The sequence below is a fragment of the Lutra lutra genome, chromosome 2 (genome assembly GCF_902655055.1).
Source record: "Lutra lutra chromosome 2, mLutLut1.2, whole genome shotgun sequence".
Taxonomy (NCBI): domain Eukaryota; kingdom Metazoa; phylum Chordata; class Mammalia; order Carnivora; family Mustelidae; genus Lutra; species Lutra lutra.
Genome location: NC_062279.1, coordinates 105769393 through 105909684, shown reverse-complemented (window position 1 = coordinate 105909684; position 140292 = coordinate 105769393). Strand labels below are relative to the sequence as shown.

The 140292-nt window shown below is 37.1% G+C and overlaps 1 protein-coding gene across 4 annotated transcripts; it reads left to right on the top strand.

The window, feature by feature from the left end:
* Positions 1-50704: 50704 nt before the first annotated feature.
* Positions 50705-137373, top strand: PPA2 (inorganic pyrophosphatase 2). 4 transcript variants are annotated; one of them, XR_007125184.1, is made up of 13 exons: positions 50771-51001; positions 63419-63483; positions 65338-65382; positions 70297-70350; positions 72021-72140; positions 80840-80926; positions 86605-86731; positions 107467-107594; positions 110626-110711; positions 120292-120361; positions 120954-121109; positions 136058-136094; positions 137168-137373. XR_007125184.1 is itself a non-coding variant. In XM_047718132.1 (12 exons), the coding sequence occupies exons 1-12, from the start codon at positions 50821-50823 to the stop codon at positions 137194-137196; spliced, it is 1029 nt and encodes a 342-aa protein (XP_047574088.1). In that variant the 5' UTR covers positions 50773-50820; the 3' UTR covers positions 137197-137373. The 4 variants fall into 4 exon arrangements, 3 of the variants coding, with proteins under 3 accessions (XP_047574090.1, XP_047574091.1, XP_047574088.1); XM_047718132.1 differs by lacking the exon at positions 120954-121109 and having other exon boundaries at positions 50773-51001; XM_047718135.1 differs by lacking the exons at positions 65338-65382; positions 120954-121109 and having other exon boundaries at positions 50769-51001.
* The last annotated feature ends 2919 nt before the right edge of the window (positions 137374-140292 follow it).

The following is a 140292-nucleotide window of genomic DNA, read 5'->3' as shown; positions in this document are numbered from 1 at the left end:
TAACAATCATAAATATTCATGCACCCAACACAGGAGCACCCAAATACACTAAACAGATAATAACAAACATAAAGGAACTAATTAATAATAATATAACAATAGTGGGGAACTTTAACACCCCACTTACATCAATGGACAGATCACCTAAACAAAAAATCAACAAGGACACAGTGACTTTGAGTGACACACTGGAATAGATGGATTTAACAAATATACTCAGAACATTCCATCCTAAAAGTGCAGAATATACATTCTTGTCAAGTGCACATGGAACACTCTCCAGAATAAAGCACATATTAGCCCATAAAATAAGGTTCAGCAAATTTAAGAAAATAGAAGTCATACCATGTACTTTTTCTGCCCACCACACTATGCAACTAGAAGTCAACTACAAGAAAAAATCTGGAAGAACCACAAATACATGGAAGTTAAATAACATGCTACAAACGATGAATGAGTCAGCCAGTGAATAAAAGAAGGAATAAAAAAGGACATAGAAACAAATGAAAATGAAAACACAATGGTCTAAAACCTTTATAACACAGCAAAAACAGTTCTAAGAGGGAAGTTTCTAACAATATAGGCCTACCTCAAAAAACTAGAAAAATCTCAAAAACAACCTAATCTTACACCAAAGGGGCTAGAAAAAGAACAACAAACAAAAAATAAAATCAGCAAAAGGAAGAACATAGTAAAGATTAGAATAGAAATAAATGTCTATAGATACTTAAAAAACCAATAGACCAGTCCCGTGAAATCAGGGACTGGTTCTTTGAGAAAATAAAAAAATTGATAAACCTGGGGCGCCTGGGTGGCTCAGTGGGTTAAGCATCTGCCTTCAGCTCAGGTCATGATCGCAGGGTCCTGGAATGGAGTCCTGCATCGGGCTCTCTGCTCAGCAGGGAGCCTGCTTCCCCTTCTCTCTCTGCCTGCCTCTCTGCCTACTTGTGATCTCTGTCTGTCAAATAAATAAAAAATAAAATCTTAAAAAAAATTGATAAACCTAATTTTTTAATGAAACAAAGAATAAATACAATAAACCGAACAATAAAATAATGTAATGGATAAAATTCCAACTATATCAGTACTTGAAGGGTATTGAAATGGATATTTTCTTTTCTTTTTTTTTTTTTAAGATTTTATTTATTTATTTGAGAGAGAGAGAAAGAGAAGGGGAGTGTCAGAGGGAGAAGCAGACTCCCTGCTGAGGAGAGAGCCTGATGCAGGACTTGATCCCAGGACTCCAGGATCATGGCCTGAGTTGAAGGCAGTCGCTTAACCAACTGAGCCAACCAGGTGCCCAAAATGGAAATTTTCTTATTAAAGATAGAGATTATTACCTAGCTACTAGGGGAAAAGTTGCTACAAGCTCCCTGTAGGATGCATATTGGGGAAAAAATCAACAACAAAGGAATGGTTGGTTACAGAGGAATAGAAAGTATATACATCAACAAAATTCTCATCAGAAGAAAGGCGATGGACTTGTTTTGGCAAATTATAGTTTAACCTGTAAAACTTTCTGCTACAAAATATCTGAAATTGCTAGGTAAAGTATTATAAACATCATTGATTATTTTTTTTTTAGAGCGAGGAGGGGTGAAGAGAGAGGGAGAGCATGTTAAGCAGGTTCCACACCCATCTTGGAGCCCAGCTTGGGGGTTGATCTCACCACCCTGAGAACATGACCTGAGCCAAAATCAAGAGTTGGATCCTTAACCAACTGAGCCATCCAGGTACCCCAAACATCATTTGAAATATATAGCTTGGTTTACAAGAAATACTCAGAAGCTTACAAAATAACAAATAAGGAATTAAAAAAAAAAACTACATGGTAAAATATGTGGCTGTCCCTGGAGAAGTCATCATTCTCTGTCACCAATAACCAAAGAACTTGAGTTTCAGTCAGGGGGAGAGCTTAAATTCAACAAAGAAGAAGAGCTGGCATGAAGATTTGAAACCCCCTCCTCCGCTCCACCATCTTACATGGAACTAGAAACTAGAAGAGCCACACCCATTAACGCAGGGAGACAACCTAAAAGCTGATCTGTGTTGGCCTGGACTCTGAAGTGGAGTTTTCAATCTCCTTGGAGAAATTGAAATCTCAGTTTACCCTCCAGCAAAGCTGGGGTTAATAATTACTGCCAAACTGAGAAATTAACATAAACTGTATCCAGGTGGCAATATCTTCCAAAGGCCAAACAGGAGCAAATGTAAAACTATGTAAGACTTCTCTGGGAGTTCATGATCCTTCATACAGGACTGCCACAGAGATTGCCCTTATTAAAATGAGGTCAGTCTTTTCACTGCTTTCCAGTTCAAGTCTCTCTAGTACTCGGAACCCAGTAATCCTTCAACTCTGTAAAGATCTCTGATCCATTGATTCTATCAGCCTCTCATGGTCCCTCACACACTAGATACCCCAGTCACTCCTCTCCTTACCTGGCTTGTCCCATGGGCAGGTGTTAAAATTAGGTATATACTGTTGACTGAATCACCTTCTGCTGACTTTATGGTATTTGCTGGGCAACAGTGACCCTATTAAATCCACTTGCCTTCTTCGCACCTGCACACTGCAGCTGAACATGGCTGAGAATAACACTGAAACGTTGATGGTTCTCACATTAAGTTCATGATCTAGAACTTCAAGGGGCCTTATTACTGCCAAGGAATCAAACTACATGTCCTTAGCCATTCTGCATTCTTCCTATCTCCTACACCAATGTTCTCTGTACATTCTCTCTTCTAAAACCCTCAGCACCTTCTCTCCCATCCTCTCTGATGATGACCTTTCTTCCTACTCCTCTGAAAGAATTGAGGCAGTCAGAGAAACATTTCCACAAACTTCCATCATCCTATCTATTCACACTTGTCCAAAGAGCAGCCTTCCTTCTTCTCTATGTAGATGACAGTTCTGTGCCTTGATCCCAGACGAACCCTCCAAATTATACACTAGACTCCATCTCCTGGTCATTTGAAGGCATCGCTTCAGTAATCTTCCCTTTCCTCTCCTACACAATACTTTTTCTCTGTTCAGGGCCACTTTAAGTAACAAATATGATGCTGTCACTCCCATCTTAGAACACACACACACACACACAAACAAATACAAAAAGATCTTTTGACCCCACTTACTCCTCCAGACCCTGACCCATTTTTCTGAACTTCTGCAATTAGATTCCCAGAAAAAAATTGTCTATACCCACTGTCTCCAGTTCTCCTCTTACTATCAGGCTTTTGCTCCATCCTCTCCAGCCTAACTATTTATGGTTACTTGTGTTTTCCCTATAACTAAATCCAAGAGTTGATTTTCAGTTCACATCCTGCATTACCTAAATACAGCATTTGATGCAAGTTCCCACCTCCTGGAAACATAATCCACTGAACTCCTGGATTCCACTGTCTTCTTGATTCCATTCTTATCTCTCTGGCTGCTTCTCTGTCTTCCTTGCCTCCCTCTTTTGCAGGCAACCACTCATCCCTGGAGTGCAACTGTGTTTGGACTTCTCTCCTCTATTGTACACACTCCCATGGAGATCTCCTCTAGTCTGTGATTTACTATCATCCATATGCCATGACTCCCAATTTTAAATTCCTAGCTTTGGCCTCTCCTGTGAATTCCAGACTTATGTATCAATTTGTCCATTTGAAATCTCCATTTGGATGTCTAACAGACATCTCAAATTTAACATGTCCAATACTGAACTCCTCATCCCCTACCAAAAAAGGATAGTCTATGTGGTTACCTAATGGAAATTCCAAATGTAGAGCTGCCAGGCCCTTTCAAAGGCATTATTGACTCTTCCGTCATACTGTACATCCAGTCTTTCAGGAATTTAATGGATCTACCTTTAGTATAATTTTTTTTTTATTTATTTGAGAGAACACAAGCAAGGGGAGGGGCAGAGGGAAAGGTACAAGCAGACTCCTCATTTTGCAGGGAGCCTGAACTTGAGGTTTGATCCCAGGATCCTGAAATCATGACCTGAGCCAAAGTCAGATGCTTAACAGACTGAGCCACCCAGGTGCCCCTATAGATTTTATTTAATCAATTTATAATTTCTACTGTTTCCACTTTGGTTCAAGCCATCATCCTCTCACCTAGATAACTGCAGTAATTTCCTAAATACCCTCCATGCTTCCACTGTTGGTCCTTTAATCTATTTTCAAATAACACTCAAAGTCAATCATGTCCCCTTATTATGTCTTACAAAGCCCCACACAATCTGCTTACTCATTATACCCTCTTCTTTCTCTGAGTCATAGAACTTTTCCCAAAATTCTCTTTTCTACAGTCACACTGACCTCCTTACTCTTCCTTGGAGATGCCAGTGATGCTTCCTCATGAGGTCTTGAAAACCTCTTCTGGAGAGCCCTGTGGCCCACTTTCTCACCTCTTTTAAGTTTCTACTCAAATACTTTTTTTTTTTTTAAAGTAGGCTCTTCACGCAACATGGGGCTTGAACTCTCAACCCCTAGATCAAGAGTCACTTACTTTATAGATGGAGGAAACCAGGTGCCCCCAAATTCAATTTTTTTCAGTGAAGCCAAATTTGGCAGCTTATTTATTTTGCAACCACTCCCATCATCACTGTAGAACTAACAAATTCCTTTGCTCTGCTCTATATTTTTTCCATATGACATCATAAAAAATAATAATTTATTATGTTGATTGTGTCTCCTACTAGCAGAGTGTAAACTCCACTGAGAGCAGATAAATTAATCTATTTTCCACACTGATATATTCTTAGCATGAAGCAAATTGTCTGGCACTTAAAAAACTCAATAATTATTGATGGAATAAATAAATCTAAAATTAGATATATTTGGGGATTTTACGTTATAGAATAATTGAATAAAAACTAAAAGAGCAGGTGTGTGTATATATATATATGTATGTACATATATATATATATATAAATTTTTAAATTTTTTATAAACATATAATGTATTATTAGCCCCAGGAGTACAGGTCTGTGAATCGCCAGGTTTACACACTTCACAGCACTCACCATAGCACATACCCTCCCCAATGTCCATAACCCCACCACCCTCTCCCTATACCCCTTCCCTTGGCAACCCTCAGTTTGTTTTGTGAGATTAAGAGTCACTTATGATTTGTCTCCCTCCCAATCCCATCTTGTTTCATTTACTCTTCTCCTACCCCCTTAACCCCCATATTGCATCTCCTCTCCCTCATATCAGGGAGATCATATGATAGTTGTCTTTCTCTGATTGACTTATTTCGTTAAGCATGATACCCTCTAGTTCCATCCACGTCGTCGCAAATGGCAAGATTTCATTTCTTTTGATGGCTGCATAGTATTCCATTGTGTATATATACCACATCTTCTTTATCCATTCATCTGTTGATGGACATCTAGGTTCTTTCCATAGTTTGGCTATTGTAGACATTGCTGCTATAAACATTCAGGTGCACGTGCCACTTCGGATCACTACGTTTGTATCTTTAGGGTAAATACCCAGTAGTGCAATTGTGGTCATAGGGTAGTTCTATTTTCAACATTTTGAGGAACCTCCATGCTCTTTTCCAGAGTGGTTGCACCAGCTTGCATTCCCACCAACAGTGTAGGAGGCTTCCCCTTTCTCCGCATCCTCGCCAGCATCTGTCATTTCCTGACTTGTTAATTTTAGCCATTCTGACTGGTGTGAGGTGGTATCTCATTGTGGTTTTGATTTGTATTTCCCTGATGCCGAGGGATATGGAGCACTTTTTCATGTGTCTGTTGGCCATCTGGATGTCTTCTTTGCAGAAATGTCTGTTCATGTCCTCTGCTCATTTCTTGATTGGATTATTTGTTCTTTGGGTGTTGAGTTTGCTAAGTTCTTTATAGATTTTGGACACTAACCCTTTATCTGCTTTGTCATTTGCAAATATCTTCTCCCATTCTGTCAGTTGTCTTTTGGTTTTGTTCACTGTTTCCTTTGCTGTGCAAAAGTTTTGATCTTGATAAAATCCCAATAGTTCATTTTTGCCCTTGCTTCCCTTGCCTTTGGCAATGTTCCTAGGAAGATGTTGCTGTGGCTGAGGTCAAAGAGGTTGCTGCCTGTGTTCTCCTCAAGGATTTTGATGGATTCCTTTCTCACATTGAGGTCCTTCATCCATTTTGATTCTATTTTCGTGTGTGGTGTAAGGAAATGATCCAATTTCATTTTTCTGCATGTGGCTGTCCAATTTTCCCAACACCATTTATTGAAGAGGCTGTCTTTTTTCCATTGGACATTCTTTCCTGCTTTGTCGAAGATTAGTTGACCATAGAGTTGAGGGTCTATTTCTGGGCTCTCTATTCTGTCCCATTGATCTATGTGTCTGTTTTTGTGCCAGTACCATGCTGTCTTGATGATGACAGCTTTGTAATAGAGCTTGAAGTCCGGGATTGTGATGCCACCAACTTTGGCTTTCTTTTTCAATATTCCTTTGGCTACTCGAGGTCTTTTCTGGTTCCATATAAATTTTAGGATTATTTGTTCCATTTCTTTGAAAAAAATGGATGGGATTTTGATAGGGATTGCAGTAAATGTGTAGATTGCTTTAGGTAGAATAGACATGTTCACAATATTTATTCTTCCAATCCAGGAGCATGGAACATTTTTCCATTTCCTTTTGTCTTCCTCAATTTCTTTCATAAGTACTTCATAGTTTTCTGAGTATAGATTCTTTGCCTGTTTGGTTAGGTTTATTCCTAGGTATCTTATGGTTTTGGGTGCAATTTTAAATGGGATCAACTCCTTAATTTCTCTTTCTTCTGTCTTGTTGTTAGTGTAGAGAAATGCAACTGACTTCTGTGCATTGATTTTATATCCTGATACCTTACTGAATTCCTGTACAAGTTCTAGCAGATTTGGAGTGGAGTCTTTTGGGTTTTCCACATATAGTATTATATCATCTGCAATGAGTGAGAGTTTGACTTCTTTGCTGATTTGGATGCCTTTAATTTCTTTTTGTTGTCTGATTGCTGAAGCTAGGACTTCTAGTACTATGTTGAATAGCAGTGGTGATAGTGGACATCCCTGCTTTGTTCCTGACCTTAGCAGAAAAAATCTCAGTTTTTCTCCAGTGATAATGATAGTTGCGGTGAGTTTTTCATAGATGGCTTTGATGATATTGAGGTATGTGCCTTCTATCCATACATTTTGAAGAATTTTGTTCGGGAAGGGATGCTGTACTTTGTCAAATGCTTTTTCAGCATCTATTGAGACTATCATATGGTTCTTGTTCTTTCTTTTATTAATATATTGTATCACATTGCTTGATTTCGGATGTTGAACCAAACTTGCAGCCCTGGAATAAATCCCACTTGGTCGTGGTGAATAATCCTTTTAATGTACTGTTGGATTCTATTGGTTAGTATTTTGGTGAGAATTTTTGCATCTGTGTTCATCAAGGATATTGGTCTGTAATTCTCTTTTTTGATGGGATCCTTGTCTGGTTTTGGGATCAAGGTGATGCTGGCCTCATAAAATGAGTTTGGAAGTTTTTCTTCCATTTCTATTTTTTGGAACAGTTTCAGAAGAGTAGGAATTAGTTCTTCCTTAATGTTTGGTAGAATTCCCCTGGGAAGCCATCGGGCCCTGGGTTCTTGTTTGTTTGGAGATTTTTGATGACTGTTTCAATCTCCTTACTGGTTATGGGTCTGTTCAGGTTTTCTTTCTTCCTGGTACAGTTGTGGTAGTTTATATGTGTCTAGGAATACATCCATTTCTTCCAGATTGTCAAATTTGATGGCATATAGCTGCTCATAATATGTTCTTATAATTGTATTTCTTTGGTATTAGTTGTGATCTCTCCTCTTTCATGCATGAGTTTATTAATTTGGGTCCTTTCTCTTTTCCTTTTTGATAAGTCTGGCCAAGGGTTAATCAATCTTATTACTTCTTTCAAAGAACCAGCTCCTAGTTTCGTTGATTAGTTCTATTGATTTTTTGGTTTTTATTTCATTGATTTCTGCTCTGATCTTTATGATTTCTCTTGTCCTGCTGGGTTTAGGCTTTCTTTGTTGTTCTTTCTCCAGCTCCTTTAGGTGTAGGGTTAGGCTGTGTATTTGAGACCTTTCTTGTTTCTTGAGAAGGCTTATATCACTATATATTTTCCTCTCAGGACTGTCTTTGCTGTGTCCCACAGATTTTGAACCATTGTGTTTTCATTATCATTTGTTTCCAGTATTTTTTTCAATTCTTCTTTAATTTCATGGTTGGCCCATTCATTCTTTAAAAGGATGCTCTTTAGTCTCCATGTATTTGGGTTCTTTCCAAATTTCCTCTTGTTGGTTTCTAGCTTCAGAGCATTGTGGTCTGAAAGTATGCAGGGAATGATCCCAATCTTGATACTGGTTGAGAATTGATTTATGACCCAGGATGTGATTTATTCTGGAGAATGTTCCATGTGCACTAGAGAAGAATTTGTATTCTGTTGCTTTGGGATGGAATGTTCTGAATATATCTGTGATGTCCATCTGGTCCAGTGTGTCATTTAAGGCCTTTATTTCCTTGTTGATCTTTTGCTTGGATGATATGTCCATTTCAATGAGGTGAGTATTAATGTCCCCTACTATTATTGTATTATTGTCGTTGTGTTTCTTTGATTTTGTTATTAATTGGTTTATATAGTTGGCTGCTCCCATGTTAGGGGCATAGATATTTAAATTGTTAGATTTTCTTGTTGGACAGACCCTTTGAGTATGATATAGTGTCCTTCTTCATATCTTATTATAGTCTTTGACTTCAAATCTAATTGATCTGAAATAGGGATTGCCACCCCAGCTTTCTTTTGATGTCTGTTAGCATGGTAAATTGTTTTCCACCCCCTCCCTTTAAATCTGGAGGTGTCTTTGGGTCTATAATGAGTCTTGTAGACAGCATATTGATAGTTTTTTTGGGGGAGGGGGTTAGTTTTGTGTGTGTGTGTGCTTGTTTTTTTTTTTAATCCATTCTGATACCCTGTGTCTTTTGACTGGGGTATTTAGCCCATTTACATTCAGGGTAACTATTGAAAGATATGAATTTAGTGCCATTGTATTGCCTGTAAGGTGACCATCACTGTATATTGTCTCTGTTCCTTTCTGGTCTACTACTTTTAGGCTCTCTCTGCTTAGAGGACCCCTTTCAATATTTCCTGTAGAGCTGGTTTGGTGTTTACAAATTCTTTTAGTTTTTGTTTGTCCTGGAAGCTTTTTTTTTTTTTTAAGATTTTATTTATTTATTTGACAGACAGAGATCACAAGTAGGCAGAGAGGCAGGCAGAGAGAGAGAGGTGGAAGCAGGCTCCCCGCTGAGCAGAGAGCCCGATGCGGGGCTCAATCCCAGGACCCTGGGATCATGACCTGAGCTGAAGGCAGAGGCTTTAACCCACTGAGCCACCCAGGCGCCCCGTCCTGGAAGCTTTTTATCTCTTCTTCTATTTTCAATGATAGCCTAGCTGGATATAGTATTCTTGACTGCATATTTTTCTCATTTAGTGCTCTGAATATATCATGCCAGTTCTTTCTGGCCTGCCAGGTCTCTGTGGATAAGTCTGCTGCCAATCTAATATTTTTACCATTGTATGTTACAGACTTCTTTTCCCGGGCTGCTTTCAGGATTTTCTCTTTGTCGCTAAGACTTATAAATTTTACTATTAAATGATGGGGTGTGGACCTATTCTTATTGATTTTGATGGGGGTTCTGTGCACCTCCTGGATTTTGATGCTTGTTCCCTTTGCCATATTAGGGAAATTCTCTACAATAATTCTCTCCAATATACCTTCTGCTCCCCTCTCTCATTCTTCTTCTTCTGGAATCCCAATTATTCTAATGTTGTTTCATCCTATGGTATCACTTATCTCTCAAACTCTTCCCTTGTGGTCCAGTAGTTGTTTATCTGTCTTTTGCTCAGCTTCTTTATTCTCTGTCATTTGGTCTTCTATATCACTAATTCTCTCTTTTGCCTCATTTATCCTAGCAGTAAGAACCTCCATTTTTTATTGCACCTCATTAATAGCTTTTTTAATTTCAACTTGCTTAGATTTTAGTTCTTTTATTTCTCCAGAAAGGGCTTTTATATCTCCCAAGAGGGTTTCTCTAATATCTTCCATGCCTTTTTCAAGCCTGGCTAGCACCTTGAGAATCATCATTCTGAACGCTAGATCTGACATATTACCAATGTCTGTATTGATTAGGTCCCTAGCCTTTAGTATTGCCTCTTGTTCTTTTTTTTGTGGTGAGTTTTTCCACCTTGTCATTTTATCCAGATAAGAATATATGAAGTAGCAAATAAAATACTAAAAGTGTGGCAAAGACCCCAGGAAAATGTTCTTTAACCAAATCAGAAGAGACCCCAAATTGTGGGGGGAAGAAAGAGGAAAAAGGAAGTTCAGAAAAAAAATTTAAAAAAGAAAACAGATAAAAAATATAAAAAAGAAAAAAATATATATATATATATATTCGGCTGGTGATTAGAACAAGGCCACCCACTTAATTTCAGGAGTATTTTGGTCTCTTAAAAGAAACTAGCTCCCAAAACTTTAAAAAATGAAATAATATATAAGGGTAAACACAATGAAGGGATGGAATATGAGTATAAAGATGAATTTTTTTTAATTTCTAAAAAAAAAGTTGATAAAATAAGTTGGTTGGGAGAATAAAAAAAAGAAAGTGGAGAGAATTTGCTCAGACTGGAGATTAGAACAAAGCCCTGTGCTAGACTTAGGGTGTATTTTGATCTATTAGAAGAAGTTGTACCCCAAATTTTTTTAGAAGAAAAAAAAACCCTGTATGTATACAAAAAATAAATTTAGATACAATGAAGGATAAAATATGACTATAATAATGAAGTTTCAGAAAAGATTTTTTTTATGAAAGGTATTGTTCGAATAAACTAGTTTTTAAAAAGTTAAAAGAGGAAAGGGTAAAAGTTTAAAAAAAATTAGCAGAAGAAAAAAATAAAATTAAAAAAATTAATTAACTTTGCAAGACTAAAGAATCATGGGAAGAACGCCATGAATTCCATGCTTTGCTTTCTCCTCCTCTGGAATTCCGCTGTTCTCCTTGGAAAGTGAACTTCGTCTTAGCTGGATTTCTTGCTGATTTTCTGGGGGAGGGGGCTGTTGTAGTGATTCTCAAGTGTCTTTGCCCGAGGTGGAATTTCACCTGACCCTTACCAGGGGCCAGGCTAAGTAATCTGCTCAGGTTAGCTTTCAGGAGCTTTTGTTCCCCGAACACTTTCTGTAGAGTTCTAGAGGATGGGAATGAAAATGACAGCCTCCCAATCTCTGGCCCAAAGGAGCCGAGAGCTCAGAGCCCCACTCCTCATGTGCCCTCAGAGAAAAGCGCTCAATCACTCCTGTCTCCCTGGCCTCTGGCCGCACTCTGAGCTCACCTTGCTTGTGACCAAGCTTCTCTGTCTCTGGCACACAGCCCCGCTTGGAGTCTCCGAACCCCGCAATCCCTGAGCTCTTCCTGTGGGGGGTCTCCCCAGATCTTGTGGGATCCTTCTCACAGAGCAATGGCCTGTGCCACGAATCACAATAAGGTACCCCCGAGTTGAGAGCTCACTCCTTGGCTCCATCTCTGTAGCTGGCTTCCCCGCTCTAATACCTGTGAGCTCTGTGACACTCAGATGGCCCTGATCCTTCTGTGACCCCAGGGAGCCTGAGGCCACACTGCATCCCCGTGGGCTTCACCCCGGTTTAGCCTCTGGAATGATGTCCCTCAGTGGAGCAGACTTTTAAAAGTTCTGATTTTGTGCTTCATTGCTCCACCGCTTGCTGGGAGCCGGCCCCTCCTCCCATGGTCTATCTTCCCGTCACTTTGGATTCACTTCTCCGCAGGTCCTACCTTTCAGAAAATGGTAGATTTTCTGTTTCTAGAATTGCTGCTCTTCTTTTCTTCGATCTCCTGTTGGATTTGTAGGTGTTCACAGTGGTTTGATAAGCTATCTAGCCGATCTCCTGCTACCTGTTGTCTTCTCTGCCTGCTACTTCTCCACCATCTTGACTCCTCCCCACAAAAGCTGGTTTAAAAGAATAAGAAAAATGGTGTAGTGTTACCAATGTCAGACGTAATTGCATTTTACTATATAAGCATACATATATAAGCATAAAATACTACATAAAAATAAAAGAAACAGTCTAACAAGATCATACTACATGAACTTGTATACACCGAACAGTATAGTTTTGAACAATTAAAGCAAAAGTGTTCATAGTCATAGGAAGAGATCAACAAATACACAATAATAGGAAGATTTTTATACATTTCTATTAAAAAAATTCATCAAGGAGATGAAAAGTTAGTTAAATATTGAAGAACTGAACAACAAAATTATCAGGTTTTATCTTATTTTTATATATCATATGCTATTTATATTGTATAGTATTCTCACATATTTGTTATTTAAATTCTATTAAATATATCTATATATTGATATTAATAGAATACAGTAATATACCAAATTTTATACTACATCTCTATTTATATATATTTCTACATATTTACCTGTGTGGAAAACCATACACCCAAAATAGCATACATGCATGAATCATTTTTAAAATGGCCACATATAAGACCATAAACTGTTTAAAAAAAAAAAAAGTTGGTAAGATGCTTACCATAGTCTTCAATTTCAATACAATTAAATATTTTTAAAACTAAAATTCCTGCTTAAATTTTGAAAACTAAACGGTGCAAAACTTACAAAAATAATCTATATAAATTTGTATGGGATCAAGAATAAAACAAAAAATTGCAAAATACAACTGATATTGAAAATATTAGATGTCAGACCTTATGGAAAGCAGGCAAACTATTTCTGAGGATAAGTTTTATAATATTAAATGTATTTCTTTGAAAAAATAAAAAAATTTAAAATAAATTAGTTAAGCATTTAAATCAAGAAACTACAAAAATAATAGTGAAAATAATTAGAAGGAAAATTTTTTAAATGTAAGAACAAAAATTTAATGGATCAACCTTTAAAATATTGATCAATAAAACCAATACTTTGTTTAAATATTAATAAAAATAAACTATTTAATACAACTAATCAAAAGAATAAAGCCACAAATAAACAATTGTGAGATAAATGAAAGAGATGCTTTTAGTCAAAAGATAGTTCACTGAACAACTTTATGCTAATAAATTTTAAAATGTTCAAATTTTATTTTTTCTAGAAAATAAAAATGATAAAAATTGATTCAAGAAGAAATAAGGTATAGGGGCTGCTAAGTGGCTCAGTAAGTTAGACATCTGACTCTTGATTTTGGCTCCAGTCATGGTTTCAGGGTCATGAGGTCAAACCCCATGTGAGATCTGCACTGGATGTGGAGCATTCTTAAGATTCTCTCCCTCTCCCTCTCCTTTGCCCATACACTTGCATGCATACTCTCTCTCTCTAAAAAAAAGAAATAAGGTATAAATACCAATAATAATTTAAAAATTAAATTAGTAGCCAAAAAAATCTCTCTTCCCAAAATGAAACCAGGCAATGATGGTCTTACAGGTGATTTTTACCAAGTGTTTAAGAAAAAATATGTTCTACATCTTATTCTTTAAAGTTTTTAGTAGAAAAAGAAGGAAAATTACATTGGTTACAGAAACTGTCTGAAGACAGTTCCAGAAAAAAGATGACTCAGCAATCTCAGTTATTAATGTAAATGCAAAATTCCTAAATAAAGTATTAGCAAATACATGTCGGTGGTTTATAACTAATACATGACAATATATCATGACCAAGCAGGGTTTACTGAAAGATGAAATGATATCTATACATCAGAGTTTATCAGGAGCACCTGGGTGGCTCAGTCCGTTAAGCAGCTGCCTTTGGCTCAGGTCACGATCCCAGCGTCCTGGGATGGAGCCCCACACTGGGATTCCTGCTCAACTGGGGAGTTTGCTTGTCCTTCTTCCTCTGTGCCACCCCCCACTCATGCCTTCTCTCTCTCTCTCTCATATAAATAAATGGTATCTTTAAACATCACAGTTTGTCAGTATATTTCACCTCATTAACCCATGAAAAGGAGAAAAGACAAAAGAACAATTTTAATTGAACAAGAAGAGTATTTATTGGACTATATTGGATAATCATTTATGCTAAACTAGAACCAGAAGAGAGCTTCTTTGTTTAAAAAAAAAAAAAGTGTCTACCAAAGAAATGTAAACACTGTAATTATGGTGGAACTTTACAAGCATGTTTTTTTTTTAAACCAGAATGACCGAAAAATTATCCAAAATTTAGAAGTAGGCAAAAGAGAATAGTAGGTGTTCTTTCAGTGAGGAAGTGGGTTCGCATCTTTGGTTGATTTTTCTGTTGGCTGTGCTATTTTATGTTTGTGTAGATGCAGGTTAACTTGTAGACATTTGTCTGGCGCAGATGAAAGTAATTTCTGTGTTGTGAAAATTATAACCCCAGAGTACAGTTTATGCTCTGTAGGATGTTAACTAATTTTGGATCTAACCCAGCAATCTTATCCTAAATTTCCTTTATTAAGTTGCCTATATAAATAACTCTAAAGTATCCCAGTTCTCTCATTCACTAATCAGTTGAATAAAATCCTTGGCAGGTATCCATTCTCTATGTGCATGAGAGCCATGATTTACCCTTTTGACAAAAACTCTTTAATAAGAACAAGTCAAGGATGACTATTATCACTGCTTCTATTCATCTTATACTAGAGGAGGTAAATAAATAACGAGAGAAAATAAATAATATGTCTAAGTATTAGGACAAAAGAGGAAAAAACCTTGTGATTTTCATGTGCTATGGTTCTCCAGAAATATTAAATTAATTTTAATTTGCTGAATATAAAACGGATATAGAAAAGTTAATAGTCTTACTGAATATTTAGCAATAATGGTTATAAAAAGTAACTTGGAAAGATACAGTTTACAAAAGCAGCAACAATCAAAAATGTACGTAGGAATAAACCTAATAGAAAGTATGGAAGATTTCTTTAGAGAAAATCTATCCTCCCTCCCCCAAACCAGAGTAGATAACAGGTAATGGATATGATCAGGTAGGTCATTGAAGTAGTAGAAAACATATTCATTATTAAATATTTAAAAAGATAGTCACGTCAGTAGTAATGTGCAAAAAATGTTGAAATGATAATGAAGTAACATTTTGCATTCATCAGATCAACAAAAGTATAAACATTCTAATAATTTAAAATGTTATCAGTGATATGGACTAATTATGCTTTTAGATCGTTGGTGGAAGTATAAATTGGTGCAAGGTACAAATTGGAATATCTACTTTGGAAAGCAATTTTATAACATAAAAATTTGAAAATTTGTAGAAGAGAGTTTGGCAATATCTAGGACTTTGAAAGTGTGCATACCCCACGACAAGCAGTTTCTTGTTGGCTCCCCCTTGTGGTGCTGAGTGGTTACCAAATACTCAAAATTTAACGTTTCCCTTGTTCCGGAGCAGGGAGACACAGATGACTTTGGAAACCTCTTTCTTTAGAAGCCTCCAGCAAACCTCTTTTCTGAGGCATTTGTACTGCTGGGCAAAGTGGAGGTCCTTCATTAAAATCTGTTCAACTGACCTGCATCTCCACAGAAAATTAACTCACAAAACATTCAGCAGGATATCAAAAAGCCCAATGTTTATAAGGAACAAAGTACTCTTCTCTTTATAAATATTAGCAAATACGTGCTAGTTTAGTCACTTGTTTTCTAAATTTGCACCTTTTTTTCCAGAAGTACTGTCTTGAGTTCTCAGATGTAGCTTTTAAATATTTCTAATTTTGAAAGTTATAATCACAAATTATATATTGTTTTATTACTTGAAAATTATTTGATAGAAATCAAATATGCAAGCAAGAATATTTTATCATAAATACAAAAGCATAATTATATGAAACATGAGAGAATAAGGTACTGGGGGGAGAGATATGCTTAAGTCGTTTCATAACTTGGTATGAAATGGTACCTAGGTCTAACATAAAAATCAGAAACTGTAAGAAAGGCAAATTTAACTACATAGGAAGTAAAATATCTGAACAGTCGACACTTGAGCAACATGAAGATTAGGGGCACTGACCAGTTGAAAATTTGCATATAACTTTTGACTCCCCAAAACTTACCTGTTAAGAGCCTACTATTGACCAGAAGCTTTACTGATAATGTAGACAGTTGATTAACACATGTTTTGTATGCTATATGTATTAAGTACTGTATTCTTACAATAGAGTAAGCTACAGATAAGAAAATGTTATTAAGAAAGTCATAAGAAAGAGAAAGTACTTATACAGTACTGTACTGTATTTATTGAAAAAATCCACATAAAAGTGGAATGACATAGTTCAAACCCATGTTCCTCAATGGTCAACTGTATATTAAAAATACTCTAAATAAGGTAGATACAGAAACAATGAACTGGGAATTAATATTTACTATATATATATGTATATATATATGATTGACAGATATTTGCTATAAATTATAAGAAATACTACAAATCAATATCAAATAACTAAATGGAATAAGAAAGAGCTAAAGTCATAAAATATAATCCACAGGAAAAAAAGTATAAATAACCAGAAACATATGAAAAGATGTTCTAGGGGCACCTGGGTGTCTCAGTGGGTTTAAAGCCTCTACTTTCAGTTCAGGTCATGATCCCAGGGTCTTGGGATCGAGCCCCGCATCGGGCTCTCTGCTCAGTGGCGAGCCTGCTTCCCCCTCTCTCTCTGCCTGTCTCTCTGCCTGCTTGTGATCTCTGTCTGTCAAATAAATAAATAAAATCTTTAAAAAAGAAAAGAAGGAAAAGAAAAGATGTTCTATCTCACTATGAAAGAAAGAAATGTAAATTCAAACAATGGGATATTTTTCTTGGAAAAGATTAAAATGAGTGATGAAGCCAGTGATAGACCATTTTAGGAGGAAGGAGTATAAGTTAACACACTTCACCGAAAGCAATCGAAAGTACCTATTTAAAGTAAAGTCAATTTCCAAATTAAATATTGAAAACTTTTTGATTCAGATATTCTATTTCTAAGAATTTTTCCTGAAGAAATAGTTGCACAACTGTAGAAAGATATATGTATGTAGATACTCATTGCAACTCTGTTTTCATATAAAAAATTGGAAACCACCTAGTTGTCTATCAATTGAAATCTAGTTAAAAAGCGTATAACAGTCATCTTTTGAATATCACACAATTGCTAAAATAGTATGTTACATCTATACACACTGACAAGGAAAGATAACTGAAAATGTTTTCTTAATTGCCAAAATATATATAATCTGATCACATTTTTATGAAATACATGATATAAATCTTGAATATATATCTTTTAAAAATCCTAAAGAGTGTACATCAAAGCAAAACCTGTGATTATCTCTTGGGAGTGGAACTCTGGAAAAGTGACCTTCAACTTTGTATATTCTATATTTCTTAGGTATTTTACTGTAGGCATACAACACTCTTGTTACCAGAAAAATACATATAAAGTTATGTATCTAAAAATATGTACTACAGGGGCACCTGGGTGGCTCAGTGGGTTAGAGCCTCTGCCTATGGCTCAGGTAGTGATCTCGGGTCCTGGGATCGAGCCCCACGTGGGGCTCTCTGCTCAGCAGGGAACCTGCTTCCTCTCTCTCTCTGCCTGCCTCTCTGCCTACTTGTGATCTCTCTGTCAAATAAATAAATAAAATCTTAAAAAAATAAAAAATAAAAACATGTACTACATAATTTTTCAAGACAGAGATTAATGCTGTTAAATAACTATAAATAATATATCTACTTGACATTTCACTGATACCTTAGAGAGTAACTCATAATTGTTTAAAAGTTCAAGTTATTAGCTAGGTGATATATTAGTAGACAATATGTGGAGTGTTAGTAGAGAATAGTAGAAAGCTTTAAATGAAGGGATAAAGCAATACAAGTGGAATATTGATGAATGGTGATTAGTTGGATAGGGTAATTGCTAGACAATGTGACTTTCAAGTCTCCTTGTTAACATCCGTGTTCAGTACAGCCCATTTTGCTTTGTGGTTGCAATAATGCTCACTGATGAGTCTCAAAATGTCTAAAAATTCAGCACAACTCATCTTCTGTGATTCTCTCTGATCACTACCAATGACCTATATTTCTTCTATCAAATAGAAAAAAGCATTTTATATAATGACAGATATCACAGAAAACCAAAACTAACTGAATACCACTCCCTGCCCCTCACTCCACCCCATTCCACCCCTGGAAAAAACCAAACTAACAAAAAAACTTTCTCCTTTCTTCCTCTTTCATCAGTCTTTGATTTAGTGTCTAGGGCTGAGAATCCCGAGATAAATTACAGGTGGACATGCCCTGGGAACTTGAACCCTAGATGAGAAGACAAACAAATGAATTAAACAACAACAACAACAAAGAAAATGGATATTCATTGAATACCTTGAAATTAGGTGTCAGTTACTATCAGTGATGGCAGAGTATAAGTAAGACCCTGTGTGTTGGGAGTGCTTAAAGATAAAGGTGGCCTCCCTGTATTTAAGGGTGGAGATTACATGTCACTTTTGTGCAGACTTCTCTTCTGTGGCAAAATGCTTAATATGGTTGTCTCTTACTTATGTATGTTAGAGTGAATGCACTTAAGGAAACAAGTTTGGAACTTCTTGTAAAGCGTTCAGAAAGAAAATATTGTACACTGTGCAATATTTAGGAGAACTGAGTACAGGAGTGACAGGGGACGTCTTCATGAGTGTTGGGACTGTGGGAGCCCAGGCGCAGTGGACCTTGATGCCCAGCATTGACCCCCTGGGGCCTGGCCATCAAACTGACCCAAGGAGGTTGTTATTGTGATATATGACAAAGTGACCGAACAAATCTTCAACTGCTGACAGCATGGGCTGATTAGAAGAAAGTGCATGAGGGACTTGGAGTGTAGGCTACATACCTCTCTGGAGCCCCTGGGTAATTAGGAGGCTGATAGGCATGTGAAGACTTGGGGATGGCTTGGAAAAATAAAACAATAGGACCACATTTGCAAGCTGGTTACACAATCGAAGAGTGTTCAAATGATGGCAGAAATGGCCAGCTGGAGAATAAGGGGATAACAGTGGAGTGGAAGAGTTTTGAACTAAGAGTTGGGAGGTTTGGGATTAAATCTTGCTTTTTTCAGTACCGTTACGCCAGTTGAAAGATGAGGGAATAGAAGCTTAGAAAGCTAAGTCAACCGAAGAAACCTGGCTTCTGAGCTGGCAGGAATGGGATTGAAATCTAAATTGCCGTGTGACTCAACTGGTATTTCTCATTGTCCGTATCCAACTGCCTTCTTGATGTATCCCTCTGAAGTTTAACAGGCATCCTAAACTGGTCTAGACAACCGAGAGCTTTGGACTTTCTGCCTGCCAACCGAATTCAATTATCCACAGCTTTCTCAGCCTCGATTATGGTATCTACATATCCATCCAGCTGCTCAGTCTCCAAACTTAAGAGTCATCCTGATTCCTCTCCTTATCACACAACTTCATTGAATTCATCAGTAGGTTTTACAAGTTCCATCTCCAAAATATATCCTGACATTAATATTGTTCAGCCTTAATTTCTCTGCCCAGACTGTGGCAATAACCTCTAAATTGGTTTTCTAGCAGAACAAATCTTCAAATAGTGACATCATGTACTTCTGAGAACTCCTGCCTCCTTAATAGTCCATCCTCCCCAAGAAGCCAAAGTGAGCTTTCTCAAGTATGATTCAGATCATGTCACACTTCAATTTAAAATCACCCAATGCCTTCTTTTTACAATCAGAAAAAAATCCACTATCCTTCTACTGCCCCCCACCCCTACATGATGAGACCATTGCTGGTTTATTTTCCTTATTTTCCTGCCCCCTGTGTTCCCCTTTGTTCCTTACTCTCCATCCCCATTGACATTTCTGCTTCTTAGATACACCAGATCCTTTCTATCTCAGGGCCTTGGCTTTTGCTCTTCCTTATGTGTGGCTTGCTCCTCTCCCAGATCTCCACCTGTCTGCCTCTTCCTCCTCATTCAAGTCTAAATGCAAATGTAACTACCTAGAGGTGACTGCCTTAGTTAAAGGAACCCCCTCACTCTGAATGGCATTTCCACATTTTATCTTCTTAGCTCTTCACACTTCTTGAAATCTCTACAAGAGATTAGAAGTTCATCGAAGATGTAGACTCTGTTTTATACACTTAAGTATTCCACTACTCAGAATACTGTGTATACTTGGTGTTTAATAAATATTTGTTGAGTGACTGTATTACTGCGCTGTTTGCACCCTATGATAGCCTTTCAAAAGTGATGAACAAACTTGTGAAACAATAGAATGTTTCCTTTCTAGATAATGGTAAATCGTGAGAAAGCCTCTGTTGGACTAATATCTACGGGTACTCCACTTAGCTTGCCTGTGATCATTCAAAACTAGGAAAAAAACATACACGGGAACACATAATACTATATCACTAAAATTGCTGCTTAGATTACAACCATATCAATACTTAAGTCTTGTGGTAAAGCCCTGCAGCGCCAAGAATAAATCGCAACTTTACAACAACATTTACAGATTGAAAGGTCAGGATCTTTCACTTCATTTCAAAGTCAGAGCCCAAGAACACTAAGACTGAGAACTCTAGAAATACTTCTCCAGAATTTGAGGTGAAGTATTCTGTTCACACTTTATATTTGTAACAATTTACTGAAGTTCATAATTTTTTCCACACTTCACTCTCACATGAGGTTAGGCTGAGCAAGGAGTCACCAACTTTATTATTTTATTGAACTCAGAAACAAAAGAAATGGAAATTGCTATAGCAATTGCTGCTGTAATGGAGTAAGCCATTGTATATATATATATATATTTTAAGATTTATTTATTCATTTTAGAGAGAGAAAGAGAGAGCATGGGGGGAGGGCAGAAGGGGAGGGAGAAAGAAACTCAAGCAGACTCTGCACTGAGTGCGGAGCCCCACATGGGGCTTGATCTTATAACCCTGAGATCACGACTTGAGACAAAACTAAGAGTCTACCGCTTAACCTACTGTGCCACCCAGGCACTCCCCAATTTATATTCTTAAAAGATTTTTTTTAAAAGATATTTATTTATTTATTTATTTATTTATTTATTTATTTATTTGACAGAGAGAGATCACAAGTAGATAGAGAGGCAGGCAGAAAGAGAAAGATAGAGAGAGGGAAACAGGCTCCCTGCTGAGCAGAGAGCCCGATGCGGGACTCGATCCCAGGACCCTGAGATCATGACCTGAGCCGAAGGCAGCAGCTTAACCCACTTAACCCAGGCGCCCCCCCCAATTTATATTCTTAATATACTGTCCATTTTTTATTTTTGACACACTCTCCTATTCTACATACATCATACTCTCTTCCTGTCTTCTTTACCAGGCTGAGTTTCACAGCACTGCTAGTTGTGGAAACACAAGATAGCGTTTGGGAGTCACAGAAAGTGAGATGAGAAGGACGAGGCTGGAGCCAAGTCTTGAGGACTGAAGGATGTAGCCATGCTAAGGAGCTTGGGCTTATTGTGAGGTCTTATTTATGGGGGACGGGGGAGAGAATGATAAAAAGAAGAAAAGGGAAAGAAGAGAACCGAGAGAAAAGAGATCCTTGTTTGCCTGATTGTTCATTCTAGCCGTTATCCTATTTCACTTCCTCTTTTGACTGCCAAACCTCTCGAAGGAGTCCTCTCTCCTGAGACCTATGTAAGAGGATGTTAAAGTATTTTCTCGGTTTGGGGTGAGGCTGTAAACTTGAGAACAAAAAATTGTTTATTATCCACAAATTATACAAAGAAAGGCTTTACAGAAGAGAAGGCTCCTTCTTCAAACCAAGGGGTGACTCAAACAGGCAGCCTAAAAACTAATCAGGTGATTCAGCTTTATCCTACCTTGAAGATATTTTAAAGGGATGTTTGCAAGTGAATGGACATGGCTAAGTAGGAATTCTTTAGAGGGATGAATGTGACTGATTGAATATACAAATGGACGATGATCAGACCATGTATGTCAAAAGAATTCTGATGCACTTCCTCTGCAGCAATCGGAAGCCAAAACACAACCTTTGTAGCAATCTGATGGAACAGTTAGGACTTGGTCAATGACTTCCAGCTTCCTTTTTTTTTTTTTTTTTTTTGCCCCAGCTTCCAACTCAGGACCAGACAGAAGAAGCCAAATATGCTTCTCAAACTTATCATCTAAGATGCTCTGCTCTAGTTAACTCTCCTCCAGCTTCCCCACACTAACACCTGCAACCAGAGCACACCTGAATGCTTTCCTTTCTTAATACTTGAGACTTCCTGACTGCCCTTGTGTCTCTGCCAAATGCAAGTGATGATCCTGACTCCCTTCAAATAGAGGCTCTGACGACACGACTTTAGTTCTTACTTAGGTCATCTTCGTTTATTTTCGGAGTGCTATGACATTTCCCCTTCCTCCTGCCTGGGGGACAGAACAGGGTTGCTCGGTCCTTACCTATAACCAAAAGCCCTGGGGACTGCCACTTTATTAAATTCCAGCAAATGTTGAAAGGGGAGGTTGGCTAAAGGGAGCTGGGATAGCAGAGGAAAGAAGAAAGGTCTGGGGAGGATATTTTGGTAGGGCAGGGATGTATATGCAAATCATATGGGCCAAATGTGGATCACTTGGGCTCTCCTGAAAGGGACTCTCCCGAGATAACTTCCTAGGAAGGTGAGCTGACTCTAACTGAAGGTCTCTTAAAAACTCAGAAAATAGCCCAATGAGAGAAAACACTAGCTTTTTGGCAGGCCAAATGACAAAAACTGTATGAGCTAAATCACAGTGTTTCTGCCTTTGTTTCTTTTCCCTCCAGCCATACCATCTCTGGAAAAGCCATGGGCAACACAGTGAATAGTAGAGAAAGTAAATAAAATTTTCTTATTCTCTCCAATTTGGATTATTATTTCAAATAATACATATATTTTTATTTTTATTTATTTTATTTTATTTTTTTCCAAGACTTTTGTAAGAATCACTCAAAAAACAACCCTGCATTTCTTCTGCTATAGACCATGACACTCTTCTTGGTTAAATAATGAGTAAAGAAGCTTTTTATAGGATATTAAAAATTTAATATCAGAGATAAATTTGACCAGTCTTCTCTCTCCCATTGAGTTGTAGTTCTTAGTGCAACACTCCTCTCAAACTGTGAACCTGCTTTGGAAAACCAAAAATTAACTTGTAATTTTGAATGAAGGTCTGTGATTTGCTCACTGGCCATCCATTAACCTCTGCTGATACAAGAAAAGGAAAAAAAAAAAAAAAAAAACCCACTTCACTAGAGTTCCATTGGGAACTTTTTTTTTTAAGATTTTATTTATTTATTTGACAGACAGAGATCACAAGTAGGCAGAGAGCAGGCAAAGAGAGAGGGTGGAAGCAGGCTCCCCGCTGAGCAGAGAGCTCGATGTGGGGCTCAATCCCAGGACCTGAGCCGAAGGCAGAGGCTTTAACCCACTGAGCCACCCAGGTGCCCCATAGAGTTCCATTGGGAACTTTTGACCACGTAGCCAGGAGACCAAGGTTTCTCATTTTTCTGACCTTACACTCCACCCAGGAGGCAGGCCTCCCCTTCTGCACTTCATCCTGTGTTCATGTCTCCATTCCTTTCTTTCCCAAACACTCTTCCCATTCTATCCCTGGAACATCCGTCTCCTAATAACCACAACCACCTATAACTTCAGATGTTTTACAAAACAACCTGCTTGTCTTAACTGATCCTGCTCATTTTTTCTAGCTACCCTCTTCCTTATGGCTTTTTCAGTTTGAAAACTCTGCATTTTCCTATTTGCTACATGCTTCAGAAATTCTGGATTATTGAGCATTTTTCTTCTCTTGCATGTTCTCACCATTATATTTATCCTGCTACACTGTCAGTATAGTGGCCACTTGCCACATGTGACCATTGAGCACCTATTACCTGACTCATCCAAATTAAGATGTACTATAAGTGTAAAAAACACCACAAATCTTGAGGACCTAGTGTGAAAAAAGCATTAAAATATATCATTGATAATTTTTATGTTGATTGCATATTGAAATGAAAATTTGGGGAACAAATTCGGGGGTCAAATTAATTATATTACTAAAAATTTTTTGGCATTTAAAGTGTGGCAATTAGAAATTTTAAATTACATGTGTAGCTCACACTATATTTCTATTAGAGAGAGATGGGAATTACATGGGTTTACAATAAGAAGATAAAATTAGATGATTACTTATCTCATGTACTCCGTGGTGCCGGGTACCAGGTATTGATCTTGGTACTGGTGAGGTAGCAGTGAGTAAAGTCCTTGTCATCATGGAGCTAACATTATTGTGACAGGAGACAAACAATACATACACTAGCAAGTACAGACAAAATCAGCAGGATTTGGATAGTGCTGTGGTAAAAAGAGGAGGGTATGCTGGGGTTGAGGGGGAGGAGTTAAAAGAAAGCGCCAAGGAAGTGAGGAAAGGGTGTGTGTGTGTGTGTGTGTGTGTGTGTGTGTGTGTGTGTGTGTAGTGGGTAGGCAGCATTGTATCATTACTCTAGATGAGATGAAAAACCAATGGAGAAGGCTGAACCAGAAGAGTGATCTTATCTCAATCCTGTTTTAAAAGGATGACTCCTAAAAAGAGGGATGGGGGGCACCTAGGTGGCTCAGTTTGTTAAGCATCTGCCTTTGGTTCAGGTCGTGATCCCGGGGTTGTGGAATCAAGCCCTACTTTGGGTTCCTAGCTCAATGGGAAGTCTGCTTGTCCCTCTGCCTCTCCCCCATTCATGTACTCTGTCTCTCTCTCAGATAAAGTATTTTACAAAAAAAATAAAGGATGACTTCTGCTGTCACATTGAAAAGGGAGTAGTGATGGATAAGGACTGATGAAAAGGAGACTATTATGGTAGCACAGCAAGAACTGGATAGCAGTGGAGTGCCTGGGTGGCTCAGTGGGTTAAGCCTCTGCCTTCCGCTCAGGTCATGATCTCAGGGTCCTGGGATCGAGCTTTGCATCAGGCTCTCTGCTCAGCGGGGAGCCTGTTTCCCCTTCTTTCTCTGCCTGCCTCTTTGCTTACTTGTACTCTCTCTTTCTCTGTCCAAAAAAAAAAAAAAAACAAAACTGGATAGCAGCTAGACAAAAATGGGGTGGGGTTGGAATTATGGATATAAGTTGAAGATACAAGCACTAGAATTTGCTGGAGGATTGGATATGTGAAATGGGAAGTAAAAAAGAGCCAAAGAAAATTCCTAAGCATTGGCTTCGGCAACTGGCAGACCGTTTGCTGGGAAAGAATATGTTGTATGCAGTGGAGGAGGGAATTGGCAATTGGTAGTCCATGTAAGGGGAAAATACCAGGCACCAACATTCACAAGAAGGAGGATGAGACAATTTGCCTAAAGATCTCAGGGAAGGTTTCATAGGGTACATATTTTTAAACTATATCTAAATATATGGACGGAGTTTTCACAGATGAGAAAGAAAGGAGTGCTCTGCCTTTTAAACTGGAAGAGCAAAGGAAATGGAATGGCCTTGGCCATTGTTTGCAATGGTGATTGTTGTAATTTGGTTGCAACATATGAAACTGTAGCAAATTGCAGAGAAATAGGCTTAGAAAAGTGGGATGGAGCAAGATGGTGATGGTCAGTTCCTTTAGACTTGTTAGGCTAACTAGGATATGCTGAAGAATTTTAAGCAAAGGAGAGAATGATAATTTTAGTCTCAACTTTAAGAAGATAGGTATGGAATGTGGGGTGGCTGGTGGAGGGGAGTGGAGTTGAAAGCAGGAAAATAGGCAGGCATTGATGCTGGACATTTTTCTTTTGCACCTCGGAATTCACTGGTCGTCCTACTCCACTCTGCCTGGTGCCTTGGAGGTTGACTTTCCTGGACTATTTAAATGAATGGTCTCTATCCCGTAATTTATTATTGAATTTGGCCAACAGAAGACATGGCAGGAGAAAAGAGAGCTGGGAGAGAGTGAGGGCAGAGTGACTGTTATCCTGAGTCATTCCCTGATGGGCACATCTGCTTGAAAACCAGTGCTCCTATCAGGAGGCCTAATTCTGTAACAACCTGGGATCCAGTAATGGCTCTCTCCTTGATTCTTAAGGCATAGTGGCCAAACACGCTTCCTTGCAGTTAGTAAACATATTATTATTGTGTCTTAATTCTGTGCATACCCTTCAGTAAACCGTCCTCCGTAGCCCTGTTTGAGCCTGCCATCTATTTGACACTAAAATCATAACTGTGTACCATAGGAAGCACTCCAATAATAGTATTTAAAACTCAGTAGCTTACTTGTCTTTCAAGTAAAAGAAGTCAGGGAAGTTGGCAGTTCAGGGCTGATAGGAGAGTTTCTCCTTCACCATATCAGGGCAGGCTACCCAGATGGCTACTGGAACACAGACTAATACTTTCATTGCCTAGGCTGCAGGAAGGTGGAAAAAGGGGTTCACTTCTCAGCAACTTCAAGATGACTTCCAGGACAACACGTTTGTTTCCATCTCATTGGCCAGAACTTCATCACATGGCTAAGCCTTGCTATGGGGGAGGCTAGAAAATGATTCATTCAGCTGGACATATGCAACTCTGAATAAACCTGGGATTTTGTTATTAACAAAGAACTGGAAATGGTTATTATGTAGGTAGTTACAAGCCTCTACCACCAGAAACTAGTTAAATAATCCAGAAAAATAGACTAGATAATGAGGGCCTGAGAATGGTTAGGAAGAGTGATAGATGATGGATATTGTGAGAGATGTACAGGGCTAGATGTTAATGGTGGAAAGGGACCTCCTAGCATCCTCTTTATTTAAAAATATTTGACTTAGATTCCTTCTGATCTAATAAAATATTATTTCTCTAAATATAGAACTTTCTAAAAGCTATTTGTTGAGGGCTTCTGGAGAAAACAACCAGGAAAATCAAAACCATGATGAGGTATTGCCTCACAGCTGTTTGAATGGTAGTCACATAGTATAGTGATACAATAAAAGAAAAGAAATAGGGGCACCTGGGTGGCTCAGTGGGTGAAAGCCTCTGCCTTCAGCTCAGGTCATGATCCCAGGGGCCTGGGATAGAGGCCCGCATCGGGCTCTCTGCTCAGCGGGGATTTGGTTTCCAATTACAGCCCCATCCAGCTTCCTAACCTTATTTCCATTTTACTTTTAATTTACTCTTCCTCAGCTTCACGGTTCTTCTTAATTCCTTTCACCTCCATACCTAGCCTTCCTTGTCCTTCTCCTTCCTCTTAGACTCTATCTCTCCACGTGCTGGACTTGTTCTTTCACCTCCCCCCGGAAATCATTTGCTATCTTGGTTTCTCTACTTTTCCTACTAACCCCACGACCACAAGAGAGCCATCTGTTTTCTATCATTTTTTTGTGGCCGCTCCCAATGATCTGTTTGTATCTTGTTTAGAATATAAATACTTATTTTCTTCTCACAGGCAGTCCTTTCTGAGAAACAAAAATCAAAAGACTTCAGTTTTCTGAGGAGAAAAGTGCTTATCCATTAGTTTTGTCTCTGGTGATGTTCTGGTGCTCAGTCCATTCAGGCTGCTATAACAAAATACCACAGACTGGGTAGTTTATAAACAACAGATTTTTATTTCTCAGTTCTGGCAGCTGGGAACTTCAAGACCAAGGTGTTAGCATGGTCACATTCTGGTAAGAGCCCACTTCCTGGATCATAGGTGGCACCTTCTCACACTGGCTTCACATGAAGGAAAGGGCTAGCAAGCTCTCTGGGGCTTCTTTTATAAAGGCACTAATCCCACTCATGAGGTCTTCACCCTTATGACCTAAGCTCCTCCCAAAGGCCCAACCTCCAAATACCATCACATCAGGCTTTAGGATTTCAACATATGAGTTTTGAAGCAATACAAACATTCAGTCTGTAGTGACTACTGTCTTTTGAAAGAGTGCACACCACCATGAGAACTCCTCCAAACAATTAAATCACTAAGCAAAGAAGTGGTGAAAGGGCTGAAAGGAAGAATAATTTCAATCCTATAAGAGAAAAAGAGAACTCAGTAGACAAATCATTCTCTTCTTCTGAAATAAGGAGCTGATTATAGACAGGGGCCTTAGGATTCATGTTAATTTACCCAGTGCAAGGTGGTTACATGTGGGAGGGTGATCCCAGATTTCACTGATGGTGACAGAAGTTTGGCAAGGTTCAAGGTTTGGGGCTCTGAATACGCTAAACTCTCACATTGTTTGTTTGAATCAGAGGAAACTACTTGCTTTCTAGGGAGTTAGGACTCTTGGTTGCAAGTCACAGAAATGCAACTGAAATGTGAACAATAAAGAGGATTTGTTGACATGGTACTGGTGAATCTCCCAGAGCCAGCGCAAGATTTAAGCAACCCCCTCTAGGAAAGAGAAGGATTAGTGCAGCTCCAGGAATTCCAGTAACTGGAACTAAAGATTTGAAACCCATCAGCTCTCCCTCCGTGCTTCCTGTTCTTTCCGGTTCTCACTGTTGCAGACAGTGTTTTCTTCATATTGTAGAGCAGTGGGGGCATGGCTCTAGATTCATATATTTATTTATTATGTACTGCTCCAGTTTTGACAATCCCGGGGAATGTCTCTGACTGGCCTAGCTTGAGTGGTGGGCCCATGTTTAGCCTTCCCAAGCCATGGAGACAAGACCACACAGCTTCCTTTGGACCATATGCTAGAGTGGGAGGGGGCACAGAACAATCAGTCCTTAGAGAAGAGGAATATCAAAGTATCAAAGGGTCAAAGACTGACTACTGGGGAGATCCCTGTAAGCCAAGTGATCATAACAGCTCGATGTTGCTTTCATGGTTGTTGCTTTCACGGTTGAAAATGTAGGACTTTATCACTTGGGAACTTTCCTCACAATTTTTGTAAAGGAAAAGCAAGTTTCTTTCTTTTATTTTTTTTTAAGTGTGTTTATGTGGGGAGATCCATCTTTTAGGACATAGTCCATTTTATTGCAATGTGTATAACTTTTCCTCTGTAAAGTGGAAAGTATGTGCACAGGCAGCTTAGTGTGGTTTAAGTACAATAGAGAGAAGATATCACATGATAGTTTCATTTGTTTCTGTAATAAAATGGGCTTCAAGCTGGTATTAGTGAGGATTCTCCAGAGAAACAGAACCAATAGGATATATATAGATAGAGAGAGATTTATTATGACAGATTTGTCCATACAATAACAGAGGCTAAGAAGTCCCATGAGAGCAGCTCTCTGCAAGCTAGGTGCAGGAAATCTGGTGGCGTGGTTCTAGTCCGAAGGTGTGAGATCCAGGTGCCCAATGGTATGAATCTTGGTCTGAGTCGAAAGACCTGAAAGCTAGGAGCACCAATGTCGAGGGGCAGGAGAAGATGATGCTCAAACAGAGAGGGTAAATTCACCCTTCCTCTGGCTTTTGGTTCTACTCAAGCCCTCAACAGTTGGGATGATGCCCACCCATGTTGGTGAGAGCATCTTCTTTACGCAGTCTACTCGTTCAAATGCTAGTATCTTTGGAAACATCCTCACAGACACATCCAGGTATAATGTTCTACCAACTATCTGGACATCCACTAGCCCAGTTAAGTTGACACATAATATTGGCCATCACAAGGGGATTTTGATTAAAGATGTCTCAGAAAAGGGAGAGACCTCCCAAGAATTCACTGACTTGTCAAATCATATATTACCAAGGAAGGTCTATTAACGTGCTTAAAGCTGAAGGTGAATGTCAGTAGAAACTTACATTAAACTGCTCTGCAAAAATGGGTTATAAATTAGGCATACAGATATTAGATAATGTCTCAGTGATGATTACTGACAATTTGGGGGGTCAGTCAAAAGATACTAATATATGCTGTGCCTTCACCATAAACTCGCCACTATATTAAATGATTGATGTGTATAATGGCCATCTAGGGGGCTGTTTTCTCATACTCCTACCTATTAGTGCCCTTTCCAATGCAATCTACTATCTTCCTCTCTCTGCCAAGTGGTATATACAAGAGCTGCCACCTCACAGACCATGTCCCTGTCCACATTTGGTTGATTCAAGGTGGGTAACTTGACCCAAGAATGGCCAATTAGAGCCCATCACTAGGAATTTTGAATGTAAGGCCAGAGAGAATATGGTGGTAGGAATGTCAGACTTGGGAGCAGTTAGCAGTCTGCTCGCCTTACCTGCTTTACTGAGGAAGCTGATAAGGAAGAATAATAAATGATATGCCAAGAGAAATAGGTAAAATACCTGAGGAAAGAGCAAGAGAAAAGGAGACCTGAAGTTACTTAAAGACCTGGGTTTCAATTATTTTTAAGGACCAGCTGTGTCCTTGTGGTTCCATTGCTCAATATTTCCTTCAGTTCTATGCAATATCTTGTCAGCTAAGGGCCATTTTTTTCTAGATTAGTTTAGGTTGTATTCCTATCACCTATAACAAAAGCATAGAACTAACACCATGGATTATCTCATTCAATTCTTTCAGCAGTCTGTGGTAGGTTCTACTCCCTTTATACAGATGAAGAAACCAAGTCTGGAGAGGTTCCAGTCATACTCTGATTAGCAGCTTGTGAATAGCAAAGACAGGAGTCACACCCCAGTTAACCTCAGCTGTACCTTCCAAAACAGAGGATTAGTGAATTATGACTATAAGATAAAGAATAAATTTTCAAAAAACAAATTAGGACTTATGCATAGTAATAAGTTTTTATTTTTTGCTTGTCTAAAGAGGATATATATTTTGAAAAGAAGGCCAATGTATCGGTTAACCATTGTTCAAAACAAATCATCCCCATATTCAATGGCTTGAAAAAAAATTCATTATTTTTCATGCATCTGCAGATGCGCTAAGGGTCAGCTGATCTAGGCTGGACTCAGTTAAGGTAGTTCTAGATCACATGTCATTTGGCTTCCTCAGACCAGTGGACTGGCCATAACCAAGGAAATTCTCATGTTGATGGCAGAGACAGAGAATAGACCCAAATATGTAAGCTCATTTTATGCCTCTACTTGTGTTATATTTACTAATATCTTGTAAGCCAAAAGAAATCACATAGCTGAACTGACAGGCAAGGAGGAGGCGAGATATACTCTGCCTCAAGGAGCTGCAAAGATACATGGGAAGGGAGAAGGGAAGGGATGAAGAATTTGGAGTGAATAACGCCATCTACACACAGTTATCACAAATGATTTTTCTTAGTGACAGTGTTCTGGTCAATTATCACTGTAGATTAGAAGCTCAAATTTGTGCTTCCTTATGACATGCTGACCTTAGGAACGTTTAAAACAAGATTTAAGAACAAGTAGTCTAGCTCATGAAGTCAAAGCAAGCCTTAGAATTTTCTGTAGCTTCACTTCCACCACTGTATTCTACTAGTTACAAGTGTATCGCAGCCTGCCCAGATGAAGGGAGGCATAATAGACTTCACTTCTTGATAGAGGTGTGGCAAACTTCTAAAGCATATGGAATGAGAGATTTTTAGTTTAGAAAATATAATCTGCCACAGGCAGTTTAATAGAGCAGAAGATTGTACCTGTGTCCTAGTTCTGGTTTGCCACCTACTAGCTATATAACTTTAGACATTATCTGATCTGATATTTACCATATAAATATCAAATGAATGAATGAATGGCATAGAATGACTTCTTCAGGCTTCAGTTTCTTCCCCTGGGACTAATAATACCTAAGTAAAGTCAGGAAGAATCAATCAGATGAAAGGCTTGAAGATGTTTTTGAAAATTCGAAAGGGCAAATTTCTATGGGTATTATCTTTTTTTTTTCTTTTTCAGAGCCTATGGCATTCTTTTTGGGATATTCTCAGTAATGTCATATCTTTGTCCTCTGAATAATTTGGTTTTTGGAAAGATGTGAAGGTCATTTGGAGCAGGAAAAGAACATATGATTTCACTGGGTAATAACATTTTGGAGTCTAAAATGAGATATCATTATAATATGATGAGACCGATATTTTTTAAAGTGGCTGGTAACCTGGTCTGGATGACATTTCCAAGAAAAGATTACTGAAAGTATTTTGAGAGAAGGCTGGGGAATTGAAATAACCGTATGACAGCTGCAAATGCAGGATAAATACTCATTTGAATGTTTAAGAATGGGATTAAATGCTTTATCATCTCTCTTGCCCAGTGTCTGAGGAAAGACTCATGCTTCATTTCTAGGATGGGGAAATTTGAATTTTGCTGGTGATCAGTTAAAAGAAAAGCCAACAGGGATTAAGTGAGATAATTATATTGATAGCTAAGGACCAGATGTAGGTTTCTAAAATTCATGAGAAAAGCGCTTTCAATTGTCACTTCTATATTTATCTTTTATGGTTCAATTACCTAGATATTATTTTTTACTTACACATTTTTTTTCTTTTTGTAATCCTGGAGACAGCTGATGGGAAGTTATTTTTTTACTTTCTTTGAAGTTTTATTTTCAAAAAATAAATGATTTCTCAGTCATTGAAACAAAAATAATTAAAAAGAAGGAAAGTGATTTCAGCAAATGGAGATAATCAGTACCAGCATTTTCCTTCTTAAAGGCATATGATAGTGGTTGTTTTTCTCTAGGGAAACCTCATGTGATAAAGTAGATGGCACTGTGACATCAAAGCCAGCAAAAAACAGTCTTAGCAGACTAGTTAGGTAATTTTGATATTATTTTCATTTGGGGTAAAGCTTGGGGATAAAAGTGTTTTAAAGGAGAGAAAATGTAAAATAATAAGAAAAAGAGTGAAATTATATATAATCGATAATATTCCACATAAGCTATATATAATAGGATATATATATTTTAAAAGTATTTGTACTAGTATTAGGTCAGAGCTTTTGTCAGAATATATACTAGAATTATGCCATGGATTAACATTCTAGCTGATTGCACACTCTCCTAAAAAGATTACTAAAGACCATTATATACCCACTCAATTCTTGTCACACCCAAAGGCAGTGAATAGCTACCACAGATACTTGGGCGGCTTATGGTCTCCTAGACTTTGTGGGCAAGACCTCCAACTTTTTTCTGTTGCCCATTCCCCTTAGCCCTTCTTCAGATGGGGCAAGACTCAGACCTAGACAGCTCAGACAGCCCACATGTCACTGCTCATTGAGAGGCTGGTTCCTCAGATAGATGATAAAAAGGATCTTGTTGGCAGCAGCCCAATAGACAGCTTTGAGCCCTGCTCTGTCTTTTACAAGAAGGGCTGGTGGGTGAACACAGGACCAACGAATCACTCTGATAACCAAAGCTTGTTTCCATAGCATGAATAGGATATGTAATTGCTGCTTCCTTGTTCCAGGTCCTTCAAGACTACACATCGTAAACTCTAGGACACCGCTCCTTGGGGGCCTTTTAACCTGAGAGCCAGACAGGTCTGAGGAGAGTTATTTACTACATAAAATTTCTGTCTCCAATTATGATTACTGCCATGAAAGTCTTTTGATTCAAAGTATGTTAATTAAGGCATACTTCTTCCTGGTAAACATATTACTGTTTATCTCACTTGCTGTAGAAAAGTCCCTTATCGTAAAGAATATAATATTGCTTCTATAGGAAAATATTTTAGAAAGTCGCTTAGAAGGTAAGTCAAAAAAGACACAATAAACTAACTTCAGAAGTGTTGTCCTAAGTACAAAGTTTGTTCAAACGTGATGCAGCACACCAGGCGCCACTGAGCATGTGAGTTACGTTATTTTGAGATTTTATAATAAAAGAGAAATTCTTCAACGAAAGGGAAATAAGTGAAGCATGCGTAAATATGGTGCAGATATTAGTTTTCCTAATAAAAAAAATTTAAAAAGATATAATATTTAGTTGTTTTGAAAGTACATAAACATTTTAATATTGCCTTAATTGGTGCTTAAAGGAAACTACTGTTTCATGGTTTCCAAACTACAGCCCCATCCAGCTTCCTAACCTTATTTCCATTTTACTTTTAATTTACTCTTCCTCAGCTTCACGGTTCTTCTTAATTCCTTTCCCACCTCCATACCTAGCCTTCCTTGTCCTTCTCCTTCCTCTTAGACTCTATCTCTCCACGTGCTGGACTTGTTCTTTCATCTCCCCTCGGAAATCATTTGCTATCTCGGTTTCTCTACTTTTCCTATCAACCCCATGATCACAGGAGAGCCATCTGTTTTCTATCATTTTTTTGTGGCCACTCCCAATGCTCCGGTTGTATTTTAAATTCTTAAATTCCTTCCATGGCCTCCTAATCAGACCCCTAGATGACATACTTGCTCCCCCAGTTAATTCACCATGCTCCAATTAAGGTGGTAGCTATAAAACAGAAATTGAATTGCAGCACTCTGTGCTTCAAACCTCTTATTGGGGTCCCATTGCATATAGGCTAAATTCCAAAATCTTTAAATCTTCCATAAGGCTCTATGTGACTCGTCTACTACTCTCCCTTGTTACTTACTGTAATCCACCCAGTGGGGGCTGTTTCCCCTGCCCCCCCATCTTCCTTCCTTCTTTTTTTCTGTTTAAACTTATTTATTTATTTATTTATTTATTTATTTAGAAAGGGGGAGAGGGTCAGAGTGGTAGTGATTCTTAATGAATGTCCAAAAGTTGGACATTGGTTGGAAGGGTTGGATGAAGCTCTGAAAATGATTAGCTATATTGGAAAGCATCACTTTTGCTCAAAGATCATCTAAAGCCTTTTTAAAAAACCGAAATAATGGGGCGCCTGGATGGCTCAGTGATTTAAAGCCTCTGCCTTCAGTTCAGGTCATGATCTCAGGGTCCTGGGATAGAGCCCGGCATCGGGCTCTCTACTCAGCGGGGAGCCTGTTTCCCTTCCTCTCTCTGCCTGCCTCTCTGCCTACTTGTGATCTCTGTCTGTCGAATAAATAAATAAAATCCTAAAAAAAAAAATAATAATACATGCTGATTGTAACAGTAATAAAAAACCATTCAGAAACAAGCTTCAAAGATGTCCTTCCAGATGTCTCTCTGCATTTATTAGCATATATGTCAACAAAAGTAAGTTCTGGTTTTGGAAAAACAAAAAAACAAAAATTATAATTCTTCTCCCAGAAATAACTGAGCCTCAGGAAAGAAGTCTAGAATAAGAAACAACAGATGTTGGTGAGGATGTGGGGAGAAAGTAACACTTTTGCACTGTTGGTGGGGATGCAAACTGGTGCAGCCACTGTGGAAGACAGTAGGGAAGTTCCTCAGAAAATTAAAAATATAACTACCATATGATCCAGTAATTCCACTACTTGATATTTATCCTAAGAATATAAAACCACTAATTCAAATGGATATATGCACCCCAATGTTTATTACAGCATAATTTACAGTAGCCAAATTATAGAAACAGCCCAAGTGTCCATTGATCCATTGATGAATGAGTGGATAAAAAAGATTTGTGTGTGTGTGTTTGTGGGTGTATAAGATGGAATATTACTCAGCCACAAAAAAGAATGACATCTTGCCATTTGCAATGACAAGGAGAGAGCTAGAGAGCACAATGCTAAGTGAAATAAGTCAGAGAAAGACAAATACCATATGATCTCACTTGTGTGTGGAATTTAAGAAACAAAACAGGTAAACAAAGGAAAAAAGAGATAGAGCAAGAAACAGACTCTTAACTCTAGAGAACAAACTGACGGTTACCAGAGGGGAGTTGGGTGGAGGGATGGAGGAAATAGGTGATGGGTATTAAAGAGTATACTTATACTGTGATGAGCAGTGAGTAATGTATAGAATTGTTGAATCACTATATTTACACCTGAAACTAATATCACACTGTTTTTTAAGTTTTCTGGAATTAAAATAGGTAACTTAATTTAAAAAATGTGGGAGCCCTGATTTCAAAGGGAAGCTAACTGAAAGCTCTGAAAGAGGGGGAAAGATTATCAACATCAGCAAAGTTGTGTCTAAAAGACAACTCCATCTGGAGGACTTACTTAAGATAATCTGATTCAAAGGAAATACATTGTTGGCATCTTTCATAAGCCCCTTGTATTATTTTTTTTAAGATTTTATTTATTCATTTGACAGACAGAGATCACAAGTAGGCAGAGAGGCAGGCAGAGAGAGAGGAAGAGAAGCATCCCTGCAGAGCAGAGAGCCTGAAGCGGGGCTAGATCCCAGGACCCTGAGATCATGACCTGAGCCGAAGGCAGAGGCTTGCCCACTGAGCCACCCAGGTGTCCAGCCCCTCGTATTATTAAAACAAAACTTTGAAATTGGAAAAAAAAAAAAAAAAGAATAGGTAGCTGGAAACTGAGGCACATTTTTGATGAAACCCTGTAGAATCTTGTTTGCTTTTCCCGCAGACTGTGGAGACAGTCACATGAACCTGTCCATTTAAAAATTACTTTAATTTTATCTCCCTCCCTTCTGCCCAGTGTGGAAACTCATCTTCATTACTGAAAACTTTGATACACTCTCTAACCAGGATGCTCCTTCCCTGAGGGAACTACATCACATTGAGAGGAACCATTGTCCAGGAACCCCAGGATGAGCAGCAGCATAAATATACCTCCAATGACTGTGGGTATTATCAGTCATTAAATTTTTGCCAATGCAAGTCACAAGAGAGCTAAAGGCTTCTCATCCCAGTTTGTATTTTTCTTATCAATAACAGTGGTTGAGCATCTTTTTATGTGCTTATTGATGACTTGTGATTTTTCTGTGAATTGCCTACTTTTGTCTTCCACTCTGTTTTTTGTTGGGATATTTTTCTTTTTATTGATTTGTAAAACGTCTCATAAAATTGCATATTGTGATATTTATGGAGAGGTGCCACTCAGATCCCCTTCAAAGGAGGGACTTGTTTCCCCAGCTGTTAGAAGCACTGTTAGCAGAAAGCCATCAACTGTTAGTTCTTCAGGGATGGCAGGAGCTGCAGAGCTATAATGGCTAACATCCAATGACTGATGTAATAGGGGAAAGGCTATAATGGTCCAGCCATTCTGGCCCATTAGACGACAATACTGAGAGGCCATTTTACCTCCAGAACTCCCCGTGTGGTTTGCTAAGGCTGTTGTTTGAGTCTGCGTTATATCTAGACCTTTCCCTCAGACAAATCTTGAGTCCTTCCCCTGCCTTCCACAGGAATTGATCCCAGGGGTACTTCCTAAAAAAATATTCTGTCTCAGATTTTGCTTCCTGGAGAACCCAACCTGTGAAAAATATATATTTTACCTTGTAGCAAATATTTTCTTAGGAAATTTTCTCAGGCAAGTATTGCCTCAGGACCTTTGCACATTCCTTTCCCCTATGCCATTTTCCCCTTGGCTCTCTCCTACTTCCTTAGGTAGCAGCTAAGTTGTCATATCCTTACCAAGGCCTCCCCTGATCCTCAACCTAAATCAAGTCTTCCTATCATTTTCTGTCATGGCTTCTTATATATATTTTTTTCATAAGCTCTTATCTCAGATTTTAATCTTATCAATAGATTTATGTGATTATTTGTTGAATCCCCAACAAATAATTTTTGATTGATAGATTACCAGACTATAAACACTATGAGGGTAGATATGTTTAAAAATATTTTTCATCATTCTATATTCAGTTACTGTCATAGTTCCTGAAGTATAATACATCTTTAGTAAATTTTAGTTCAGTGAATGAAGGGATGAATAAAGGGGTGAAGGCAAGAAATGAGTTCTCTTTCTAAAAGCATGATTTTCAAACAAGGCAAACTCCTCAGCTCCTGAGTGTCTAACACAAACATCACCAACTGACATTATGAAACCATTCTTCATTCTTTTTGGGGTCCTGAAATTCTTTTGTGGTGTGGGCCTGAGGTTTGGTTATAAATTAATCCTGTCCATATTTTCTTACAATGAGTTACTTGAAATTTATTTCAAGGGATTGCCTTTGGATCCCAGGGTTCTTTTGAATCCAATTTTAAAAGCATTATTCTGTGTAATTAGACTATTATAAATGAGGGAAAAAAATAGGAGTTCTATGGTTAAACCATTTAAAAACAAAATTAATTCCCACTGCTCAAGGCCTAAAGGGAAAATCTAGAAAGTGGGCAGAGAAAATGGGTTGTCTCATTAGATTTTGTTCAGGACCTATTATTACCAATTTAGTAGCTCACCCTTGAATTGGATTAGAGTATTACCATGATTACTATATTTATAATATTACAAGGGATTTATAATATGTCATTTGCAGCTGAAATTTCTCATGATTATTTTAGCCTAGAAGCAGTAATAATACTTAATCAAGCAAAACTTTCTATTTTTTTATGCCATTTAACAATGTGTAGTTAAATCACATGTGATTCTTGTATGATGGATGAATTTTATTACATTCAATTTAGTAACTAGCCAGAAAGACTGAAAGCTTAATACCAAATGTGTTCTGCATATTATTGGGACGTGGTTAAAAACAACTCGATCTTCCTCTTTTCTTCTTGTAAGAGATGTATGAGCCTCAGAACATGGACTTGTTGTCACATATATACCTATTATCATTCAGAGAAGAATTTCTACATGCTAAAATAACTTTTTTCCCCCCAAAATAAGGGGGAATAAAACTGATTTCTCATCTTTCAACCAATCATTCCTCTATTGGGTGAGCCTGCTTCTTGGGCCATTTGTTTAATCAAAAGTTGGATCAAATATCTTTTAAAATAGGGAAGAAAAACATTTTATAAAATAAGTAGAGGACAAACAGATCTCTTACCTGTTCTTTAATCTCGACAGCTTTTTTTTAAAGATTTTATTTATTTATTTGTCAAAGAGAGAGAGTGAGAGAAAGGATGAAAGAGAGAGAGAGAGAATAAGCACGGGGAATGGCAGGCAGAGGGAGAAGCAGGCTCCCTGCTTGAGCAGAAAGCCTCAGGTGGGGCTTGATCCTGGGACCTGAGAGGAAGGCAGGTATTTAAACTTTTGAGTGTGCCACAATCATGACACATGCCACAATCATGACAGCTTTTTTTCCCCCCCCTAATTTTATTTGAGAGAGAGAGACAGAGATAGAGCAGGAGTGGGGAGGAGAAGGAGAAGCAGGTTCCCTGCTGAGCAGGGAGCCTGACTTGGGCTTGATCCCAGAACCCTGGAATCATGACCTGAGCTGAAGGTAGCCACCCAGGAGCCCCCAATCATTATAGTCTTAAAGAGAAATCTAGAACACCGACATATTTTTTTCTTTGTCCTCTAGTCTGCTATTCAGCTCTTAGCCATCCACCAAAGTACCTCTAAGGATAACAGGGAAAGAATACACACCCATTCCCTTTGGTAGGTGTTTACCACCGGGGGCTCAGAGGGAGAATTTAGGAGATCAGTAAACTAGCATTTAAAGAAAAAGGGGGGAAAAAAGACTGCATCTTTATTTTCACTTACTTCTAACTAACATTTAGCATTGATAAATGTAGGCAACAAACCCTACAGTAGCATGAGTACTATCTATGCTTTTTTCCTCCAGGAGAAATGATATATAATTGTTATTTCATTTTCCCGATGTTGCAGGTGTCTCTGTCATTTATAGCGATCATGACTTCAAAATGATGATAGTTATTAGATCTGCTGCTGGATTTAGTTGCTTAATGCCTCGGTGAAGAACCAAGTGTGTTATCAGATCACAACGTTTTTTCCCAAAGTATTTTTGCAGATACATTTTAATATAATTGGTTTGCTCTTTAACAGTGTATTTCAAGTATTTACAAGCGTTACTTTGAGAAGCATTTTGTAGGCTCCATAAGGCTGTGAAATGGGTCCATAAAACAGAAAGGGTCAAGAACTCATAACAGTTATTTTCCGAGTTATTAGACTTAACTTTCCCCTTCTTTCAGAATTGAGGTGAAATTCATATAACATACAATTAACCATTTTAGAGTGTACAATTCAGTAGCATCTAATGCAGTCGCGATATTATGTAATAACCACCTCTGTAGTTTCAAAACATTTTCATTGCTCCAGAAAGATACCCCATATCCTTTATGTAATCAATCCCTATTCCTCCCTCCCTACACCCTTCTGACAACTGCTAATTTTTGCCCTATCTTTACGGATTTGCCTAGTCTGGATATATCATATACAAGAAATCATACAACATGTGACTTTTTATGTCTAGTATCTTTTGCTTCGTATTAATGTTTTTGATATACATCTAAGAATGTATCAGAACTTCATTTCTTATTATGGGTGAATGGATAAACTAATATTTTCTTTTAATAAGAAGTATTTTGTAAAAGTGTCTTTACGCTCTTGAAATGAAATTAATAGATAAGAAAACCTACTACACATAATTTCAAAAAATCAATGTAATGAATAACTATCTTATAAAACACAAAAGAAAAATAATTTGTAATAAAATCATGTGTATTTTGATATGAAAATGCTCAGTCACTAGTACTAAAAGCATATTAAATAGTCATATGCTTGCAATCTTATATAGAATCACCATGAATTAAGAGCTAGAAATGTAGACTAATACAGTGTGAAGTATCAGAGTCTCAAATACCACGCACATATCTTAAAACAAAGCAAAAAATTCTCTGTGTTATATATGGTATCTCATTAGCTTTTAGGCTGACATAATTTTTTAGAAAACAGATTAGGCACTTACACCGCTGTCTGATGGGACATTTCAGAGCAATGAAGAACACAGGACAACACCTCCTTGTGTAGGGCTATCTTACTTGTTGGAGCGTGTACAGCATCACTAAATAGCAGTAATGTTCCTCAGTCACTGTGACATCGGAAAACACCCTGGCAATTTCAAAAAGGCCTCTTTGGGGGCAGTAGTGACCCACAGAGGACATGTGACCCAAAGTTTACTCCCTGAATCTTGACATTTCTCTGAAGACTCGTGTTTTATCTCTAGCATTAAATGCATATCTATGTTCTGTGATACAGTGGAAGTGTTCCTGTTTTGTTTTGTTTTTTTAAAGATTTTATTTATTTATTTGACAGAGAGATCACAAGTAGGCAGAGAGGCTGGCAGAGAGAGAGGGGAGGAAAAAGGCTTCCCACGGAGCAGAGAGCCCAATGCGGGGCTCAATTCCAGGACCTTGGGATCATGACCTGAACCGAAGGCAGAGGCTTAACCCACTGAGCCACCCAGGCACCCCAGAAGTGTTCCTGTTTGAATAGATATATAACTCTGACGTGTCTGAATTGCATGGGGGCCAGTCCGAGTATCCTGCATCTTTCTAAGCGCAAGTCTAACTCCAACAGCCTTCACAGTGGCATAGATGTCCCTGTGAGCTTCAAAGAATGTCTTGGAAAAGTGTTACACCTACAGCAAAACTTCATTACAATTCATTTTAAATCTCTACTCCTTTTACAAAGTCCCTCTCTTTCCCCACCCAAATATCTATCCTTCAGCTTTTCCAACCAGGCTGGCTTCAGATCTTTCCACAATTCTCTCTAAATATTATACCTTAGCATGCTCCACTGAACAGAACAAACATTACACGTAAAATCCTGTAATCAAGTTTCCTGGTCCCTCCCTCCGGAGGGGCGCAGACTTTTCAAGGAGCTATCTTGATATTTGTTTCCTTTTGTTGTCTCCTGGTAGAACAAGGTGTTTGGGCACCTGGGATTTCATTTTTGAGGCTTCTGGGCTTTAGGAACAGACTTTAGGAACACATGGGCCCTGGAATCTGCCCTCTGCAGCCCAGCCCCTGGCTTGTTCTGATAGGCAAGCTACGGGGGTGTTGACCCCCCACAGAGCTTTTCTTCAAGTATCTGCTTAAAATTTGCTTTAAAACAAACAGATTTGTTCTCAGGGACTCTTCTGATGGTGGAAAGTCAGGTAAAGAACTTTGAAACAATGGCACTTCAGAAAAAAAAAAAAAAGGACAATTTACTGTTAGGCATTCTCAAGGCTGAACCCAAGACTGAGGTCACAGAGGTGTCAGACCCGTTGGGAATTTCTTTTGCACTTGCATCAAATATATAGTATACTTTCTTGATTCAAGGTACTGGAGCTATGTCCCAATATTTGATTTGAACAATCTTCTTGAGAATTTTCCTAAAAACATCTGCTGAATTACGTACAGGCGTGGCTCTGGCAGACATTTGTGAAATATGAAGAGAAAAATGATTACCAGTGAACTATTGCCTCATTCAGAAGCCCAACCTATCTATATTAAGAAGCCTTCAAAGTGGGAGCTAAAATTAGTTGCTCTTTAATAGCTGTATATGTGGGAAACATGTATATTTCAAAGTAGGTGTTCAGTAAGTCTTCAGAAAAGGACCTCTGAGCATTTAGGCTTTTCTATTAAGATATTGGAGTTGGGGGTGGTGGAAGAGGTGGGTAAAATTGTTTAAGGTAAAAATTAGATAGGACACTTGCTTAAAAATAAAATGATACAAAAATTTTCAATAACAATAAAGAAGGATATGCTAGAATCTCCAGCAGAGCAAAATTGTCCATGGAATGCCCACAGGAGAACCTACTTCCTCCTGACAGAAAATGATTAATGATTTTGCAGACAGCCTACATATATGCCATTTTATGCCCACGCTAAAGCAACAGCAATTCAAGTTAAGAGCAAATGTTATACGCAAACAATGAATCATGGAACACTCCATCAAAAACTAATGATGTACTGTATGGTGACTAACATAACATAATTAAAAAATAAATATTTTTTTTTTAAAGAGCAAACATTACAAATACTAAAGGTAGTAATGACACTCTTATAGGCATTATTAGGAAGTTAAAACATGATTTTTATTAGATGATAAAGAAAAACAGTTAATAACAAAAACATTTTATATTTTCATAGTTTAAATTACCATACTTGATATTGTTTCCAAAGTGTTTGAGATGTTCCATCTCTTGGAGTCATTTTTATCTTGTAGAGCAGTTTTAGGTTCACAGCAAAACTGAGAAGAAGGTACAGAGGCTTCCCTTTTATCCTCTACCCCGCACACATGCACAGTATTTCCCACTATCAATAACCCTCATCAGAGTGGTGGTACTTATATTACAATCAAACCCACATTGATGCATTATTGTCACCTACATTCCTTAGTTTACATTGGTATTCATTCTTGGTCTTGATATTCTATGCATCTTGAGAAGTGGTTAATTGTTATGGAAACCCAAGTTCAGCTAGCTGCCTGTTGCTCAAAAAGACAATATTTAAGAGATGAGTTTTGATCAGAAAGTAATACGGGCTTTATTCAAGATGCTGGCCACCTAGGGAGAAGACAGGCTCTGTCCAATGGCCAACTCTGAAGGTTCTGCCTGGCCCAGGCAGTTTTAAGGAATTTAGGGCAGTTAACATTTGTCCAGACTCAATAATACCAGCTACAGACATTATCTCAGTGCTTGGAGGCTGTGCCACAGGGTTTGATTTCTGCTTTGTGTTGTGCAGAAGGGCTCTATTCTTTCTAGGAAAGAATGCATGATCTATAGATGTACAAAGAAAGGTTAGTTAATCACGCAGGTTAGGGGGCTTGCTAAGGCTGGAAGATTACTAGGTTCTAGGCTAGAAGGGTCAAGGTGACTTCATAGTGACATGTATCCATCATTATGGAATCATATAGGCCAGTTTCACTGCCCTAAAAATCCTCTGGGCTTTACTTGTTCATTTGTCCCCCCATTCCCAACCTCTGGCAACCACTGATCTTTTTACTGTCTCTGTAGTTGTGGCTTTTCCAGGATTTATACATTTGGAATTGTACAGCATATAGCCTTTTCAGATTGGCTTCGATCACTTAGTAACATGCATTTAAAGTTTCTGCATGTCTTTTCATGGCTTAATAGCTCATTTCCTTTTTAGCACTGTTTGGATGGATCACATTTATTATTATTATTATTACTACTACTACTACTACTACTACTACTATTATTATTATTATTTTGGACCACAGTTTATTTACCCATTCACCTCTTGAAGGACATCTTGGTTGCTTCCCAGTTTGGGCAATTATGAATAAAGCTGCTATAAACATCATGTGCAGGTTTTTGTGTGGACATACGTTTTCAGTTCATTTTAATAAATATGAAGGAGCCACGACTATTGGGTTGCATGGTAAGAGTATGTTTAGTTTTCTAAAAAAACTGCTCAACTGTCTTCTAAATTTGCTGTAGCATTTTCTGTTTGCATTAACAATTAATGGGAGTTCCTGTTGCTCCACATCTTGGAAGCATTTGGTGTTGTCAGTGTCTTGGATGTTAGCTATTCTGAGTGTAGTGATATCTCATTGTCACTTTAATTTGCATCTCTCCAATGACAAATGACACGTAGTATCTTTTCATATGCTAATTTCCCATCTGTAGCTCTTCTGTGGTTAGGTATCTCTTTGGAGCTCTTCCCTGTTTTTTAGTTGGGTCATTTATTTTCTTGTTGTTGAGTTTTTAGAGTTCTTTCAGGATATTTTGGATATTGGTTCTTTATTAGATATGAGTTTTGCAAAAATTTCCTACCTTAAGTTTCAACTAAAATTCCCTAATTTTAATACCATTTCAGTTGGTTTTTAGAGTTGAACTTATAACATATTTTTTCTTTCTAATACAAGTAACTTAATTTAAGTACTTCCTAAGTAACAGTTCATGTAATACTTTTACAACGTTTTGAATAAAATTATATAGGTAGTAAAGAGGGGAGTTCTCAGTTAGAATTTCTCCTAACATATTTTCTATGCAAGAAGAAGAAAATGAAGATTAGAATTAAATTCAGCTGGGAGAGAAAACAGAAACAAAAAAAGGAATATTGATGACTAAATAAGATAGATAGTTATTTCTCTTTCATGTAAAAGTTCCAAGGTATGTATTCTGGAACTATCTGGCCCCTCTGGTCCACAAAGTCCTCTGGCGTGCAAGCTGCTGTCAGCTCAGAGCTCCATTCATCCAGCGCATGGCCCTTACCTTCATGGACAAGGTAGAATGTGAGAAATGATGAAGAGGAAGAGGTAAAGGATGAGCTAACTGCCTCCCTCTCTTCCCCGCCCCAGCTTTATTGAAATATAATTAATATTTAAGACTGTGTAAGTTTAAGGTGTACAGTGTGATGACTTTATGCATGTAATATTGCAAAATCATTACCAAAATAATGTTATCCGATAGCTTTATCACCTGACATGATTATCTTTTTTGTATATATTTGTGGTGAGAATATCTAAGATCTATTCTCTTAGCATGACTATAGTTACCATGGTGTACAGTATATCCCTAGAACTTACAACTGGAAACTTGTACCTTTTGACCAACATCTCCCTATTTCTTCTAACTCCCAGTCTCTGACAACTGTTATTCTACTCTATTTCTATGAATTCAACTTTTCTTTCTTTCTCTTTTCTTTTTTTTTTAAAATATTCCACATTTAAGTGAGATCATGCAGTATTTGTCTTTCTCTGTCTGACTTATTTCACTTAGCCTAATGCCCTCAAGTTCCCTCCATGCTCATGACAGAATAATATTCCATTGTGTGTATATATACATATATTGTGTGTATATATACATACATGTATATATACACACCAGATTTTCCTAGGGAATGTTCCTAGATGTCCCATTGGTGGACTTGAGTTACATGGTCACACCTATTGTAAGGGAAGCTGGAGAGTATAATTTTTTTTTTAAGATTTTTATTTATTTATTTGACAGACAGAGAACACAAGTAGGCAGAGAGGCAGGCAGAGAGAGAGGAGGAAGCAGGCTCCCTGCTGAGCAGAGAGCCCGATGCGGGACTCGATCCCAGGACCCTGGGATCATGACCTGAGCCGAAGGCGTAGGCTTTAATCCACTGAGCCACCCAGGCGCCCCTGGAGAGTATATTTTTTATCTGGAGAAATAAAAAATTCTTCTGCTGTAAATGAAGGGGAGGGCTGATGTTGGGGGATGACTGACAGGCTCTGTTATCCATAAACTTATTTAACCAATCTCTCACTATTTTGTTCTTTCTTTTACCAATTTTAAAAGTTAGGTTGTTTGTTTTCCTATTTTTCATTTTTAAGAGTTGTTTGTATAGTTTGGTAATAGTCCTTTATCAGATATATCTTTTGCAAATATTTTCTCCTATCATCATCTTCTCTTATTTTCTTGAGGTATCATGGCTTTTATAAAAATAGCTATATAAAAACACAACAGCATTTAATATAATATATTTAGAGATCTAAAGTTCACAGACAAAAATCATTTTGTTTTTTGCATTGTCATGATAATAACTTTGCTCCTCAGTAGAATAAAAGTCAATATTTAAGTGAGAAATGATCTGGAACTTTCACCTGTATTTAGAAGAAGAAAAATGTGGATCACAAATAGAGGATGAATAGGAACTCTAAGTAACATTTAGAAATACTTTTGCAACATTTCTATGATAATATGACAAATGTTTTAAATGTTTGGTAACATGAAAATATTTTCAAAGTTGCCCTTTAGATAAAGTGTTCAAAAGGCCAGTGAAATATTGTGTGTCCCTAAACAGATAAAGTAGAAAGTGTTCAAAATTGTTTTAAAATTCTCCTTTTATTAAATCCTCCTATATTATACATATTATATTATGTCCTACCCAGGCCCTGAAGTTAACCATTGGCTAGCAAGCATAAGCAATGGCAATTAGCAGATTTTAAAATTTGTTTATTTATCATGATATATAAGTAAGGATCACAATTAATTTTAGAGACATATGCTGCTTTTACAAAATATCACACAAAAATGACTACTCCACAATTCCAAAATTCTTTCATTTTCTAGCAGGATAATCCAGCATTTCAGAAAATGACAACTCTATCCAATTTAGATTTTATATTACACTTACCAATGCTAAAAGCAGAAACAGAATTGGGATTCACTGATGACCTAATTTTTCTCTAGCTCCAACTCCTATCTCTACCACAGTTTCCTAGCTTTGGGAGAAGCTAGTTTTGTGCCACCTTTAACGAAAGACTTTGCTTTAGTTGTCAGCATTCTCAGGGCTGGCCTTTGCTGCCTTTTCCATATCATGCCCTTTCTAGGGAAGCCCATATCCCATCAATGGGGTTATAAAGGCCCAGTGATTTTGGCCTTACACTGGACAACTCTAGCTCCTCACTCTCTAAAATATTCTGCTGGGTTTGGTCTTATTCTAAGAATCTATGGATCAAATAAAAAAAATAAAAAAAAAAGAATCTATAGATCATTAGAAATTAGCCTATAACATTGTCTCAGTAGGGTTTATCTTGTTGAAACATCTGAACTTCAAAGGTTAAGAGAACAATTAAGCTTTTTTTTTCTACTTGATGAAACAAAATTATATAGCCACTATGATACATGCACAAAAGTAAATCCTCCCTCCCCACACCTTTATGGGAGAGTCTGCCTTACAGTTTAGCCTAATCAAGCTTACACATTACAAAGCCACCACTGTTGACAAAAACATTTTAGGATCTGCAATCTAAATAGAGTCTAAGGGGTTACTGACAACATCTCCTACAGATCCTTTCTGAAAATTAGATGAGTCTCTTAGTTTTAACTGTCATGAAATAATTGGCAAAATTGAAAGAACCCTGGTGCCCAACAGGGAAGAATGTGAACCTAGCTCATAGTTGGAAGAGAAATATGTAGAATTCTCACAGAACTTTCCAAGGTAGTTGGACGATATAGAGGAAGAAAATGATGTTTGTGGCAGACTGCCGGTTGTCCTCTAGTATTCATTTCTTCTTCTTCTGTAGTCCTATGGCATCTAATTTCTACCTGGGCCTCTGTTAACCCAGAGAAATAGGCTGCCAGTTTATAGTTAGTTGTAGCCTGTACACTGTGCTGCTTGATACAATATAAGTAAAAGTAGTGTTACAGTCTCTGAGATGTGTTCTTAAGGGAAGGGCATAACCTTCTTTTATCTTTTCTTCTTTTCTTTCTTTCTTTCTTTCTTTCTTTCTGTCTTTCTTTCTAGGTGAAATGAGGGTGTGATGATTGGAGCTGTAACAGCCATTTTGAGCTAGGAGGGGGATCTTAGTAATGGAAATTAAACACATTAAGACCAACAAGACAGAAATAAGTTGTTTCTCTTACATGGGAAACCCTGTATCATCTACCTTCAGACATTTATGTTGATTAAAAATCCTGACCATCATCTAGATATTGTAAGGACCTATTTAGAAACTGTCCCTGCTCCCCTTCCCCCAGGGGATTTACTTGGAGCCAAGTCCTGGAAACCAGCTTCAGGTAACAAAGCCCAGATACAAAGGTGGGTCAGGCCAGGTGGAGACATCCGATGGGGGGGGTGCATACTGTCCCCCTGGTTACCAAGGGGTATGGGCCCCGCCCTTTGGGAGTCTTTTGGACGCCAATCCCAATCAAGGTGTAATAGGCTGGTTCAAATGTCTACTAGGGTAAATTGTAACTCAATTGGTCACCTAGCATCACTGTGGAGTTTCCTGTGTGTGTTACAATCTCATTGGCCACCTGTGTGTGGCCAGGCCCAACCGCATGGCCTTTGCCCTTAAAAGCTAGTCTGTGAAACAGAGAAGGGTCGCCCTCTCTTGTAAGAGGCATAGCCCCGAACGTTGGTTAGATTCTTGATGCTTGGCGGGAAATAAAGCTTTGCTTGGCCTTCGCTTTGTATCAGTCTCGCCCCTTTAATCACGGACCCATTATTGGGGCATAACAGATATAAGTACTATTATCTTTTTTTTTTTTTTTTTGTCAGAGAGAGAGGGAGAGCGAGCGAGCACAGGCATACAGAATGGCAGGCAGAGGCAGAGGGAGAAGCGGGCTCCCTGCCGAGCAAGGAGCCCGATGCGGGACTCGATCCCAGGATGCCGGGATCATGACCTGAGCCGAAGGCAGCTGCTTAACCAACTGAGCCACCCAGGCGTCCCAGTACTATTATCTTTATATAAAGTTATATGATGGATATAGAACCATCTTGGTGAAATTTCTGCTTGCAGTTTTTTGTGAGTAAAGGTTTGTTTCAACCCATTTTTAAAAATCTTGTCTATCTTGTTAAAATTAAGAACCAGAGGATGTAATTTGCAGCTATGGAACAGAGAGAGAAACTAGTTTAGACTAGAATCAGATCCATAATCAGACTTAATTAATATAATCTTGGCAAAGATGTTTGTCTTATGCTATAAGAGCTAGGATTCTAAGTTAGAATTATCTTTTTCGTGAATTTACATATTCATTGTGCATAGTAACTTAGAACCCGATTTTTATTACAGTACTTTAAGAGATAATTTTAAAAGGCCTTCTCTTTTTTTTCACTTAGTTTTTGCAGAGCGTAAGTGCACCTTTTTTGCCTCTTTCTGTAAAATTGCTACTATTTTTGTTTTCACTTTTGGATTGAATAACAGATACTGAAAGGTCCCCCAATAATGGGTGCATGATTAAAGGAGCAAGACTGATACAAAGCGAAGGTCAAGCAAAGCTTTATTTTGCGCCAAATATCAAGAATCAAACCGAACGTTCAGGGCCACGCCTCTTACAGAGAGGGCGACGTCTCTCTGCTTCACAGAGTAGCTTTTAAGGGCAAAGGCCATATGGTTGGGCCTGGCCTCGTACAGGTGGCCAATGAAATTGTAACACACAGAGAAAGCTGCACAGTCATGTTAGGTCACACATTAAGTGACCGATTGAGTTACAATTTACCCTAGTAGATATCTGAACCAGCCTATCACCTTGGTCAGAATTGGCGCCCAAAAGGTGCCCAAAGAGCGGGGCCCATACTCCTTGGTATCTAGGGAGACCGTATGCGCCCCCCCACTGATTGGCTGTCTCCACCTGGCCTGACCTACCCTTGTATTTGGGCTTTGTTACCTGGGACTGGTTTCTGGGACTTGTTTTTAAGTAAGTCCCCTGGGAGAAGGGGGGCAGGGACAGTTTAAGTTTTAAACAACAAAATTATTGTTTAACCCAATGGAAGCGCTCTAGCTAAATAGGTCCTTACAATAGTTAATTTTCTTTAAAAGTTTTCATTGCTGATGAGACAATCTTTTTTACTGCTTTCTTCTGGGTTCTCTCATTCTGATTTATTGTGAGAATTGAACTTCCTACTGACTGGAGGTCATTGTTGATCTTGAGAAGGTGGAAGAAGGTCATCTGAATTGAAATGGGGAGAAGTGGAGATACTGCCTACGGAAAATTGTTTCTTCAAGTTTTCCTGGAAAGTGGATAACCAGAATTTCATATGCTAATAGAAAGATCTGGTAAAAGGGACTCCCAGGAGCAACTTAACTCCACAACAAAAGAGCCATTATTATGGCTGGGCATGCTGCTACACCCTGCGAGGATACTAAATCTTAATTCCGGTGTGTTTGGCTCATTAACAAAACAGTGGGTTGATTCGGGTGAAATGGAAAACATGACAGGTTCACAAATATATAGGTCTGGTACCAAGTGCCATTGTAGAAGTGAAAATATAAGAAAAAGAAAAGATAAATCATCTCTAGTTGGGTTAAATAGGAAAGGCCTCATGGAAGAGATAAACATTTGAAGAAGTTACGTTCACAAGGTTACCTGACAAGTTACCTGTCAAATCTTCACAAGGATGTCTGATTATGACTCATCATGGTGTTTTTGTGTGTGCAATGCTTGCCTTCTACATTGGACAGGATCTAGAGCAGTGCCTGGCACAGAATAATCACTCAATTTTTATCATTGTAATAAAAATATTATGACAGTAAATATTGAGTGGATGAGTGAAGGAATAAATGTATATACGCATTAATAAATGGTTGTGAGCTCCTCAGGGGTGGTGGATGTTATCTTGCTCATCTTTGCCTCGCTCTGGACACAGCGTACACACTGCGCGCGGCACTGGCAATTTATTGGGCGCTCTGTTTGCTCTGATCGAAATCTCCAGGTCCAGCCGGAGACTGGCCGACTGGCCAGGGCGCGGGATCTAAATCCAAGCCCGGGCGGAAGGGATGGCTCCAGCCAGTAGGGGGCACCGGCGCGCGGCTGGGCCAGGATCCCCCAGCGCCGCCCTGCGCGGAGCCCGACGGCAGTCAACGCCATGCGCGCGCTGCTGCCGCTCCTGCGCACCGGCTGGGGCTGGCGCGCGGGAGCCCCCGCCGCCGCCCGCTTGCCCCGGGGAAAGAGTGCAGGGCCTGGACCGCACGGCGCCATGGCCCAGGCCTTCTACCGCACGGAGGAGCGCGGCCAGCTCTACTCCCCCGATTACCGCCTCTTCTTCAGTAAGTAACTCGAGAGGCCCCCGGCGGGCGGCGCACCAGGGAAGGCTCGGGGTGGGGCCTGTGCGGTCCACGCGGCCTCCTCCCTCCTCCCTTCGGGCTTGCGGTGCTGGCCGAGCAGCCCAGGCCACCTCCCCGCACGCAGGGGCCCGCGCCGAGCCACCGGAGCTGTGGGCGAGGGGGGCGGCGCCGTGAGTCCCCAAACGCGGAACGCAGAGACGCAGGGTGGTGGGCGGCCGGTGGCGCCGCGCTGAGTCGCCCCGGGCGCGGCCAACCGCCTTCCCCCAGCGGCGGGCCGAGGCGCAGGGGCCCCGCGGTCACCGCGCCGCGGCCCCGAAGCCTGAGGCAAGGCCCCGCAGCGGCTCAGGGTTCCGGTAATTCAGTTGTGCAAGGGCAGGGCAGAGTCCGCCAGCAGACCGGCCCTCTCGGTGGGCGGAACCACGCTCCTCCTAGTGAGGGCCTCCTGCAATTGGAAAGGCTGTCGGAACTTTGGAGATGCTTAGGCCAGTGGGTCTTTTTTGGGGTGGGGATGGAGTGGGGGAGACTCTGGCGAAGCATCTCCCAGAAGCACGATTTTATATTCACAAATTTGCACTTTGAATGAGGTGCTCGACCAAGAGCCTAGTTGGCTCCCGGCCAGCCGTGTCTTCTCACAGTGAACAAACTCCAGAGGGCAAAGGGAGTTGCAGGGCACTGAGCTGACCGGCTAAGTCAGAAAACGACCCAGGTCCCCGTTATTTATTCTCATTTTTTCTTTGCACCCACGTATTTCACTGTGGGGTGAAGATAGGGAGGTTGGTTGAGTTGCCTTCATGCCTAATGACTTCCGAGCCCTGAGAGAGGTAGTACCTTTTTTCTGTAAAGTCGGCCTTGCCTTATAAGCCCATTTCTTAGGAGCACTAGCTTTGGGGCCTTTCGGATCTAAGGTGGAATCCTGGATTTTTCAGCTGTTCGCTCCGTGACCCTGGATGAGTTTCTTTACCTGCTCTGCTTTTTGTTTTCTTACCTGTAAAACAGGGCTGTAAGAATTTCATGATAAAGTGTGTATAAAGTGATTAGTCAGAGCATCTACAATATAAATTATTAGAAATAATACCTGTGATTATTGCTATCTGTAATTTATAAAATGTTTACACTATCTTACGTGAACTTAGGGTCGAAGAGTATTTTATGGGAGAGAAAACTGAGTATACTTTATGGATTATGATGCAACCGATATTAAAATATCTTCAAAATTGGTTGCTCCCCCCCATGCTACATATCCTTTCCCATCCTTGTTTAGTCAATCAATACTCCTCAGGTGGAGAGGAACCCTTAACAAGAACTCCCAAATTTCTGAGTGGCTTGTGTTCTAGAAGGTTATGTATGATGTGGTAATTTGGGGCACAGAGTGTTATGAAATGGCAGTTAGGTTTTTGAGTAGATAAAAGGTTGTCTAAACGCATAACATGGTGAAAATATTCTAGATTTGCAATAAGTACAGTAATAATAGACCAAGAAAGTCAACAAGTATTTACCAAGTGTGCTAGACACAGTTAGACATGGCACTGAGGAGATTTTAGTTACGGGCCCTGCACTTCAGAGAGAGTAATGATGTCAGTATAGGTAATTAAGGAAAAATATAAAAACACTGAAAAATATTTTACTTGAGGGTTAACAGAAAAAAGTCTCGAGGAGTCTGGGTCATATGGAATAGTTGACAGAGCATTGGCTTTTGAAATGGCGACTCCTAGGCCTTCACCCTGTGCCTTCCATGAGCTCTCACTGTTATTTGGGCAGGTGATTCCTTCATTTCTTACAGGGTGTTTTTTTAGCTGTGAAATAATGCAGATGACCTAGCAGTGATCTTCAGGGTCCTTTTTGGTGCTGATCTTCCTTGAAGGCACTGGATAAATATTAGATATTTTAACATTCTCTATTGGGACAGGGCGTCTCTTTTAGGGCGTTTCCAAGGCTGTATTGACTTTACACTGTGGTTGTTTTTTTTTGTTTGTTTGTTTGTTTTAGCTACAGTGTATTCACCTCATAATTTTTCTGTAACTAGAATGCCAAAAATGTTCACTGAGTTAGGGTAAATGATAGGAAGGAAGAGAAAAGGCAAGAATTGGAAGAGTGTGGTTTGGGGAAGGGGCCAGGTGGTGAGAAACTGAGTGGAAGGTATGTCAGGTTAAACAATTCCTGGTCTAAAACGCCAGGTGGCATCCTTGGCCCAGCATGTTTCCTGATTGCTGGCTAGGGTAGGACAAAGTGAAAAGAAGCCCCTTTAGGGTAAGGGAGGAAGTGGAAAACAGTGAACAAATTGCTTCTTATAAAGATGGTCTCAAATTAGGTATTTTGAGTGTTGACAATGTCTACATGAAGTACTAGTATGTAGTTGTACATAACTTCAAAGAAAAACACGAGTGCAGCACTACTTGGCTGAAAAGTGTTGTTCAGCGTTATTGCAGTGGAATCATTTCCAAATATATTCCAGTTTTCTAAAATACTGCGCTGGGAGGTAGACCATTTTTGAGCTTCATTTCTGTAAATGGTTTCTCTGTACTGCCATTCAGGAGAATCTGAATAAATGATAGGTTTGATACTTTTTTTTTCCTTTTAATTAGCACTGGACTTTGTAGAAACAGTACTGAAGTGAGATGGGATGATATAGGGGAAAGAGCATCCTGGCAGGAATCATCAGGTCTCCTTGGTACTAGCCCTGGCCTTTTATTAACTTTCTATGTGGCCTTGACTGAGTCATTTAACTTACCTGTATCTCAATTTTATTAAACCATGGAAAGAGGAGATTGGACTAGATTGTCATTTTTCCAAACTGTACTGAGTTGAACACAGACATACCATAGTTTATTATTAGGTTTTCTTTATACAAAGCACTTCATGGTTTAATAAATGAGCAGAACACTTCCCATTTTATCACCTTCTTGGAGAGTCACAGCGTGCATATTAAAGATCTGGGAAATTCTGATATAAAGTAACTTGTTATAAAGATTTGAACCCCAGAGCCTATATTTCTTAGAACATTTTAACATTTTAATGACCCTGGAGTTTCATGGAATTCAGTTGGGGAGGCGCTGGGTGAGGTGATAACTGAAACTTCCAAAAGCAAGTGTGTTGGAGAAAGTTTTAGACTAGTAATCAAAGCACTTAGATTGTAGGCCTAGTTGGACTATCTTGGGCATTGGTTGACATCCCTCAGCTCAATTTCTCCATCTGCAAAATACGGATAGTACTAATGATATTATCGAATTGCTTGTGACAGTTAAATGAGATCAGGTGTGTAAGATTATTAGTGTCTCACACATGGTGCATGGTAAATATTTAATATTATCATTTCTTTTTTCCTTTTGACTTCAAGATGTAAGACCAAAATTCTTGTCATATTCTGTGAAGGGTGAAAGTAACCGGAGAGAAGCAGATTCTCTGCTGAGTGTGGAGCCCTAGGCAGGGCTCAGTCTCACAACCCTGAGATCATGACCTGAGCCAAAATTAACCTCAACTGACTGAGCCACACCCATACACCCCCCAAGTCTTGGTTTTAATGGCTATTGTTCTGCAGTCTTTTGAATTGTGAAATCATAATGAAGTTAGACTTGTTTATATGGGACCAAAGAGAGCACTGCATGTCAATATTCCTTTGATAGCCTGCAGGTCTGTCTTTGTTTTGTTAGTAACTTGAAAATTCATGAAGTACCTGGGTGGCTCACTTTGTTGAGCCTCTGACTCGATATCATTGATACTGTTTAGGTCATGATCTCAGTCAGGATCTTGAGATGGAGCCCTGGTTAAGATTGTCTCTGTCTCTCTGCCCTTCTCCCTGCTCACACACTCTCAAAAAAAGAAAAAAAAAACAACACAAAACATTCTTTTTTTTTACATTTTCTCAAAGATGAGTGGAAGCTATGCTTTCCATAGTTTGGATTTTTGTTACTATGGGGTAGGTGACTGATTCACTTTGAGTCACTGTGCTGTAGGTAATTCATGTTGCTTTTATTTAGAGTAAGAATGAATCATACAGTTCTTTAACAGTGAATTTGTTTTATCATTCATAGTATATACTTAAGTTGAAATTACTATAGGTTTTCTTTTTTTAAGCACATCATTTGAGGGGTAGGTGATGGAATCTGCCATTGACTGTACCATACATTTGGACTTAATAAAATTTCCTGTGAATAATCCACACAATATATGTTTGAGTCTTAAATATATGAGTTCTTAAAACCTTTTTTTAAGTTGGTTTATATCATAGAATTAGAATTCTATAGAGAACATATAGAACATAATGGTTATTGTGTGAATATTGAAAAATTACTTGTATCTATTTGGTATTTATCATTGCTAAACTTCCAGTAAGAATCTCTATACATGGGGGAAAAAAAAAAGAATCTCTATATATGGTTTTTAGTAATAATTTGTAATTGTCTTATGGTACTTGGCATACATGTAGCTAATTGGTGTATACACGTATTATCAAATCCAAGTTTTGTACTCCGTTCAATGTTCTCACTTGCTAATACCATTAATAAACTTTCATCCTACTACAGCTTGCTGTTATGAGAGAAAAATGTAGGTAATTTACAAAATAATAGAATAAAATCTCATTTCAGTCTAGTTGAAGGGAAAGCTTTAATTAACACTGTCTGACCGTGTGCGGTATAGCTTGACGGGCAGGACAGAATTCTTAGTTTATTATTTTTGACAAAGCAAAATACTGAGAGAAGATGGCAGCTGTTTGTCTGATCTGCCGCCTAGCGAATATCCTATTACAGTGATAATAAGTGAATAAAAAAGGATAATCCTAAAACAACAAATAAGGATCCATCAGAGCTGGAGATTTCAGAATGTATATAGAACATGAAAAACAGTTGGAGGTATGGTTATTGATGAAACAGCGTGGAGGAAGTCCCAATGTAAGTATATGTGCTGTGGGGGGTCTGTAGAATAAGAAGAAGCCAGACTCTGGTGCAGAACCCCACAGTGGTTGTGCGGGGTTAATGTCCAATAGGAGAGAGGGTGAGAGGGGGATGTGGAGCTTAATGCAGGGGATTGGTGTCAGTTTTATTATGGAATAGCACACAGATGTTTATCATGGAGGCTTGGGGCTTGTGGAATGGGCTGGTTTCTTCTACAGAAATTAAAGACAGTGGAGGGTTGTAGAACGGCCCGCCCCCCAATGCAATAGCCAACTTCTTACCCCTGTGTCTCCACAGGAAGCTGACTTTCAACAAGGCTTTCTCGTGTACACATCAGTCTTTCTAGTCTCTTATTAAATATCAACCAAATTGTCAAGGATCACCATCAGTCAGGCTTTCACTCCTGCTGCTATTGCTGCCACTCTACCAAACTCATTGGTCAAAAGGCGACTTGCATGTGACAAATATAATGATCAATTTTAAGTTCTCATCTCATGTGGATTATTAACAGAACTTGTCATAGTCGATCACTTTGTCTTCCTTGAAACATTTTTTTTTCTTTTTGTCTCTGGGACAACACTTTTTTATTTTGATGGCTTCTCCAGCAGTCTCTTTTGCTGGTCCTTTGAAATGCTCTAGGGCTCAGTACTTGGCCCACGTCTCTGTCTGTTCTCTCTCTAGGGCAAGGGTTGGCTAATGTTTTCTGTAAAGGGCTCTGATGGTAACTAGTAGGCTTTGCAGGGCATAGGGTCTCTGCCACAACTACTTAACTCCACCTTTCTAGCATAGAAGCAGCCAGAGAGAGTAAGATATGAATATGGCTTTGCCCAAGAAAACTTTATTTACCCAAGTAAAAACAGGCCGTGGGCCAAGGTTTGCTGACTGTAGCTATTGAGCTTTTCAGCCCCACAGTTTTAGATAAATCTATGCCTTCCAGATTTGCAACAGCCTGAATCTCTTCGTGAACTCAAGATTGACACATCCAGTAAACATATTCTGTCGTCTCACCTAAATGTCTCAGAGACATCTCAAGGTTACCATGTGTAGTACTCTGGATTCTGGATTCCTCTGCCTGCTCGGTTGTTTGTTTCTGTCCTCAAATCTGTAACCAGTAACTCAGCAGTTGTTCTTGGTGCCTTTCTTACTCTTAACCCCACTTGGGATTCAGTAGTTTCTCCCTTCAGCTGTGCTTTTGAAGTGTATCCAGAAGAGTTTCTTCTCTCCACTTCCCCCTTGCGACTTAATCCATCTTCCACCTGCCAATTGTAGTAACCTTCTGATTCTCCCTCCTGCTGCCACCCTGGTCCCCCTCGAGTCTGCTTTCCACACAGAAGTCACCTTGATCCTTTTAACATGTAAGTCAGATCATGTCCAGGCTCTGCTCAAAACCCCAGTGACTTCTCATTTCGCTCAAAATAAACTTAAAATATTCACCACAGTATACAAGGTTGTGTGTGACTAATATTGGACTTCCTCTCTGAATTCGTCACCAGCCATTCTTCCTTTTGATCAGTGTGTTCCAGCTGTCCTGGCCTCTCTGCAGTGTTCCTCCCTAGATAATCTGCTTGCCCTGCTTCCTCACTTTGTTTAGGTCTGTGCTGAAGTATTACCTATCAGTGAGCTCTTCCCTGTCCTTTCCATTTAAATTTTTATCTCTTTCCTTATTCATTCCTTTCTTGCTGTCATTCTTTTGCTTTTTGATGCTTATTGTACCCAATATAGTAAGAACATACTCCTATTCATTGCTTCTATACTTGACCCCCCCCCCCACTAGAATAGAAATTCCATAAGAAGAGGGAATTTGTATACCCAGGACTTATGTGTTCAGTAAATATTGAATGAATGAATTTAAGAAAATCTTATAAATTAAATAGAAAAGAAAAAGTAGAAGAGAATTTGATTTTTAAAAAGTCCAATAAATGTCCTCTGAGATTTTAGAAACTCTTGTATATATTAAAAAGGAAGAGGAAGCTATGAAGAAAACATAATTACAGACCTTTTCAAATATTGTAAAGACAACTCAATAGGTGGTGTAGTGGGACAAAAGATGATCTGTTGTTTTAAGCTACCAGCTTAAATGTGATCATCTGTTATGGCAGTCCCGGAAAACTAATAGAGAAAAGTTAGAATATAAGGTAGAATATAAGCTAAAAAAATCTACCAGAAAAGTTATAAGGTAAAGAAATCCACAGAAAGTAGAACAAAATGTCAAGGAGATAGAAAAAGGAGGTAGAGGAGACATAAGACTTAATCTACGAAGTCCAATATTTGACTAATAAGAGTGCCAGAAGGAATGGAGAGGTAATTATCAAAGAGATGGTAGAAGAAATCTAAGAATTTAAGGACCCTAATGTTCTTAGTCCCAGATACATTGCAAAATCTCAGAAAACTGAGGCTTTTATAAAGAGGTTCCTGAAAGTCTTCAGGTATGGGGCCGGGGAGGAAGGGAGAACAGCTCACCTTAGAAGGAGTGAGAATCAAACTAATATTTGACTTATGAGCACAAATGAATGCTTAAAACCTTCAAGATTCTGAGAGAAAATAACTTTCCTCCTAGAATTTACCCAGGCAATCATCAATCTAGGGTGAAGACCAAATAAGGACATTTCAGACATTTAAGGACTTGGGAAATTTACCTCCTATGCATCCTTCCTTACAGAATATAAGTTAGGGATATGCTCCTGCAAAACAACTAAGTAAACCAAAAGAGATGAATGCATGGGATCCAGGAAACAGATCTGAGCTGGAGACCAAAGAAGCAGAGTCTTAGGAGGCCAGAAAGTCATGCAGTCTTTATTGCAGCAAGGGGATAGAGATATTCAAAGAGAGTTGTTTGTGTATAGAGAATCCATAGTCTTTGTGGAATCTGTGAGGCATTTGAATAATTTATAGATACGATTATGACTGACGATGGAAGAAACATAATTAGAAGCACAAGTCAAAACAAGCTGAACAGGAGAGGAAATTTAATTATAACATTATACTTGGCCAAAAATCAATACGTAGACCGTGCTTCTCAAACTTACTTCGGTGTAAGAAGTGTTTGTGGGTGCTAAAAATCTATCCAGATTTCTCTTAAGATTCTGATTCCCTAGGTATGGGAGATCCAGAGACCTGTTTAACAAACACTCCCAAGTTTTTCCTATCTTTAGAGAAATTTTGAAAATATACTAATAGGAAAAGCATAGAAAATTCAGTATGAATATAGAACATTTATCAACCTTGAAATGAAAAAAGTGCAGAAGATAAAAATTAAGAGAAGGATAAAGGGACTGAAGTAAAAAACCAGGTAGTACAGTCAAATATTGTATGTATTTGGTGGAACAAGGAATAAAGCTGTAAATGTTAAGATTGGTCAGTAGACGGGGTGCCTTGGTGGCTCAGTGGGTTAAAGCCTCTGCCCTCGGCTCAGGTCATGATCCCAGGGTCTTGGGATCGGACCCCCCATTGGGCTCTCTGCTCAGCAGGGAGCTTGCTTCCTCCTCTCTCTCTCTGCCTGCCTCTCTGCCTACTCATGATCTTTGTCTGTCAAATAAATAAATAAAATCTTTAAAAAAAAAAAGATTGGTCAGTAAAGAATTTAAGAGGAACAGATTGGGAGTGAAATGAACAAAACTTATCTCTTAAAATTAGAATCAATAGATAATTTCTAAAATTGGTAAGGCAAAAACTAACCATACAAATACATTATTTGGAGAGATGTAGATAATTACTAGACCTCAAGTAAATTAAAGAGGTGAAAAATTTTGCTCTGACAGTGGATCTGGATTGGAGAGAGGTGAAGACTGCTACATTTTGTCAACCATGTACATAGATTGCTTTGTTTAAACAGCAAAATAGGTACTTTTTTTTTTTAAAAGATTTTATTTACTTATTTGACAGAGAGATCAGAAGTAGGCAGAGAGGCAGGCAGAGAGGGGGGGGGAAGCAGGCTCCCCGCTGAGCAGAGAGCCTAACGCAGGGCTCCATCTTAGGACCCTGAGATCATGATCTGAGCTGAAGGCAGAGGCTTAACCCCCTGAGCCAACCAGGTGCCCCCAAAATAGGTACTTTAAAAAGCAAATTGGCAGCAACAACTTGGTTTCAAATCTAAAGAAACAATCAGAGTGAGCTTCAAATACTGAAGTTCTAACTCAGGATTATTACTGATTGATTCTGAGGCTCTGAGAAGGGGCCGTTTATATCCCGTGCTTCAGTTCTGTCATCTTTACGGAGTGGCACACATTGCTCCAACGCTTGCTGCATGGACCTCATGTCTCTGTCTTTGTCTCCTGTGTAAAGTATGGATTACCCTTTCCATTTTACTGAGGATCAGGATAGATAGCACCTATCTTTACATCTAGCTTTCGAGAGTCTTAACACTCTGTGGAGCATGCTGGCATACTAATGGCACTGACCCCAGAAAACTTGATGGGGTCTCATCCTCCCTTTCTGCATTAGGTCAATGATGAGCTTTCTGATAATCCTAAGAGGACTCCTTTGTCTTTGCACTTATGGGTGGTGCTGATGGAGATGAGGAAGTACAAGCCCTGTCTTGGCTGTGGGCTTAGCTCACTTTTTAGCACTTGTATTCCCGTATCTAGTGCATTACCTTTTACAAACTAAATTACATATTGCTCAATTGAAAAAAATTGAGAAAATTAAGTTTCAGAGAAATTGAGTGAGTTTATCAAGCTCAGTAACTAGAAGTCAGGTCTTAGTCTCTGAATTCATGGCTTTGCCTGAGTTTTTGGTATATTTCCCAATCAAAGCATTATCATCTGACATCTAAAGCCATATTTTATTTTTATTGTTGCAGATATAATTCTGTTCTTTTTTCTTCATTAGTACATTTTAATCTATACTATTTTGTGGTTCAGATGGCTGCTAGTAGGTATTGGTTTTCTAAGTCAGACCATTCACCCACTAATACTCTTTTTACTTTCCAAGATGCAAATTAGACAACAGCTTAAACCCATGCATTTGCAGTATCATAGTCTTTGAATATCATGTTTAGATCCCGGTTTACCTCAGCACACTTCATAAATCTTTAGCTTTTAATGATCACAGTCCCATTTTCTCCTCAGGCTTGAGTAGTGTGCTTTCATTTTAAATCATAGTAAGTTTGTTGGGGCTTGTCCTCAGTTAACAGGAGCATTGGAGCTTTAGAGAAATTTAACACCAAATCAATGTGCTAGAGGTATCATTTATTCTTAATTACAAAGGCAGCCCAACTGGTCTGTCAAATTTCCTATACTTTCTTAATTACAAAGTTCCTTGGTTTATGCAGCTGCTTGAAGAGATTATTGTTAATTCCCATCATAGTGATGGGTCCCAAATGTAATGATTGACATAATCTTCCAGAGGATTGTATTTTTCTCAAAACTACCTTATCTTTGTGGCTTAAAACTAGGAATCACAGATTGGTGACTGTTCATTGGAACAAGAGCTTACATTTGTACTTTAATACTTGTTTTTCTTAACCTATTTTTTCTTATTTATTTTTGAAATTATATATAGTAAAATTGAGTCTTTTGGGGGGAACAGTTCTGAGTTTTGATAGAATATAGATTCGTTTAAACACCATCACGATCAAGACACAGAACAATCCATCACGCCTGAACAGTTTCCACGTGGTCTCTCTTGAGTCACCTTCACCCTCTGTTCTCAACTCCTGGCAATCGCTGATTGCTCTTTATGCCTATAGTTTTGCCCTTTCCAGAATGTCATCCAAATGATACTGTTTGAGTCTTTTTTTCATTTGGCATGATACATTTTAGATTTATGGATTTTGTTGTGTGTATCAGTAGTTCATTCTTCTTTATTAGGTACTAATACATCATTGAGCAAAATACCATTATATGGGTGTAGCAGAATACATTTATCCATTTAGTGTTTGTACATTTAGTTTGCTTTCAGTTTTTGGTGATTTTGAATAAAGCCACCTGTAAACATTCACTTAGTTTTCCTATAAACATTAGTTTTCATTTCTCTTGGTCAAGTACTTAACAGTTGGATTTCTGGATCAAATATTTAACTTTGTAAGAAAATGACCAACTATTTTCCAAAGTGGCTGTATCATTCGAACTGGGGTATCTTAATAGAAAATAAATAATAAAGATTTAAGTATGTATTACTTCTAGAAAAGTATATAATCATGCAACAAACTGATAATTTTGTTCTTGTGTTGCTCCTAGATGATTTTAAATTCAGGCAGAGAATTTGAAGTTTGATCTGATATGCAAGTTAAAGTTACATAAAGTTGCAAGTTAAAAGTGCATTTTTTTTTAACTAATGAAAAATAACTTTGTAGATAATAACAAGATTGTATATACTTTGCCACTTGTATGCGCTTCTTTATCCTACCCTGTGAATGGGTCCTCAGGAGTTACCCTGTTACTAAAGTGGGAAATATTAATAGAGATGTATTTATTGAATGTCGACTAAGTGCTAGGTACTTCCTGGATGCTGGGGACCCAGTGGAGAGTGTAGCAGAACAAACAAAAGCAAACAATAAAAACTACTAAGCCCAGCTTTTGGAAACAGATGTGTTCCAATATAAGTTCGTATTAAGTTGTTGCATTTTATTTAAATAATATATACTTTTAAAAGTATTTAAAATGTGCATTTCAGTATGCAGTGAAGATAAGATAGTTCCAGTGACTAAAGTTCATTTTTGTTTTAAGCTTACCTTGATATAAGCATCCTATCACTGAGTGGGACACAATGATTTGTTTTTCTTTTAATTGGGTTGGACCTTTATGTCTTTGTTCATGTGAATTGTAGACAGAAATTGGGAATTCTCTTGTTAGGTTTGTCCTAGGGAAATTGACATCAGTTTTAATCCAGTCACTTACTAGAGAATCTCTTTTCAGAAGTGAGGTTTTTCATATTTGGGTGATAGTCAATTTTAAACATTTTTCTGCTTTGGATGTTTTAAGCTACAGAGATAAGTACAGTTGACGTGAACAAGAGAGGGTTAGGGGCACCTGCCCACCACACAGTCGAAGATCTGTGTACAACTTCTGACTCCCTAAAAACTTAACTACTAATAGCTTATGTTAAACAGGAGCCTTACCAATACCGAAAACAGTTGATTAACACACATTTTTGTATGTTTACGTATTATGTACTGTATTCTTACAATGAAGTAAGCTAGAGAAAAGAAAATGTTATTAAGAAAATCGTAAGGGAGAGAAAATACATTTACAGTACTATATTGTATCTAAAAAAAATCTGGGTATAAGTGGAGCTGTGCATTTCAAACTTAGACTGTTCAAAGGTCAACTGTAAATTATTTTGGCAAACCAAGATATGGTTTATTTGGTATGTATTCTCTTTGGTCATCATATTGGGATAAATTTTAAAAGTTGAAGTAAACTTTAAATTCATAGTTAAGGTTAATTTGAAAAATCTGAACACTTTTTCAAAAAGTTTAAAAGTAGATAAGGATGTAATTGTTCTGAAGAACAGGATAATCTGTTGCTTTAATTCTGTATTTTTATTTTTGTTTTGTTTTTTCCCTTTGCAGAGAATGTAGCTGGTCACTACATTTCCCCCTTTCATGATATTCCTCTCAAGGTGGACTCAACGGAGGTATTGTTTTAACTTGCTTTTGAGGGAGGGAATATATACTTCTAATATCACAAAATGCTTTTTGGAGGCATCTCGAAAGAATGCAATTGGAAGTCAAGAAGGACAGCAGAGTTGTCGTAACAGGATTGTAAGCCTCCTTCATACATTAGAGATAGTATGAGAATAGGATCCTTCCAGGAGGAAGATTAGGGAACACTAGGGATTTGTGCTTCCTCCAGGCCTTCAGTGGACTGGACTGTCAATAGGATGGCAAGAGGGAGAATAATAGTGAAGATTTATTGACCGCTCGTAGTGCTTATCCACACTGTGCTCAGAACTTTACTTGCATTATCTGAGTACTGCTAGGTCTACTGTTACTATCCTTTCTTTGTTAATGAGGTTCAGTGCTTTGCCCATGGTTGCAAATCTGTTGTCCATTGTGGGAGGCGGGATATGAATTTAGGTGCTCTAACTCCAGAGGTTGCATTCTTAATTGCTCTTGTGTAATCCTTCCAGCTCTTTGCTTCTAAGTAATATTCAGCTATAGGACAGGAAATCATACAATTTGGAGAGAGAAGGAAGCCACAGACAGGAAGGAAGAACTCCCATTTTATTGTGTGTGTATGTGTGTCCATGTGTTTTGTTTTGGCCAGTGAACAGTCCATCCTGAATATCTTGTCTCCCAACACCCTCCTTGCTTTTGGCCAAAAGTGCATGATTTCATTTGTTTATTTATTAATTAATTATTCTTTCAGTAAATAGTCATTGCAGCATTATGGGCGCGCCGGCGGTCTAGGCCCTAGGCCTGCAGTGGTGAGTAAGATAGATGTGAGATCTAGTTTGCACTTGATTGGAGAAGACAGAAAACCAGAAAACAAGTCAATCAGTAGTGTTAAGTGCTATAAAACTAGAATAAGGTAATGAAAGAAAAAGGGTCAGTGCTTCTTCATGTGGGGGTGTATCATGACAAAATCTGTTTACTTAACAAAAGAATAATATTTTGGGGAATCATGGAGTAGGTAGGAGTGGAGCTAGAAAAAGAGTGGACTAGAAATACCCAGTTGGCATGATATTCTGCCCAAGAAGATGGGGTTTGGGGAATATGAAATTGGGGTTAGGCAAAGTTGTGAATGGGACAGGGCAAAATACAACAGGCTAACCCAGTGAATTCTGGGCATGTGGAGATTGGTACACACAGTGGTTGTGTGGATAGGTTCCCCCATCCTTAGCTCTAATGTTTGCACCTTGTGCTTTGGAATGTGGTATTTTAGGAACAGAAATAATGTTTTAGGACCTACTTGGAATAATCATTTTTCTGTTTTGTTTCCTTCATTAGTGGTTTTTTTGGTGTGTAAAAGTTATATAGAAGTGTGAGCATTTGTGAATGGCATAATTTTTCCTCCCAACCCATCACATACTCTGTTTTAATTTGGAAGTGCTTGATGGAGGCATAGTAATCACACCTTGGTGGAATTTACAGGCAGGAGGTGCAGCTGAGTACTTTCATGGCTTGTTAGTCATGCTCCCTAGAGCTTAATTTCAATAATGAAATGACTGTTTTAAGTGTAATCACTGGAAACTGACAGTCTTTCCTTAAAGACAGCCTCTGCTTAATTTTATAAAAACTAGGAAATATACTTGAAAGAGACTTAGCTTTTCTGATAAAATATTTTATGAAACACTAATGCTCCTGCACTGGGGATGCAAATGTTGAGAGAAAAGGAACTGGGCATTTGGTAGGTTCTCCATGAATCATGATTCTGGACAGCCTCTGTAGTGAATGTTTCTGTGGTAGGCTGACTTTCAGTGCTTTGCAATGCAGCTGTATTCTTTGCTGAAATATTAAAATTATAAATACCATCTTTTCTTTTATAGGAAAATGGCATTCCTACAAAGAGAGCACGAAATGATGAATATGAGGTATATCTCTAAAGGTTTTTTTTGTGAGCCACTTCTATTATCTGTTAAGGACCTTGATGATAGTTTGCGTTTGTAAAATCCTTCTAAAGTTCCCCCCTTACAAGATTTTGGTGTGCATACAGATTTTTTTTTTCTTCTAGTACCTGTTTAAGGCAGCTAGGGATGATCTCAGTGTTTCACTTTTTTTTCTTGTGTTAAAATACACGTAAAATAAAATTTAGCATTTATCGCACAGTTTTTAAAGTGTGCAGTTCAGTGTAATTAAGTACGTTTCACATGTGCAGCCATCACCACCATTCTTTGTTTCAGAACGTCTTCATCTTCCCAGACTAAAACTCTACCCAGTAAACACTAACTCTCCATTCCCTGCTCCACCCAGCCCCTGATAACTACTATTCTACTTTCTGCTTATGAATATGACTATTCTAGGAACCTCCTTACCATTTCATTTTGTAACTGAAGAACCAGAGAGAATCAGGAAATAAACCCAGAGAGAATCAGGAAATGAACCCGTGATAAATAAAAGTTATTTACCACAATAGATAGTCTAAAGTAAAGGTACTTTATGAAAATTGGTCCGTTTACCATTTTTTTAATTCTAAGAGAAAAGGTGGTCTGAGAGGCTGTTTTAGAATTCAGGAACAAGTCTTTTGGGGAAAACGGAGAAAAAAAGTTACACCAAATATACACTAAAATAAATGTCTTCTGAAAAAATCTTAAATATGTGACTGTCAAACCTTTAATAGTTCTTGATTTAGGACCAGAACATATGAGAACATATTCACCTGGAAATAGTTGTGTTTTTTGTTTTTTTTTTTCCAGTGGGAAAAATGTATTCTGAGTCTGTATAGCCAACTTAAAATTTAATTCTTAGAACATGGTTTATATGTCAGAGAGCGACTAATTGGAGTCTCTAGTTTGTGTTTGTTTGTTTATTTATAACTCTCCCATTTTTTCCAAGCCCTTGGCAATGACTTTTCTATTCTGTTCTATGAGTTTGGCCCTTCTTTCCTCCCCCCTTCCTTCCTTCCTTCCTTCTTTCCTTCCTAGAATTCCAGATATAAGTGGTACAATGCAGTAGTTGTCTTTCTCTGTCTGGCTTATTTCAGTGAGAATAATGCCCTATTGGTCCACCCATGTTGTCACAAATGGCAGGTTTCCTTCTTTCTCCTGGCTGAATAATATTCCATTGTATATATTAAGCACATCTTCTTTATCTTTTCATCCATTGACAGACGTTTAGATTGTTTGTATATCTGAGCTATTGTGAATAATGCTGCAGTGAGCATCAGAATGCAGGTATCTCTTCAATATTCTGTTTTCATTGCCTTTTTTTTTAAGATTTTATTTATTCATTTGTCAGAGAGCACAAGCAGGGGGAACAATAGGCAGAGGGAGAAGGAGAATGAGAAGCAGACTCCCTGTGGAGCAGAAAGCCCCATGTAGGACTTGATCCCAGGACCCTGAGATCATGACCTGAGCCGAGGCTAGCCACTTAACCTACTGAGCCACCGAGGCACCCTTCAGTTTTCTTTGGATAAATATCCAGAAGTGTGATTGCTGGATCATATGATAGCTTTGTTTTTATTTTTTATTTTTATTTTTTTAAAGATTGATTTTATTTATTTATTATTTATTTATTTATTTATTTGACAAAGAGAGGGAGATCACAAGTAGGCAGAGACAGGCAGAGAGAGAGGAGGAAGCAGGCTCCCTGCTGAGCAGAGAGCCCGATGCAGGGGTCCATCCCAGGACCCTGAGATCATGACCTGAGCCAAAGGCAGAGGCTTAACCCGCTGAGCCACCCAGGCACCCCTGTTTTTATTTTTTTTAAAAACTGCCACACTGTTTTCTGTAGCAATTTACATTCCCACCAGCAGTGCACAAGCATTCTCCTTTTTTTACATTCTTACCGGCACTTGTTATTTCTCGTCTTTTGATGATGACAGCCATTCTAACAGGTGTGAGGTGGTATCTCATTGTGGTTTTGATTTGCATTTCTCTGACAGTTGTGATGTTGAGTACCTTTTCATGTACCTTTTGACTGTCTCTTGGAAAATCGTGGTGGGAGGGGCAGAAGGAGAGAGTCCTAAGATGAATCCCTCCTGAGCACAGAGCCTGCCCCCTGGGCTCAATCTCGGGACCCATGAGATCATGACCTGAGCGGAAACCAAGTCAAACCAAGTTAGCCGCTTAACCGACTGAGCCACCCAGGCGCCCCCCTGCCCATTTCTTAATCAGATTTTTTTTTCTATTGAGTCGCATGAGTTCTTGAGTTTTGGATACTAATCTTTATTGGATATATGACTTAAAATATTTTTTTCCCACTTATAGTTTACCTTTTTTATGTTGTTAATTGTTTCCTTTGCTGAGCCGAAGGTTTTTAGTCTGACGGTCTTACTTGTTTATTTTTGCTACATGTTGCCTTTGCTCCAAAGTTTATTTGATCTTTTTAAGAGTTAGAGGAAAGAGGGTGATATCCTTCCATTTTTTTCCAAAGTATATAAAATTTGCTAACTTTTTTTATGTATTATGAGTTTTTCTTTTTGGTTTTTGCAATAAAAATAGAAAGGAAAAGTGGAGAGACAGAAAACACTTGAAGAAGGAGGTAAATGGTTCTTGCTCATATCCAGCTTTCTCACTTGAAATGTGTCCCCTCGTATCTTTCCTATTTTCTGGTAAATTTCAGCAGACCATTACTGGTTTATAGTTAACAGTAATCTTAGGATAACCAGACTACCATTGGCTTTAAAAAATTATAAGTAATACATATTTTAGCTGGAGGGAAGAAAAACAGGCTGGGGATTCACTCTTCAGAGTCAGTAACAAGTGATGAAGGAGAGATGGTTGTTGCACACTTAAAATTCAAACCTTGTCTTTTGTTCTTTTGGCCTATTTCAAGTTTCTGTGAGTGGTTTTGGTAGGTGTCATTGTGTAAAACAGTTGTGACTAGCCTGGGTCTTCCTGTCACCTCTGAGGATTCATCTGTATACATTTGTTCTCATAGCCAGGCTTTTAGGGATGAATAAATTATGGGAACATCTGCCATTTACTTAGGTTTTTCTTTTTAACAGCTACTTGAGACATATTTAAACAGGTGCTGGGGTACCTCATAAAAGAGCATAGAAAATAAAACATAACAGCAAGACTGTGTATAAAGTTTCAGAGATAGGTATGAGACATACTTCTAAGGAGCAGTTGTTGTGAATTCATTCTTGGCTTTGTTCTTTATCTCATTATGGTTTTGCATTTCTCTCATTGGTAAACTTTAGTCTTAACTAGAAAAGCTTAACAACCATCATTACTTTTGTGGCTCAAATGGCATTCTTTGAATTAATAGCATCCGTGTTTCGCCAAGCCCCCACGTACTGTTTAGCAGTGCTGTAAGCCAGAGGTTTGCAACTCTGGATGAGTATTAAAATTTGCTTGCAGAGCTTTTAAAAATAAGTAGTGCCCTGCCTCCATCCCCAAGCTATTGAATTCAAATATGTGGGAGGAGGGCTCTAGGAAACCTTTTTTTTTTTTTTTTTTTTTTAATTGATTAAAGCTCTCCTGGTGATTTTGATGTGTGGCACAATTGAGAATAAGTGTATTTAATCACTGCTTTCTCAAATGATCTGTGCTAAGGAATTAGTTTTTGGTTTATTTTTGATCTGTTGTGAACTGACACTTCAAAAAAATATAATAAAAATGAATTATTAGAAAAGTGTAATTCAGGGTTCAACAGACCTAAAAATGGCTCCATCAAATTGCTATTAATGTTTCGAAATGAACCAGTAACAATCAACTTGCAGATTAGCTCTGGTTCTTGGCCATACTTGTAGCACTGTTTTAACATTGCTTTCCTATGGTAAGTTCAAAATGGCATGCAAGTCGACTTTAAACTTGAGACTTTATTTTTGTAAGGCCCAAACTATGGAAAATTACAGATTTGTATACCTAAGAACTGTAGGCAGGCATTTTTACTCACCATTGACCTAGAGTCTTTTTTGTTTTAAATGCTCTGTAAAGTTCAAAAATGATAAAAAGAAGCTGGCTCTTTTATAACTTTAGGGTATCAGAAATCCTAGATAAGCAAGCTAAGTGTAGAAAGGTGTCAGTCTGACTTTTTAAACTTAATACTTACCTATGCCAAAAGCCTTAATTTTACATTATGATCATAATAACTTGTCTTTAAATATTGCATTGGTTTGGGAGTTGTTTTTTTTAAGATTTTATTTATTTATTTATTTATTTGAGAGAGAGAGAGAGAGAGAGAGAGTGTAGGTGAGAGGGAACACAAGCAGGGGGAGTGGGAAAGGGAGAAGCAGGCTTCCCGCTGAGCAGGGAGCCAGATGTAGAACTCGATCCCAGCACCCTGGGATCATGACCTGAGCTGAAGGCAGACACTTAACGACTGAGCCACCCAGGCGCCCCTAAATATTGCTTTGTGATTTTCAAAACATTTTACTTTGTAATTTTTTTGTGTATTTTCATTTAAATTATGTAATTGATCTGTGTTACAACCTTGTGTGGTGAATAGGACAGAGATCATTACACTTATATTACAGATTGGAAAAGTGAGACTTTAGTTTACATGGTGGACCCTGTCTCTCACTTCTGTTTTAGTTGGAAAATAAAAATTGAAACAAGTTTCCATTCTAGTTCTGTCACAATACTGTGAAGGTGAAATATAGCAAGTTTTAATGCTGCAGCATCATGTGACATGATGGCTTAAATCCTGCTGTGTTTTAGACAACAACTTTAATTTTCAGAAGAAATTTAAGGCATACAGATGTATGATGTAGTCTCCACGCATTTTTGTAGGGAAAAAAATTATAGTATTCTTGCACAAGAGACAAGTGATATAAAGGATAAGTAAAAATTTAAAAATTATCTGTTTTTTTTTTTTTTTTTTTTTTTTTTTAACTGCAGAATTTGTTTAATATGGTTGTAGAAGTACCTCGGTGGACAAATGCTAAAATGGAGGTATGGCTATATTCTTTTAATATCAAGTGGAAATTATAATTAAGACTTAAAAACTTTATTTGAAGTTGGTCTAGCAGTATTTTGAATTTGGGATGGTTGACAAACTTTTTGATAAAAACAATAGAAAACACTTTAGTGAACTTGAAATGTAATTTTCAAATTACAAAATATTTTCAAAATATTATTCAAAGCTGAATTTACACTTTAAAGAGTGTGTTTTCCACTTTTGTCTCTCTGGTTTGTTATACACATATTTATTTAATTTTCTTTGACTTCTCTGTCTTTGAAAAATAACAAACATTTTCCAGATTTATTTAAACAGATTCAGCAATGTATTTTGTTCACAGATAAAATTGAGACATATTTATTTGGGACTGATGGCAAGTTTCTAAAGACAAACTGTCCTTTAGATTTTTGTACCAGAAATGAAAGCATTTTCCTGGCCAACTCTTGATTTATAAGTGCTATCCAGGATATCTGCTATTCCCTGGTTACCTTTTTTAAATGTTTTCTTTGAGACATGAACCTATCAAGAACTTCCCTTTTGCCCTTCAGAATTTTCTTGTTCCATCTTCAGTTAGGTAAGATTCCTTAGACTTCGGAGTGAAATTTAATTTATGGCACTTAGTTTCTTTAGTTATTTAAGTCTTGTCCTATTGCTTTGGTTGTGATAGCAAGTATTATTTCAAGTATTTTTTTTAAAAGATCTTATTTAGGTATTTATTTGAGAGAGAAAATGTGCAAGTGCATGTGTACATGCATACAGGAGAGCCCATGTGAGCGGGGTGAGGAGCAGAGGGAGAGGAGAGAATCTCAAGTAGACTCTATAAGGGGCTCAGTCTCAGGATATTGAGATCATGACCTGAGCCGAAAGCAAGAGTTGGGCACTTAACTGACTGAGCCCTCCAGATGCCCCTCAAGTATTTTAATTAAGGATTGTTATATAGGTGTATGTTTTTCAGAATTTATAGTTAGTGAATTGCCAGTAATTTCACCAAGTCCTAGTAGCATTGTTTTTGTTAATATTTTAATAGGTAAGAGTAAAAGTTAAAAAAAAAAAATGGATTCTTTTTTTGGTCTTCCTTCAGAATATTTGAGCATTTTGGCTATTTTCTATCTCAGTTAGGTATAGAATCAAGAATCTGTGAGATCCTACCTAATTTAAGCAGTATTTATTCATTCAAAAATGGCTTCAAGTTATTCTTTATGGGATAGTGGTTTTTTTTGTTGTTTTTTTTTTTTTTTTTGGCAACTCAGTTTGAGTATATATGATAGAAAGTTAACTGAAATGAAATTACTTGGTGAAAATCTTTAAGTTAACCTTATTTTCATAAGATTGATGGTAAGACACCCAAAATTAGTATCAAAAAGCAAGTAGGTTAATCTTTATCCTTTTGCCCTTACGGTAATTCTGTTATTTTTGTTCCAAACGAGTGCCTATATAATAGAGTAACTAAGTATATAATCTGATGTTTCCTTTTTAGACATTCTTTCTTACCTAAAACTGTAAAGTAGAAATAAGAGTTAATTTATTTTAAAGTATCTTTGATCAGTAAGTTGGAATATAAATATTTAGCCTCATAATAGCAGACAGATTTAAAATATACAATTTGAATATAGGATTAATCATTTCTCATCCTCCTCTCTCCTTTTTTCCATGATCTACATAGATTGCCACAAAGGAGCCATTGAATCCCATTAAACAAGATACAAAGAATGGCAAGCTACGCTATGTGGCAAATATATTTCCTCACAAGGGTTATATCTGGAATTATGGTGCCCTCCCACAGGTAACATTTTTGTTATAATGGTAAAACTTCTCTGTCTTCTGAAAAAATTGCCTTGTAAATTCTGTGAACTACTTCAATTTAAATTGGTTCTGAGGGCATGTCAGTTTGAGAGATTTGTAAATTTAAAATTTTTTAATGTGGAGTTTTATTGTATCAATAAATTTTTTTCAAACTATATATATGTCTCTGCTTAAGTTCTTGGAGTTAGGCATATAGAAAACTTATATTTGGCATTTGAACACATTTCTTTCCGTGGGCTTGGCAGTTAAGAGTCAATGAAAAATGTTCTACCCACTTTATCTTCAGCGTTTCTTTGAATGTGACAAGTTATGCTTTTATATACAGTCATATATAATAGCATCCTATCTTATCCCTTTTTGTTTTCTTCCCATGTTTCCTCACCCTTGGGAAAGGGTGTCTCCTTCTGATCAAATGGTATCTCCTACTGATCAAATTATTTAGTGAGTAAAACTCGGAGTATGCAGAATCAGAAGTCTGGGTTTAGGAGACATAGAGAAGCATCTGTTTTTATGATTATAAAAGCCATCTATATTAGACTATCTATCTGGGTATTTAAGTTTTATATTTTATTTTATTTTAACATTTTGCATGAAATTCCAAAATGCTTTTGGGGAAATAACTGAGAAAAAGGAGTCTGGCTTTATCCCACTCAAAAAACCAGCTGCCCATTTAGAATATTTACAGGAAAAGAAGAGAGAAAATTGTTTTCTAAGGGGTCAGCTGCCTTTGATGCTTTTAGACCACCCACATGGATACATTCTTGGTTAAAACAAGCACTTCTAAAATGATGTACTAAGAATGAGAATGTCTGTTGAAAAAATGAAGGCAGGTGTTCTGATTCCGCAGGTGCCTAAGTAGACATTCTGTTTGACCTATCAGTAAAAGGGTAAAAAAAAAAATTTTTTTTTAAGCTTAAGGGATACTCCTTGTAGGAGAGGATATATGGGTGAGGAGAAGGCCAAAGAAGCAGTTGGATTGGAGAAAGACAAAAACAGAGACATATAAAGTAGAGAAGGCAGGGGACAAACTAAAGTTCATATATTTGTTTATTTCATGAAACATTTATTAAAAATTTTTGTGCTAGGCAGTGTATAGATGGTGGGTGTACAAAGAAAACTGATACACAAGACAGCACATAAGTGAGAATATGGGTTTTGGAGCAGATGGCACTTACTAGTAATGTGACCTTGGGTAAGTTTCTTTGTCTTTCTGTGTGTCACTTTCTTCATCTGTTAAATAGAGGTGATAAAGTACCTAGTGCATATGGTCTTATTGAAGTTAAATGAATTATTACACAGTGATCTTAGAAGAGTGCCAAGAGTATAGTGATCACATTATTATAGGTACTGGTGTTTTTATTATATGGTCTTCCCTCTAAAGAAATTTATAGGGGGTGATCAACAACTAAACCACTGGTTACCATGGAGCATAGTAAGTTTTACTAATTCATCTACTAGTTCTTAACTTTTGTAGTTTTTCTACCTAAAGTCCTGATGAGTTTTTGTACTCCTCTGGATGTGTTTGAATTTTCAAGATGCCCCTACCTACTATTATAGTAGTCTGTTAGGTACAGTAGTTTTACTGTAGACTCTAGCAGTCTCTTAATGCATCCTGAATTGTTGCCTACTGACATTTAATACTGTCTAGCATCCAAAATAGCATTTTAAAGACTTAAATCTCCTAATGTTTTGCTCATGTGAGAACCTTTTTAGTGGTTTCCTATAGCCTCAAGAATAAAATACAAAATTCTTTTTTTTTTTTTTTAAAGATTTTATTTATTTGAGAGGGAGAGAGAGCATACAAGCGGAAGGGGTGGGGAGAGGGAGAAACAGACAACCTGCTGAGCAGGCAGCCTGATCAGTGGGGCCTGATCCCAGACCTTGGGATCATGACCTAAGCTGAAGGCAGATGCTTAACTGACTGAGCCACCCAGGTGCCCCAGAATACAATGTTCTTAGCATGGTTCCTGAACCCTGCCTGATCTGGCCTCTGCTTCCTGCTGCAGCCTCCTTTTACAGCGTTTGTCTTTCCTCATTTCCATTCCACCACAGTGAGTGCTTTAGTGTTTCTAATTTCCTTTTTTTCTATACCAAGATTGCACGGAGCTGTTCCTTAGTATATACGAGAGCAGTGCCTGATGTTTGCCAGGCAGTGCTTTAAGTACTGGAGGTAAAGCAGTGATAAGAATGACAAAAATCGGGGCGCCTGGGTGGCTCAGTGGGTTGAGCCGCTGCCTTCCGCTCAGGTCATGATCCCAGGTCCTGGGTTTGAGCCCCGCGTCGGGCTTTCTGCTCAGTGGGGAGCCTGCTTCCTCCTCTCTCTCTGCCTGCCTCTCTGCCTGCTTGTGATTTCTCTCTGTCAAATAAATAAATAAAATCTAAAAAAAAAAAAAAAGAATGACAAAAATTCTTCTGGGTCTTTTATTCTGGACAGAGTGACCAACAACAGCAAAAAAAGAGTAATAAAATGTATAGTGTGTCAAATGGCGGTAAGCATGTTGGCGAACAAGAAAGCCGGGAATGGGACTAGGATATATTGGGGATGTTGTAATTTTGATTAAGGAGAAGGCCTCCACGAGAAGGGGTCATTTGAGTGAGGACCTCTAGGAAGCAAGGGGACAAGTAGCGCGCACATCCGGGGGGGAATGCAGCAAGAAATGGGACGTATAAAGGTCCCAAGGTGGAAGCAGGCCTAGTGTGTTTGAGTAGCAGAAAGACCAGTGTGGCTAGAATGGACGTGAGGAGGAGGAAATAGACCTCTAGTCTCTCCGCCATTTTTAACCAGAGATCTTTACCATCTTCTTAAACCTGCACTGAAAAGAGAAACAGAGAGAGAGAGAGAGAGAGTGTGTGTGTGTGTGTGTGTGTGTGTTACTTTTCAGCAAAAGAATACATGAGGTTGCAGAGAACTTATTTACCAAACAGTAAGTGAACTGATGAATGTTGATGAAAAATTGAAATTAGACCAGTTGTTTATGGGAAAAGATGATTGTACCTAATATCCTTTTGCTTCATTGTCAGTATCAAGACAGAATGAGTCTGGTAAAATGATAGCTAGCCCCTCGTCCTATTTATATTTTTCATTTCGTCTCCAGTTTCTCAATCTTCTTTGCTTCCTCACTCCCACGCTGGCCTTCTCACGATTCCTCTTGTTCTCCAGGCACACTCATGGTGCAGGTTTCATCTTTATTGTGTCCTCCAGCTTGGAACGGTTTTTGCCAGGAGTGCACATGGCTCACCTCCTTAAATGTTTGGTCATAAATCACCTTCTTCGTGATATCTGCCCTGAAAATCCTTTAGAATATAACCTTGTCTCCTGCTTCCCTACTTTATTTTTTCCCTTTTCTGTAGAATCTACCAACTTCTAACATGTTCTGTAATTTGGTTGTTTATTATGTTTATTGTGAATTTTTTCCAGCTAGAATGCAGACTCCAGGAAGAGAGGGATTCTGTCTCTGCATTGTTCATTGAGGTCTTCCAACTAACTACTTAGATTAGTGCCTGACACCTAGTAGGTGATTAATAAATATTTGGGGAATGAATAATGAATGCATTGTGTGTATTACATTTGTTTCATATGTGTCTGTGGGTATTAGGTTTTCTTACGATTTGTCCTGTAACAGCAGGAAATTTGTTCAGAACTGTTACCAAGCCAACCATGCTTGGAAGAACAGTAAGCAGCAGCGTTTTGCTTAAGTAGCAGCCTCTTCCTCAGCTTGTGATTCGTCAGCATGCTGTCATTATTTCAGATCTCTAGCTGTCTAGACTGGTGAACCTTAATAACTTCCCCCTCACTAGCAGTAATGCCTTCCCCAAAGTTTGGGTTTGGCCTGAGCAAAAATTTTCTTTTGTTTGCTTTCCCCAAGTTGTATTTCCGTGTATAATGGATTATTCAGTGTCCCAACTTCTGAGTGAATATTTGGAAGACCCATTATGTTAATGGACTGGATAATGTTGAAGGACTAGAATCACAAAATTTAAGATTTCTTTAATTTTTTTTTTGTAGTGCAACAATCCTTTTTTTTTTTTTAAGATTTTATTTATTTATTTGACAGACAGAGATCACAAGTAGGCAGAAAGGCAGGCAGAGAGAGAGGGGGAAGCAGGCTCCCTGCCGAGCAGAGAGCGCGATGTGGAGCTCGATCCTAGGACCCTGAGATCATGACCTGAGCCGAAGGCAGAGGCTTTAACCCACTGAGCCACCCAGGTGCCCCGCAACAATTCTTTTTTAATTGAAGTATAGTTGACACACAGTGTTACATTACTTTCAGCTGTACAACATAGTGATTGAACAGCTCTGTAGTTTATGTTACACTCACTTCAAGTGTAGCTACCATCTCGCCATACAATGCTATTACAATACTGTTGACTCTATTCCTGTGCTGTACTTTTATTCCTGTGTCTTACTCGTTCCGTGACTGGAAGCCTATCCTTCCCACTCCCCTTCTCCCATTTTGCCAACCCTCTCCACACCGCCCCCCCTCCCACTAAGATTTCTTCAGTTTTAATGGAATATTGTGTTTTTATTTTGAACTTCATTATAAGTCTGGTTCATTGACCCCAAGTAGCATTTAGTACCACTTACTAGGTTTGTAACCTGGGATCAGTGGCTAAATCTCTCAGGTCTATTTCTACTTCTATATCATTATACCACCTCCCCCACAAGGTTGTTGTCAATACTGAATGAGATAATCAAAGCAAACCGTTTAGCCTGGAGGGAGTTCTCAGTAATATTTCTCAATGATGACACTGTTGTCACTGATAATAGCTGCTGTTAGTGAGACAACTGGCAGTGGCTTTTGCTTCAAATTGAATCTGTTAAAGTACATGTGCATCCTCCTTCCCTTGAGCTGGTTATAGGAATCCTGATTAACCAGGAAGTAGTTCTCAAGAAGCACTTGTATAGAGAGCTCTGTACAATTCAATGATTTTTTTGACATAAGGGCCAGAGCATGGTGATTATAAATGTATTTATTAATATTTGTAGCTTGTAAGGTAATGATCTCAGACATCTACACAAGGATGAGAAAGATTTGTTTTAGGCTAGATCAGTAATCTGTTTTCTGATTTATTTTCTTAGCTTTATAGCCATTGTTTATACCAACATTATTTGTATTTCCATTGATAGTTTCTCTTTTTATTTATGATTTTCCTGGGTTCATGCTAAAATTTTTCTATATATGTAGCATATATAGGTATGTACTGGTAGGTGTATACCTATGAGTCAGATTGCTTAATTGTGAGCAACACACTTCTGTAACTCTACTAGGTATTCCCAAATTCCTTACAAAAGAAATTGTAACAATACACACTCCTACCAGCAGTGCATAGTGTGCTAGGTGCCTTACATCCTTACCAGTACAGTTGACCCTTGATCATGAGTGTGAACTGCATGGGTTTGAATCTACTTATATAGAGATTTTTATGGTATAGTACTGTAAATGTATTTTCTCTTTATGACTTTCTTTCTTTTTTTTTTTTTAAAGATTTTTATTTATTTATTTCTCAGAGAGAGAGAGAGACACAGCAAGAGAGGGAATATAAGCAGGGGGAATGGGAGAGAGAGAGAAGCAGGCTTCCAGCTGAGCAGGGAGCCTGATGTAGGGCTTGATCCCAGGACTCTGGGATCATGACCTGAGCCGAAGTCAGACACTTAACGACTGAGCCACCCAGGAGCCCCTCTTTATGATTTTCTTGATAACATTTTCTCTAGCTTACTTTAAGAATAAGTATATAATATGTGTAACATAAAAATATGTGCTGTTTATGTAATTGATAAGGCTTCCTGTTAGCAGTAGGCTGTTAGTAGTTAAGTTTTTGTGGAGTCAAAATTTATATTCAGATTTTCAACTGTGCAGGGGTTCAGCATCCCTAACCCTGAGTTATTGGAGGGTCAGCTTTATTTGGCATTATCATATTTTTAGGTTTTGGACATAGTGTCTCATTATACTTTTACTTTTTATTTTTCTATTTCTCTTTCTATTTCTATTTTATATTTCTATTTCTCATTATACAATTTACTTTTTATTTTTCTAATCAGACTAGGTATCTTTTCATATATTTATAAGTCATTCATGTTTTCTCTTTGTATGACCTGTTCTTGTCTTTGGCCCATTTTGTATTGGGTTGCCCTTTTTCTTACTTAGTTGTGGAAGTTATTTCTAAATTTTGGATGCTAATTTTTTTTTTTACTTTTGTGAAGCAAATATTAAGATTTGGAATTTCCTCTTGTGGACATTGAGCTTTTTTAGTTGTTTCTCTGCCTAGCTATACAGTTAAAGCGCCACAAGGGGGCATAGTTAAAGTTTTAATTTTGTCAAGATTTCCTCTCCTAGTGCTTGCTTAAAATTATGCTATATTTTCAAGTTAAGTTGGAAGTCATTTACTGTGACTGTCTTTTGTAATCACAGTGGAGGCCTGTGCATAAAGCAGGACTAGAACTAGAACCAGTCAGTTGTTTTTGTGGTAAGGGAAATCATGAAGAGCATGCCTTAAAAGTATCAAGATTGTATAGCTTAAGAATTTTGTACTTATATACTTACTTCCTTGACAGGAGGAATAAATTGATAAATAATATCGAAAGTGGAGTTCTGAGACCAATTAATAAATGGGAAGCACCCACCAAAACCAAATGAAGTATAGCATGTATGAAGACCGTTTTTGTCTCAGTTCAAGGAAGGAATTCTTAAAATTACTGCTGATCCAAATGGACTAAGTTATCCCATGAAGCTTCCTCTTCACTGGTAGTATTCATGTGGATAATGAATGACCACCAACAGTCCTAGCACTCAGGGCTGGGACACATCTAGCAATTGTCTTACAGAGGCCATTTTTTAATTGGTGAGGAAACTGAGATCCAGATGTTTGGGCCAAGGTAGTTTGTGATGTAAGTAGAACTAGAGTCTAGGCAACTTCCTTTATGTCAGAGTGACCTTAGCTGTCACATTTGTCCCCTTCTGAGGGTGGGAGTAAAGTTAAGGGAAGTTTAAGAGAGGGTTCTTATATAAGGAAGGAAGACCCTCTCAGATATTTTCTGCTTTTGCTTCTAGATTCTCTGATTTCAGTCTTATCTCAGTCCCATCTTAGTTTCTTTAGCACATCAAGATTTTGTAGCATTTGTGACAAATGCTGTACCATTTATTAACTTGACATTCTTCAGGGTATTGACTATGTCCTCTGCATCTCTATTCCTAAGTTCCCGCCCAGATTGGTACTCAATAAATATTTGCTATGTGAATGGATACCTACTTAGGAGATTCTGTGAGTGAGAGAAGGTATTTAAAAGAAGAGAATCATGAAGAAGAATAAGGTTATATCTGAAAGTAATTCTCACTCAGTTGCTGTTGTAATCTAAACTTGGGCATTGTAATAGGATTAATACCTTGAGTTCTCATCCCATTGCCACCATTTAGAAAATGTGAGCATTGGGCAATTTAAATTCTGTGTGCTTCAGTTTGTCTATAAAGTGGGTCAACAATAAATAGTACCTTCTTCATTGGGGGTGTGTGTGTGTGTAGTTGTGTGTATCACTTAGAATATGTCTCTCCCCTATAATCAGTATGTAAGGTTAACAATAAGTTTATTCTTCCTATATTTTATTATTAATATTAGTATTTGAGGTAGTGAATGTTGTTTTACTGAATTTTTTTTTTTTTTTGGCAAGGTGGGGTTCAGTTTACTCCTAAATATATTATAATTTGGGCCAGAAGGAAAATATTGGAGTTTATCTAGGGTTTAGCTGTAAATAAGAGTATACTTTTAAAATTATCAGTATAAAATTAGAGGAACCAAGCTTGGATAATCTAAAATTATCTCTAGATAACAGTCTTGAGGTGACACAGTCTCTGCACATCTTGTAATGTATATCTAAGGAAAATAATTTTAGGGAGCTTCTGCAGTTCCATTTAGAATCAAGTAATTATGAGGCTTTTTGGGAAGGATGGTGCCTAAGGGATATTTAAATTTGATAACAAATTTCTCTTACGTTTTTCATTTATAGAAATGCTCATGTGCATATTTTGTAACCAGAAGGGTATAATCTTTTTAGGAAACTTAAGGGTTGACATCTTTTCATGCTTTTGTCAAGGTTTTGAGATTTGATGGCAAGGTAGAGAATTTTTTAAGTGGAATGAAAGACAAAAATAGATTCTTCTTTTATTTGGTGTAGATTCTGTCTTGTTCTTTATGAAGGGAAAACTGGGTTTCTTCTAGTAGGAGTCATTTAAAGAATAGAAAGTTAATTTTCAAACACAGAGCACCAGACCTGATGCTGTTACCATGTCAAAGGAAGCAGTGAATGATGGAAGCAACACTTTCCGCAGCTCCTGGAAGCAGCGCAGATGGTGGAAACCTCTGAACTGAAACTTGAAAAGGCAGCATGAATTTACATGCTGACTCAGCTTGGAAAAAGAGTATGTTTGGAAATACTGCCTACTTTCAGATGTGATTATACAGAAAAATGAGAGATGGAAGGAGGAAATACTATAAATCCGTCTTAATTATTATGATGTTTAGGGTTGTACTGGCATGTTGGCTCAGAGCCTGTGCAATTTCTGAGGTTTTTCCCTTTGGATTACTACTACCTGTAAAACTTCGTGCTCATGTGGAAAGATTAAGATATATATTATAATGAGTATTAACCTACATTTCTGCCTCCTCTTTCCCCCTTTTCTTTTTTAGACTTGGGAAGATCCCCATCAAAAAGATAAGAGTACAGACTGCTGTGGAGATAATGATCCTATTGATGTTTGTGAAATAGGCTCAAAGGTTTGTTTTCTAGACGGTGTTATTCTATGTGTTTTAGTCTGTTCATGCCGTAAAATCTCCTTTCTCTTCGGGAGGCACCAGTTTCCAGGTCTCCCCGGGCCTGGCCTATCAATCCCTCTGATACGAGTCCCTTTTTGTATCTTTCTTTCCTTCTCTTACGCTAGGGGTTGGTAAACTTCAGCCCAAGGCAAGTGAAGTATAGTGCACCATCTGTGTCTGTCAGTGACACGGTTATGCCCACGCACTTATGTATTGTCTGTGGCTGCTTTGGTCCCGAGGTTGAGGAGTGGCAGCAGAGACCGTACCATCTGCGAAGTCTAACATAACTACTGTCTGACTTTTTATAGAAAAACTTTGCTGAGTACTGTCTTCAGCTTCGTTAGCCACTACCCAGACAGGAAATTCAATACTGAATAAAGTCAACTTGGACTCTTGATGTTTTTTGTTTTGTTTTTTCATTTTGTTTTGCTTTGCTTTATTTTCCTTCACAGATACTGGTTGGGTTTTTTGTTTGTTTGTTTGTTTTAATAAATTAAAAGTTTGTGGCAACCCTAAATTGAATAGTTCTATTGGCACCATTTTTCCAACATCTGCTCACTTTGTCCCTGAATCACATTTTGATTTTTTTTTTTTTTTTTTTTAATGTTCAGTTAGCCACATACAATGCTAAGGAGGGCTTGTGTTGTGATGAGCACTGGGTGTTATATGTACTCTTGTTTTTGTGTCTGCTTCCAGGTTACCAAGACCTACTGGGGAAGAACAAAACCTACAAGTTCATAGGTTGCTGCTTCTTAACAATTCTTTGTGTTTTGGGTCCATTTTTCTATTTTCTATTGCATTTATTACTAATATTTGTTGTTCCCTGCAGACATTCGACTCCTAGCACTTCGTTTTCACTTAACAGCAGAACATTTTGTCTTTAAATTTTGTTTAGCCCATAGGAACCAACAGATAAGAGCTCCCTCATCTCTTCCTTTTGGACTACCACACTACCAGGGTTTACAAACATTATTTCTTGCCTTTCTTCTCTTATTGTGAGAACTGTCTTTCTTAGGTAAGACCTGGGCTTCTACCTGTGCTCTATATCTTGTCCCTTCCTGACTCATGAAACACAGGATTTTCTCATCCCTTCCGTGTTCTGTATTCACAACTTCTCTTTCTTTATTAGCCTCCTCCCCTGTACCTTCTTGCTCTTCGCCTGAAGACTCATAAAAAGAGTTTTAAACAGTCATCTGCATCTCCTACTTTCCACTTAATGTTCAACCTATTTCAAAATTGTTTATATGCCCCCAGTATTTCTGTGAACTGCTTTCAAAAAAGGTCCCTGCTAACTTTCTTTTAGCCAAATCTGGCAGGCTTATTTCATAGGCTTTGTCTAACTTGAACTTACCATGCCATTTTATACTGTTCAGTCTGTCTTCCTTCTTGAAACAGTCTCCTCACTTGACTTTGCTTATATCATACTATCTTGGTTGTGTTCTACTTCTGCTGCTTTCTTGGTTTGCTTTTAAGTCCTTCTAATTCTCAACTATTGTTTGGCTTGAGGGTTGTGCATTTGTTCAGCTCTTCTCTAATTGTATCTCCCTGGATTTTTCTTCCCTGGGAACAGGTTTTTTTTTTATTTTTGCCTACTTTCGTTTTTATCTTTGACCCAAATTCAATATGTAGGACTTTTTTTCTTTCTCTCAGTAATATTTATTGTTCGGGAAAAGTGTAGTTATATTATGGAAATAAAATCAAGCATAAACCTCCCCTCATAATCCTCCTATCCCAATAAATCATACAGTGTTTTTTTTTTAAGATTTTATTTATTTATTTGACAGAGAGATCACAAGCAGGCAGAGAGGCAGGCAGAGAGAGAGGAGGAAGCAGGCTCCCTGCTGAGCAGAGAGCCCGATGCGGGGCTCTATCCCAGGACTCCAAGATCATGACCTGAGCCGAAGGCAGCGGCTTAACCCACTGAGCCACCCAGGCACCCCGAATCATACAGTTTTTTAAAAAGATTTTATTTAGTTATTTAACAGAGAACACAGGCAGGGGGAGCAACAGGGAGAGAGAGGGAGAGAGAGAGGGAGAAGCAGGCTCCCCACTGAGCAGGGAGCCAGATGTGGGCTCAATCTCAGGACCCTGAGATCATGACCTGAGCCAGAGGCAGATGCTTAGCTGAGCCACCTGGGCTTCTAATCATATAATTTTTATCTTTCCATGTTTTCTTCTTCTTGGGGTAAATATATAAACATTTTTATTTTGTTGGACATTTTTTCCAGTTTATTTTCTGTTATACAGTTAATATAGTTAAAGGTTTTCCTGAATATAGCTTTTCCTTTTTAATTTCTTTTGATAGAATTTGATATGGGAGGCAGGGTTTCTAGAATGGCCTCTCAAAGATGCCTAATCCTGGAATCTATGAATATGGTAGTATCTCATTCTCTTGGTTATATTATTTTACATAGCAGTTTACTTTAAAGAAGTATTCTCCTGGATTTTCCATGCAGATTAATTAATTAATTAATTAAATGAGCCCTTAAAAGTAAGGAGCTTAGTCTTGCTGCTGGCAGAAGAGGAACTTGGAGGTTTAAAGTGTGAGAAGGACTGATATTCCATTGCTGGTTTGAAGATGGAGAAGGGGGTGTATGAAAAGGAATACAGTTGGTTTCTAGTTGCCTAGAGCAGTCCCTAGTTGACAGCCAGCAAGTTAATGGGGACCTCAGTCCTACAAGTACAAGGAACCAAATTTAGGTGGATTCGTTTTTAGAACCTTCAGATCAGATTCCAGCCTCTACAACACCTTGATTTTGGTCTTGTCAGGTAGTAAGCAGAGAGTGTAGCCATGTTGTGCTTGGATTTTAGAAGACCCATGGAAACTATGAGACAATAAATTTACATTGTTTTAAGGCTATAGGTTTGTTATAGTTCATGACAGTAGATATATGGTATAACAGGCTTTAAGCGGTTTACTTTCCATGGTTTTTACTTAACATGGTTTCCTTACATTGTTTGGTTCCAGCTGCAGTTTTAGCTCATTCAAGTTGAGAATCAGCATAGAGCTTTTGTTGTAGACCACCGTTCTCTTCTGCTCATACCAGGCCCCTGAGAAGTTAGCAGTTGACTGGTGTGAGCTGATAAATACATGTAGAGCCCAGAGAGAAAAAAATATTAATATTTGTAGGAGACCTTTTATGTTCTAGTTCATGTATGTGTTATAGCCTTTGCTCTTCACTTTAAGGAATAAGTGATATAATCTCCATTTCACTGTTGAGAAACCAAGTTCTAACATAATGGTGGGAAATCATTTGCCTAATGCCACCTTTAGAAATGGTGAATGAAGAATTCAGCTTCATAATATTTAGGACTTAAAAATCCTCTCTTTTGAAATCTTTACATAATAGCTAGAAAAGTGGTAAGAACCCTAGTCTGATTCTGCCTAAAACCTTTGAGGCACACCTACATTGTTTTAGAATCTCAACTCATTTTTCAGTGGTAGACTCTGCTGGACACAGTAGTTTCCTGGGAAGGGTAGATTGGTAGTTCTATAATTAAACTGGAAAAATAGATTTCATCTTTTAATCAGTACAGTTTATTCCTTTAGTTAATGAGACCTGAAGTACCATTAATATGAAATAAGTGTTAATCACCATCTAAAGAACAATTTGGTCATTGTTGGTACAGTGCTCCTTTCTTTTGTGTCTGGCTGTGTGAAGAGTCCCTAAATCATCTGTAAGGAACATAGTGGGAGAAAGCGTCTTTGAACACTATGTTGTAAATGGATAGAGGGAAGGGAGAAAAGTCCTGAAAGTTGATAATAGAGTTAGAACCACATATATAGAAATTTTAAGGTTGTTGAAATTCCTTGAGGGATTATGTGTTATTCACTTGGTAGTCTAACACTATGTGTTCTGCCTACGTTTGTTGAACTGATATAGAGTAAATTGTAGAAAGTTCATAAGAATTTTACCGTTTGTTCTTAAGTTCTTATTCTGAGTTTTTGGTTTGCCTGAGAGTTTCCTTTCCAGTCTTTAAAGGTATTATAGCAAGACAGTGGTTTGTCTAATCCCTTTATGTTGCTTATGAGATGGGAGAGCTTGTATCATTCTGATAAAACTTAGTAACTCCCAGACATGCTTCCTATTTGCCCTTGTAACCATAAACATCTCAAATCTGCTTTTATGTTGTATGAAATTTCAAAGTAAATTATTAATTTTTGTGAATAAAAATAAAACATTTTGCTTTTAAAAACTATACATAATCCCTTAGAATTCTGATATGACACCCCTACCACCAAAGTCTTCTGTAGGGTCTTCATTGGACCTGTTGACATTTTGAATGGATAATTCTTTTATAGGGGATGGTCCTGTTTGGCATCCTTGGCCTCTTCCCACTAGATGCTAGTAATACCTCCCCATTTTTGACAATCAAAAATGTTTCCAGACATTGCCAGATAGTCTGTAGAGGGCAGAATTGCCTCTGGTTGGGAACCGGTGATCTAGTTTATCGCTGAGTTATCCATTGTGTCCAGCCTTACACTGGTAATTATGTAGAAACTTCAGATTTGAACATTTTGTTTTATAAAGGATCTCCTGGCATGAGGTGTGTAAGTCTCCCTAGTAAGACTGGAAACCTTTGAGAACAGGCTTCTTTCTTTCTATTGAGTAGTGTTTAATATAGTGATGAGTAGTAGAGCGTAAACATGTCAGTCTGGTTAATATAGTTGTGCATATTTCCCTAAAAGTGGATTTTACTTTATAAAGTCACACTAATCTTTTGTGTAATTAGTTGCAACTAATTACAGATTCATGTAGACTTATATTAAGATTTTAAATTCATTTTGCAAATGTTCTGAAAGGATTTATTTGACTTCATGGTTTCAGATCTGTTTTTTTTTCTTTTTCCTCTCAAATTTCAAGACGCAAAAGTGACTTTTCTTTTGCATACCTTGCTTTCCAAATGTAGAAGCTGCTTTTTGAGTCATGCAGGAATTTGTTCCAAAGCATGTGTTCAAATTTTGGCTTGCAGTGAAATTCTGTAGCGCAAACCAAACCTTTAAAAATAAAAGGATATAGAAAGGATGCATGCATATAAACCTGTCATTGGCAACTTGAGGGAACCACTGAAATAACTTTCTTTAACACATGGAACATCTGCTTCAACATCATGCAGTTTCTTGATTTCCTTTAAAATCTTTTTAAAACATTTTGTGAAACCTGTTTTATCGGCATTTTAACATGTTAATTCTTTCACTGTCATTCATCATCTTCTTAAGGCTGTATTCTAATATGTTAAAAATTTACTTTTCACTAGTAACTGATAAATGCGGTTGGCAAAAAAGCAATTTAGAAGGATTTTCAGGTCTCTTTTTTATCCCCAAGCAGCAAAAGCAAGGTTTAAAGTATGTAATGATATATATGGCTTTATTTTCTGTTTAGGATGAGTTTCTAGGCCTAGTACATTAAATTTCAAGATATATAAATAACTTCAGTTTCCAAAAAGAGATCAAGAAACTTAATTCTAAAAGGGAATTCTGTCATGAAAGGCTTTATGACTGTTTTAAAATTATCTTTAATTTTTAAAGCTTTATTAAATTTCAGTCTATAGTGCTTTTAATCTTTCACATGGGCTTTTATAATGTATGAGTAAATTTCCAAAACCTTGCAAATGCTGAATTTCTTTTTTCTTTAAAGGTTCTTTCTTGTGGAGAGGTTATTCATGTGAAGATCCTTGGAATTTTGGCTCTTATTGATCAGGGTGAAACAGATTGGAAAATAATTGCTATCAATGTGAATGATCCCGAAGCCTCAAAGTTTCATGGTAAGTCTGTAACTTTCCAGAAATAGAAGTAAATCAGTATGTCATTGGAATTCTTAGAATTTAGAAGGGGCTCATCTGAAATACAATGTATATATTTGGGAGTTAAATTTGTGTGTTTTTTTTGTTATTCAGTCTCCATCCACAGAATGTAAAGGGTAGGTCAGTTATGATTGTGTCTGAGTTGGGTCTTAAAAAGAGAGAAAAGGATATAGGAGAACAGGTGGTACTTCAGACTAAGAAAGTACACACTACGGAATTCCTTTCTCCTTCCCTCTATTCCCTCCATTCCATTCCTCTTCCCTCCCTCCCTTCCTTCCTTCCTTTCCCATCCTCCTCCTCCTCCTTTTTTTTTTTTTTTTTTTTTTTCCTTAAATCTCTGTTTTGTGCATTTGGGTAACAGGAAGAAAACTAAGGGAGTAGTGTTGATCAAGGACATAAGCTGTGCAAAAATGGGGGGAAAGGCAACTGCTCTTTGACACAATTTTGATGTCCCAGAAATAGCTTGGTGATAAAGAGTTGACTTTCTTTGGAGTTGGGCAAACTCAAACCTCAGTTTGAGTTCTTTGCTACTTCCTGCCTGAGTGACTTTGGGTAGATCATTTAACCCCTTTCAAATTCAGGTTGGTCACCTATAAAGGGAGAGAGTTATACCTACTTGTGAGCTTGTTGACAGTAAGAGATGATTTACTGAAAGCATCTGACTGTCATGTATCGACTGTTAAAAATATGGCCACTATTATTATTCTTTGACTCTTACCCCCTTTTTATCTACCTTTTTTTCTTTCAGTTTCATTCTTTTTCAGGTTCCTGGTTCCCTTTAGACTTCAGTTCTTATCTGGAAAATACATCATTTCTGAATTGACTAAAACTCATTGGCACTTAATGTGTTAACCTCTCTTAATTTATGTGCATTTAAAAACCTTTCCTTGTGCATGGAACAGCCAGAGATTTTATGCCATTCTTGCACGTAATTGAGAAAAGAAAGGGTCTGGTAAGGTGAAGTACAAGTAACCTCAGGGGCAAAACTAAAGCAGAAAAACTACAATTAAAATAGAGATTTGAGGGGCGCCTGGGTGGCTCAGTGGGTTAGGCCGCTGCCTTCGGTTCAGGTCATGATCTCAGGGTCCTGGGATCGAGCCCCGCATCGGGCTCTCTGCTCAGCAGGGAGCCTGCTTCCTCCTCTCTCTCTACCTGCCTCTCTGTCTGCTTGTGATCTCTCTCTGTCAAATAAATAAATAAAATCTTTAAAAAAAAAATTTAAAATAGAGATTTGAGTCCATAACCATATATATTTCTTGTCCGTCTTACTACTTACCCGGGTTTCTTTATTACTATATTTCTCATGTATACGTATGTGAGAAGAGGAAAATACACAGTTAACATTTTTTTAATAGGTTAACTGCTTCTCAGTTGAGAACTGGTAATATAATGGTGCAACAGCGCAGCCAAAACAAACCCACTAACTAATCAATTTGTAATTTGACACCCTGAAGTCATGAAACTCTGCTAAGGAATTCCCCCTTGAAACTGGAAAGGCTGAAAGCCTGAATGAAATGATTTGTTAGGTGGAATACACTCTTCTTTAATCCAGTCTTGTGGATACGATTTAACTTTTTAAACTCTCCGCATATGCAAAGCATTGGTACCTGTTCTAGTGCATATTACTATTCTTAATCTAAAAGGCGCTCCAAGGTGGCTGGGTGGCCCCAAAGCCTGGGTGGCTCAGTTGGTTGAGCAGCTGCCTTTGGCTCAGGTCATGATGCGTCCTGGGATCGAGTCCCACATCGGGCTCCTTGCTCATCAGGGATCCTGCTTCTCCCTCTGCTTGCCATTCTGTCTGCCTGTGCTTGCTCTCTCTCCCTCTCTCTCTCTCTGACAAATAAATAAATAAAATCTTAAAAAAAAAAAAAAAAGGTGCTCCAAGGATTTAAATAATTTGCCCAAGTTTGCACATCCATTAAATAGTAGAACCATGATTTGAACTCATTTCTGATTATAGTGTCCATTGTCTACCTCTAGTACTCTATGAAGCAGTTCATACTTGATTATATAGTAATACGGTTTTTCTAACTAGCAGGATTGAAACCAGATTACATAAGGCTAAGTACCTTACTTCCTTCTTGAGTTTCCTAAGGATTAGAATGAAAAATTTTAACTCTCTTTTAACTTTAATTCTGCTTGTATCTTGAATGGAGATGACTTTGCACTTTGGCATCTTCTGAATTTTTTTAGTGTATGCTTGTACAAAAAGACATGCAGAAATATTGAAACTTACTTAGGTTGAGGTGACATCAGACCAGAATAATTACAAGAACTGGTTTTGAAAGAAAAAAGGACTTTTTTCCATTCCACTAGAAGAAACACGTATCCTTGTCACAAAAAATAGAACAGTGCTTCTTCAAAATACATTTTAAAAATCCTAAAATTAAAAGATTAGGTGAGTGTTATTTGACATACTTTGCTCTGAAATGGTATGCTTACATTTGTTTTGTATTTATTTCCTGAAGGAGTAAGGTATACAGAGGGAAAATGGATATTACTTACTTGAAGGATATTTGTAGTGTTCACTCTGGATAGTACCTGAAGTAATAACTCTTATATATCTAGAGTTTGTAAAGTAAGTTTTGTAGTTTTAGGAGTTGTGTTTTCTTCTATTACTTCTCATTCTTTTTACCTTCACATTATTGTAATGGATTCTACATATCTTTTTTGAATTTTCTTTCTTATTTTACAGTGACCCAAGGAATAGATGTAGGTACAAAGTAAAAGGCTGAAAAAACTGTAGTATAAATTTTTTTTTAAATAATGAATCATGGAATACTGGATACCCTACAGAGGAGCCTTTATTTTTAATTCAAACTCAAGTTTTGATTTGTATTTACTATGTCTCCAAACATTATCCAGATGTTCTCTCAACTATTTCAGACAAAAGAAGAGTTTTTGTTGTCCTGCTGCTTAAGCAAATGTTAATGGACAGATATCATTCTTTTTTTTTTTTTTTAAAGATTTTTTATTTATTTATTTGACAGAGAGAAATCACAAGTAAGCAGAGAGGCAGGCAGAGAGAGAGGAGGAAGCAGGCTCCCTGCTGAGCAGAAAGCCCGATGTGGGGCTTGAACCCAGGACCTGGGATCATGACCTGAGCCGAAGGCAGCGGCTTAACCCACTGAGGCACCCAGGCGCCCCGACAGATATCATTCTTAAGCTTAACTTTTTTCTTCATTACTTAGCCTGATGTTGTCTGTGTTTTCATTAACACCTATTAAAGAGGTGGGCATTAGAGGGGATGAGAATGGAGAGATGTTTAGGAATTGTAGACGTTGAAAGCTTTCTAAATTTGTGAAGGAATTTTTTAGAAGATCGGTTTATGTGATTTAATTACACTGTTTAATAGCTTTCTCTTATAACAATTAATCTATCTTCTAAAGGCACCTAACTTATAATTCAACAGGAGCTTAAGTATTGTAAGCACATAACTTATTTTATATGATGTTACAGGTTAAAAATAGAACTACAGGGGAGGAGGGACCTTAGCATTTCTTGGTTTTGAGATTAGATGAAATGCCTATTGTAACAACCTATGATTTTATTATGATAAGATAAAAATGTATATTTGGTGTCATATGATTAAATATTAGCTAGCAAAAATATTAGCTAACAGATATTAAAATTTTTTGCTGTTCTGTCTCTACTGTACATCTTCGAAAATTAACAATATGTAACTTTGAATTTGTCAATATTTTTAAAATTTTTTAATGTGTCCCTTTTAAAATTACAACAAAGGATTGTGGATGGTATTTTTAATTATAAAAATAATCATATACTTGTAAATAAAAACTCAGAAGTATAAAAGAAAGGTATATGAAATAAAAAGTAAAATTCTCCTTCCCACTTCTCATCCCCTGTCTGACTTCTCATCTCTTCCTCCCCATGTTTTTAGTTCTCCTGAGTGGTTGCTTCTCTACTCAAACCATTGTACTTAGACCTCTCTTTATTAATTTATGTTTTTTCCCTTTTGACTCAGGTTGCTGCTTTGAAAACCAAAGGAATTTAACTTCTTTTTTTTTTTTTTAATTTAACTTCTTAAACATTTGAATTTTGTTACCATATTTCGTCTTCGATTATCATAATAACTCTAAGCATTACACGTTGAGCTCTATTTATTGCTTCATTAATTTTGAACAGTAACTTGTGGTTGCTGTATAGAACTAGGGCATTGAGGTTTCTGTGTTCTTTCTTTTTTACAGACCAGTTTCTCTGAACTGTATGTTAACTCTGTATGTCTAAATTTATAATGTTTAAATTCTGTTCTTTAACTGTTTTTTATGTTTGATATCTTGAATCTGAAAATTGAAAAATAACAACTAGCATTTACAGTCTTTATGTGAATATTAGTTACTTCCTTTCTCATACTTCTTATTGAAAGACCAGTTATGGACATGAGAGAACAGCTTGCCACACAGCGATCATCACAGGGCTTCTTTTAATCGCCCTGGCTTAATAGTTCTATTTTTTCTTAGATTCTTTCATGTCCTCTTTTTTTGTTTTCCATTTTTATTGTTGGCCAGTATACATTTCCCAGAATTCTTTAAAGAAAATGCATGGAAGATTGATTCTGAGTCCATACATGTTAGAAATGTCTTTTTTGGTCACCTTCTCCTTAAATAACTTTGATATATAATGCAGTAACTTTAAATATAAATTAGTATATATGAATTGATATTTTTAATCACAAAGGAGTAAATGATTTTATGACAGTTTAAATGTTTGCTGTCTGTATACTTCTTGGCATTTTTATTAGATGGATCAACAGGAGAGATTAAAACCATGTAGGAAAGAGTAACTACCTGGAATTTTAAAAATTCTTTAGTTTTCTGAGGATGTGTGTAATACAGAAATTGATAGAGAATTTTTTTTTTTTTAAAGATTTTATTTATTTATTTGACAGAAATCACAAGCAGGCAGAGAGGCAGGCAGAGAGAGAGGAGGAAGCAGGCTCCCCACTGAGCAGAAAGCCCGACGCGGGGCTCGAACCCAGGACCTGGGATCATGACCTGAGCCGAAGGCAGCGGCTTAACCCACCAAGCCACCCAGGCGCCCCTGATAGAGAATTTTTAAATTACCTTTTACAGACTTTCATTGTTACTTAGACATTTATAAAAATAAATCCTTGTTAATTTCCACTACTTTTAAGAAAAAGAAGCTGTTTTTGACATGATCAGTGCCTATTTTTTCTTTTTTGAAAACAGAGAAGTCTTTTAATTTATAGACAGTATATCCTTCCACATTTTCATATATAGTTTTAAAATTAATTTTTTTTGCTTTATTAATTCATTGAATTATGATTCTGCCAGGACGTTTTAGGGTTGTTTTATTATGAAGTAACTTTTTTGGTCCAAATGAATGTATGTGCAAACTTTGGTAGACTATAATAGCCTCTTCTAATATTTATAGTTTTTAATTTTGACGTGACTAATTTGAAAGTAGCCATCGCATCAGAGAACGTATTTCAATTAGAAAGAAGCTTTTGCTGGCTATAGTTCTATAACTTTAATCTTATTGTTTGAATCTTCCAAGTTTTGCCTTCTGAAACTGGAGTAGCCACTGTGAAAATCTAAAAATAGTCTAAATAACATTTAAAAACAAATTCTTTGTAGTCCCTGATAGAAAATCGGTTACTTTGGCTAGCTCATTAACACCTGAAGAGCATCTAAGACCATTTAATACACTGTAATTAGGTTCCAGGCTCTAATGTTCATAATGGTACCTTAATGGCCTGAAAGAGTTAAAAAGACTCCCAGGGCTCCTAAATTGTTACTAGAGAATGCCTTGGCCATTAGAGATAATAGCGCTTGGTTATGAAATAAACAAGTTCAGAGCTTTTTAAGAAGATTGAAATGCTAGGGCATGTGTAATTTCTCTTTTGGTTAAATTAACCACCTTCTGTAATGTAGAGCTTCACATATTCTCCAAACAGATGTTTTAGCCTCTTCAGACCTGCCAGTGATGCCTGAGGACCTTATGTCAGGTGAAGTAACATATTAGGAGGTAATATAGGCCCAGAAGCCACTTCAACTTTCAGAGTGTTAAATAAATGAAAACTATTGTTAGTTCTCCTCTTTATTTAAATGTTGCTCATGCAGTGATATTGTAGTTTTATAAAATGAAAAATTAGGAAAAAAATTGAAATCAGAACAATTATGTTGATACAGATACCTTCTGGAATTAATAAACTGCATGAGTGAAAAAGGGATTATTTAAAATGAAGCAGTTGAGAATTTTTCAAAGGCAGGCATCATACTTGTCTTAGAATTATCATAATGTATATGTATTTGATATACATACAGTTTCAGCTTACATGTAGAAAAATTTAAAAGTCAGGGCGCCTGGGTGGCTCAGTTGGTTAAGCGACTGCCTTTGGCTCAAGTCATGATCCTGGAGTCCCGGGATCGAGTCCTGCATCGGGCTCTCTGCTCAGCAAGGAGTCTGCTTCTCCCTCTGACTTTCTCCCCTCTAATGCTCTCTCGCTTTCTCTCTGTCAAATAAATAACATCTTTTAAAAAAAGAAAAGAAAAATTTAAAAGTCAAAACTATGTAGTTCCCTTTATGTCTTTCAAGACCGTAATAAACATGTGAAAACTAAATCTGTTTGGCTCAAATTTTCATTTTCTAAATGAACTTCTAGTGTCCCTGCAATTATTATTTTAAAAATAAGCAATTTAACATGTTGTTTGATTTCCTTACTTTCTAAAACAATTTAATACTGTTATTTAGGGGAGAAATAGAGAATAGCATAGAAATCTTAAAGGAAAATATTTGTGTTAACCTTTATAACCAGGAAGAATAGAGTTCAGTTTGCTTTTCTGTGCATGTACTCTTTGGCACAAAAGAGGACTAGCATGTCACCATTGTCATCCCAAAAGCTCTAATATTTCTGCAACAATTCCTGCATGTTTAGTAACTATGCTGTGTTCTTCTTGTGGACTATCTGTCTGATGTTTACACAAGCTCAAGCAAAATGTGACAGTGTCCCCTCCCCCCCACTTTGTTTTTCAGAGTAAGAAACTGAGGCACTGCTGTGGGGTTGGGGGTGGTTTGTAACTTGTCCAACGTCATACAGGGAGCCACTGGAAACCATTTGGTTTCCAGAGCCCATGGTCTTCACTACATCTCCCCACCCCTCTGAAAACTGCTGGGGTAATCAGATGTATCCCTGGCCTTGGACAGTGTTGCTCTCTGGGAGTACTGATCATTGGCTCTGAAATAATTTTGGCATCAGTGGGATACTTGTGATTAGAGGTCCCGGGAAAAACATGGCTTTTTTGATCTTCATTCCTCTGATTTCATTAACTGGCATACCTTAATAGGCATGGGTATGTAAGGATGGGGTTGGGAGGGGGCAATTTGAGGAACAGGGATGAATTGAGTGAAATGTACTATAATTAAAAAGAGAATTAAATTGCTGGGAACCTCTTACTTCTTTTTGAAACCTTGACGTCTTCCAGTGCTTTTTAAGTTTAAGTCATATTCCTGGGATGTGTTGGAAGAGTAGGGGATCCTCTCCTGTGTAAGTTACTGACCTTGGAAACATCATGTAACCCCTGGAAGCTTTAGTTTCTTCATGTCTAAAAGTGCAGGATTGATTCTCTAATGGGAAAAACCCTAGGGATCATTTATCAATCTCTAAATTTTGGTTGTTCTAGGAAATATTTTTAATTCATTATTTTCAGCCTCTTTTAAAGTAGAAACACCTAAATAAATTATCTTCAAAGATAATGCTGAAGGAAACAGTTAAATTAAAGGAATGTGAGGTAGATCTCTTTTTTTGAAAGATTTTATTTGTTTATTTGAAAGAGAGAGAGCACATGCCAAGCAGGGGGCAGAGCAGTGGGATAAGGAGAAGCACACTGTGTGCTGAGCAGGGAGCTTCAATCCCAGGACCCTGAGATCAAGACCTGAGCTGAAGGCAGACACTTAACTCACTGAGCCACCCAGGTGCCTGGCATATCTTACACTAAGGTAACTTTTAGACGATGGAGCTGGAACTTCATTCGAGGGCTTTCCAACCCAAAACCTGAGTATTTAGCCACTTTATTATTTGCTTCAAATTAAAATTAGATTAGAAAAATACTTGAATTTCTGCTATGTACAAGGCACCTAGATAGTTTTTATTTTACTGGTCATATAAAGTTTCTTGTGAAATGGCAATGAATATTTATATTTTTGGGAAAAAAATCTACCAGCTCTTTTCCAGGAGGTTTTTCTGATACAGTACAAATAGGCCTCTGTGTAGAATTACCTTGTTTGGTATGACTTTTTTTTGATGTATGTTAATTTCCATTGTTTTTCATGATATTAATATATTCTAATAGAGGTGTTGATAAGAGTAGAATTGGTAGAAAAGGGTAATGGAGAAGGAATAGTCAACCAAACGAGGGTTGCTGTCTCTCAGTCTGTGCTGTGAAGCCTGGATGTATAGAGCAGTGTGAAAAAAAAATCTGAATCAGAGATCTGAGTAAACAGAAACTATTCAGACTATGAATTCACTGAGCTCTAGCTCAGTTTGTGATAGTTAGATATAGTAGATAGTAGTTAGAGGCTAGAGTTTCTAGCCTCTGTGATGTAGAAAATGCAGTACGTGTTATGGAATGGAACTCTTGTTTCTTGTGAATGTTTGTAAGAAATCATTAGAAACATATGTTTTTGCTTCCCACGGATTTTGTTTAGAGTCCACTTGTGCATGTACTAAGCTCTGAGTGCAGCAGCTCTGGAATTGGAAGGAGAGCTTTGTGCATTTGCCTCATTTCCTTTGGTAAAGTCCCATAGAATTGGAAACTCTTTTCTTTCTTTCTTCCTTTCTTTTTTTTTTTTTTTTTTAATCCTCCCTGGACAAAATTTCAAGCATGTGACCATTTCCTAATTTTTTTCTCCTTTAAATAATGTGAGCAAAGAGATATGACATTACATTTATGTTACTGGTTTTTATCTAAAAATAAAAACAAAACAATTCTCAGCTGATTATATGCTTCCTTCCCTTCATGTTATGGTTTGGTGGAAATAAACCAGATAAAACCAGGGTTTTTATTTTTTTTCTCTAGATGGTCTTCATGGAAGTACAGGTGATTCTTAGTTTGGGGATGTGGATAGGAAGTAAGAAATGTGCATCTGTATGTATAGTTTGATAAAGCTCCTTGGGTGATCTTCTAGATTTATCCAAGTAGAGAATCATTCTATTAGCTTATCCTCTGCTGGTTGGATATTCAGGTCTTGAAATCTAGAATAATTGATAATAGATTTGATATTCATTTAAGTAGGAGATGTAATCACCTAATCAAATTTGAGGCTATCCCTCCCCCGCCACACACACCTACAGGTGTCACCCTAGATTTAAAGCTAATGAGGTTACTCTGTCTTTTGAGATACTGAGCAAATTTTGTAACCCCAATTTCCTAATTTGTATGAAGGACAGAAATAATACCTAATTTACAAATTTTGAAACTTTAGTGCAAACTATTACCAAGCATTTAAAAAATTTGTCTTGCCAATCTGATAGATGAAAAATAGTATCTTCATTTAACTTTGCATTATTCTACTTACTGCTGGGATAGAGGGTCTTTTTCATTTATTTATTAGCTATTATTTGTATCTTCCTTTCTGTGAATTGCCTATGCATATTGCTCACCATTTTTCTTTTTTCTTTTTTTTTTCTTTTTTAAATTTTTTTATTAACATATAATGTATTATTAGACCCAGGGGCACAGGTCTGTGAATCGCCAGGTTTACACAGTTCACAGCACTCCCCATAGCACATACCTTCCTCAATGTCCATAACCCCACCACCCTCTCCCTACTCTCCTCCCCGCGGCAACCCTCAGTTTGTTTTGTGAGATTAAGAATCTCTTATGGTTTGTCTCCCTCCCGATCCCATCTTGTTTCATTTATTCCTTTCCTATCCCCCAAACCCCCCACGTTGCCTCTCAACTTTCTCCTATCAGGGAGATCATATGATAATTGTCTTTCTCTGATTGACTTATTTTGCTAATCATAATACCCTCTAGTTCCATCCACATGGTCACAAATGGCAAGATTTCATTTCTTTTGATGGCTGCATAGTATTCCTGTGTCTGTGTGTGTGTGTGTGTGTGCGCGCGCACGCGCGCACACACACACACACACACACATGCCTCATCTTCTTTATCCATTCATCTTTAATGGACATCTAGGTTCTTTCCATAGTTTGGCTATTGTGGACAGTGCTGCTATAAACATTTGGGTGCATGTGCCCTTTCAGATCACCACATTTATATCTTTAGGGTAAATACCCAGTAGTGCAACTGCTGGGTCGTAGGATAGCTCTATTTTCAATTTTTTGAGGAACCTCCATGCTGTTCTCCAGAGTGGTTGCATAAGCTTGCATTCCCACCAACAGTGTGGGAGGGTTCTGCTTTCTCCTCATCCTCGCCAGCATCTGTCATTTCCTGATTTGTTAATTTTAGCCATTCTGACTGCTATGAGGTGGTATCTCACTGTGGTTTTGATTTGTATTTCTCTGATGCCAAGTGATGTGGAGCACTTTTTCATGTGTCTGTTGACCATCTGGATGTCTTCTTTGCAGAAATGTCCATTCATGTCCTCTGCCCATTTCTTGATTGGATTATTTGTTCTTTGGGTGTTGAGTTTGATAAGTTCTTTATAGATTTTGGATACTAGCCCTTTTTCTGATACATCGTTTACAAATATCTTCTCCCATTCTGTCAGTTGTCTTTTGGTTTTGTTACTGTTTCCTTTGCTGTGCAAAAGCTTTTGATCTTGATGAAGTCCCATTAGTTCATTTTTGCCCTTGCTTCCCTTGCCTTTAGCGATGTTCCTAGGAAGATGTTGCTGCGGCTGAGGTCAAAGAGGTTGCTGCCTGTGTTCTCCTCAAGGATTTTAGTGGATTCCTTTCTCACATGGAGGTCCTTCATCTATTTGGAGACTATTTTCGTGTGTGGTGTGAGGAAATGGTCCAGTTTCATTTTTCTGCTTGTGGCTGTCCAATTTTCCCAACACTATTTGTTGAATAGACTGTCTTTTTTCCATGGACATTCTTTCCTGCTTTGTTGAAGATTAGTTGACGATAAAGTTGAGGATCTATTTCTGGGCTCTCTATTCTGTTCCATTGATCTATGTGTCTGTTTTTCTGCCAGTACCATACTGTCTTAATAATGACAGCTTTGTAATAAGATTGAAATCTGGAATTGTGATGCCACCGACTTTGGCTTTCTTTTTCAACATTCCTCTGGCTATTTGAGGTCTTTTCTGGTTCCATATAAATTTTAGGATTATTTGTTCCATTTCCTTGAAAAAAATTGATGCTATTTTGATAGGGATTGCATTAAACGTGTAGATTGCTTTAGGTAGCATAGACATTTTCACAATATTTGTGCTAATCCATGAGCATGAAGCGTTTTTCCATTTCTTTGTGTCTTCCTCCATTTCTTTCATGAGTACTTGACAGTTTTCTGAGTTAGATTCTTTGCCTTTTTGGTTAGGTTTATTCCTAGGTATCTTATGGCTTTGGGTGCAATTGTAAATGGGATTGACTCCTTAATTTTTCTTCTGTCTTATTGTTGGTGTATAGAAATGCAGCTGACATCTGTGCATTGATTTTATATCCTGACACTACTGAATTCCTGTACAAGTTCTAGCAGATTTGGAGTGGAGTCTTTTGGGTTTTCCACATAAAGTATCGTATCATCTGCAAAGAGTGAGAGTTTGACTTCGTCTTTGCTGATTTGGATGCCTTTAATTTCTTTTTGTTGTCTGATTGCTGAGGCTAGGACTTCTAGTACTATGTTGAATAGCAGTGGTGATAATGGACATCCCTGCTGTGTTCCTGACCTTAGCGGAAAAGCTCTCAGTTTTCTCCCATTGAGAATGATATTCGCTGTGGTTTTTCATAGATGGCTTTGATGATACTGAGGTATGTATCCTCTATCCCTACACTTTGAAGAGTTTTGATCAAGAAAGGATGCTGTACTTTGTCAAATGCTTTTTCAGCATCTATTGAGAGTGTCATGTGGTTCTCGTTCTTTCTTTTCTTAATGTATTATATCACATTGATTGATTTGTGGATGTTGACCCAATCTTGCAGTGCAGGAATAAATCCCACTTGGTCGTGGTGAATAATTGTTTTAATGTACTGTTGGATCCTGTTGGCTAGTATTTTGGTGCTCATCATTTTCCTACTGAGATGATATATTCTATTGATATATGGAAATTCCTTGGATATTTTGGTAGTTAATTCTTTATCACTTAGGCTGCAAATATTTTCTCCCCATCTTCAGAGAAACTGTGGCCTTTTGGCTTCTAGAGATTTCAATTTTGATGTATTCTTTTTGTCCATCATTTTTATACATGACTTCAACATTTTGTTTCTTAAGGATTTCTTATATAGTCAAAAAGGTGTTTTTGTTTCCTCTTTGTTCTTTTGTATATATTTTTTTAACAATTGGATCTTTAATCTATGTGGAATTTTATTTTTCCCATATGTATGATTTTTCCAACACCACTTACAGAAAAATCTGTTTTCTTCCCACTGTTTTGAAATGTCTCCTTTATCATATATTGCATTCTTATTTATACCAAGAGTCTGTTTCTGGATTCTGTTTAGTGTCAGTGATCTATTCCTGAGCCAGTGCCATATCATTTAATTACTATAGCCTCATAATAAAACATTTACAAGACAAATCTTTCTCTTTTAGTTTTACTTTTTCAGACTTGTCTTGGTTTTTCTTATGCTTTACTCTGTGCACATTTTGGGATCAAATTGTCAAGGATTTATGCTATCATTAATAAATGTTTGCATCAATGAATATATTTATATATTTTGTCATTTATTCAGGAGTTCTGTTATTTCTTTTAGTAAAGTGCTTGTAGATTATTGTGAAGATCTTGTTATATTTTATGTTAGATTTGTGTCTAGGTATTTAGCACTAATTTTTCCAGTACAAGGCTTGTTACAGTGCCTGGCATGTTATAGTGCTCAATAGATTTTTAAAAGTGATGAATAAGTGAATATGCATGTAGTTATTGATAAATAGATAGATGAGTGTATTGAGCAAAATCTGAAAATAATAAATCCAAAATAGGTGAATTTTCATTTATTTTAAAGGAGAAGATATTTATACTTAAAATTCTGACTTTTTTTTTTTTTGGCACTGTCATTACTTTATTGATGCTGATGCCTGTAATTTACAAATTTTGAGGGACCATTACGCTGAATTGCATCTGTCTCTCAAACACAAATTGATTTGTGAAATTCGGGAAACCAGAAGAAACACACACACACACACACACAATTTTTTACATTTACCCACATATTTGCCATGTCCATACCTATATATTTTGTTACAGAAAATAAAAAGAAGCTGAAGATCTATAGTTTCCATTTGTTGTCATTTATCTTCAACATGAAGAGTTCAGCATTTTTTTGTAATGCAGTTCTGCTGGTGATGAATTTTCTCCATTTCATTGATCTGATACTGTCTTTTCTTGCCTTTGTTTTGAAAGTGTAATTTCACTGGATATAGAATTTTGAGTTAAAGAGATTTTTGTAAAGGTGTTCCATTTTCTTTTAGTCTCCACTGTTTCTGATAATAAATCAACAGTTAATGTATTATTATCCAGTATATAATGTTTTCCTCAGACTATTTTAATGATTTTCTCCTATTTTTAGATTTCAGCAGTTTTTCTGTGATATGCTAAGCTGTCCTTTCCATTATATTTATCCTGCTTAGGATATATGAACTTTGCAGGTCTTCATGTCCATGTTTTTACCACATTTGGGTAAAACCCAAATTACTTACTGTAATCTTTTTTACCCCATTCTCTCACCTTCATTGAGACTCTTAATACACATATTTTAGACCACTTTCTATTGTCTCACTGGTTACTAAAGCTCTCTTTATGTCTTTATGGTCTTTATTCCTTACTCTTCTTCAGACAGGATAATTTTGATTGTTTTTGTCTTCTACTTCTATGATTTTTTTTTTTTTTTTGGTCAAGTCCAAGTTCTGCTATTAAATAAGCCCATCTGATTTTTCTTTTCATATACTCCCTCATATGGTTCTTTTTTCTGATAGTTGTATAATTTTTCCTCCTTGACTGAAATTTCCACATGTTCAGTGCTTCATAATCGTATTTTTTTGAATGTCCTTGACCGTGTTTGTAATAAGTACTTTAAAATCCTCATTTGCATGGGTCATCTCAGGATTGGTTTCTTTTGGCTGTTTTTTTCTCTTGATTAAGAGTCCCAGAAATATTCTAGTATGTGCAATAAATCTTATGGTCCTTTTGCTTTTACCTTACAGGTATTTTTGTTCCATATTGAGTCTGCATGGTGTTTATCTTGTTTTTGAGTATTTTTGGCTTTCTATTTTTATGTTTTCTATCTCGGTGTAGGTAAACCTGAGGGAGTTTGTTGAAACATGAATTCACTGCCTCATTTTTGTCAGAGGTTTCTGTTTTCTATAAAGGGAAGTGCTTCAGATAGTAGGGCATTGCTTTTAATTGATAGATAATGTGTTTAGTGTACTTGAACTGACTGAGTCTCACTTTAGAAATAAAGGAATTTTATTTATATATTTCCTCTCTGTTCCAAATGTTTTTAAAAATGGTTGTTTAGATTTAACTTAAACATGGTAGAAATGAAAAAACTTTATACGAACTAAACTGCAGTAATACTAGAAATAAAGGTAAATGTGTACATCATTAAATAAGAAATTACAAATTCATTTGAGGCCTGAACTTTACCATAAGAAAAAGTATGTCTATAGAAAAATGTTATGATTAAGTGTGCATGTGTTTATGTGTGTGTATGTCCAGATGCCTTTCCTGTTATTTTTATTGCTTGTTTACAGTGCTTATATCAATGCCTATCTTCAATTTCTTAGTAGTCATACATATTAAACATCAAATAACTATCAATATTAATGAAAATTTGTTCAGTAATTTTCTTAATTATTAGTTCATATTTATTTATTTTTGAGCATGTAAGACTCTAAGTTTGCCTGTAAATATAACTGTGTCTACATTACATGGAAAAGGCTTTAGGGGATTGGAAGAATTATAATTCTTAAGAATTATCCCTTTTTTTTATTAAATGATTTTTAATTTGTTATTTTATTTAATCTTCACAACAACCTTGATTTTGTACATTTGTGATTGAGGAAACACACAGACCAAGATGATGCACTCTGTGAGTGCCAGAACTGAAGTTTGAACTTAGTGCCATTCCAAATGGGATATTTTTCATAGTTTACCTTATTTCTTCTTATAAACTTTGAGTATTCTTATTTTTGTTATTTTCTGAATATTCTTAAGAGTCTTTATTTCCTTTTGGACCAAAAAAGGTTTTCATTAAGTAAATAACAAAGAGTATATTTTTCTTTTTTTTGTTTTCAATATCCAATTTTTAGTTATACAAAAGTTGAGGGAACTGGGTGTGATTCTTTTTTGGTGGGCAGGAAATCTTTTATTGTTGATTTTTAGATTTATTGTATTGTTTACTGGATTTGTTGTCCTCATTTTCTCATGCTTAAAATTTCTTTATGTTCTGTTTATTTTTAATACATAATTTAATATATCTTCATTTTTAAAGTTCATTATTGCTTTACTATATCTCTAGATTAAAAGATCTCATAGTTTAGGTATTTCTCATTCTTGATGAGCTCTCTGTATGAAATTAATCTTATCAGCTCAACTTTTCACCTCTTTTACATCATTTGTTTCTGAAATGTAGGTAAAATTGAAGTCTAGGCAAGCACATAGGACTAGAAACTCTCCCTTTTGTGAGAGTGTATTTTTAGTAAAAACAGAAGAAACTTCAATTCACAAACCTTTTTTTTCTTTTTGCTTAGTAGATCACAATTTGTGACATTTTTTTAGGTTTTAGAAACAAGTGAATTGGTATATACTGAAAAGAAACCAGATTACAGGAAACATATACCAATATCTCTGATAAAGGAAAATGATAAGTTACAAAAATTTCTTTTAAAAAATGTGAAGTATTACGATCCTTTATTGTCTACAAGCAGAATGATGGGTTTTGACTAAGATATTTTAATTTCTTTGCTTTTATAAATTTCTAAATCAAAATTAGTTAAGAAAAACTAAATTAAACTGGAGAGTGCTAAACTTGGAAAAGCCAAATTGAGCTTTAAAATTTGTTACTGTATTGCATCATCATTTTCTGTTTTGCCTTATAGCTAGCATTTAATAAAGAAATTTATAAATATGCCAATGGATTTACATAGAACTGTGATTACTTATAAATTATATATTTTTGGTTTTAATATAAAAATTCTCTTAAGGAAACTCCATGTAATCTTTGTTAATTAAACTTTCAAGTTTGGAAACATTTATTATAAAGTAAATAATGGCTGTATACTACTTGTAGAAAGTATGACACCTTTTATGGAGCTTTAAAAAGTAAACTAGGGTGATAAATATTTAGGTAACTGCTTTTAATTGTACTATAATTTAAATTGTTACTTAATATTACCAATTATTCCTTCTTAGTTCTTTGAAACTTTAAATTTTATGTAAGTCTGATCTTTACTGGTTTTTGTTTTTAATTTTTTTTTTTTCATTGGTAATCCCCCTTGGTTCTGCTTTCTTTTTTTTTTTTTTTAAAGATTTTATTCATTTCATTTGACAGACAGAGATCACAAGTAGGCAGAGAGGCAGGCAGAGAGAGAGAGGAGGAAGCAGGCTCCCTGCCGAGCAGAGAGCCCGATGCGGGGCTCCATCCCAGGACCCTGGGATCATGACCTGAGCCGAAAGCAGAGGCTTTAACCCACTGAGCCACCCAGGCGCCCCTTGGTTCTGCTTTCTAAAAATATCCCCAATTGACCATTTGTCACCACCTCCACAAAACTGCCATTTATCTAGGCCCTCATCATATTTAATCTGTGTGGCTTCTCTGTGTAGTTTGTTGCTTGATTTCCTTCTGCTTCTCCCTTTCCACAGTCTTTTACCTACACAGCAAAAAGAGCTAGCTTCCTAAAACCCGTACTCCTCAGCCCAGAACCCTCTATTGGCTTCTCATCTCAAAAAGGATGGCCCTTAGAGTCTTTTATGACTGGCCTGTGGCTGCTCCTCTCATTTCCTCTCCTTACACTCTTTCTTCACTCTTCTCTGAACATAGGGCTTTCTTACTGCCTTCCTTAAACATGTGAAGCACACTCATACTTGAGAATATTGGTACTTCCTGTCTTCCTCTCAGGACTCCTCTTCTAGATATCTGAGTTGTTCCTATACTTCATCCAAGAATTTGCTAAAATACATTTTATCAGAGGCTGTCCCTGACCTTTCATACCTAAAATCCTTTTTGCAGAGATAGATACATAATTGTAGATTTTTATGTCTTTTTCTCATCCTTAAGTATTTTTTTACTCAGGCCTAATTTGACAACAGGTATTTTTTGCAACACACTTTATTGAATTCTTTCAAAACATTCAAATTACTTTTGCAGAAATAGAATCTTTTTTGTACTGTCAAAATCATTGCCTTATATAATAATTTGCTAATTCTCAAGATTTTAACTACTGATACAGTTGGCATAAATGTTTTGAGCATAAACACACCTGATGCATGATAAAGCTAAAATTTACCTGGTACAAGCAAAGTGTGGACTTCATTCCAGAGTTGTCTACCAGACTCAACATACATACCACTATGGACATCAGTCGAGAGTATTTTACAGAAGTGCGAAGTCTTTGTTAATAATCCACGGAGTTGATCAAGTAGATCTCAATTAAAAGAGTTTGATTCGTAATTAAAACAAACAAATGTTTGGCTTGATTATGTAAAAGAACTCTTCTGGATTATTCTGATTTTATTGTTCTGTTAGTTGATCTTGAAAATAGGTTGTGTAATTGTTAAAATAAAAACTTCCATTTGAAGTTAACTCCAAGATTAGGAATAAATGACTTCTAGAGAATTACTGTTTTTCTTAACATATATAGTAAAAAAATGACATCTAATGAAAAATTCTGCAAGTGTGTGAAAGTGATGGTTACACAATATTGTGGTGTGCTCAAAAGTAAATTTTATATTGTGTATATTTTGCCACAGTAAAACTAAAAAGAACATCTCCACTTGCATTCTTTTAACATAAGGAAAACCTGTGACAATGTAACTCTACAGTATAGAAGAAAAAGCAGAATTCATGGAATTAGAAGACTTGTATAATACTAATTATGCCATGAATGTACTGGACAAAGTTTGGCAATTCTTTTGCATTTTCTTAGCTGTAGTTTTCTTATATTTAATATGAATAAACTTCTCAGTTTTATGAAGAACAAATGAAGTTGTTCAGCTTATGAAGGACAAATGACGCCTTTTTAAAATTATAAATCAGTTTACGGATTGTAGGTATAATTTTTCATATTTTCAGAAGAGTAATTAATTGATCTGGCTATTGGTATTAGATATAAGATTTTTGGCTTGAGGCATTTGCTGTTGAGGTTTCTGTGTATTTTGAATTGTGTGTGTGTGTGAATATACATCTTTTCCTAGGTTATAATTAATTGAGAATGGAAATGTTTATCTTACATTTGGAGTGTTTTGTTGGCATTATTAAATTGTCAAGGTTTCTCTTCTTGTTGCCTTTGCCTAACAAGCCTTCATAATGTCTGAAAGAAAGCTGCCTAAGCCGAGTTAGATATTGGATAACTTAGCTTTTCCTTTCTTATTTGAAGTCACTTGGTTAAAAAGCATTTAAAAAAAAAAAAAATTGCTGTGGGATAGAGAACAGTAGATTGGGTAAGGTACAATGATAAAGTAATAAATCAGATTTAAATAATAGAAAATTATTTATTTTGAACCATTGATTAAATTGTATTGCATTTCTGCATTAAGTTCAGTGAATTTAAAAGATTGTTTTTCCCTCTAAGAAAATAATGAGTGGGGGGAGCTCATCAGTCAATTTAAGAGATATTTTGCAAAACTGCAGTATGTGGAAAAATGATCAATAGAAAGCTCACTTTAGCAAGAAGCACCTTCTGTACGACAAGAAGAAAATCAGAATTTGAAGAGGAAACAATGAGTATTAGATGAAATATATATTGAGTGTTCTATTTTGGACATGACAAAGAACTCTATGACATAAGTACAACATATAATACTTAGAAAGGTCTTAATCTTTTTAGAATTCCCTATCTTTAACATCTTCCATTACTTAGAAGTATGTATTGGAAAAAAGTATGTATTGACTGTGATTAATAGAGTATGTGCCCTGTATTCAGTTTCAAGTAATTGTTTTTTCCCTTAGTTGTAATATTTCTGCCGTTTGCCCCAGAATTATATGAGATAGACGTGTGGCCCATTGATGTATTTAAAAATGTTAAATTTGAATGACTCAGGCTTTCATTTGCTGTGGTTTCTGCCATTCTTACGCTGTCTGCCTTACCACCCTCATTTCACTTACATGAAACATCTGGCTTCTGGAGACATAATGTAACTATTACAAAACCTTGACAAAATAAGCAAAAGGCAAGCACAGCAAACAAAAGCATAATTCCTAACTCATGCCTGCAAAATGCTTACCTTTCCCTATCATGCCTGTGAATGGAGATTCCCACGAAACTTGGATGAGCAGGTCTGAAACCAGTGGTCTTTGAATTATCCCAATGCATTGTGTCACCTATATTTAATAATAAGTTTTTCATTTTTCAAACGCTGTCATGGCTGTTATATTGTGCATAAAGGCCTAGGATAAATTTCCCCTAAGTCAAAGTCTGGTGGAGAGTACAGATTGCTAGTTTTACCTAGTTATTCCTCATATTTTATTTAATTGATATTTATTGGGAAGGATACATTCTTTGGAGACCTCTTTTGGAGAAGGGTCTGTTATTAATATAGTAATATTTCCGATTATTTAAAGGAATGTCCTCAAAATGTGATGGTTGAGCTGTTCTTGTGGTAATAGAACTTAAATCCTGGAAATCAGTACAGAATTTGAAATGAAAAAAACTGAACCATCCAGATATCACTCTGTTTAAAATTGCCATATGCATTCTCTTTCGTACTCTGCTTTATTTTTTCTTCATCAGACTTTTACCACTAAACATTGTATATTTGTCTCTCTGTTTGTTGTCTGTCTCTTCCTACTATATAAACCATGAGCGTAGGGGCTTATTTCTGTTTACTGTTCTACTTTACTGCTTAGAACAATGTCTGACACAGAATGAGAAACTTAAGTATTTGGTGTGTAAGTGTGTAAAACCCTTCTCATCTGACTTTAGTGTATCCTCTTCCGGGGACTGCCCTCTCCATTTTATCTTCAGTTGTCCTTTAGCTTAATATTTCAAAAACACAGATCCTGATGTAAATGACCTTACCCTTTTGCTCACAAAATGACATTAGTCCTTAAGTATATCTCACTTACTACATTGCTGTTAGTTCTCTCTTTGCTTTAATTAGACCTCTGAGCTCCTTGAGGAAAAAAACTTTGTCGTCTTCATCTGCTTATCCCTCGTGCCTGCCATACTATCTGCAGGTGCTTAAGAAATGTTGTAGAATGGAGTAATGTTTTACATGTGAAAAAAATCCAGTCCAGAGGTAGTATGGTACATGTTAATGATTATGCTGAAAGTTAGCCCCAGAGGTGGATTCTCATAGTCCAGTGTTTTACCACTAATGAGAATGGATTTCAGCTTTTAACAAAAAGCATTTTGTTTCTTCACTTGTAGATATTGATGATGTTAAGAAATACAAACCAGGTTACTTGGAAGCTACACTTAATTGGTTTAGATTTTATAAGGTGCCGGAAGGAAAACCTGAAAACCAGTTTGCTTTTAATGGAGAATTCAGAAACAAGGTAAAAATGATAATCTTTATTTGAAAACGGACCTTGTGATACTTGTACAATACTTCTTTCAGTTTGGGGCATTTCTTATATCAATATTTTTAGGTAACATGGTAACAAAAGTGTTTTATATTGACTTCAATATTTAAGGACATTTTATCATATATATTTAAGAGGATTTTTTTTCAGGAGATCTAAGTGAATTAATAAGCTTTGATACATATATATATTCATCTCTTTATTGACAACTCCCTCATCTCAGAAAATGAAGGATTTCCATGGTTAGTTTAACTCCGCAAACTGTGTATGAAGAAGCTTCCATTTCCTATTCTGGAGAGGAGAAAGTTACTTACTTTACTTACTGTAAATCCAAAGGGGCTTCCCCCTTAAGAGTTCAGTCTACCATGACTGACTTAAGCTGCTTAACAATTAAGAAAGCATTTGAATTATCTTACTGTCATAGGATTTTTCTATTAGAATACCACAGAGTTAGCATGAAGTTTGATATGACACAAATGGAGAAAATGGACCAAAGACATCAAGTCTAAGTCATGGAGTATTTTTTTTTTTAAAGATTTTATTTATTTATTTGACAGAGAGAGATCACAAGCAGGCAGAGAAGCAGGCAGAGAGAGAGGAGGAAGCAGGCTTCCCGCTGAGCAGAGCGCCCCATGCGGGCTCAATCCCAGGACCCTGAGATCACGACCTGAGCCGAAGGCAGTGGCCTAACCCACTGAGCCACCCAGGCGCCCCACATGGAATATTTTTTTAAAGTTATCACCATTATTTAAATTACATATACACCAACACTTATGTGGGTACTAATAAGTAAAATATATGTAAAATAAACAATGTGAATGGAAACTTAAAAATTATAATAAATATCTTGCTATATAAGAATTTATTGCTTGACCTAGTATTTTTGAAGAGGTGCATTCAAAGAATCCTTAAGATCTTGAGGGCTTTGTCTAAGACTTAGTAAATGTAGATACAAAATTTGTTTTCAAATAGATACTCTTTCTTTTTTTTTTTTTTAAGATTTTATTTATTTATTTGACAGAGATCACAAGTAGGCAGAGAGAGAGGGAGGGGGAAGCAGACTCCCCACTGAGCAGAGAGCCCGATGCGGGGCTCAATCCTAGGACTCTGAGATCATGACCTGAGCAGAAGGCAGAGGCTTAACACTGAGCCACCTAGGTGCCCTGGTACTCTTTCTTAAAAATAAAATATTAAAAATTTATAAGATAAATTATTTTTTGGTTTTTTCCTGTAAAAAATTTTATATTTTATATTTTTCATTTGAACTTTTGTGGCTCCTTATTGCCTCAGGGTAAAATTGCTAAGTCATGAATTTATAGAATGAGGTCGTTTGGGGTAGATTTTTTTTGGTTGTTGTTTTGTCTTTGTTTTCTTTTGCTTGATTTTGATAAATATTAATTTTTTTCTGAGTGAAGACTAGGTCAATTATACAACCTGATTTTAGAGCATAATATCTTATTCATTGCTTTTTACCACTTCTGTTTAAAATATAGTGCCTAACTCAGGAAAATTAAATTGTATCTCTTCACCATGTTTTTTTAACTAGTATGTTAGTCACCATACAGTACTTAATAGTTCCCCATATAGTTTTCCATGATTCATTGTTTGCATGTAACACCCAGTGCTCATTGTAATATGTGCCTTCCTTAATCCCCATCACCAGGCTAACCCATCCCCCTAGCCCCCTTCCATCTGAAACCCTCAATTTGTTTCCCGGAGTCCACAGTCTCTCATGGTTTGTCTCCCTCTCCAATCCCCCCACCCCCTTCATTTTTCCCTTCTGATGTCTTCCACGCTTATTCTTTGTGTCCCACATAGAAGTGAAACCATATTTGAAAAGATGACACCATGTTTGAAAAAGATTTTTCCTGCCAACTCCTTTAAGCAGGTGGAAAAGTGATTCTAAATAATCATAATTATCTGAATGATTCGGTTAAAAATCTTTCTTTGTATTATCCGGACAATAAATTGGCTTTTTTGTCCCAGATCTTAAGTGGAACTCCCCAATACCGCCTCTTAGGGCCATACTCCTTTATCTCAGGCAACAATAGAGCTGAAAGAACTTTTTTTTCCCCCCCAGAAGTACATTTCTCATTATTACATCTTGGTTCCCAAGAATTTTTATTTTCTTCATTTCTTACCATAATGTGTTTAGTTGTCATAGAAAGAGAAAGGAGGTAGTATGAATTAGTTAATATATAAGGACCCTCCTTAAGGAAAATTAGCAACATTAGGAGGAGAAAAATGAAATTTGCTGCTTTGGAATAACAAAGCAAGCGTTCCTTTAGATAGTCTTCTAGATACGGATCTAGCAAGAGGTATATATTGTTGATTTTGCATTTGGGGCCACAGTAGGAATTTATACTAAGAAAAAAATTGAGAATGTTTAGGAGGCTTACTACTTTTAGACCGTGGATATTCTAAAATGATTATACAGTTAGAGTGCAGTTTTGATGGTGATGGAATTAATAGGTATATGTTTACTTACAGGCAAGGGGCTAGACTAAGCACTTTGTACAACTTGTTTATCCTTTCAGCAGCTGGTTAATTTAAATCAGGTGTTGGCAACTTTTTTTGTAAAGCACCAGGTAGTAAATCTTTTAGATTTTGTAGGCTATATGGTTTCTGTCGCAACTTCTCACCTCTGCCATTGTAGTGCTAAAGCAGTCATAGGCCATGTCACAAATGAATGGGCATGACTATGTTCAATAAAACTTTATTTATAAAAACCCGTGGTGAGCCAGATTTGGCCTATTTGGGCCTAGTTTACCAACCCCCAAATTACAATTTCTCCATTACCTTCTACTTAACAGATGAAGAAGTTGAGAGTTAGATAAAGTAACTTGCTCAAAAGTCACACAGCTGATAAATAAGGCTGCCAGAATTTATACTAAGGTTTGCCTGACTGCAGAGCTCGTGTTCTTAAAAATAAGCTGTCATGGTGAGAATAGTTCCATGTTAATATAATGATGTGATCTTTATGTCTGTTTTTGGTTTGAAATAGGCTTTTGCTCTTGAAGTTATTAAATGTACTCATGAATGTTGGAGAACATTGCTTATGAAGAGGTGTGACAGAGGGGCTATAAGTTGGTAAGAATTCGTTATTTTATTATTAATGGTACTAAACAGCTATATTATACTAGTCAGATAAAAACGGAGAGTTGGATTTTTTTTTTTTTTTTTCATTTAAAAATTGCTTATGGAGCACCCATTTGGAAAGCAGTACCAAGTGCTGGACACTATGAAAGTGGGAATTGACATGGTCACCTTTCTCAGATTTATAGTTTAGTGGGGGATTCTGTTGAGTAAACAGGCATTTTAATTATTATACATTGTGATGTATGCAAAGATGGGATAAAAAGTGATTTTTCAATATGCAAATGGTTATTTTGTTTATGCGTAACTACTACATCATTTCTTGGTGAAATAGTAATAAGCCTTTTTATCCAACATGTCTGGGTCACTAGCTGATTGATGAAAGGGAATCAAGCGATAGTAACATACATAACTCGTTTTTTTCTATTTTAAAACATTTAAACGTACATTTATTTACTCCTCTTTGGATATAGGGCTAAGACCTTTTCTGTATATGTTCCAAATTAGTTATATATATTCTAACATAATATAGAATAGAAAACCAAGATAAGATCCTCTAATCCTTAAACTCCTTACAGTTAAAAACTCTTAAAGATTCTTAGGTTCTGTTTCCTAAACCTTTTTTTACAGTTTTCTTACCCACACTACTTTGACACCAGTTATTATAGTGAGTTACCTTTATTGAGGCTTTTTAGCCTTTGTAGTTTTAGAGCCTACTTAGTGTTCATAGAATCTGTTCTTTTTCTACACTCCCTTCTTTGATGAGCGTAATTACCACTTAAATTATGAAATAGTAAAAAGGGCAACTCACATTAACAGGTTTAGAAAAAAAAACAGTGGGCTCTTGGTAAGCCTAACTGTAGGAAGGAAACACAGATAGTCATTTTAGAGAGTGGAGTGGCACCCAACTTCATTGTCCCCTTCTCGGAATCAGGAGAAATTCAGAAGTTATTCACTCTTCAACAGATACTAATTTGAAGGTCTTCTGCCAGGGACTCTACTGATACTAGGATTATTGGTGTGACTCTAATAAAAAGAATCCCTGCCCTTTTGGAGCATGAAGTCTGGGAATCAATAGAGATGTTAAAGCAATCATTATAATAGGGGTGCCTGGATAGCTTAGTTCAGTGTACAACTCTTAATTTCACGTCAGGTCATGATCTCAGGGTTGTGAGATCAAACACCTTGTCAGGCTCTGTGCTGAGCATAGAGCATCCTTGAGACTCTGTCTCCCTCTCCCCCTATTCCCTGTTCACATACTCTTTCTCAAAAAAAAAAAAAAAAAAAAAAGATGAAATCATTAGAGTAATCAGATGGAATAAATAGTCTAAAGAAATATTTTATCCATGTCATCGAGAAGCTCATCTTGCCTATAACACAAATGCATGGGCATTATACTTCTCTTGTAAGCTCAACTAACACTGTCAGTTCACTAATCTCCTTTCTTCTTATGTCTTATGCATACCACTCTTTTTTAGCATAATCTTAAAATTGACCTGATTGTTTCTAATTTAAGTAATACAGTTTATTAACAAAACTGGGTATAACTGAATGCCTTCTGGTCCTGACTATCCTACTAATTAGTAGGCCTAGGTATCCTTCATGATATTCTGAGATATTCTAAGTAACATATTCATGTGGTGAGCTCCTCTAAAAAGGAGTCTCTCGGTGTCCAGAGAAGTATTTGCTTGCTGTTTGCTTTCATCTCCTTCCTTACGGTACTTTCTGAAAAGCTTTTGCAGTCCTTGAAGGGTTTATATGTTTTTCAGGTTCCTCAGCTACTCAGCTAGAGACTGTTGATTTGGTTAGCTTTTCTATAGCTTGATGTCATTCCTTCCATGCTGAGTGTAATTATCTTTACTCTGAGGGTAACTTCATTTGTACTCTCTGGAGTCATTTTTCTGTAGTCTCCTAGGTAATGATAAGGATTATGTTAACAGTAAGAATTGTCATTTATTGAACTTTGTACTATTTTTCGGGTTCAAAGCGTTTAGTATGTGTTACCTTAATTAATAGTCACAAGAATTCTGTAAGATATGTATCATTGTCTCCATTTTACTCATAAGGAAATTGACAGCACAGAGAGATGAAGTGATCTAAGGTCACACCGAGTAGTAGAGCCAGGTTTTAAGCCAGATTCCAAATGTACTCTTACCTCTGTCTTTTCAAGGAAATACAACTAAATAATTTTTTAGCTTAAGAATTTTCAGGACATAAATTTCTGGGCATAAATTTTATGCATCTAGATACTATAAAGTCAGAATCTTCAGATTTTAACTCGTTTTGTCCATTATTTTCTTATTTTTATCACTACTTGATTTGTAAAAATATATTCACAATAGTAAAGTTTTTATTCCTTTTGTTTTAGTAAATTTCTTTTTTCTCTTAATTCCTTAAAATATACACTGTTACCGATTAGTGACCTCCCCCATTCCTTTCTAGCCTATTTTCCTTACTCAGTTGAGTTTAGGTCCACATTTTTTTTTTTTAATCACATTTCTCTCAAATCACATATAGTGTGTTTTGAGAGGAAACACACTATATGTGATTAGGAAAACTGGAAAATTCAGATGCACTGTCTCCTTCTTTAAACCCAGTGAATTAGGCTCTCTGAGGAGTAGGGTCTAAGCATCTGTGTTTTAAAGCTTCGTACGTAAGTGCTTTTGATAAGCCTCTCTGCTCAAGAACCAAAAAGTCCCAACTTCTCAGAAAAGAATAAACAAGACCTTCTAGGATTTGGCCCCTGCTACCTGTCTGGCCTCATTTTCCATCACTTCTGACCTCTTCATGTTGCAACAACGTAGAAACACTTGTTACTCCACATACACCATGCTCTGATTGACCTCCAGGCCATTCATGCTGTTTCCTTTGCCACTATTTTCTTCTCATTTCTTTCTCTTTTTTTTAAATTAACATGTAATGTATTATTTGCTTCAGAGATACAGGTCTGTGAATTATCAGTCTTAAACAATTCACAACACTCACCATAGCACATACCCTCCCCAGTGTCCATAACCCAGTCACCCTATCCCTCCCCCTCCACCTCCCAGCAACCCTCAGTTTGTTTGCTGAGATTAAGAGTCTCTTATGGTTTGTCTCCCTCCCCTGTACCATTTTGTTTCAGTTTTACCCTCCCTACCCTCCACAACCTCCTGCCCTGCCTCTCAAATTCCTTATATCAGGGAGATCAAATGATAATTATCTTTCTTTGTTTGACTTGTTTCACTTACCCTCTAGTTCCATCCATCTCATTGCAAATGGCAAGATTTTGTGGGGTTTTTTGATGGCTGCATAGTATTCCATTGCGTATATATACACACATCTTACTTATCCATTCATCTGTTAATGGACATTTAGGTTCTTTCCATAGTATGGCTATTGTGGACATTGCTGCTATAAACATTTGGATGTACATGCCCCTTGGGATCACTATGTTTGTATCTTTAGGGTAAATACCCAGTAGTGTGATTGCTGGGTTATAGGGTAGCTCTATTTTCAACTTTTTTTTCTTTTTTTTTTTAAGATTTTATTTATTTGTCAGAGAGAGAGAGGAGAGCGAGCGAGCACAGGCAGACAGAATGGCAGGCAGAGGCAGAGGGAGAAGCAGGCTCCCTGCCAAGCAAGGAGCCCGATGTGGGACTCGATCCCAGGACGCTGGGATCATGACCTGAGCCGAAGGCAGCTGCTTAACCAACTGAGCCACCCAGGCGTCCCTATTTTCAACTTTTTGAGGAACCTCCATACTGTTTTCCAGAGTGGCTGAACCAGCTTGCATTCCCACCAACAGTGTAGGAAGGGTCCCCTATCTCCGCATCCTCACCAACGCCTATAATTTTTAGCCATTTTAACTGGTGTGAGGTGGTGTCTCACTGTGGTTTTGATTGGTATTTCCCTGATGCTGAGTGATATTGAGCACTTTTTCATGTGTCTGTTGGCCATTTGGATTTCTTCTTTGCAGAAATGTCTGTTCATGTCTTCTGCCCATTTCTTGATTGGATTATTTGTTCTTTTCATGTTGAGTTTAATAAGTTCTTTATAGATTTTGGATACTATCTTATCTGATATATCATTTGCAGATATCTTCTCCCATTCTTGTCAGTTGTCTTTTGGCTTTGTTGACTGTTTCCTTTGCTGTGCAAAAGGTTTTGATCTTGATGAAGTCCCAATAGTTCATTTTTGCCCTTGCTTCCCTTATGTTTGGCGATATTTCTAGGAAGAAGTTGCTGCAGCTGAGGTCAAAGAGGTTTGCTGCTTGCGTTCTCAAGGATTTTGATGGATTCCTTTCTCACATTGAGGTCCTTCAACCATTTTAAGTCTATTTTTGTGTGTGGTGTAAGGAAATGGTCCAGTTTCATTCTTCTGCATGTGGCTGTCCAATTTTCCCAACACCATTTGTTGAAGAGACCGTCTTTTTTTCATTGGACATTCTTTCCTGCTTTGTCGAAGATTAGATGACCATAGAGTTGAGGGTCTTTTTCTGGGCTCTCTATTCTGTTCCATTGATCTATGTGTCTGTTTTTATGCCCATACCATTCTTTCTTGATGATGACAGCTTTGTAATAGAGCTTGAAGTCCGGGATTGGGATGCCACCAACTTTGGTTTTCTTTTTTAATGTTTCTTGGGCCATTTGGGGTCTTTTCTGGTTCCACATAAATTTTAGTATTATTTGTTCCATTTCTTTGAAAAACATTGATGGTATTTTGATAAGGATTGCATTAAACGTGTAGATTGCTTTAGGTAGCATAGATATTTTCACAATATTTGTGCTTCCAATCCATGAGTGTGGAAAGTTTTTCCATTTCTTTGTGTCTTCCTCCATTTCTTTCATGAGTACTTTCTAGTTTTCTGAGTACAGATTCTTTGCATCTTTGGTTAGGTTTATTCCTAGGTATCTTACGGTTTTGGGGGTGCACTTGTAAATGGGAATGAATCCTTAATTTCTCTTTCTTCTGTCTTGCTGTTGGTGTATAGAAATGCAACTGATGTCTGTGCATTGATTTTATATCCTGACACTTCACTGAATTCCTGTACGAGTTCTAGCAGTTTTGGAGTGGAGTCTTTTGGATTTTCCACATAAAGTATCATATCATCTGCAAAGAGTGAGAGATTGACTTCTTGGCCGATTCGGATTCTCATTTTTTGAACGAGCTAACTTACTTCTCTTTTTGAGACTTGGTCTTGACTTTACTTTCTCTAGGAAGCTTTCCTTCAGATGAACTGGCATTCGAGGACACTACATTCCTTGCTCCCTGTGAGCTTCTGTCATTGCATTTACCAGTTACTAACTGCTTGGTTTATGAATTTGTCTCCTCTTCTGAAACATAAGGTCCTCAAAAGCAGATAAATAAGGATACCTTATTCATCTTTATATTCCTTATGCCTGACATGTGGTAGCCACTCAGTAATACCTGTTGGAGTAAATTGTGACTAATATTTTAAAACCAACAGGTAGTTGTTGTTTTTCAAATCTAGTACGACTCTTCTGCTTCCAGGATCCCTGCATGTATTAAATTCTGTAACTGATACTTTGAGTAGTCTTCTTTGTGTTGTTGTTTTTATTCTTTTTTTCCATGACTTAGTATTTACTACTAAGAAAGCTACATATTCTTTTACTACTTTTTCTACTTTCCTACTTTATACTACTACTTTTACTACTATTCTTTACTACTGAGAAAGCTACATATTCTTTTAACAGAGATAATTTGATTATTTCTATTCTTCCGTAAAGTAACTTCCTACTGTGTTGTAGGAGAAATAGAGTTTTTGCCATTTAAGCTTTACTCTTCAGCCCCTCTTGGTCTTTCTTCCACCATGGCTTATTTATCTAATTTTTAAGAAATCAGAGATGTACTGTTTATTTTGCCTGTATATTTTATTTCACCATTATTTATCCTGACTCATCTATTTTCCAGATTTTTCAGTTTTTTCATGTTTTGATTCCCAGATGCACTTCTAGAGCATCTGAATTTTTTTAACTTAATTTTTAATTCAGTTTTACTTAAATTCAGTTACTTGTCATTTATTCATAAGTTGTTTTATATTACTTTATATTACAACTACTTTCTTATTTAATGTACTCTATATAGTACTGTCAGAATTATCTTTGACAGATACACATGTGATTGTCATTTTTTTGCTTAAAAACTTCTTGTGGCTTCCTTTGATCTTGAATATAATCTAGCTCTTCTATATATTAAACAGCATGTCCAGACCTACTTTTCTAGCCTTATGTTCTGTCCCCTCCTATCTCATTGTCTTTCCTCCATGAATGCATGCTCATTCTTCAAGAAGCAGTTCTGCAGTGAACTTTTATTTCTTTTGGGCAGATTACCTGTGCTCTCAGATCATTGCTGTACACTCCTCTGTGTAGAACTTGGTATGTTTTATTATTTTTTTCAAAGATTTTTTTTTATTTATTTGACAGAGATCACAAGTAGGCAGAGAGGCAGGCAGAGAGAGAGAGGGGAAACAGGCTCCCCACTGAGCAGAGAGCCCCATGTGGGGCTCGATCCCAGAATCCTGGGAACGTGACCTGAGCTGAAGGCAGAGGCTTTACCCACTGAACCACCCAGGCACCCCTGTTTTATTATTTTTTTTTATGCTTTGAGTTTGTATCTCATCACTTAGTGACAGGACTTGACACATAGTAGGTAGTTTACACATGCTTGCTGAATAACTCTTAAGTATTACAAATATATAGATCTATTCTTCCAAATTGTGTAGGTCTTAAAATTGTTTCTTTTTACCTTTCTGGAGGAAGGTGTATTTGATCTATGTATGTAGAGCTCCAGTTCTTTTAGCTTTCTATAGATTTACTTCAGTGTCAGTTTTCTTCTGTAAACTCTTGAGGTTATGGTCCAAAATCATTATCATTCTTAGCTCTTTAAATTTTTTCTTTTCTTTTTTCTTGACTACTTTGCTTTAGAATGAAAAGTCTTGGCAAATCTGTATCCTGGACACTGTCTTTGAGGATTCTAATGAGTGTGAGCCTTTGTCTGATTTGGGATTGTGGGGAAGAAAATAATTTTATCTTTACTAAAATGTTCCATATTGCTTGCCTTGTAAATTTCATCTTGTATATGTCTATTTATTATTTGCAGGTATCTTTTTATATAGTCAGTCATTTTGTACTATTATGTATCTATTAACACACCTTTTTACTATTTTTGAATGAAGTTTGGTTTGTCATCCGCGGCATTTTTGGTATTGCTGATCATCTGGTGTCATGTCTGCTTATTTTGGTTAGCAAGATTGTGTATAGACTATATAATGTTTGTAAATTTAGAACAAAATATTTAATATCATATTATAAAAAGGAAAGCAGCAGTCTCCTTAGTCCTTATTTTAAATCTCATTTATTATAGACACCTTCATCTGAGTCATTCCTTCCTTTAAAAGATTACATTGCTTCTTTTGCAGGCCATAATTGTAGTTTAAGACTAAAGAGAATGCCTAAGTATTATAAACTCCACAGGGGTTCAGTGGTTCAGTATTATATCCCCAGCATCTAAACATGTCCCTAACATTTAGTATAAGAATAATTTTTGAATCAGTAAATATGAATCAGTATTAGCTATTTTTACATAAGGACCAATTTACAGAAAATAAAAATGTTTCTGATAGCATGCCTTCAAACATTCAAAGTACATTAAATCCAGAGGGAAATATATTACAACCCAGATTGTACACTTTATTAACTAAAAGGATGTCAGTGAGGAAGTTGGCACTGTTTTTTGCTAGTGGTAGTAGAAGAGCCTATTGGAGAAAAATTAAGAGGCTTCGTGATCTCTCATCTTTATATTGGTGTGCCTTGCCTCTCTTAAGTCTATTTGTATATACCTTCCATTTCATTCTTTAAACAGCCGTACTGATAATTTGTCCAGCATGAAAATGTCAGAGTCTCTTGGCTTTTCTCTGTTCCATTGGTTACTTATCAAGATATTTTACTGGGGATATTAAGAAGTTACTCAGAATTTTAAAAATTTACATTGTTGGCTTTAATATTGACTCTTCTACCATTTCTGTTGATGGTTTGCTTTGTTGTAGCAGCAGAGGGTTACTTTAGAAATAGGTAATCAGATTTAACATAAAACCCTGGATATCCAGTTAAATCTAAATTTTAGAGCGATACATCTTTTAAAAATAAATGTCTCATGCAGTATTTGAGGCATACTAAAAAATAGTTTGATCTTACTTGAAATTCAAATTTAATTGGATATTCTGGATTTTATCTGGCAGCCCTATTTAGAGAAGATTCCCCTGTTTCTTACCATCATTTTCCCAGAATTTCCAAGGTATGTTTTACTTAGGTTTAGTTGTAATGTTAAAAACATTGTAACTAGCATATTTAGCATACACTGTGCTTTCTTCAGAGGACTAGGACTTAAGACTTCGCAGTGTCTAGTTTTTTGCCCTGTTCTTTTAAAATGTAGTTTTGACATTCTTTAGGAAACATCTGACTTATAAGGCCTTACCTTTTTCAGTTTTTAGCGTACTTAAGTATGGGCTGTGGAGAAGAGAATACAAAATAGTCTTAAAGATAATGCCAACTTGCATCAGATTTTATTCATGCCAAGAATGAAAATAAATCCCACATTGTGAGTCTGGATAGAAAGCAGAACAGCCACTTAACAGTAATTGCTATATACCCAATGTCTGATTACAGACAGATGTAATTATAAAGATAAATAACTAGACAGATCTTTTTATCAATATATCCCAAAATATTTCACAAAAACCATTATGAAAGTGCATTGGATAATATATATCTCTCAGGTCCACTTGGAGGGCAAGTATGTGTGTCTGTTTCATCTTCTTTAGGGATCTTCTAATTACTTTCCCTTTGGTTTTAACTCCTTCACTGCCTCTTTCTGTATCCATTTTAATCTAATTTCTTTGATGAAATTTTAAAAAATCATTCTTAGTATCTTTGGGAGGAATGATGCCTCTGCTTCCCTCCAGGAAGTAGGAAATACGCGGTGGGTGACATGCTTACGGGGATAGCTTACCATTCCCCGTTGTGTGGGAAGGCCTTGACCATGGAAGGGGCTCCTGTCTATGGCTCCCTTCGCTTCCCTCCCCGGAAGAAAACTGAGTTTTCATATTCATGTGCTTTCCTCTCGCCGCTCTTAGCTTAGCCTTCCATACCTAGCTGAGGGATTCCATAGCATCTTTCACTGGCCAGTTGTAGTGTTTATCACCTCGCCTAGATGAGGATTCTTCCTTATAGTCATCATTCCATGTGTCAAGTTTGGTTTTTCTTTTCCTCACTAAAGTCCAAGTATAAGTTGTGTTGTACAGTCTTTTATATACCAGGAGTTTATTTAGATTTGTATACTATTATTTAAATTAAAAAAATATTTAGAGTGTGTAGTGCTATGGAACACTGTGTTTATAACTGCCTGAAAGAATGTACAGATATCTCAGTTTATATTCATTAGGTCCTTTTTCACTGGCTGGAAATAAATTACTGGAGTTCTGCATTCAGTGTAGAGTATTTGGAATTGGTGTTCTTTTTTAGTAATTGCTTCTTTTTTATCCCAATTAATAATAACATTGTCTTTTCCTCTCCAGCACAAATGTGCAGGTATGTGACAGCCCTTTCCATTGCACTCAAGAGGAAGCAAGATCAATAGTTGAACTGGTAAGGGGCAAATACTCAAAGCATCCTTTAACCTTACAAACTTCATGGGGAAATCTAGCAGAAATTCTGAAAAAAATCTAGCGATGAAATGTACCAAGTATTTTGAGAAGGATAGTTAAAAAACAACATTAGAATCTATTCTTTTTTAATCTGGAGAATTGAAAATCTTTTAGTTGAATTTTTAAATTCTGTTTTCTGAAGTACATTAACCACATTGGGGCACCTGGGTGGCTCAGGCAGTTTAAGTATCTGACTCTTGCCTTCAGCTCAGGTCATGATCTCCTGGTCATGGCTCTGTGCTCAGCAGGGAGTCTGCTTAAGGATTCTCTCTCCCTCTGCCCATCCCCCCACTCATGTTCTCTCTTTCTGTCAAAAAAAATTCAAAAAATAAGGTACGTTAACCACTTATTTCATATGAAGCTACTTTTCTTAATATCACCAATTTATGGTTTATATGCATTTACTCTCCTGGTACTGTCCTGTTCCCATGAGTGACCTACCATCCAGTGTCTAAATTATGATTGGCTGCTGGTGCATGTGCATTTTGGCTCAAGAAAAATGAAAAATATTTCTCCTTTTTTTTCCCATTTAGTTGGGCTGTCTTGCAGCTTTCCTTCTAGCTAAGATGATATCCTTCGATTTTTATATATCCTAGTGATAAGGCTGCCCGGAGGCAACTGAAGTTTTTAGGAAATTAATGCTTGATTTGGAGACCACTAAATAAGAAAATTCATATTCAGATAACCAGGTAATGTTGCTATATAAAGTGTGTTCAGGAGTCGTCATAGACTAGAAATCCCATTTATAAATTAAGTTTTTAATCTTAAACTAATTATGAGATTGAAGCTAGTGAATTTAGATCTTTACTTCAGGAACAATAAAAGTGTTTTCACACTATGGCTGCTTTGAATTTTTTCCCCCCACTAATTCACCAGCTGTTGAATTAGTACCTGCTGGGTTTGGTAAGATTCTAGGTACTAGGGATGCAGTATTAAAGAAAAGACAAGAAAAACCTCTGCCCTTATGTAGTTAACATTGTAGTTGGGGAAATGGATAATAAATAAATACGTGGAAAATATATACAGCTGACCCTGAACAATGCAGGGGGTGTGGGTTGCTGACTCCCCTGCATAGTCAAAAATCCATGTATAACTTTTGATTCCCCAAAAACTTAATTACTAACATCGTACTACTGACCAGAAGCCTTACTGATAACACAAATAGTTAACACATGCTTTGTATGTTATATGAATTATATATTATGTTATTACAATACAATAATCTAGGGAAAAGAAACAGTTACTAAGAAAATCATATGGAAAATACATTTATGGTATTGTACTATATTTATTGAAAAAAATCCACTTACAAGTGGACTTGTTCAAACCCCTATTGTTCAAGGATGAACTGTAGTGTTTCTGAGTGCAATAAATGCTAGTATGAAAAATGAGCAGGGCAGAGGGGATGAAGTGCCAGGAGTGGGATTAAAGTTGTAGTTACTAAAAAGGGAGTCAGGGGCAGCCTCACTAGGAGAAGACTGACATGAGTCAAGATTTGTAGAAGGTAAGAGTATTAGCCAAGTAGCCATCTGGAGGAAAAGCATCCCAGGCCACAGTCCAAAAGGCCGTGAGACAAGAGGATGCCTGATATTTCAAGAAATACCCAAGGTACCACAGTGATGGGTACAGTAGAAGGAGACTAAGGGAGACAGGAGGAGGTAAGATCAGAAATGTTTGGATCTGGATGTGGAAACGGTAGCAAATTATTATGAAAGACCTTGTAAAATAGTCTGTAAAGACTGTCTTTTAAGAAATTTATTTCTTATTCTGAATGAGATATGGAACCACTAGCTAGTTTTAAGTGGAGGAATGATGTGAATTGACTTAGATTTTTCAAGAACACTTTGGCTGCATTGGTGAAGACAGATTATAGGAGGTAGGGAAGATCAGGGAAGCCATTATTAGTAATGCAGGGTACAGTATCAGTTTATTTTCCCCACATTTTCAGTTTTGTATATATATGTAGGTTATATTCTGAACTTAGTTCTCATCAATATTTATAATCACTTCTTTAAGGAGAAAAATAAAGGAAAACAAAAAACTTTTTATCTTTGTCCAAGTAGTCTCTCTCTCAAATTAAGACTTTTAGTTTGGGATTTATAAATAATAGGTATAATAGATTCTTGTCTTAAAATTAACTAGAAGATTAAAGTTTCTATCTTATATCCTGTTTTTTTTATTTTTCTCCTATCATATTAGTAGGAAAATAATCCTCTTGGAAAAAAGAACAATTGGAGGCTATGGATGTGATTTAGGTAGATCTGAGTAACAAGATTAGAGCAGAAACCCTAACATCCAGGCTTAATTACATGGTATGGTAACTTTATTGTGCTTCATAATGAAGAAAGTGCTAAACTGATTTTTCACTGAGAATACCACAGAAAATCCAAATGCAGAGAGATCAGTCTGCCTTCCCTACTTCTAATGGAGCATATTGTATATGGGATTTCAGCATTAAAAATGTGTAAGTCAGAGAATTGATCTATTAGCATCTAGTGATTCGAACCCAGCTTAGATAATACTTTCTTGGGAAAATTTTATTAACTTGTAATAACGAAATTCTTTGTAGTTGGAGTATTCTGACTTGGCATTTCATCTTTTCAGAACCACACTGAGATGTTTGAATCAAAACTATTCTGGTATATATTCCCAGATCTCCCTGTTTTGCTGTATACTGAGCATTGCATTGATGTCAAAGTACTATTAGTTTTTGTTTGTCCTTTGGTTGCTCAAAATAACTTAAGACATTGAAGTTATCTATCAGACTTGTTCACATTTTGACTACATCAATCCTGGGATTATGTGGAATCAAATTACAACCTCAGAGTTTATTAGTGGGCTTATTAGAATGACTGAACACATTCTAACAAGTTTAATCAACAAGATCTATATTGATAGAATGCTCAGGACGAGTTGATTAGGTGAGATTTTTGGATAAATTAACTGCTTCGGTGAATGGATACTTTCAAATACAAAAAGAAAAGACATGGATTAATTAATAGAACTGTTGCAGGAAGCATATATTCTTGAATATGTATTGATCAAAGCACAATTAAGTCTAAGTAGCACTGAGATTAAAAAAAATCATTGAACAATTACCTGACAATATGTACAGGTCAAGTAGGAAGAATATTGTCATTATAACCAAGACAAAATAAAAGCCAACAACCTGATGAGTATTATTTGGAAGTATTTGAGAAAGAAAACAGAAAATAGCTACAGAAGTGATTTGTCATGCATAGGTCAGATCTTAAAAAGGATAGTAGATCTGAAGAAGATAAGGAGAATCGAAATGATCAAAAGAATTAGGAGAATTTGTTTATGAATATAGATGTTTGATTATTTATCATCATGAAAGGCAAGGCTGTGTCAAAAGCAAGACTTGTGCAGATCTCTACACACTGGGGACCCACAGAGGCAGAGAACACTGCCCTTTTACCCTGGGAGTCTGGGCCACAGCATATGTCTCTGGCAACAGGAGTTGACAGTCTGTAATAGTTCAGCCACAGGACCACCCAATTTCATGTTTGGAGATATTGTGGCTTTCTTTTAACCTTTATGTAAGTTTATAGCCAAAAAAATATGAGACTTTGGCAGTTTTTGAGGATGGTGTGAATAGAAATTGGAGCTTTATTTCCAGGAGCAAGATTCAGAGCATTTATAGGGAACAAAGACTGTTTGTGTATATATGTGCACACATCATATGATTTGCCTTCCAGATCTAATATTAGCTGCTATTGATGACAATTTATTTGACTGCTGGGATTTAGGATGCTACTTTTAGGATCCTTTACTGTATGTAAATATTTTTTGAAAATATGCTGAGTTGATTGAAACGAAGTTCACAAGCTAAATCTAATAGACATAAAATTAGAGAATGCATAGTTTTTTTCTACTACATGTGGACATGTCCAAAAATTGAGTATTCATCCACAAAAAGAGTTGCAAAAAAAAAAAAAAAATGCCAGAGTTGATGTCATGTAGACAACATTCTCTTGTCTATATATAATGAAGTTACTAATCATTTATGAAAATATTAAAAGAAAAAAACCCAAACCATATGTTTGGAAACTAACAACACTTCTGGATATGTTATACCTCAAAAAAAAAAAAAAAAAGTAAGAAATCATTAAATACTTAAAATTGAATGACAGCTGATTCACTGTATGTCAAAACCTGCACAATATAGCAAAAACAGTTTTTGAAAGCAGTAAAATGATATAGCAGAAATAAAAATAGAGAGCCCAAATACTGAACTCAATAATTGTTCTTTTTCTTTTTTTTTTTTAATATTTTATTTATTTATTTGACAGAGATCACAAGTAGGCAGAGAGGCAGGCAGAGAGAGAGGAGGAAGCAGGCTCCCTACTGAGCAGAGAGCCTGATGCGGGGCTCGATCCCAGGCCCCTGGGATCATGACCTGAGCCGAAAGCAGAGGCTTTAACCCACTGAGCCACCCAGGTGCCCCTTTTCCTTAATCTTTTAACGTAAGAAAGAAAATTACAAAGAGTAGAGCTATTTTTTTGTTTGTTTGTTTGTTTTTTAGTTTGGGGAAGGAGAGAATCTTAAGCAGGTTCCATGCCCAACATAGAGCCTGGCACACTGTTCAGTCTCATGACCCTGAGACCAATAAAATTGCTACATCTTTAGTCAGAATGATCAAGAGCTGAAATCAAGAGTTGAACGCTTAACCAGCTGAGCCACCCATGCACCCCTACAGCAAATGTTTAATGAAAGAAAACATAATAGGGGCGCCTGGGTGGCTCAGTGGGTTAAGCTTCTGCCTTTGGCTCTGGTCATGATCTCAGGGTCCTGAGATAGAGCCCCACATCTGGCTCTCTGCTCGGCAGGGAGCCTGCTTCCTCCTCTCTCTCTCTGCCTGCTTGTAATCTCTCTCTCTTTATTGAGTAAATAAATAAAATCTTTAAAAAAAAAAAAAAGAAAACATAATGGCAAGGATCAATTAAAAGCTGGGTTTCTTTTTTTAAGAATAATACTATAGACAAAACTATTATAGGAAGTACAATGAAAGAGAAAGTACAAATAAAAATATCAAGAATTAAAGACATAAATATGGGCATAGGCGTTATTTAAATAATCAAGGGAATACTATGATATGCTTTTGTCAATACCTTTCTAAACACAGATGAACTGACAATTTTTAATTGAACATGACAAGATGATCCTAAAATTTATATGGAGTATGAATGGCCCGGAATAACCTAGAAAGAATTGATAAATTTAAATGAAGTTTAAAAAAAAAAAACCTGTAAACAGTTACAAGACACGATAAACTGAGTCAAAACACAAGCCTTTGATTGGGGAAGATATTTGCATATAAGTGGCAAGATTTAATAACTTATTCAGATCAACAAGAAAAGGATAATCTAGTAGGGAAAAAATGGGCAAACAATATAAATGGACAGTTCACGAAAAAGGATACTTATAAATGGCCAGTAAACGTGAAAATTTGCTGTATCTCACCAATAATCAGTGAGCTCAAGCTCAGACACAATATAAATTCATAATTACCAGGTTTGCAAATGTATGAAAGTCTGATTTTCCAGGTGTTTTTAAGCAAGTAGGGAAAGGAGACCTCTCATACTTGTTGATATGTTTGATGGGAGTGTAAATTGGTACAACTACTTTGAAGAGCAATTAAGTAATTATAAGTAAAGTTGAAGATACTTATAATCCACTACTCTGAAATTGCTCTTCTAAGTATACATTCTGCAGAGGCACTAATATGTGTGTTTATGTGATCAGACATGGCAAAACTGGAAACTGAATAAAAGTCTATGGTAAGAGCTGCAGGAATAAACTATAGTATATTTATATGGTGGAGTGTTATGCCACAGGGAAGTGGGAACTATGCGACTCTACATGGATAAAACCTGAAAGTGCGGCGGTGTGGGGCAGAAAAAGCTTTTGCAGCAAGACATACTGCATAGTATGCAAAACACCTAAAGCGGTACCGTATATATATATATATATTTTTTAAAGATTTTATTTATTTATATGACAGATAGAGATCACAAGTAGGCAGAGAGGCAGGCAGAGAGAGAGAGGAGGAAGCAGGCTCCCTGCCTAGCAGAGAGCCCCATGCGGGGCTCAATCCAAGGACTCTGGGATCATGACCTGAGCCGAAGGCAGGGGCTTTAAACCACTGAGCCACCCAGGCACCCCAGTACCATATATTTTTATGGGTACAAACTGATAGGGTGTTCACATTTTAGAAACATAAATAAGAACAGTAAACACCAGCATTAGAATGGTGGTTACAAGTTACTTCTGAGAAGGGAAATAAATACGATTTTTATTTTGGATGAGTAGGGAGAAAAAAAGAGACTTCAGTTGTAAAGTTTCTGAAATAAGGTTAACTCTTTTAAAAGTGTAGGGAGTTAGGTAGGTGTTAGAATAGTCTCTGCATTTTCTGCATGTTTGAAGTATTAATAATTTTAAAAATTTGAATGCCTAGGAAAACAGTAGAGAAAATTGGTAAAAGCAAAAGCTAGTTCTTTTGAAATGATCAATAAAATTGCTACATCTTTAGCCAGAATGATCAGGAAAGGAAAAAAAGAAGACAGATCTTTCGCATCAGGAATCAAGTGACTTCACTCCTGGTTCTACAGCTATTAGGAGAACAATAGGAAAATATTGTGAAAAACTTTATACAAGTAAATTTGACAACTTGTACGAAACGGACAGATTCCTTGAGATATGTAAATTACCAGAGTTCACTGAAGAAGAAATAGGCATAAACAAATTAAATGTGTACTTAAAGTCTTTCCATAAACACAACGCTTGGCTGAGCTGGCTCTCTCTACTTTTTTCAGCATTGTAGGTTCTAGCCAGGGCAATAAGAAGAAGGAGAGGAAAGGGCATTCATCTTACAAAGGGAGACACATGAAAGTCTATGTAGAATATTCACTAAAATCTACCTGAAAGCTACCAGAATAAGTGATTTTAACATTTGTTGCAGGATACAGGATCAAAATACAAAAAACAAGTTTATTTTTATAGGCCAGCAATAAACAGTTGGAAACTAAAAATAAATATGGTATTTGTAATGGCATCAAAAGTATGAAACACCTAGGGATAAATCTGGAAAAAATATGGGAAGAACCTTTAAACAATAAAGCATTGCCAGCAGAAATCAGAGAAGTAAATTAACAGATATATTTGTAAATGTAAATATATCATGTTTATAGGTTGGAAGACTCAGATTATGATGTTCTTCTCAAATTGATCTATAGATTCAGTGTAATGCCAATCAAATTCTAACACACCGTTTTATAGAAATTAGCAAACTCATGTATATAGAGACCTAGAATAGACTAAACGACTTTATAAAGAAGGAAGTTGGAATAGTAACTTCCTGATTTCAGGACATTTTATAAAACCACAGTAATCAAGATACTTTAGTAATGGTGTAAAACTAGACAAATCAATGAAACCAAATCCAGAAATAGATCTACATATATGTGGACAACTGATTTTCAAAGTGATAATCTTTTCAACAAATAGTACTTGAACAGTTGGTTATTATTCCATATGGTACCAAAGAAACCTCACTTCATTCCAAACCTTGCACATTATATATGATAATTTTCCAACATGTATCCTAGACCAAAGCTTAAAACATAAAACTATAATTGACCATGGGTTAGATGGGCAAAGTTTTTTAGATATGGCACTAAAAGCATAACTTAATTTTAAAAATGATCGATTGAATTTCATCAAAATTAAAAATTTCTGTAAAAATACTCTTTAGAGAATGAATAGCCACATTCAGTAAGAAGATATTTGAAAATCATATCCCTGACAAAGGAACTTATATTAGAATATATAAAGAACTCTCACAATTCGTTAATAAGAAAATAAAACATCCCCTCACCCCCAAAGGAAATGTGCAAAATACTTCGGTGGTCACTTTGCCACAGCAGACCTACTGAAGACATGTGAGATGATGCTCAATTTGACTAGTCTTTGAGGAAATATAAATTAAAAACCACAGTGACATGCTTATGCACACTTTTTAGAATAGCTAAACTTGCAAAAGATTGGCCATTGTTGGTAAGAATGTGGAAGAACTGGTTGTTCCATAGCCTGCTGGTTGGAATGAAAAATGATAAAACCACTGTGGAAAAAAACAATTTGGCATTGTCTTGAAAAGTTAAGCATATACTACCATATGATCTAGCCATTCCACTTTTAGATACTTATCCAAAAGAAATGGAAGTATATATCCATACAAAGACTTGTACACCAATGTTTATCTCAGCTTTCTTTGTAATAGGCAAAGTGAAAACAACCCAAATGTCCACCAACAGATGAATGGATAGATAAATTGCGGTATATTCAGTTTGTGAGTTCAGTGTGGGTGTACTGCTCAGCAATAAAAAGAAATGACTGTTTGACACATGCTATAACATGGCTGCATTTAAAAATATATTGAGTGAGAAAAGGCAGACATACATATTATATCATACCATTTATATAAAATTTCAGGAAAGGCAAATGCTCACGTATAGTGACACAAAGCATCATTCGTTGGAAAGTGTGGGAGAGAGCCAGGAAGGAAAGGTTTCATAATTTCTTCTATAGAGACAGGAGGAAACTGGGGTTAGTGGTGAATATGTTTATTATCTTGATTGCGATAATGACATTACAAGTGTGTATATTTGTCAAAACTTAGTGATACTATAAATACAGTGTGCACCATTTATTTTATGTCATTGTTAGTCCAGTGAGTTTCTTTATGTAAAAAAAAAAATTTTCCAGAGTCAGTCTGTCTAGGTCCAAATATCAGGTCTTTCATTCATAGCTTAAGGCAAATTATTTAACTTATTTTTGCCTGGTTTCTTTCTTTATAAAATGGAGCTAAGAATAATATCTTCCTTGTAAGAGTTATTGTAGAGCACTGAATGATATAATCCAGGTAAAATGTGAAACAGCTAGAAAGTATTCAATACACCTTGGGTTTTATCATCACTATTGACATTAATGTTGTTGAATTAAATTGCCCACAGAGGGGAAAATATCCCTTCTATTCCAGCTTCTTGAATACTTCTGGTGATGAGAATATCACTCCTTCATGAGGTAGCCCATCCCATTGTTGGAGTTTGGAAAAGTCATTGTGACCAATTTAGATTATTCAGTGAGAATCCATCCTATATTCAGAGACTTAAATAGGAAGAAAGGGAAGAGGAAAGAGAAGAAGTTAGTTTCCACAACATAACAACTTATTCTAATACATAACCACTTTTCCCATCTGGGAATTTTTTTCCCCAGAATTTTCCCACATGCTTCTATTTAAGCACTTTCCTTGTATTCTGCTCTCTGAGGAAATGGAAAACCTCTAGGCATCATGCGAAGTTAGGGAAAGTTTGAATTAGGTAATTTGTGGGTTTTTTTTTTAGTATTTGGTGACTGTAGTCATTTTACTGGAGGGGAAGAAAAAAAGAATTGACCTTTGTGAGGTTGCGCACACAAACTCAGTGCATGCAGGACTGAGGAAGAACCACACTCATTGCTAAAGAAATTCCCAGACTTTCCTAAGGCTTTACACAGCCTGGTAGCCACAGGGATTAAAATTCCTAGAATTTAGGATCCAGGGCAAAGAGAATAATTAAGCACACTCCTGCTCAGTTTAAGGACCCAATCTCATGATACTGTGAACCTTTAGCTCACAGGAATGCTGGAAAGCACTAGAAACTTCTGGAACTGTGAGGAGCGAATAACTCCTAGGGAAGTCTCAGCAGCGGCAGTCTGACTTTATGCCTTCCCTTGGCAGCCTCAGGCAAACCTGGAGCACCCAGCGCTCAGAGACAGCCATGATGACAGTTCACAGGTTCATGAGCAGTGCGTTGAAGGAGAAGAATAAGGGGGACATTTCTACTTTAATTAAAAATGTACTGACTATATTTGGTAGACTTTATTTCTTTAGTGAAGCAGTGATATCCACAGTGTTGTATAAAATTTGGGACAGTGATTTTGTTTGATGTCAGGACTCCTCAGCTGAATCTTAGAGAACAGTGCACTAGAACCAGATCCTGATTTATCAAGAAAGGACATTTAAAAATTTTTAATAATGAATTACCATAAAGATGTTCCTTTTTCTTTTTTTAAGATTTTATTTATTTATTTGACAGACAGAGATCACAATTAGTCAGAGAGGCAAGCAGAGAGAGAGGGAGGGAAGCAGGCTCTCTGCTGAGCAGAGAGCCCGATGTGGGGCTTGATCCCAGGACCCTGGGACCATGACCTGAGCCAAAGGCAGAGGCTTTAACCCACTGAGCCACCCAGGTGCCTAAGATGTTCCTTTTTGACTTAGAGCTCATTCTGCATCACTCTCAAAGGGGAATAAAACAAATGAAAATAAGGTCAATCATTTTGTTTGATTCTAGCCAATTATATACATTATTGAAAAGAAAGTAGATTAAACTTACATAACCTAAAATACTCTACATTTTTGTCTGTGGATAACTCAGAACTGGTCATATTTTGTTGGGTTTCTAAAGCAAAAAATCAGAAAAGAAATGTAAAAGTAAAACTAATAGTGCAGCAAATGCCTTATGAACTTTATGAATTGGGACAGAGGCTAGAGTAAGCTTTCTTTGGTGGGTAAAAGAAAGAGAAATACTTTGGTAATGCAAACTCTAGATTAATTGGAAAGAAAGATACGAATATTCATGAGAAGTATTTTTGGAGTGGGAAAAGGAGAGAAGATAGCATTTTTAGAATAAGAGTATAAAATAGTACTGTTTTGCAGAGAATTTATATTAGTTGATTTGAGGGTGCCCAGTTTTTCCCAGTAAGTAACTGAAAATGGTTTCTTTGTTTCTTGCCATGAAAACTCCGTGGTGGTGACTCCTGACAGAGTTGGGATTGGGTCACTTCTAGGTGCTTTGTGCTGCTCTTAGTTCTTCCACTTTTTATAAGCAGGTATGGTTTGCTGTTACTTCAGGAATCAGGAAGCCATTGACTGTAGGTGAAGAACTGAAGAGCAGATGTGTCTCATGAATCCTTTGTTGTTTTCAGATTTAAATGTTGGTTTCTCTTTTGACATTTTCTTTGGCATTCTCATTTGGCATAATATGGAGAAATGTTAAAAAAAAAAAAAAAAAAAAAAACAAACTCCAAACCATGAGTTCTTATCTCTGCAGGTTTGACTTATTGGTGATGTCTGTTTTCTTTTTTATAAGGCTTTTTACATACTGGATATATTCCAACCAAGAAATATATTTTAAGATTGGAGAAATAAGGGGGTATCTGGCTGGCTCAGTTGGTAGAGCACATGACTGTTTTTTGTTTTTGTTTTTGTTTTTTGGTAAAGATTTTATTCATCTATTTGACAGTGAGAGAGGGAATACAAGCAGGGGGAGTGCGAGAGGGAGGAGCAGGCTCCCCACTGAGCAGGGAGCCCGATGCAGGGCTGGATTCCAGGATCCTGGGATCATGACCTGAGCTAAAAGCAGATGCTTCAGGACTGAATCACCCAGGTGCCCTGAGCACATGACTCTTGATCTTGGGGTTGAGAGTTTGAGTCCCACGTTGGGTGTGGAAATTACTTAAAAATAAAAATAATCTTAGAAGAAAAAAAATGAAGAAATAACATTCTGCAAAAAAAAAAAAAATTAAGATTTTATTTATTTGAGAGGGAGAGGCAGAGGGGGAGACAGCATGAGCAGGGGGTGGGGAGGGACAGAGGGAGAGGGAGAAGCAGCTCCCCACTGAGCAGAGAGCCCAGTGCGGGGCTCCATCCCGGGACGCTGGGATCATGACCTGAGCCAAAGGCAGATGCTTAACCGACTGAACCACCCAGGTGCCCCTGAGAATTATTTTTTAAATGAAATGTTATGATAAATGTTTCAGCTAGAGTAGTTTTTCGTTTCTGTCCTTTAATACTTTTTAGGTTAATGAGAAGTTGCTCAGTTACCTTATTTTATACAGGCATGCCTTATTTTATTGCTGTTACCTTTATTGTGCCTCACAGATGCTGCATTGTATACATACTGAGGTTTGTGGTAACTGTGTTAAGCAAGTCTGTTGGCTCTATGCCACTTTTCTAAAAGCATTTGCTCACTTTGTGTCTCTGTCATGTTTTGGTAATTCTCAAAATTTCTCAGACTTTTTTATTACCATATTTGTTAGGGTGATCTGTGATCAGGGAGCTTTGATGTTACTGTTGTAATTGTTTTGGGCTGCCACAAACCACACTCATAAAAGACAGTGAACGTAGTGGACAAACGTTATGTGTTCTGACTGTTCCACTGTCTGGCTGTTCCCCATCTGGCTCAGAGAGGCTTTCCTATAGCCTGAGACACAAAATATTGATGAAGCCAGTTAATAACCCTACAGTGGCCTCTGAGTGTTCAGGTAGGAAAGAGTCCCATGTCTTTCAGTTTAAATCAAAAGCTGAAAACAACTAAGAGCCTTCATGGAGAGGGCGCATGTCGAAAGCTGGGACAGGACCAAATACTAGGCCACTTCATAAAATTAGCCGGACTGTGAATGCAAAGAAACGTTCTTGACCTCTGCAGTGACCACCCAAGTGATAAGAAGACAACAGCCTCATTGCTGCTATGGAGAAAGTTCGAGTGCTCTGGACAGATCAAAGCAGCCACAACATTCCCTTAAGCCAAAGCCTAATCCAGAGCAAAGCCCTAACTTTTCTCAGTTCTTGAAGGCGGAGAGAGGTGAGGAAGCTGCAGAGGCTGGTTGGTGTGGTTTTGGGAAAGAAGCTGTCTCCGTGACACAGAAGTCCAAGGTGAAGCAGCGGGTGCTAATGGAGGAGGAGCTGCATCAGGTCAGCGGAAGGGCTAGCTGAAAAGATGAATGCGCGGCGGCACCAAACAGTGGGTTTTCAGGGTGGAGGAACCGGTCTTCTGTTGGAAGAAGATGCTATCTGCAACCTGCAAAGCTAGAGAGGAGAAGTCAGTGCTTGGCTTCCAAAGCGCCAGAGGATAAGCCAGCTTGTCAGGGGCTCATGTAGCTGGTGACTTCATTGCCGTGCAGCAAATCCTTGGGCTCAAGAATTCTTCTACCTTTACTCTGTCTGTGCTCTGTAAATGGAACAGCAAAGCCTATATGACAGCACATCTGCTTACAACACGGTGTACGGGATATTTTAAGCCTACCGTTGAGAGCTACTGCTTAGAAAAAAGGACTCACTGAAAGCTCAGGTGATGGTTAGCATTTTTTAGCAATAATTTTTATATTAAGGTATGTACATTGTTATTTTAGATACAACGCTTTGGACAGTTAACAGACTAGAGTATATAGGTAACCTTTACTAGGAAGTCAAAAATTCATTTGACTCACTTTATTGCAATATTTGCATTACGGCAGTGGCAGAACCAAAGTCACAGTCTCTCTGATGTATGCCTATATACTACATGTTTCTTTCCTCTGAAATGGTTGGCAGCTCCAGCAAGAAGCAGCTGCTCATTTTAAACAGGAACTCTAAACAGCGAACTTTCCAACAAACTTTGTTATAGATGTTTTGCACAATTGAAAGAGCATACCAATTTCAAAGAATAAGTTACTCTGTCTTGTTCTCTGTGTGCTTAAACAGCCACCAGATCCCAGAGGCCTACTCTCAATGAGTATAATTTTTATACTATGATGTTACTTTCACACCCAGGTTTGCATAAGTTCCATCTTCCTCCAAACCAACCATTGTTAAACATTTTCTCTGTGCTAGGAAGCTGAATAGAATTTTTTCTTGGAAATCTCAAAGATGTTTTACATAGAATACATCCAGAGGTTTTCCTTATTTACATCGTTACATCTTTTTTCTGTGACAGAACATAAAGTGTATTTGATTAGCCTTTTTTTAAAGAACAGAAAGAAAAATAACTTTAAACTGTTTATGATTCAGAGGATTATATTAAGGTTCTCCAAAGAAACAGGATGTATAGATATATGTAAACAGTGATCATGGAGGCTTAGTGAGTCCAGAATCTGCTAAGTAGGTCAGGAGCTGGAGATAGAGGGAAGCCAGGGCTGCAGATGAAGTCCAAAGGCAGTTTGCTGGAAAATCTCCTCTTGCTTGGAGAGGCTGGTCTTTTTGTTTGTGCCTTCACCTGGTTGGTTGGGGCCCACCCACATTATGGAGGGCAGTCTGCTTTTCTGAGAGTAAAGCCTATTTAAATGTTAATCTCAACTACGAACACCCTCCAAGTTGACACATTAACTATCACAGGGACTATTTTAATGTTGAAATTTCTCCTGCTTACTTGTTTTTATTCAGTACTGTCCTTGGACCTAAGCAAGGAAGGCCCTACTTTGCTTTGGCCTTCATCAGTTATATCCATCCTCACAAGGCAAGACCAAAGGACCAAAGCTGTGCCTTCATCAGGAGCCAAGCTCCCCATTCCATACCACCCTCTAGCTACTCAGAATCCTGGGATTCTTTGTCCAGATAGCTGCAGGTGTGTTTCCAGGGTCTTCATGGGCATCTCCCCAAGTCCATGCTTATTCCTTTGTGAACGGTGTGCTGCTCACTGTTACTTCTTCAGGGGCCACTGGGAGGCTCTTCAGAGGTAGGGAGTACATAGATATATGGGCTGGAACTGGAGCCTGCGGATGGGACAGAAGTGGCGCAGGATGAGGGCCATGTGCCTTTTTTCCTTACTTGGCTGTATTCAGGCAGTCTCTGGGGTGTGTGGAATGTTAAACGAGGGCTTCCAAGTTATTACAAAAGTACATTTCTCAAGATAGGAAGATGGAGCTTACTCTAAACTCCACTCATCACTTTCTTAGCTTGGTTTATAACTCTTAAGTATTCACATGTATGGTATGCGGTCTTCCATTTTGTACCTTTGCCCCAGACCTCAAAGGTTGGAAGCAGATCTTTCCTGTTGTGGGCAAGCAAAATCAGAGAATTAGAAATTGATTAATCAGTTTCAACCTCATATGTGTCATAAAATCAGGGTAGTGGTTTCCTGAGGGGAGAAAACATTATGACTGGGGAAGGACCTGGCCTATTCCATTTCTCAACTTGGGTGGTGATTAGTAGATGTTTATTCTTGGGCTTTGTGCATTCCTCTCCATGGATGAGGGATCTCTAAATTAAAAGTTTAAAAAAAAAAAAAACCTAAAAAAGTATTGTTCTTAATTAGGAAAAAAAAACCTGATATCTCAGAAAAACCTTTCTTTCAAACTTGTCTGTCACAGATTATACTACATTTGTTCTAAAAATCTTGGCCCAGTCATGGAAATAAACAGAAAAATTAATTTAAATGCTCTAGATGGCAGCTAAATAAAGTGTGTGTGTGTGTGTGTGTGTGTGTGTGTGTGTGTGTGTGTGTAGGGTGTGTGTTGGATTTTTGTCTTCTAGTCCTCAGCCTGGGAGGCAACCGAAAGAAAACCTCCCTGTCCTCTTTGCATTCTCAGTATCCCGTGGGTTAATGAAAAAAATATTTTTAAGCATGTTTTTTTTATTTGACTCAAAGTCTGTGGTTTGTTTATCCAAAAGAAGCAATGATAATTAAAGGCAAAGAGGAGTACTTACTTTTCTCAGGTTCTAGTTTGTTCTATAGTTTCATGAAAAAACAAAAAACAATTGTGGATGTGGTATCCACATCCAGATACTCATAATAAGGGACTCTTCTCTGCTTTTATCTTTCAGGTGTCATCATCACCAGATAAGGGAAGTAAAGAAGAAGGTATGGTTTTTGGTTCTTGAAGAGCCTAGATATATAAATTTGTTTATAGTGGGGGAAACCAGAAAAAGTATAATAGGTTATTTTAAACATTATATAAACCATGTAAAATACTTTTTTAAATAGTCATTAAAATTTTCAGATGAAATCAATTTTTTTCTAATTTCAGAAAATGAGAAGGAGCAAATATATTACTTTTAGGCTAGAAAATAGTTTGATTGTATCAGTGACTTCTGAGGTGAAGTACTGAGAGGTTTCAGGTAGTTCTGATAAATTTAATGGACTCCATATATCTGCATTTGGGAGATTTTTCTTTATTATCTTACCATTTTAAAAAATCATTTTAAATATCCTAAAATCAAAATTTATAATAAGTTTGAAAATACTGTATTTTTTGTTACCATTATTTGAAGCTGTTGTGAAAAACAAGTAAAAATGTTGTGTAGTAAAAATTTCAGAATATAAGCATAGGCACAAATCATTCATCTTTGAAACTTTGCAAGATTTTTGGCGCTTTGTTTTAATATAAAACATTAGAAGAGCATTCACCTTGCAAAATTGGAGGAAAAATGAGAACTATTTACTGTGTCACATTCTGTGATGTGTAGAAAAGAGCAGATCTGTAGACATTCCATGGGAAAGCAAGTTATATTCCTTATATGGGAAACTAACAGACTGTTTCTTTGCAATACTATCCCATTTTGGATATTTGACAGGCAGTCAGTACAGTACAAGGTTTTCCTAGACCTTTCAATATGTAGCTAGGACACTAACCTCTGTGTCATTAGTAGAGAATAAAATGATCCAGAAAGATGTAGGGAATAAAACGGGAAGGCTCTGGAGTTTTTAAGCACAGTTTTATATAAGGCTTGAGCCAAATGAGAGAACTTAGGATGAAAGTTTAAAGGGGAGTAACTTGAAATAGGGAAATGTGTTGTACCAAGCTTATGATTGTTTTTCTCTGCCTAAATACTTCCTCAAGGTCTAAATTAAATTTGTCTTCCTTCCTCCCTCTTTCCCTCCCTCCCTCACTCTTTACCCTTTCCCCAACACCCTCTTCCCCATTTCAAACACAGAGCAAGTGTGGCACTTCCTTGGCAAGTGATTTGAACATTTGAAGTTCTGCCATCGAGACTCCAATCTCCAAGGCCTCCACAACTCCCTCTCCCCAAGTTCTAGCAACAGGCAGATCTATGAGAATTTATTGACTTCCTATTGAAACCTTTTTCCCCCAGCCTTATTCGAGATATACAATATGTAAATAAAGACCAATATTTTTAAATTGTTTGGATATTTATTGATATGAAAAGATTTAAATTTCATAGCAGAAATTTAGAAGCATTGAGTTTTGACCAGTGCTAATTTCTGTGGCTGAAGGAAGCCATCAGTTTTATTAGCTTTTATTTCTATAAGTTAATAAAGAAAATATAAATTTTATAAGTTAATTAGATGTTGTAGATAACTACTCTCATTTTCATACCATATTATCTTCTCCAGGTTGCTGGTGGAAACTTAAGTCAAAATCTGCCCTCTTACTAGGCCTGTGTAAATGTGTTTACATTTATTAAGGCTCTTTTCCTAGAATTTATTATTTTAGAGGGCCTAAACTCTCTGATTCTCATGCAGTCCCCTTCGTCTCAATTCTCATCTCTCTGGCGATGATGCTGAAGTCTTCATAAGAAGCCCAGGTCTCTCACCTGAGGTCTCTCTTGGATGTCTCTTGGACGTCTGCAGCCCCTCTGGTCCAGAACTGAATTCTCTTTTCTTTCTTCATTCTTCAGCAGTGGAATTCACATTTTCCTAGACCCCCACTCAAACCCTTGAAATCATATCAAGCCTCCTCTTCCTGTCTTCATTCATGAAAATCATCTAAGTGTTTCTCTGCCTTCTCCATTCCCTTCCATCCCCACCATGCTGGTTTCCCCCCTGATTTCGCTTGGATGCTTGGACCAGCCTCCCAGCCCCTCTCCATGCCTCCCAGATCCAGCCCTCCACCTCAGCCCCATTGCTCTTGCTCCATTGCATATTCTCTTGTCTCCTGAGCGAGTTACTCTGTTTCTGCTTTTCTCCCTTTTCAAGTCATCCTCCACTTTGACCGTCATTTTCCTAAAGCCAAGGTCTTGCCTTGTAATATTTTTATTCAGAATACCTTCAGTGGCTTTCCATGTTCTGGAGAATAAGAATCAGACCCTCTGATTTCCTCAGGAGTCCCACCCTGCAGCCATGCCACGCTGCTCACTCCTCTCCAAGCACTCTTGTCTGCTTACATTCCCCTTACTGTGCTTCTTAGGCCAGTTCTGTTCACATCTTTTCTTCTTTGTTATCATTATAGAATGTTCTATTTGCATAATCTGTTTTGAAGTTGTGTAGCTGTTATAATAGCTACCATTTCTTGAGCTCATCTATCGTGTAGTAGGTTTTAGATGCCATGCATGCATATGCCCTATAAGGTAGAGATTGTCCACTTCATGTTGAGGCTCTGAGAAGTTCTGTAACTTGCCTAAGGTCACACAGTAACTTTCAGAACCAGAATTAGACCTCTTGACAGTATGGCTCTAAATCCTGTGTTTTTCCACCCTGCTATGCATTCTTCTTCCCACATACAGCCTCATTGTGATGTAGGCAGAGCTGAGAGTACGCCTGTTTTACAGGTGAGGAGACAGGCACAGAGGGTTAAAATGATAAGCCCAAGTGACATAGTAATTTTCACTCAAGACGGTTTTGAGAATGTGGAAACTTTTTTGGAGGACATCTAAGAATGTGAGGAGAGTATTTTTTGTTTTTAAGTTTATTCATACATTGATTTTTTTTTTAACGTTGTGGGAATAAAGCATAGAGAAAATAAGGAACAACCATTATTGCAGTAGTTGTAAACAATAAACTGAATTATCAAAGGACAAATTAATGGACTTGTGGCATGTCGTGTATCAATCTCCCGAGAGTTGGAAGAGAGAGGCCATGTCTGATGGGGCAACTCACACCTGTTTACTCTCCTCCTTCTAGAAGTCAGTAGTACTTAGATGCTACCTAGTTAGTGAGCCTTGCTCATTACAGTAGGGTTAGTCAAAATTCACAGAATATGATTTTGCATAGTTAAAATCTTAATATATAATTTTGAATATTAATGTTTCTCTTATAGGCATTTTTCTATGTTGCTACATGGTCATCATGATAATGGTGACAGTTATATTTAATTGTATGGCTATTTCATGATTGTTTAAGAGTGTCTTCCAGACTAGCTGATCTGATCTTTGTCAGCCTTTTCCCATGGAACAATTAAATTGAATAGATTTTATACTATATAGTTATAAAGGAAAACTCCTCGAAAAAGTAGAGTAAATCATTGTTAAAATTGCCTGCAACAAATCAGGAAGCCAAAAGTGAACCATGAATGGATTTAGGTGACACATACTAGAGCCAGTAACCATGGATGTGAAAAAGCAAAGAGGTAGACTATCGACGATTCATTTTCCCCAAACTTGCTGTTACTATAAGTGTCTGAAATTTTTTTCTTTTCATTTTTATTTTTCACATACAGACAGCATCATTTCATACATGGGACATTTAATTCCACTCCATGATTTTGCAGAAGGAATGCATTGAATTTCATAAAATCCATTTCTCCATCAAGGACTACATGTATTTTTAGCTGTTCGTATACTCATTAACAGCAACATTTGATTTATTCCCAGGAGAGGGATCGTTACATTGTCATAGATAAAGATATGTCTTGTGACTGCTCATTTATCTTTATTACTTACTACTATCTTATTATAGAGTGGATCACATCTACAGATTCTGGGTAGTGTCTTTTTTCATCCTCCTTGTACATTCGGTCCAAGCTCTGTATCAGGGTTCGCCTGTGGGGTCTTTGAAACACCAGCTTCAGAATCACTTAGAATGCTTCTTAAAAATCTTTCCAGCTTTCCCTAAAAATCTGTTAAATCAGAATCTTGGCAGAGGGAGTCCCAAACATGTTTTCCCCTCATCCCCATACTTCTTATGTATTAAAGTTTTAAATCCATTGGTTTAGATAATCGAGGGCTAGATCATTCTGGGAATTTCTCAGTGGATGTTCTGTTTGAGACTGTTCCCCTAAGAAGAGGAGAATAAAACCAGATGTCTGTCTTGGTAGTGGGCTCATGCACAGAATGTTAGCGTTGCCTCCTCCTAGGAAGATGAAAACCAAAAGGGAATAAAG

Excerpts from the sequence above, each read along its gene's own strand:
- PPA2 (XM_047718132.1), top strand. The coding sequence starts at position 50,821 with ATGCGCGCGCTGCTGCCGCTCCTGCGCACCGGCTGGGGCTGGCGCGCG. Across the intron at positions 86,732-107,466 it reads CGAAGCCTCAAAGTTTCATG|ATATTGATGATGTTAAGAAA; the intron begins GTAAGTCTGTAA and ends CTTCACTTGTAG. Across the intron at positions 110,712-120,291 it reads GACAGAGGGGCTATAAGTTG|CACAAATGTGCAGGTATGTG; the intron begins GTAAGAATTCGT and ends TTTCCTCTCCAG.